The 120,126-nt window shown below is 45.7% G+C and overlaps 2 protein-coding genes and 2 non-coding genes across 4 annotated transcripts; 1 reads left to right on the top strand and 3 right to left on the bottom strand.

Moving 5' to 3' along the window:
• The first annotated feature begins 25,625 nt into the window (after positions 1 to 25,625).
• On the top strand, positions 25,626 to 79,951 carry MPP1 (MAGUK p55 scaffold protein 1). Its single transcript, XM_074206020.1, has 12 exons — positions 25,626 to 25,756; positions 48,681 to 48,830; positions 49,329 to 49,407; positions 50,608 to 50,693; positions 51,114 to 51,182; positions 57,310 to 57,506; positions 60,419 to 60,531; positions 70,043 to 70,123; positions 70,843 to 70,923; positions 73,267 to 73,469; positions 75,676 to 75,750; positions 79,262 to 79,951. Exons 1-12 carry the CDS (start codon positions 25,655 to 25,657, stop codon positions 79,436 to 79,438), a joined length of 1,413 nt encoding a protein of 470 aa, XP_074062121.1. The 5' UTR covers positions 25,626 to 25,654; the 3' UTR covers positions 79,439 to 79,951.
• Positions 79,952 to 80,483: 532 nt separating this feature from the next.
• Positions 80,484 to 95,094, bottom strand: DKC1 (dyskerin pseudouridine synthase 1). Its single transcript, XM_074206019.1, has 15 exons — positions 94,987 to 95,094; positions 94,450 to 94,517; positions 93,988 to 94,074; positions 93,277 to 93,368; positions 91,514 to 91,698; positions 91,240 to 91,304; positions 89,749 to 89,875; positions 89,368 to 89,498; positions 88,776 to 88,919; positions 86,964 to 87,084; positions 85,871 to 85,989; positions 84,656 to 84,759; positions 84,245 to 84,302; positions 83,185 to 83,544; positions 80,484 to 82,912 (listed from the first exon to the last, which is right to left on the bottom strand). Exons 1-15 carry the CDS (start codon positions 95,000 to 95,002, stop codon positions 82,844 to 82,846), a joined length of 1,746 nt encoding a protein of 581 aa, XP_074062120.1. The 5' UTR covers positions 95,003 to 95,094; the 3' UTR covers positions 80,484 to 82,843.
• Positions 84,400 to 84,528, bottom strand: LOC141503822 (small nucleolar RNA SNORA56). Its single transcript, XR_012473124.1, has one exon. It is a non-coding gene; the product is annotated as a small nucleolar RNA SNORA56 (small nucleolar RNA).
• Positions 89,178 to 89,312, bottom strand: LOC141503814 (small nucleolar RNA SNORA36 family). Its single transcript, XR_012473117.1, has one exon. It is a non-coding gene; the product is annotated as a small nucleolar RNA SNORA36 family (small nucleolar RNA).
• Positions 95,095 to 120,126: the final 25,032 nt, after the last annotated feature.

Below are 120,126 nucleotides of genomic sequence, written 5' to 3'. Positions count from 1 at the left end.
CTGTGTGTTCCCCCATGTGGGCTCTTCCATGTAGGCTCTTCCTTGTGTGCTCCTCTATGTGGGCTCTTCCATGTGGGCCCCTTCCATGTGGACACTTCCATGTTGGCTCCTCCATCTGACCTCCTCCCTGTAGGCTCTTCACTTTGGGTTCCCCCATGTGGGCTTTTCCATGTAGGCTCCACCCTGTGGGGTTTTCCATGTGGATTCTTCCATATGGGCACTTCCATGTGAGCCCCTCCATGTGAGCTCTTCCATGTAGGCTCCTTCCTCTAGGGTCTTCTGTGTGGATTCTTCCATAAGGGCTCATTCAAGTGGGCCCCTCCACGTGGGCTCTTCTATGTTGGCTCCTCCCTGTGACATCCATGTGGGCGAGTCCATGTGTGCTCCTCTCTGTGTGTTTGTCTGTGTGGGCTCTTCCCTGTGTGCTCTTCCATGTGGGCTCTTCCATGTGGGCAGCTCCATTTGGGCTCTTCCTTATGGGCTTTTCCCTGTGTGCTCTTCCTTGTGGGAGCTCCACGTGGGCCCCTCCATGTGGATTCTTCCATGTTGGCTCCTCCCTGTGACATCCTTGTGGGCAATTCCATGTGGGCTCCTCCTACAATTCCATGTAGACTCTTCCCTGTGGGCTCTTCCCTGTGGGCTCTTCCATGTGGGCCCCTCCATGTGTGTTACTCAGTATGGGCTCTTCAAAGTAGATTCTTCCCTGTGTGCTCTTCCAAGTGGGCTCTTCCATGTTGGCTCCTCCCTGTGACATCCCTGTGAGAAATTCCATGTGGACTCCTCTTTGTGTGTTCATCTGTGTGGGCTCTTCCATGTGTGCTCTTCTCTGTGGGTTATTCCATGTGGTCTCCTCCCTGTTTTGTTACTCCATGTGTGCTCTTCCATGTAGGCTTTTCCCCGTGTGTTCTTCCATGTTGATTCTTTCATGTGGGCCCCTCTATGTGGGCTGCTCCTTATGGGTTATTCCCTGTGGGCTCTTCCATGTTGGCTCCAGCCTGTATCATCCCTGTGGGCAAATCCATGTGGGCTCCTCCCTGTGTGTTCCTCCATTTGGGCTCTTCCATGTAGACTCTTCCCTGTGTGCTCTTCCCTCTTTGCTCTTCCATGTGGGTTACTCCATGTGGGCTCTTCCATGTTGACTTCTCCCTGTGACATCCCTGTGGGCAATAACATATTGTTTAGCCTATGTGTTCATCCATGTGCGGTCTTCCTTGTGTGCTCTTCCTTGTGGGCTCTTCCATGTTGGCTCCTCCCTGTGAAATCCCTGTGGGCAATTACATGTGGACTCCTCCCTGTGTGTTCCTCAATGTAGGCTCTTCCGGGTAGGCTCTTCCCTGTGTGCTGTGGGTCCCTCCATGTGCGCACCTCCATGTGGGCTGCTCCATGTGTTCTCTTCCATGTTGGCTTCTCCCTGTGAAATCCCTGTGGGCAATTCCATGTGGGCTCCTCTATCTGTGTTCCTCCATGTGGGCTCTCCCATGTGTGCTCTTCCCTTTGTGCTCTTCCATGTGGGCAATTCCATGCGGGCCCCTCCACGTGGGCTGCTCCATGCAGGCTCTTCCATGTGGGCTCTTCCATGTAGGCTCCTCCCTGTGACATCCCTGTGGGCAGTTCCATGTGGGCCGCTCCTTGTGGGCTCCTTTCTGTGGGTTCCTCCATGTGGGCTCCTCCCTGTGGGTTCCTCCATGTGGGTTGTTCCACGTGGGCCACTTCTTGTGGGCTCTTCCATGTGGGCCCCTCCATGTGGGCTCTTCCATGGAGGCTTCTCCCTGCTGGGTCTTCCCTGTGGATTTTTCCATTGGGGCTCTTCCATGTGCGCTCCTCCGTGTGGGTTGCTCCATATGGATTCTTCCATGTTGGCTCCTCACTGTGGGCAATTCCATGTGGGCTCCTCCGTGTGATCTCCTCCATATGGGTTCCTCCCTGTGGCCTCCTCCCTGTTGGTGCTCTGTAGCCCTTCTGAAACAGTCCAAAGCTTGCCACTGCGAGAATTGGCCTTGGAGCTACAGTGGCAAGAATCCCCTTGACCCCTTCCCCAAATCATCCCTGAGTGCTAACGAGGACAATGGCTCCTAGTCTTGGTTGGTTTCTCTACCTCTGGGCTGGTCTTTTGCCAGGCCAGGCCAGGCCGGGCCCAAACCTCCCCTTGTCTTCTGTGATTCTTCCCCAGTTTCTCCTGTGAAACTGGACCCATACCTCCATCCTGTCAAAGATGGCCTCATACCCTGCCCTGGTTAGAGCCATGACTTGCTTTCCCTACTCCAAGCCTAGGGGAAGGAGAAAGAGTGATCTGTCTTGGTATGGGCCATGCAGTCCACAAATTGAGAAAGAACCATGGAGGTCAAACACAGACCACAGGCTGAACTCAGGCCGGAGGCCAAATGTAGGCCTGAGCCGCAGATTAGATTCACTTTGGAAAACTTGCTTTTTGATTTTTCTTTCTTGTGGTTTATTTTCCTTTTGCTCTAATTCTTCTTTCTCCACATGACTCATGTGGAAATAGGTGGCGCAGTGGATAAAGCACTGGCCTTGGAGTCAGGAAGACCAGAATTCAAATCCAGCCTCAGACAATTACTAGTTGTGTCAGCTTGCAGAGGCCCTTCATCCTGATGTTCTCACCTCCAGGGCCAGCTCCAGTCATCCTGATTTATAACTGGCCCCTGGACCCAGATGGCTCTGGAGGGGAAAGGGATGCCCCCCTCACTCTCCAATCCACTTCATGTGCTTCTGGCCTCACCTCCCCGATGTGGTCTTCTTCAAAAATAAAACCTCATCATAATATGGCAATAGATTGAACAGAATTGGATGGGTAGAACCTGTACCCGATGGCTTGCTGTCTTGGGGAGGGGGAGGGAAGGAGGGAAGGAACACCATGTGTCCCCCGATCAAAGCTTACCAAAAATGACTGTTGTAAACAATCTTTCCATATCATTGGAGAAAATTAAATCAAACAAAGACCACTCTTCCAGCAGCTATCCTTCCTGAACGAAGCCCCTAGGGCTGCCTCAATCAGGAAGCACTTCCATTCTGCCTGGGCAATCTTCAGGAATGCTGGTCCCTTCTGACCCTCAGTTTCATCTTCTCTGCTAGGGGCTAAGACTAGAGTATGGCCTTCTGGACCCCATCTAAGAGCTGAGAGCCATGTCCTGACTGAAGCAGCTCAGCCATGACATCATCATTTATTTGAAATGTGAGAAAGCACAGGAGGGGCTGCCCTGACATCACCATCTTGCCTAATCACATTATAATTAGGATTTCTTGGGCTTGGCCATCATTCTGGTCAAGGACAGAAGCATGCTTGGCAATCTTGAGAGTCAGGATCCTCTCAAGGCTGGCTTCAGGGCTGCTTGTCTATTCAGGACACTCCTGCTGCCATGGTTAAGAGTTAAGTGGGCAGACTCAGAAACTTTTTGAAAATAATTACAAAACACTTCTCCCACAAATCAAATCAGATTAAAATAACTGGGCAAACATCAACTGCTCATAGATAGGTCGAGCTAATATAATCAAAATGACGATTCTACCAAAGCTAAAACTACTTGTTTAGTGCCCTACCAATCAAAATTCCCCAAAATTACTTTAATGAGTTAGAAAAAGTTGTAAATTCACATGGAGAAATAAAAAGTCAAGAATTTCCAGGGATTCAATGAAAAAAAGAGGGCAAAAGAAGGTGGCTTAGCTCTACCAGATCTAAAATTATATTATAAAGCATAAGTCATCAAAATTGTCTGGTATTGGCTAAGAAATAGAGTGGTGGACCAGTGGAATAGACTAGGTACAATAGCAGGAAATGATTATAGCAATCTGCTGTTTGATAAACCCAAAGAGTCCAGCCTTTGGCATAAAAACTCTCTCTTTGATAAAAATTGCTGGGAAAATTAGAAGTTGGTATGGAAGAAACACCTCACACTCTACACCAAGATAAGATCCAAATGGATACCGGATTTAGACATAAAAAAACAATACTATAAGTAAGTTAGAAGATCAAGGAGTAGTTTACCTGTCAGATCTATGGACAGGGGAGCAGTTTATGACTAAGGAAGAGTTGGAGAACATCACAAAAACAAACTGGATGAGTTTGATTACATTAAATTAAAAATCTTTTGCACAGACAAAACCACTGTAACCAAGACCAAAAGAAATGTAGTAAACTGGGAAACAATCTTTACAACTAATGTTTCTGACAAAGGACTCATTTCTAACATATACAGAGAAATGAGTCAAATTTTCAAAAAAAAAAAAGCCATTCCCCAATTGACAAATGAACAAAGGATATGCAAAGGCAATTTACAGATGAGGAGATCAAAGCAATCCATAGTCATATGAAAAATTGCTCTAAATCATTACTTATTAGAGAAATGCAAATTAAAGCATCTCTGAGGTACCACCTCACACCTTTCAGACTGGCCAGCATGACCAGACAGGACAATGATCATTGTTGGAAGGGTTGTGGGAAATCTGAGACACTAACACATTGTTAATGGAGCTGTGAAAGCATCCAACCTTTCTGGAGAGCAGTCTACACCCAAAGGGCAACAAAAATGATCCAGCAATACCACTACTGGGTCTATACGCTGAAGAGATGATGAAAAAGGGTAAAAACATCACTTGTCCAAAAATATTCATAGCAGCCCTGCTTGTGGTGGCAAAGAATTGGAAATCAAGTAAATGTCCTTCAGTTGGGGAATGGCTTAGCAACTGTGGTATATGTATGTCATGGAACACTAGTGTTCTATTAGAAACCAGGAGGAAGGGGAATTCATGGAAGCCTGGAGGGATTTGCATGAACTGATGCTGAGTGAGACGAGCAGAACCAGAAGTACCTTGTACACTCTAACAGCAACATGGGGGCAATGATCAACCTTGATGGACTTGCTTATTCCATCAGTGCAACAATCAGGGACAATTTGGGGCTATCTGCAATGGAGAATCCCATTTAATCCCATTTGTATCCGGAGAAAGAACTGTGGAGTTTGAACAAAGACCAAGGACTATTCCCTCTAATTTAGAAAGAAAACCTGATATCTTATTGTCTGATCTTGCTCTCTTATACTTTATTTTCTTTCCTTAAGGATATGATTTCTCTCTCATCACACTCAATTTGGATCAATGTATACCATGGAAACAATGTAAAGACTAACAGATTGCTTTCTGTGTGTGGGGGGGAGAAGTGGTGGGCTTTGTGGGGCTTGAAGGCCAGGGGGAAGAGCCCAGCCACTGTGTCCTGCAATAACTATTGGAGGGTGGCCTTAGGAAGAAAGAGGGTGTTGGAGGGAGAGGGAAGTCTCAAAAGGATTGTAAGGCACTGGTCAAGGGAGACTAGCCTCCCCTAGCTGGGTGGTGGTCTTGTCCAGCTTCCTTCGTCAGAGTAACCGGGGAATGTTTGGTGACAGCCAGAGAGGTCACAGTGGTTGGCTCCCTGTATTTAAACCCGGGACTTTGAAGCCCAAGGGCAGACTGGAGCCAGAGGTGGACAGGATCTGGGGGCAGGGGAAGACCACGGTCCAACTTTGCCTTGGGGAGGAGCTAGCCTGGTTACCAGTCACTGCTGTGGTGAGTGCCATCGCCTTCAGGATGGGGGAGGGACAAGAAAGGGTACCCAACTGCCCACCCAGCCTCAAAGCCTGTGGGTGGGTGGGGGGCAGTGACTTGCCTAGGGGTACACAAGCCACCACAGAGTGGCACCATTCAGGAAAGTCTTTAGACCCACCTCAAATGCCAGAGCTGCCAATACAGACACACACAGTCAGAGAAATTGGTTGGTGGGGAAATATGACCCAAGTCTCCCCTTCCCTAAACCTCAGTTTCTCTATCTGCCACCTAAGGGGCCTCTTTTCTTGCTTTTGGGGGATTTTGAAGGGAGTTAAGGAGGAATCTTCTGCATCCATTCTCTCTTTTTTAAATTTTTTTTGAATTTTGCAATTTCTCCCCCCCTTCCCTCCCCCCCTACCCCCCAGAGAAGGCAGTCTGGTAGTCTTTCCATTGTTTCCATGGTATACATTGATCCAATTTGAATGTGTTGAGAGAAAAAAACTTATCATTGAGGAAGTAATAAAATATAACAGATACCAACATTATATAATACACAAGGTAATTTTTTTTTAATTAAAGATAATAGTTCTTGGTCTTTGTTCAAACTCCACAGTTCTTTCTCTGGATACAGACGGTATTCTCCATCTCAGACAGTCCCAAACTGTCCCTGGTTGTTGCTCTGATGGAATGAGCAATTCCATTAAGTTTGATCATCACCCCCACATTCCTGTTATCCACCCCTCCTCTCTTTCCAGACTGACAGAACAGCCTGTGCCTAAGTTGAGAAGAAACTGGGCCTAAGACAGGAGCTGAAGCATGTGGAAGTCTCTGTTCAATAGCACCCTGCTGCTCTTGTGCCTTGCCTTTTTCATATCCTGCTACCTCTACCTGGAGATGGGTGTCTATTCATACCCAACTGGCTTCGCCTCACGTGCTAAAGAGAAGGGAGTTCAGAAGTCATTCCTGAGACAACTGCTGGCCACCAATGTCGATTATGCCTCTAACAGTGAGCAGAATTCTGGCCAAGACTTCCTGAGTGAGTCTCTAGTTTAGGGCAAGATGGCGACGGCAGGTCGCGGTTCATCTCAGAAGATGGCGGCCCCCGCTAATTCCTCCATACATTCACTGGTTTTGCTTTCTTGCATTTCAAATAAAGGATGATCTGGTGGATTGGGTCAGTCGTGACACAGGGGGTCATGGTCAGGATGGCAGCTACTGTGGCCCAGGGCCCACCAAAGCTTATCTCCTTTGATCCTCACACCAACACTGGGAGGTAGATGCTGGGGTGATTTTCACCATGTATAGATAAGAAAATGGAGGTACATAGAGGTTCCATGACTTGCCGAGAATTATAGAGCTAGTAAATAGCTGAGGATGGATTTGAACTCAGATCTTCCTGACTGTAGGTCCCAAGTCTCTCTATACCTGGTCTCTTCGAAAGGCTGATTTCTGCTCCTCCAACTCTGTGCTTGGTGTTTGTACAGATACATCTTGGGTCTGTGGTTGTCCAAGAGCTGTGTGAAGGCCTCTAAGCGGAATGAGAGGTGGGAACCCCTAAAATGGCACTGAGGGGGTCACTGCTGACACATCTGGGCCTCCCCCCAGTGGAAGCATACCCCAGAGAAGGGCAAAGTAGGCAAACCTCAGGCCTCCTATTGGGACACCTTAGAAACACATAAGTCTCCCAGTTCAGGTCTCCAGAGCCTGCTATAGAGACACTGGCATCATCTTGTCTCGGGAAAGATCTGGAAACTGAGTAAGTATGGGTCTGAGCATTAGGAATCTTTCAAAATCAATGGCTCCAAAACAGATTCGTGACCCCACCAGGGGCCTGACAAGCTCAGCCAGAGTCTCAGGGGATGCTTTAGGAGAAGAGAGTATTTACATGCCCCAACCATAGGGAGCAATTCTCTTAAGGCAGCTCTGGATTCCTCCCACACACTTCCCCAAGGCAGCCCTTCCCCCACACACTTCCATGCTCACTGTCACCATAGAGTCCCATGACTTCCAATGACCATTTTCTGGGGGTCTCTGAGTTTTCTAATCCTGGTCTTAGGAACCCGATTTCTGCAAAGGACCACTTGGGGGCACCAGAGAGCTGACTTCCAAGATCAGAAGGGCTCCCAGGTCGGAGATCTCTCTGGTAGGTTCTACTTCCTCCTCATGGGGAGCCCTATGCCTGCCTCACTGGAGGAAGAGATCGGGGGACCCTCAGAAGACAGCCCTAGGACTTGGAGCACTTGTTTCCTTCAAGTTTGGGAGAGAGCGTTGGCATCAGAGAGATGGGGAGGGCTTCTGTTAAGTAATGGGACTTGTGCTGGCCATGGAAGGACCCAGAGGATCTTGCTGTACTGACAAGCACATTGTCCACCACATCTCTCACAGCAATTCTCCCTCTCTCTGTCTCCATCTCACTCTGTCTCTGTTTCTCTCTCCAGCTCTGTATCTTGATCTCACTTTCTCTGTGTCTCTGTCTCTCTGCCTCTGTTGCTCCATCTTTGTGTCTGCTCCCTCTCTCTCTCTCTCTCTCTCTCTCTCTCTCTCTCTCTCTCTCTCCTCCCTTTCTTCCGATTCCTCTCCCTCTCTTGTGTCTCTAACACTGTGACTTAGTTTCTGTTTCTGTTACCGTGTCCTTATTGCTGTCTCTGTTTTGGTTGGTATATATTTTTCTGTTTCTCTTTCTCTCCCTGAGTCTGCCCTGCCCTCTTTGCCCTGCCCTCTCTTTTTTTTCTTTATTGTTTCATCCCCCTACCCCCACCCCAATACAGGCAAAGCTCATTTTGAACATTCATCCAGTTGCAAGTTGATGAGTTCTTCATTTTGCTACCCTCTCTCTTCCTTCCCCCCTCCCAACTGTATGTGCACAGGGGGGTTAACATCTTTCCACCTTAGTCATGGGAAAGAAGAATCTGTGCTAAGGCTGTGGAGGGGTTTTTCCTTGCTTCCAGCAAGAAAAAACAGAAAACATAGCTCCATAACTGGTCTGAGTCCCCTTACTCTCCAAACGGCAGCCTTCCCTCTCCTAACCTCCCCCTGCTGCCCTGACCCCTCTGGCCTCCTCCTCTTGGCCTCCCCCTGCTGCTCTCCCGGGCCTGCCCCCAACTCTGCTGCCCTCAATCCTGTCTCTGTTCTTTGCAGGACGCCTTCGAAACTCCCAGGTGGTGGTCTACCTGACTGAACTGTGGACCAAGGTCCTGGAACTCTTTCCCCGCACAATTTTCTTGGGTTTTGTGCTTTCCTGTGCAATCCTAACCTTTCTCTGCTGCTTCACGTAAGGCACTTCACAGAATGAGTCATAGGAGAATGTGGACTGCATGTGGGGGTGGGGGGAAGGGGGTGGGTAGGGGGGTAGGGAGTGGGGGGGGGGTCCCAAGGCAGGAGCCAGTGGATGGAAGGACAGAGAGAAGGAGAGGAGGGGGCCTTGGGGACAGTGACAAGCAGAGAGGGCCCAGCTGTCCGCCCTTTGGAAAGGTTGTGTCTCTCAGTGCGGGCCTCCAGGAGTTCCAAAGGCAGAGATGTTTAGTCAAATAGAGTCAGGGCCTTACCAGATGACTTTGGATAGCATGAAATGGAAATGGAGCACTTGGTTTCAAAAACCAGCCTCCAAGGTAAAAGAGGGGATAGGTCTAGGGGGAGGAATGTTTATCTGCAGGAAAAGAAGAGAGTTCTAGAACTTGTCCTGGGCCTTCCCTAAGAGGGATCAGTAGGTTGGGTGGGCAGAGAGATCCAGTAGAGTCTGGAACCCAGAGGGCCAGAGTCCTGTCTCAAAGTCATCTTCTCCGCTTAAGAACATATGGACCATTGTGCCTCAGAAGGAGATTTCTAAACCATTTTGGAATAGATTTACAAGGAACCAACCTCTGCTCTAAGGAAAGAGTTTCCACCAAGGCAGGCCAACACAGGTCCAGCCCCTCCTAGAGAGAAGTCCTGCTAGATAGACCTAGGTCTTCCTGGCTGCCCTGCCAGTCCTCCAGCCACGAGGGCCACCCACCTATTGCCATAGCTGAAGAAATGCTAGGGGGAGGTACCACAAGGGGCAGCCCTTCCAATTAATCCTGTACCCCTGTCACCAAGCTCTCTTGTGACTCTACCCTTGAGAACCCACTCAAAAGGCTTCAGGAGAGAGCCAGGCCCCACTTGCCATGTCCATTTCAGTAGCCTGGTGCAAAGGAAATACCTTCGGTGGAAGTAAACTCCCCTCCTCATCCTCAGTCACTGGCTTGTAGAATGTCGAAAGAAGCCCTCAACCTTTTGGGAGGACTTGGCCAAGCCTCTTCCTGGGGTCTTGGTCACTTTTCTTGCAAAGCCCACTCTTCTGGCCTCTTGGGCCAAAGGTAACTTCGGGTTACTTACTTATTAAAGGGCTTCTCCTAGAAATGGGGCAGCCATACATGGTGGTGTGTGTTGCCCAGGCATTGCTGGCATCTCCATGGGCCTGCCAACATGTGGCTCCTAGAGACCCATGAAGAAATATCCCTAGAGTCTCTCCTGCCCATCCTTCTTTCTCCAAGGGAGACTGACTCCCGCCAGGAGATCGGAGACAGAGACTGGCCATTCTGTTCTCCTTAGATAGAGTACATGGTCCAACATAGATATCCAAGGTTGAATTCCCTTTCTACCAAATGGCAGTTCCATGAAAAACCACAGGAACTAAATTGCAAATCAACCCAGTTATCAAAGACGATGAAGTGAGCAAAGTATCCAGAAGGGAAGACATGCCAGACAATAGAGTCAATGAGCTCTCCCAATGGGAGTCAGCTAGCTTAGCTCAACCAAGACAGTTTTCACCCAAAGGGAAATCCCCCAGTCTTTAGTGTAGGAGGCTGAGGATAGGGACATGACAGAGGCGCCAGCTCCTCTCCATGTCAACTTTGTCCTGAAGTCTTTCTGTCCACTTAAGGATCTTTCTCTGAAAAGAATATAGAACTGCAAGTGTCCCCTATCAAAGCTGAAAACCAGAGGGAGCCTCTCTCTGCCTCTCCTAAGTCTGGAACCCCAAGTTACAAAAGGAAAACAACATTTAAGGAAAAAAACAACTTTGCAGTGACTATCTCTGGAGGACAATCGAGAAAATAAGATTGATTTTTGTTTTTTTTTTTTGAAAGGCAATGGAGTTAAGTGACTTGCCCAAGGTCACATAGCTATGTAATTATTGAAGGATCTGAGGCTGGATTTGAACTCAGGTCTTCCTGACTCCAGGGCTGATGCTCTCTCCACTGTGCCACTGAGCTGCCCCCAAATAAGGAGATTATAATCCTCTTTTTCTATTCTTTGGATACGGAAGTATACATATCTGTTGGTGTTTGTCAAGGTTACAGCTTTTAAAAAGAAAAACAATTGGGGGAAGCAAAGAAAAAGAATCTTGGATCTGAAATTAGGAAACCTTGGTTTCCATCCCAGCTCTGTCACTTAGTTACTTGGGTGACCTTGATCAAATTGCTTCATTTATGCCTTAGTTTCCTCATCTGTAAGTTGAACCAGTTGACCTCCAAGGTCCCTTCCATTTCTGAAGCTGATGAATCTTAGGAAGTTGGCTCTGAAGATGATGATGGTGATGATAATATTTATCCTTTGTTCTTGAGGAAGACCGACATCAGGGAGGTGATGCCATGATAAGCATGGATTGGAGTGAGGGGGTGCTGTCCAAAGTCACTAGCCTCGCTTTCTCCTCCAGAGCCATCTGGGTCCAGGGATCACATAGGAATGAGGACAACTGGAGATGGCCCTGGATGCAAGGCAATCAGGGTGAAGTGACTTGCTCAAGGTCACACGGCTAGTAAATGGCAAACTGTCTGAACCTGCATTCGAGCTCAGGTCCTCCTACTCCAAAGCCAGTGCTCTATCCACTGCATCACCCAGATACCCTAGCAATTTAGCAGGTTATTTAGAGTAGGTTAATATAACCATCCTCCACTAAGGCTTACTCCAAAGGAAAGCTTCCAGATGGCTTGAAGGGGAGCCTGGTAGAACCCAGGTTCCTAGGTTAGGCAAGCTTTGAGGGGGCCCTTCCAGGGATAGAGCTCTCAATCTCAGCCTCCCTAAAAGTAAACATAGAATGGCATCTTCATTACCAGATTGATCATAACATGATGGAGTTTTTAGACCCACCGATAATTGAAGTCATTGCCCAAGACCTGGAGGGACTGGAGGGCTCATTTATAAAATACTTTGTTTTCCCTCTGTTTTTCCATCAAAAAACAAAGGGCAGGGGCGGCTAGGTGGCGCAGTGAATAAAGCACCAGCCCTGGAGTCAGGAGTACCTGGGTTCAAGTCTGGTCTCAGACACTTAATAATTAATTGCCTAGCTGTGTGTCTTGGGCAAGTCACTTAACCCCATTTGCCTTGCAAAAACCTAAAAAACAAAACAAACAAAAAACAAAGGGCATTGCAATACACACAAAAAGACACAGAAAGATGATTCTCCATGAAGCCAAGACTATCCATTTCACCTCACTCACTGCTTTGGTTTTTTAAACATGTGATTCATTCTGCACATTACTCTCCAACTTGTCTTGTTGGTCTGCACACTCTTCTGGTCTGTTTAATGCAGTAAAAAAGTCCCAATGTATCTATTTTTTTTTATTTTGGAGGGTGGGAAGCATCATTACTTTCCAATTCCTTCTCATTCTGACTCTACCCATTAAAAGCTGAGAGAAACAGGGAAAAAATCCTTTTGACAATTATTAGAGTGAAGCAAAATAAATGTGCCAGTGACTGTGGACTCAAAGCATGTCTCTTTGAGTCCATCCTCTCTCTGATTCCCCTTCAGTTTTCTGGAGATGTGATTGGTCACTGCATTGATCAGATTTAATAAGTCCTTTGAATATAATTTCCTTATCAATATTGTCCTCCATATAGAAATGATTCTGCTTCTGCTCACTTTCCTCTGACTCTGTTACTGTTTCTTTTCTTTTTTTTGTTTTTGTTGCAAGGCAGTGGGGTTAAGTGGCTTGCCCAAGACCACACAGCTAGATAATTATTAAGTGTCTGAAGCCAGAATTGAACTCAGGTCCTCCTGACTCCAGGGCCGGTGCTCTATCCACTGTGCCACTTAGCTGCCCCTCAGCTACTGTTTCCCAAGATACTCTGAAATCATCACTTTTGTCATTTCTTAAGTTTCAATAATATCGGATTACATCTGTATATCACGGTGTGTTCAGCCATTCCCCAGCACACGATCAACCAATTTGTAGGTCTTTGTTACCACAAAAAGTGCTATGATGGATATTTTTGTACATTTGGGTTAATTTCCTTTGTCTTCGACCTCTTTAGAGTATATGACTAGTAGTGGTTTTACTGGCTCCAAGACTAAGGGACTTTTGGAGTTATTCCTTCCCAGACTAGTTGGACCAATTCACAACTCCATTAACAATTCATCAATATAGTTATCTTCTCTTGACTTTACAATCTCATAATTGCTCTTTTCTTTTGGCAAGGTAATGGGGTTAAGTGACTGACCCAAGGTCACACTACTAGATAATTATTAAACCTATGAGGCTGGCTTTGAACTCAGGTCCTCCTGACTCCAGGGCCGGTGCTCTATCCACTGTAGCGCCACCTAACTGTCCCTTTATAATTGTCCTTTTTTGTCATCTTTACCAAGCTGATGGTTGTCAGTTGTACTTCAGGGTTGTATTAATTAATTTGCATTTCTTTTGTGGTTATTTGATTTGTTGTTAGCTTGCCTTTCATTTCAGAACTGACCAAAAATCCTATTAGGGAATGTCTCTTGCTCTTAGATGTCAATCCTTAATCTGAATAATTTGTGCAAAGCTTTTTCCCCACATTATTCTTCTAATTTCCATGACTTTGATCTTCTTTGAAAAGATACTCTATATCATAAAAATGGTCTCTTTGATCTTTTATGACCATTTCTATCCCTTGTTTGATCAATAACTCTATCCCTCTTCATGAAAATGATGAAAAAATCTGGAAAGGTCCTGGATAAGTGATAAGGAAACATGGTTGGTTAGTTGTCCGTCATTCTCAGAGGGGACCGATATGGCATCACTCTGTTGGAGTCAAGGGACAGCATGTTTGACTATGGCTGATCAGATGAATATGAACTCAGAGGACTCTATCACAGGTCAGGTACACATTTGCCCAGTTCATGTTTCTTGTGAGCTACTTCAATTCTGCTTCACTCATAGAACTGAGTGACATCTTGGATGCAGACACTCCAAGCCAGGCAGTCCTGTGCCAGTGTCTCCCATATCTCACAACTCAATGATTCCAAAGCTCTTCAGAGAGATCTTGAGAGGGTCCTTGTATTACTTCTTCTGACTACCATGTGATTGCCTTATGTGAGTTCTCCATAAATCGGTCTTTAAGGCAAGCATGTTTGGTCTCTGAACTATGTGGCCAGTCCAATGAAGTCACGCTCCCTGTAGTAGCATTTTGAATACTTGGCAGTTTCATTCAAGAAAGGACCTTGGTGTCTGGGATCTTCTCCTGCCTGGTGGGTGATCTTCAGCATCTTCCTAAGACAACTCAAATGGATTCAGAGATTTCGTTTCCTGACATGGCGCTGGTAGATTGTCCAGGCATACAGCAATGAGGTCAGTACAATGACTTCAGTTGGATAGTCAGTCTAATACCTCTTCTCTCCCACACTTTTTTTTGAAGTCTCTTAAACACTGAACTAGTTCTGACACAATAGCTCTGTCAATCTCATTATTAATTTATACCTCCAAGGGAAGTGAACTTATCCACATATTCAAAACTTCTCCATTTGTTGTCATCATTGGCTCCACATCTGGATGTGTGGCTGATGGAGCACCTGGGTTTTCTTGGTGTTCATTGTTAGGCCAAAATGAGCCCAAGCAGCAGAGAATCGAGCCACACTTTGTTGCATCTCAGTTTCAGAGGCAGCATATACAAACCAAAGATCATGAACCAACCCTCTCTCCACTTTGGCCTTGGCTTGGAGCCTTTTTAAATTGAAGAACTGACCATTAGTGTGGTAGCTGACCTTGAGGCCTTTTTGGTCCTCAGTGACAACATTGCTGAAAACATCCTGCTAAAGAGTATGGGAGCAAGGACACATTCTTGTTTTTCTCCATTGGTGACTGGAAAATCTCAAGAGCATCATTCACTATCCAGAACCCAAGCAAGCATGCTGTCATGAGATGGATATATTGATCATGGCTCTGAACCCCCACATTTTGATAATTTCCCATAAGCCCTCATGACTGACAGTATTCTAGGTCTTGATCAGATGGACAAACATTGTGTACAGAACTCTTCTGCTCCTGGCATTTCTCCTGGAGTTATCTGGCAGCAGATACAACCATTGCTTGGCCTTTTTTGAAGCCACACTGGCAGTCAAATAAATGGCCATCTTCCAGGTGAAGGATCAGCCTATGAAGGAGGACTGCCAACAGTGACTCAAGAGAGATCACCCTTCTCCACCCCCACCTTGCCCCATGATTATCACTTATTACCAGGAGGCACCCTTGAACTCCTAGGAGATAACCTCTTGCCACATAACATGGAAATTTTCAGTCGATTTTTTGGGGGGAGATGGGGTTTGGCAAGGCAATGGGGTTAAGTGACTTGCCTAAGGCCACACAGCTAAGTTAGCATTAAGTGTCTAAGACTGGATTTGAACTCTGGTCCAGCACTCTGCATCACACATCTTGTCTATCTCTTCTCTTTACAATGGCATAGCCTATTAAAAGCTAATGTTTGCTTTGAGGGTGCATCCAAGAAGTTAATTGCATTTAGGTGAATGGAAGATAGTGTTGGTGATGAGAAGTTCCAAAGAGACACAAGTGGTCAGTAGTAAATGACTATTGTTTTTGTTGTTTCCAATTTCGTTCCTCCCAAAGACTCCAGGTCTCTTTCATTAAAGTCATCCAGACTTACAAGGTCGTCCTCTTTTGGCCCATTGATAAGTGTCTCCGGGTCTTCATGAATTTTTTCTTTAAAGGGGGTGGCTAGGTGGCTAGGTGGTGTAGTGGATAAAGCTCCAGCCCTGGAGTCAGGAGGACCTGGGTTCAAATCCGGTCTCAGACACTTAATAATGACCTAGCTGTGTGGCCTTGGGCAAGTCACTTATCCCCGTTTGCCTTGCAAAAACCTAAAAAAAAATTTTTTTTTCTTTAATCTCATCAGAGTCCATCATGGTGAGAGTAGAGACACTGATGATGGTGGTCTGGGACTTTCCTGTAAGTTGCAACCACATTATTATGAATCTGTCCTTCACTCCTATTGGGGGACATACAAGGATTTTGTCTAGATTAGTTTTGATCACAAAACCTACCCCAGCTTCATGGCACTCCCCTTCACTGTGTATATCCAGCTCCTACTTCAGTCAGCTGGCTTACATTTGGCAGCCTTGTCTCACTCAGGACTGTTGTTTGGCATTCTCATGCAACCAGAGCTGTTTGTCAGATATACTGGATTTGGTGTTGATTAGAATTAGGCACACTTCCATATTCTGATGGTGAGTGGAATCATCTTTGCCAAATATTTTGTATATTTGTTTGCACATCTTGACCGCAGGGTGGAATCCCCTGCCCGCAGAAGTAACCAGGCCAAGGTTGGGTAAGCAGCCAATTTTAGAGCACCTTTTCCAGCCCCTAACACCAGGAGGTGAGCAGCGTGATCCTTCAAAGGACCCCTCAGTCACGGGGGGAGGGAGGGGGGGAGGCTGCCAAATCCCGACCCTATGACCTGTGGCCACTTGTGTGCAGGGTTGTGACTACAGCTCCCAGTGCATCCACACCGGTTGCTTCATCACTTGCCTGTCATCACAGGACTCTGAGGTAGGATGGTAAAGTGGTGTGAGTGAAGTCTTTTGATTTGTGTGTAAATTGGATTGAAGTGAGACAGAGTTGCAGGAAGTCTCTCTTCCAGTCATCAGAGTCCAGTGGCAGGACAAGTCAAGATGATTGGTCCTAGCTCAGGATGCAGTGGCTGACCTTGGTGTCTTCAGTGTCTAACCAAGCTCTAAGTGACCTGCTTCAACTGCCTGGAACAAAATGTTCTCATTGCCCATTCCACCAGGGGAAGTCTTCACCTGCTCAGGGTAGACACTCTCCACCTGGTTTAGCCCACCTGCCAAAATGGTTTCCTGGGGTGCATGCTCCAGCTTCTTGGAGCCACAGGGGAGAGCTGGGGGGCTCAGGTGGACAGCAAAGGTGGAAAGTAGACCTCACCTCATCAAAAGCCATGTGGGGGCGGCTAGGTGGCACAGTGGATAAAGCACCAGTCCTGGAGTCAGGAGTACCTGAGTTCAAATCTGACCTCAGACACTTAATAATTACCTAGCTGTGTGGCCTTTGGGCAAGCCACTTAACCCCACTGCCTTGAAAAAAAACCCTAAAAAAAAAGTCATGTGCAAGGGTCAGCTGCCAGCCCTGGAGTCAGGAGGACCTGAGTTCAAATTTGATCTCAGACACTTAATAATTACCTAGCTGTGCGACCTTGGGCAAGCCACTTAGCCCCACTGCTTTGCAACAAAAACTAAAGAAAAAGTCATGTGCAAGTGAAGCTTAGAAAGATGCAGGGTTAAAAAAATGAAAAGAATTACTTTCCTAGAAAAACTTGAGTTTTGGGGAGGGGACTGAATTTTTAATGTAAGAGGACTTTCGAATATCCCTGCTGAAAAGACTAGAGGTGTAGAGAAGCTGTGAAACACAACAATTCAGAGAAATCTAAAAAGGCAAACTAACAATAAATACTTATGTTTTAATATGGGAAGATGATCCATGTGTCCCTTCTGAACCAATATGGTAAGGGTCATAGAGGAAGTGGGATTAGACAAGACTTGGGGAAATTCTGTTATGTCTTGATGATCCTAAGAATGGAAAGAAAGAGGAAGAGGAATACTGGGGGGGGGGGGGGTAAAGAAAGAAGAAATGATTTCACATAATGAAGGTGCCTAAGGAGACATCCACATAAGCAAGAAGAAATGGGGTGGGGGCAGCAATTGACTCTTCAACCTCACTGTCATCTGAGTTGGTCAAAGGAAGACACACACACACACACACACACACACACACACACACACACACACATTTCATTTAATGGAGAAATAGGAGAGAAAGGGGAGGAATTAGTTCTGAGCCAAAAAAAAACTCAATTAAGGATGTTCAAAAATATAGCAGCTCTTTTTTTGAGGTTGTAAAGAATTGGAAACTGAGGTGATGCCCATCAATTGGGAAATGACTGCATAAGTTATGGTAGGGGGTGTAATGAAATGCTAATGCGCTGTAAAGAAATGATGAAGGGGACAGTTTCAGAAAACCTGGGCAAAGTGAACAGAACCAGGAGAACTAGACAAACAATTTGAAAGGAATAGAAACTCTGATCAATGTAATGACCTACCATGATTGACTAGGATTAATGATGAAACATACACTACTTCCCTCCTATTAGAGAAACGAGGGATTCAGAGTAACAAATGAAACAAATGTTTTTGGACACAGAGAATGTAAACATTTGTTTGACTTGACTATCCATGCTTGCAATTGGGTTTTTTGTTTCCTCTAAAGGAGGGGTGGGCGGTTGGAGTGGAAAGAAAGCAAATTGAAATATAAAAAAATGCATATATCATTGTTGACTTTATAGCCCAGTCATTTCCCATCGCCACCCTCAAACTGAACTTTCTCTTCTGACAAAGAACTAAGCAAAAATATCTATGACACAGATTTTTGTCTGATCATGTAGATAATGTTCAACCTACTTAGCAATTCCTCACCTTTCTGATGTGAAGGAACAAGGATGTTCCCTTATGAAATACCCCCCCACACACACACACAGGCACACAAACATCTCTTCTTAACTCTTGCTTCAGCTCTTCTAAGAATTCTAGTTGAATTTTGGACTCAAGCTGTGGGTTTCTTTCCCCCTCGGGCTTTGTAGATGTTTTGGAGTCATTCTTTTTCTGGGTTTGGATCTTGAGTGTCCCTATCAGCTTAATAGCTTTTTATGCTGGGATTCTATTTTTGTTTGTTGTTTGTCCATTTCTCCAGCATATTGCCTGACTTTGAACTGGATGTTAGAGTTAAGTTCTGGGAACTTCTGGAGAAAAGATCTGAACTGGTTCCGTTGTTGCTTTCTGGGTGTATTGTGATGTTTTTCCAGGATCTTAGGACTAGGTCAGACTGGGGACCCCCCCCCCAGAATAGGCTGGTCCAGGGTCACGGGGGGGGGGGGGGGGGGGGGGGCGCTGCCCTATGGTTTGGCTCCTGCAAGTTCCTGACCTGCTCTGAGTGACTGCTACTGGCCTCGCCCTAAGCAGCTGGTGGGGCAAAACTGCGGCTTCACAGGAATGCCATTGTGAAATTTGGGGCTGGGCTTCCCACCCTGACTGGTCTGGATGTTGGAACTGGTCCCAGACGCCTTTGCTTGCCGCTGGCTTCTTTCTTGGTCCACTGCCCAGGGCCACCCGATCTGAGAATGTCACAGTTTCCAGTTTGGGACTACTATGAAAAGAATTGTTAGAAGGCTTTTTGTTCATAGGAATCCTGTTCCTCCTTTTCCAGCTTTCATCCTTGTTTTCTCAAGGACATTTAAAAAGAAATTTCTTCATGGTTTCTTTAATGGTAGGATTGGGCTTGTGCTTGTTGGCTTTGGTTATCGGATTTTTCTTTTTTTTCCTTTTTTTTTTTTTTTACCTTTCTGTCATCCAGGATGTTTGAGAAGCAGGTCTGCCTAGAAATCTGGTCAACACATTCTTTTTGTTTCTTGTTTTGGAAGGCAATGGGGTTAAGAGGCTTGCCCAAGGCCACCCGGCTAGGTCCATCTGGCCGCCCGCCCCAAGGTCCCCACATTCTTGATCTGTCTTTTTCCTTTTTTGGCCAACTAGGTCACCCCAGGCTGTATCCTGAGTGACCAGAGCATTCCATTGCCTCCAGCATTTTCTGCTGGGTGGAGATCAGTCTTTTGTTGTTCGAATTTCCTTCCCTTTCTAGTTGAAAGTATTTCTCCTAGTTGCTCCTTTGAGCACATTTTTTTGTTGTTTTGGGGATTGTTTGTCAATGGAGCTGGTGTCTGGAAATGTGCGATTGAGGGGTTTGGGGTTTGTGGCTTTTTGTTTTTCCTTTGGCTATTGGTGTATTCTTTTTCCTGGGACTGTGACCTGACGCTCTGGGCAGCTTTCTTGTATTACTTCCTGCAGGACGGTTTTTTCTCTTGACTTGTCCCTCTGCATGTCTTTGAGATCCTTATTGACGCTTGTTTGGAGGAGATGCTTTCTTTGAACTTTATTGCTTTTTTTTTTTTTGCATCTCTTCTTTCTAGTGAGTTTTCACTTCTAAGGATTTACATCCCAATGACTTCTCGTCCCTTTTGTTTCTTTGCTCTGGCTAGGCATTGTGGATTTTCCTCTCTTGCCCATTATTTTGGTTCTCACCATTCTTCTTTTTTTAAACCATTCCAGAACTTCTGGCTGTGGCCTCATGTGCAGAATTCTCTGGGTCCTCTGCTCTGGTTAGCCAATATTGATTTTCTTTCCTTCATCATCTTCAGGGATGCCAGAACTGCACTAGACCTGATTCCCTTCTGCTCTTAATGTTTTTTTTTCCCCTGTTGATTTATCTGCTTATGTTCCAGGGCTTTGATTTTTCTTTCCCTTAAGATCTTTGGTAATTTCAGACTTTCTTCCTCATTTTCCCCTCTTGCCTATGGAACTATTGGGATGGAACTCTTTCTTTCTTAATATAGATGGATTCCCTGCACTATGGGAGGGGATGGATGGCAGAATTGGCAAGAGACCAGAGGGTTCCAGCCTTCAATAGTCCCCTTGGAGCGCCTCTTAGGACCTTTTCAAGGCCAGTCCCTTTTAGGACTCTCGGAGTACCAGCTTTCCGGCAGGACTCTTGATGCTTTGAGTCACTTCAGGCTCTTTTGATTTTCAGTTTGAAGAGAGAAGATGGATGAAGTCAACCCCCTTCCAGGTTGCCGAAGGGAGACTAAGACTCTGGGAAGACTTGAGAGGAGCCAGCAGTCTCCATCATGTCCCTCTTCTCAGCTGGCTACCCCCAGAGACTTCACAGTTTCCCCTTGGATCCAAGCCCCCCTCTCCTGTTGGACTGAGTGACTTTGCTCCCAATGGGAGAGCTCTGTTCCTGGCCACATGCCATGCATACCTCTTCTGATTTCGGCTTGGCTCTGATTTGGACAGAGGGGCTTCCTAATCATTCACTCTGTGTGCACATTGTAGACCAGGTATTCTGTGAGAAAGGGATCAAGCCTTGACTTCAGAGCTTGGGGTCCCTCTTTCCCCCAGAAATGACAAAAGGATCAGAAAGGAGATGGAACCCAATTCCTTCCATCGATGAATGACATAGAAGGGGCTCAGGTAGATCTGCTTTTCACCTGGTACCCCCTTCTCTATAAGGAGAGCAGAGTGGGGACCTCCAGCTCTAACGTCCCACTTCCCCTCCTGGCAGGAATGAAAGTCTCCTTTTGGGGAAGGGTGGAGAGAGAAGCAGACATCTAGTTTGCCTCTTCCCTTTAAACCACACACCACAGCTGGGTCTCCCTAAATGGCTCTTTCTTCCTACACCATCTTTCTGAGTTCCTCCCCTTTGATGGAGGTTTCTCCGAGGGCTGGATGTCAAAATTTTTCAGCCTTTTCCCATGCTGCTTATTCCATACTGTTGAACCTTTTCTGGTTCAAGTGATTTCTAGTGATGGCCTAGGTCAGAGGACCAGTTGGATGTTGGACTCTTTCCCTCAAGTTCCTTAAGAGTTTTGTACATTCTTCACCTCTTCCCCACCCATGCTGTTGGTCACCTCTGATCTTCAGGTCTCTGGTTCCAGAGCACAGAACACTGTCCCATTTCTACCATTTGTAATTTGCATGTTCAAGGTGCTGGGAGAAGTGGGGGGGGGGCGCGCGGCACGGGGTGGGGGGGGGGGATAGGAGTGTGGAGTTGAGTTCTTTTGTAAGCCCCTGTTCAGCTCTGTGGCTGGAAGCAGATTGGTTGTGCAAGCATTAGGGGTTAGGGAATATGAACCTGTTGGTTCTTTTTTGTTGGTGTCCTAAGCCATTGGAGACAGCTGAAATGGCTTTCTCTAGAGCATTATTCTTACTTTGGAGAAGTCTGAGAGATCTTAGGATCAGAGAAAATAGGACTCATTCTCCATCTTGCCGGTCATGCGATTCAGAAAGTCCTCTCTGCTCTTAAAGAGTCTTCTGATCTGTGATCCTCAAGTCATTTTTCCATGCATTTGATGGGGAGTGGAGTGAGTTCTCAGTGGATGAAGTGGAGACTCAGACAGAATCATTTGCTTAGACAGGTAGTGAGTGGTAGAGCCCTAGGCCAAGGGCCCCTTTGGCCTGCCAGAGAGCTCCCCGCTTCTTTTGGGAACCTGGAATGTACTCAGAACTAACCATTCACTGAAGCAATCGTTCAGAAAAGTTATGGTGAACTTCAGATCATTATTGTCGGAGATGGTCAATATGGAGGCAAGTTGATTGGTACTCTTGGGTTGACCTGGAGCCAAACAGGACAAGGGTAAACCTGGTCTTCATGCCAGCTCTTCCAGTCCTTTCATAGAGCTTTCCTTGTGTTGTATTCTGAGCATGTGAATGCTGGAGAAGGCTTTCCAGATTGGGGAATAGGCCTGTTCTTTCCCCCTGGACCCTGCTTCTAGCCCTAGTCTTTTTCTTTTGCTCAGTTTCCTTTTATATCTCAGTATTGCTTTCTCTGTCCCCAGGTATTGCATGAATGAATTAAGCAAGTGATCACCTCCTAGGAAGGTTTCTCTACAGTTCACTGCAGGGATCCAGTTTGTCACCTCGGATCCCCAAGGAAAGAAGTTTTCAAGTAATGATGTCTTTTAGTTCTCTGTATTAAATGCAGTAGTTGAAAACATTTTTTTGGGCTTCCATTTATTCTGAGTGGAGTTTTGGCTGCAGATTGGTACTGATCAAATGTGATCCTAGGGGCCTGATCGATCCCAAAGAGGCAGTTTCTCTCTTAGGCTCATTGTCATCCCCCACCTTACCAGTTAGCGTTTTCCAGGAAAATCTCTACCATGAAGTGTGGACATCTCTGATGATCTGGGTTTCTTTAACAAGTTGCAGACCCCCTCTGGGAAGAAATCTTGAGTTTCCATGGAAAATCCCTTCTCAGCAGCCAGTGCTTGCCAGAGAAAGGAATGACTGGGCTCTCACATCCTGACTTCCTTTGGATATAAGCCCAGGTCAGAGAGTAACCTTCCTGAGAATGGATTTTCCATGGAAGCTCAGAGTAGTGATCCCCATTTTGCAGATGAAGAAACAAAGGCAAAAAAAAAGGTTTAGTGACTTGGCCAGGGCCATACAACTAGTAAATCTGAGAGGTCACATTTGAACTCAGGTCTTTCTGACTTGAGGCTGAGCATTTTTTCCACTGTGCCCCCTATCTACTTCTAGACCTGTCAGATGGAGTATTCCCAAAGAGAGTTATTTCTCAAGGAAGATGATACTTTGACCAATGCATACAAAGTATGGTTCCTGACATCTTCAATGGGGTAGTTACAATTCACACATGAAGATGATGCTGATAGGAGGGGTCATATAGAGAATAGTTTACCATTTTAGAAGCATTTACTACACATTTTGACCCTCATAGTAATCATGGGAGGTGGGCACTATGTCCTGGCTAGTATTGTCTTCTGGGTAAGTGACAGATTCTCAGAGAAGGGTCTGCTATGGTTAGAAAGGTGGAAGTATTTGTCTTCTCCTCCTCACCACTATCCGTCCTGCTTCCTTCCATTGTAGTCCTCCTCTCATTTATCCAAAGAGGCTTTAACCATCAGCAGCCACTGCTAAGAACCTGCCACTAGGCACCTGGAGGGAAAGTCAGAATTTTGGCAAGTAGGTCATTACCCTGTTCACCCAAGTCATCACTCATCTCCCTTCATGTCTCCAGACGCAAATAACCGTGGAGATCAGGGAATAGTCAGGCTTCCAAGTGGGTGCACTCAGTCATCCTGATGGAGAGGAAGGAACCCCTGTGGAGTTGCTCCTTTGGGGGCCATGCACAAAGGAACATTCTTGTCTCCAAAATGCTTGGCTCAATCAAGTGGTTTAACATTGGAAATTGATGTCGTTTTATTTTAGTTTGATATTTTACTTTCCCAATGACATGTAGAGATAGTTTTCAAAATTCATTTTTTTAAATTTAAATATCTTTTTTGTTTTTCTAATACATACAATGATTGTTTTTAGTCATTGAGTTCTGGGGGCAAGGTTTGGAGTTTTACTCTTTTTTTCACTCCCTCCTTTCCCTCTCCCCTTCCTCTGACAGAAAGTAATCTGATGTAGGGTTTAGATTTACTAGCATAGATTGATAACTTAGTTCCATCTTGAACATGTGAGAAAGAACACATTAGGAAAAAAAAGAAAATATTAGAGAAGAAGAAATGAAATCATATGGAAGACAACTTTTAGTAATGGGGTATAATTAATGCTGGTCTTCATTGAAACTGCACAGGTCCTTCTGTGGATAAGGATGGTATTTGCATCACCTTTGTTTTAGAATTGTCTTTCATTATTGCACTGATGGAATGAGCAAGTCCATCATGGTTGATTATCCCTCCATGTTGTCATTAATGTGTATAATGGTTGGGTTCTGCTCACTTTCCTCTGCATCAGTTAACCGTGAGTCTTCCCAGGCTTCTCTGCAATCCTGCCTTTCCTGACTTCTTGTAGAACCATAGTGTTCCATTACATCCCTATGGCCCCATTTATTTAGCCATTTGCCAGTGGATGGCAGACCCTCAATTTCCAGGTCGTTGTCACTACATAAAGTGGGCTTTTTCCTCTTTTTTATGCTGTGTGGGCTATAGATCCAGTAGGGGTCTTGCTGGGTTCAGGGGGATGCAGAGTGTGCTTGCCCTGCAAGCTGTTCTCCAGAAGGGTTGGATTGATTCATATCAACACGCATGTTTGGAAAGTTTTCACCCTCCTTTTTGTGTGCCATTCCTGAGCCGGCAATCACCATTTTGTTAAGGGGATTTCCGATTAGTGAAAGAAGAAACAGGACAAAAATTGGGCAAGAAAAACACCCAAATGAACTTTAAGGAAATAAAGCTCATCTGATTTGGTCTGCCGGCTGTCTCCAAACTTTTTTAGACGTGGCTGCTATTTTCCAATTGATTGTGGTTTTTTTTGGGGGGGGGTTATATAAAAGAAAAAGCTTGGCCATTCACTTGGCCATGGCCCCCCTAGGCTCATGGGGCTCTGTGGGTCCAACTGAGTTCTGTTTGTATCTGCAGCGCAGTGCTGAGGGCATGGTAGGCTATCATCGGTCATTTGGGCAGGGCCTTCTTGACAGGGAGCCGCCCCCCAAATACAAAAATGAGCTAGAAGGCTGTGTGAAGCTCGGTGGTGTTGCAGTGGCTAGAGCACTGGCCCAGAACCCAGAGGACCTGGGTTCGAATGGCAGCTTGGGCGGCTGCTGGCTGTGTGTGCCTGGGTGAGTCATTTCCCTGCCTGCTTTGCCTCCTGGGTCACCTGGGGGCGTTCTGATGCCCCTCGGGGGGGGCCCTGCATCCAGATGGCTCTGGAGGACAGTGTGAGTTGGGGAACTTGAAGGCAGAGAACAAACAGCACCGAGCTTGCTGAGGGCATTGCCCCGGCCCGCGACGGCGATCTTCCCCGTCCTTCAGGGCCCCGAAGCCATGAGTGCTTGGGTTTGGCGCCCCCGGAATTTGCCCTTGGGGATCCTCGATCTTGTGCCCGCTTCCGCAGCGGGCCTGGCAGCCCCAGCCAGGGTTGCGGCGGCCCTTTCCCGGGGGTGGGAGGGGGTGCTTTCCGGAGCTTTGGGCCAGGGCCGCGGCCCTGCCTGAGGCCCCCCCCCCCCCCCCCGAGCAGGTGCTTCGGGGGCGGGGCGGGCCCTGGGGGGCCAGACGCCCCCCCCCCCCCCCCGGCCCGGCCCCCCAGTGCTTCCGCCGCCAGCCGGGGGCGGGGGGGGGGGGCGGGGCGCGGCCCGGGCCGAGGCCGGGAGGCGGGCCGAGGGGGCGGGGAGGCCGACGTGGCCCGGGCCCCCCCCCGGCCCCGCCCCGCCTGCGCAGGCCCCGCCCCGCGCGTCGGCCCTTCTCCCCGGGGCGCTCCGGGCAGGCCGTGAGTCGGCGCGGGCGGCTGTGCGGGGCTGCCTGGGGGGCCGGGGGGGCCGCCATGACGCTCAAGTCCAGCCGCACGGAGAGCGGGAACAGCATGCGCACGGCGCTGGCCGACCTCTACCTGGAGCACTTGCTGCACCACCGCGCCAAGCCCCAGGTCGGGGGGGGGGGGGGCCCGGGGGCCGGGGGGGGGGCGGGGGCCTGCGGGGGGGGGGCCGGGGCCTTCCTGTCCTGCGTCCCCCGCGCGGGGCTGGGGGGGGGAGGGGCGCAGCGGGCCCGGGCTGGAAGCGCCGGGGAACTGAGGCCTGCCCGGGCGAAGGGCCAGGGCCCCCCCCCCCCCCCCCCCCCCGGGCAGGAGAGGGCAAGCCAAAGCCCGGGCCCAGCGGCGCAGCCTCCCTGGACCCAGAGGGGAAATAGAGGCCCGGCGGCTGCGGCTCCAGGGCGGCGTGGACGCCCCGCATTCGGGGCGCTCCTGCGGGTTTGCCTGCGCTTCCCGCCGCAGAAAGCCGGGAGGGCCAGCGCTGCGGGGCCTCGTTGCCCCCGCTCGGAGCGCCAAGGCGCCCGCCGAACTTCGGTGCTTGCCCTGGAATGGCATCTGCTGCAGCTAACCGTGCAGAGCACCAGTCCCAGGGTTTTCCACACGCTGAAGCCAAGCCCACCGGGCAGCCAGGTGGCCCCTGAGTTCAAATTCGCCCTCAGACACTTCATAGTTAGTTTGGTAACCTTAGGGCTAGCCACTTAGTCCCGTAGCACCAGGACAGCCCGGCCACCAGTCTCAGCTCTGTCCCTAAAGCTGCTCTCCTGCTACGTGAGCCAAAGCTCCCTCCAAACTGGGCAGCCTCCAGCCTCCACGGATCCTCGGCTGCCTTGGAGTTCCCTTTCCTAGCCAGGTTACCCCCCCCCCCCCCCCCCCCCGCAAAAAGCTGGTGTTCCACATGGGAAGCCACAAATACAGATTACAACAGATGCACCCTCTCCCCCCCCACTTGCTTCTTCTGATACACACTCACCTCACCTCCCCGAACCACCCCCAGCTGCCCATCTCTGCCCAGCAGTGCTCAGGGAGCTCCTGCAACTTCATTACTGCCCTCTTGCAGAGAACCTTCCCAGAATGCCCGCCACTGACTCCTCACTGACTGAGGAACATATAAATAAGACCTCAAAAATGGACCACATTGTTTAGACGAACCTTCCTGCATTGCCACCTCTTTGTCCCTTCATGGCTCTCTTCCCATCTAACCCAGCAGCCCCATCTAGGCCCTCCTCTGCCCTCCACTTCTGTGCAGGCCATGATAGTGTCAACCAAGATCCCATGAGCTATAGCATACATAGCACTGTCATCTGATTTACTGACATTTTCTTCAGGCTGGGTTACAGGGTGAATGGCAGTTTGACCCCTATCTGACAGGCCTCCCCCATCTCAGATAATAGCATTCTGTTGCAGGTAGAGAGGCCTTCATGTCCTTGCAGAACAGAGAAGGAAGATAAGAACAAATGAGCTGCCTCCCCCTCCTGAGGATTCCATTTGATGCCTCCCCTCCCCTCCCCTCCCCCCCAGATTAGCTAATCCTAAACTAGAAACAAACCTTTAGGTAATAGAGCAAGGGAAAACAAAGTGAAGGAAATGGAGGAGATGGAATTCTAGATAGTGGGTTCACTTGGGAGACTACTAAAATGGCTTAAGAGTCCCAGCTCTGCTAACTCACCCTTCCACAGCCTCAGTTTCCTCATCTGTAAAGGTACAAAGAATACCTGCCCCCTCTAACCTCTTGAAATTGTTGTGGGGAACAAATGAAAAGCCAGGTAAAATTTTACTCCACCAATTCACATGCAGAGTATCATTCCCACTGGATGGGATAAAGTCTTCCTTCTCTCTTTCCCCTGGGAAAGAAAATCTATGGATTATACTGGCCTAAAGTTCCACCAAGTAGATAGACTTTGTAGGAAAAGCCTTGGCCTCCCCCTCCATTACACTTCCCTCTGAATTCCTACCCCATGAAGCCATACCAGATGCAATGAAACAAAACTGGGTTCACACTCTAACTTGACTCTTTCACCTCCCTCTCATGTCTTCCCAGGACTTTCTGAACCCTACTTGCTCACAACTTTTCTTTTTAATTTTTATTTATTTAACACAATGCAGTTAAGAGTAACTTGCCCAAGGTGCCACAGCTATGCAATTAAGAAGTGTCTAAGGGGCAGTTAGGTGGCACAGTGGATAAAGCACCGGCCCTGAAGTCAGGAATACCTGGGTTCAAATCCAGTCTCAGACACTTAATAATTACCTAGCCGTGTGGCCTTGGGCAAGCCACTTAACCCCATTTGCCTTGTAAAAAAAAAAAAAAAAAAAAAAAAAGAAGTGTCTAAGACCACATTTGAACTCAGGTCCTCCGAGCTCCAGTACCAGTGCTCTATCAACTATCCCACTTGGCTATCCCCTGTCTTTCATTCTTTTTTTTGATAAGGCAATGGGGTTAAATGACTTCCCCAAGGTCACACAGCCAGGTAATTATCAACTGTCTGAGGTTAGATTTGAACTCAGGTCCTCCTGACTCCAGGACCCATGCTCTATCCATTGTACCACCCCAGACCCCCTCTCTCATGACCTGTGTGACCCCCTAATTGAGCTTGGTCAATCCCTCAACCTCTATTACTAAAGTTTCCTTATATATGAAATCAAAGAATGGGACTAAAAGACATGTCTTTTCTCTTCCAAGATCTCTATCTCAGTATTATTGTTTCTTTCACTTAATTTATAGAATCTGTTCCTGTCCAGGGCCTGGCACCCCTGCCTCCTGACACTATTAACACCAGTCTTTCAGAGACATTATGAGAAATGAAAAGAGTAGAGCAGCCCTTTCCTAATCCCTTCCCCTATTCTGCCCAACCAGGCTGCTGGGGTGGATCTCTGACCAAACCCAAAATAATGAAACTGGGCTGGGGGGGGGGTGGGGGCTGCTTGCAAATTGATCAGAGCAAAGAGGAACTGCACTAAAGGCCAAGTTCTGGCTTATAGAATTTACAGGGTGTGGGGTTCCATTCTAAGCTTGGTTGTTTTCCCTTTAGGATTATGATCTTGGTGATTCATTACAGTGTAAAGGAAATTATTTGACTAGAGGCAATTTTCTAAACTGTAAGTGACCTTAGTTTCCTCTGTGGTCCAATAAAGGGTGTCCAATGCCCCTTCTAACCCTAGAGTGGGAAACCTTTGATCATATGGTAGGGCAGCACCATGAAAAGATTCTCTCAGGGCCAGAAAGCCTGAAAGAGATCAGATTCCCTCTCCCCCTGGCTTTCCCCCCTTTACCTATTGGAAACCCACCATCATGAAAGTGACTTTGCTGATTAATGGTCTTTCTTGGGATCACCTTTGCCATTTATCAGTCAACTGCAGTATTTATCAAATACCTACATACTGCATGTCAGGCCACCACTGGGATACTAAGGTCAAAAGGAAACAATTCATGCCCTCAAGGAGCTTCTATTTGAGGGATGAAAATAACAGAAAATCATTTCTGGAAGGTCTTAGCAGGAGCTGAAGGGATTATGAGTGGGATGAGGATATAGGACACATCAGCTGGGGTGAAGAGGAAACTAAAATTTCTGCAAAGGAAAAATGAGGAGGGAGAGCATTGTAGGGACAGTGTATGGCCTGCACAAAGGCTCAGAAATGGACAGCAAAAAGGCCAGTTAGACTGGAGAGTTAAGTCCACGAAGGGCAGTTATCATTTAGTCATGTCAGTCACATCCAAGTCTTTGTGACCCCATTTCAATTTTTCTTGGCAAAGATGCTGGGAGTGGTTTTTCTCATTTCCTTCTCCAGCTCATCTTACAGATGAGGAAACTGAAACAAATAGGATTTAAGGAAGTTGCCCCAGGATCACATAGCTGGTGTCTGTGCTCAAATTTGAACTCAGGTCTTCCTGACTCCAAGCTGGGCACTCTGTCCACTGCATTCCTTAGCTACCCCATGGAAGGCAATAATGTATGTAGGATATGCCTAGTAGTTGAGAATCCTGAGAGTAGAATCCTTAGTAGGATTCTTAGAAACTTAGAACAGTAGAAAAACCTTCTCAGTATGGCTGAAAGAATGGGAAGCTCCCTAATGGCCCGGGACTGGAGGGACTAAGCCTAGAGAGACAGAAGTCACCTAGAGAGGAGTATTGCCCCCCCTGTATTCATACAGCACATCCCCAGGCCCTGTGCTTTTGCGTGCCATTTATTCTTCCCCTGGAGATGCCAGGGTGTGGGTGTGCTCACCTTTGCCCAGCACAGAGTTAGAGCTGACCCTTCTCCCTGAAGGACAGGACAACCGAGGCTACTCCTTATCTCCAGGAAATGTCAAGATCAGAGCAAGCTGCATTTGGAGTGGAAGACCCAGAATTTGCTAGCGACAAGAAATTGGAAAGTGCTCTCTGCTCTCCTCTCCTTTTTATGACCCCTGGGTCAGTCCTGCCTTGCCCAGTCACTTTATGACTTTCCTTTATTACCCAACGTGACCTGTATACTTGCAAGGCCCCCTGTGGCCATGTGCATCAGACTTTGCCCCTAACTTCCAGGGATTGTAGATCTTGAAGGATAATCAAGTTAGGAGATTGAGGATACTTGTTTTAACTTGTTTGTTCAGATCATTCCTCCTTAAGACAATCACTTCTATAGCCAGTAAATATTAATTGAGCACTTACTTTGTACCTGGAGGTTCTTGGTTGCCTTGGTGTAGTGGGTGGTGGGTGCGCCGACCTTGGTTCTCTCTCTACATAGACATAGATCATTGCCCTCTATTGCATTGTTGACATAGTCTCTCTCCCTGACAAAACATAAGCTTCCTGAGGGTAAGGATTGGTTCGATTTTGTCTTTAGTTCCAGTGTGCTGAGAAGTTCCCCGAGGTCACCCAGTCCGGGTGGGATTTGAACCCAGGACTTTCAGATGCAGAGGCCAGCTCTCCTAGCCTCTGTTGTTCCACTCCCAGTAGACACTGGATAACTTGCTTGTTGCTTGTCGAATATCCTTTTGGGAAGGGTGCTGAAAGGAGGGCAGCAGCAGCTAGTGATGGCCAGGAGAAGGGGGAATTTGGCCTTCCTTTCTAGAATAGAGGCTAGGAAGAGAATGGGAAGCAAACAGCCAGCATGTCTCAAGAAGTCAGGCCCGTTGTGTGAAGCATCCTAGTATGGAAGAGCCTGGTTATCAGGGAGTTGGAGTAAGCAATGTTGATACGAATGAATTGAGCCCTTGGTCTAATGGGACAGACACCATAAAAATAACTGGGTGCGTACAGAATAAAATAGATTGTGTACCAAGAAACAGTCTTTTGAGGAGGGAAACATTTCTTTGAGAGTTGCACCATGGGAAGTCTGGGAGAAGGCTGGAGGGGATACAGAGAACAGTCACGAGGAAGAGACCTTAGGAGACAGACCCTAACACAGATGGATTGCATTCAACATCTCAGGTGTCCACCCCCAGCTACCAGAAACTATTGGAAGCCAGAGAATAGGGGGAACAACTTGCCAGGCGTTTGTTCTGATCCAGGCCTGTGGAGTTTGGGTTCTCCAGCCAATCTCTATCCCAGTTTGCCATGTGTTCTGAGGCCCTGGGAGGCATCTGCTGGATTCTGATTGTCTTCGCAAGGACAAGTAAGAAACACAAATCCCCATTCAACTCCAGTAGACCTCTACTCTCACTTCTTTTTCCTCATCTTTTGTACCACCCCTTGCCCAAAGCCAGAGCCTCTCTTCTGCCTTAGGACCTTGTTGAGATTGGAGCTGCGCCTGCAGCGCACTTGTGGTTCTTTGCTTTGGGAGGTTGCTAGACTTCTTTGAAATTCAATTTACTTACCTCTGACATGGAGATCTTGATTATAATAATACATCCTTTCTCAGAAGCTTGTTTCAAAGAGAGTGCTTTGTGGATAGAAATTTGTTGCCTCCACTAGCATCTGAGGATTAAAGGAGTTTGCTGTGGTACAGTGAAGAGAAGGTGCGAGATTTGGAGGCATCTCCGAGGCTTCTTGCATTCCCCGTGCAATGCTGGAGAAATCATTCCAGAGGTCCCAATAGCAGCATCTAAAATGAAGTTTTTGGATTAGATGTTTTCCAAGCTTACTTTCAGTTTTAAATCTGTGATCCTAAAAGCAGCAGGTGTGACCCTGATGAGTAGTAATACTTCCTGACCTCAATAGACTTTAAGCCCCTTGAAACAAGTCCTCTTTTTGGTTTGTGTTTGTACCTGCAGTGCCCAATTGGAGCCTTGGTGGATTTGGGGTGCTTAAGTGGGGGGCATTAACTCGGTTGCTTGTAGGTTGGTCATTAAGGTTAACACACATAAATGACATCTCCTGGGGTCTTCTCTTTCGGGTGCCAGCTCTATTTTACAGATAAGGAAACAGATCCAGAGGGGTGGATTGACCTGGTTGTCCAGGTTTAGAGACTGGCAGTGCTAACTCCACAACAGGCCACCTTTTGGTGGTGATGGTGGGGAATGCAATTACTATAGATCTGTTTGTGTGATTAAGAGATGGCAGATCTGCTTGGTTGTAGAGGGCAGAAGTCTTGTAAGTGACTGATGAAGGTGAGGACTACCTTTACTTGGAATGCTTTGAGACTGGCCGGGAAGGAACTAAGTGGGGCAGTTGGTGAGGAAAACTCTCTAGACTGCCTCCAGGGAGGAAGTGAGCTCCCTTCATCCAAGTCCAGGGCTCTGGTCACCCTGCCCCCATCCTCTCTGGGCCCCACCCTAAGATTCCTGTTTTTTTTCCTAGTTGTAGTTGCTTCATTTTCTTGAGTTGGTCCTAGAATCCTAGATCTAGAACTGGAAAGGGTATCTGAGGCCATCAAGTTCATCCCCCTCGATCAGTTAGTTGGCTAACAAAATTCAGTTTGATTCAACACGCATTTTGAAAAAAATCATTTTTATTTTGAACTTCAGCACACAGAAAGAGCATTTCAATATACACTGCCATTTATGAAAGGATTGCAGATGAAACTATAAATATCTGTTCCTTACTGCTCTTTTTTTTTACAAGTATAAAAGCATTTCCACATGCTACATTCAGAAATGTCTTGCTTGTTTGCTCTCTTCTCAAGATTTTTTTCTTCTGTGCATTAAAAAAATATTTCAGTGACCCCACCCCTTTTATTTGCATTTCCATCTCCTCCCCACATAGCCATGTCTCTTTCAGAACTTCATGTCCATCCCCTGTCACTCAGGAGCCAGAGCCCTGATCATTCACTAGTTTGTGTCCTTCACTCTCCTGATTCTGCTCTTTTCACTTTGCATCAGTTAGTGTCTCAGTTTTTGCAAGTGATATTCCAATCTCCATTCCTTTCTGACCCCTCCTCCATTTGGCTCAACCCTTTCTCCACTGACCTTTCTGTTTTTTCTTTTAAGCCCACCCTTCCAGGCTTCAGGATCAGAAAATTTGGCTTTGAGCTCTTCCCTCCTTGCACTCCATCCCTGAGGACTTCCAAGTTGAGTTTGATCTGTGGGTTCAATTTGTTTCTTTCCAGTAAGAGTGAGATGCCTGCCCCCCACCCCGTCTACCTGTAGAACTAAAGAGGGGAGTAATGGGCCCCACATGTGTAGAAGATGTTCTTGAGTGACTCAAAGGAAGGAGGCTCTTCTCTCTCCAACCTTCTCCAAGGGAGACTTTAGTTCCTACCAGGTGGGGAAGCAGGAGTTTGGAGCTGGAGCCCACCACTCTGCTCTCTTCAGAGAGAGGGAATACTGGGTGAGAAGGGGATCTATCTATTCTCTTTGTATATTGTTCATCTAGTGGATATGATTGGATGCCATCTAATTTCTGACCACTTTTCATTGGCTAGACCCCTTTCTCGCATGTCAGTTCCACAATGAACCCACCTAGAGAATAGCAGAGACAAGTTATTTATCTAAATCATAGCAAAACAAAAATCAGAGAATGTATATTGGGCATAGGAGGCTATCTAACAGGCAATACAGAGTCAAGGAGCTCTCCCATTGGGACTGAAGTAATTCAGCCCAGGAAGAGAAAGGATCCTGGATCTCAGCCAAGGGAAAACTCCCTGCAGGCTCTAGCATAACAAGTTGGAAAGTGGGACATGATGACCCCTCTCAAATCTTCTATTCTTGGCTAAGGTCATCTCTCTCTCCAAAGTGGAAGCCAGCTTGACACAAGGAAAAGGAAACTAACAGAGGCCCAAAGAGGGATAGGCCAAGACTCAAGTTCTCTTGCCTTTCCCCAACTCTGCTCACTTCTGCATGGCAGGGCCTTTATCTTCCCCTAGGAGGAACCCAATGGGCTTGGGATAGGGATTACTACATGTGGACACTTCTCATCTATCCCAATTAGCAGAAATCATTTCACTTCCCCTCCTTCCTACTTTATTGATCCTGTTATCCATCCCTCTCTTTCCCCCTTTTGAGCCCTCCAGACAGAATCACGGTAGCAAAAACAGGCTTAAGGAAAAGAGATAATCGGGGAAACTGCATTTGGCTCAAAGGTAGCATAGGCAAAATTTTTACAACAAATTCCTCTGATAAAGGCCTCATTTCTCAAATAGATACTGAGTATAGAATGAAGTCAAATTTATAAAAAAATTTAAAAAGAGTCATTCCCCAATTGATAAAGAATCGAGAGATATAAACAGGCAGAAGAAAAGCCAAAGCTATCTAATTTGTTGTTTGTTCAGTCCTCTAGTCATGATTGACTCCTTTTTTTAAAAAAAAATTATTTATTTTCATCCATTTGTAATGATCGACTCTTCATGACCCCAGGGATCACAGCTCGACTATCCCTCGAAGTCTGTCCAAGCTCATGTTCCTTGCTTCTGTGATACCATCTCCCCAGCTCATTCTTCTCTGTCCCCTTCTCCTTTTGCCTTCCATCTTTCCCACCATTGGGGTTTTTCCCGATGACTTCATCTTCTCATTATGTGGCCAGAATGTTTAAGCTTCAGCTTCATTATTTGACCTTCCATTGAATATCTTGGATTAATTTCTTTAAGGAGTAACTGATTTGACCTCCTTGCTGTCCAGGGGCTTCTTAAAAGACTTTTCCAATTCCAAAGCCTCGATTCTGCAGTGCTCAGATTTCCTCAAAGTCCCAACTCCCACAGCCATACATTGCTGTAGGAAAAACCAGAGCTTCAACTCTAAGGACCTCTGTGGGCAAGGTGATGTCGCTGTGTTTTCATGTTCTGTCCAGACCGACCAAAACTTTCCTTCCAAGGAGCAAGAGTCTTTTCATTTCATGGCTACAGTCACTGCCTGCAGTGATCTTTGAGCCCAAGAATAGAAAAATTAGACACTGCTTCCATTTCTTCCCGCCATTGGCAAGGAAGTAATGGAACCAGTTGCTAAGATCTTCATGATTTTGATGTTAACCTTCAGCCCAGTTTTTACTCTTCTCTTTCACCAACATCAAAAGGCTTCTTCATTTCTCTTCTCTTTGTGCTGTCAGAGTGGTATCCTCTACATGTCTGTCTGAAATGGTTGCTTTGGGGTTGGTTTGGAGGCTTCATTAAAAGCTCTTTCAGGAAGAGTTCTCAGAACTTCCTAGCTTTGCGTCACCATCTTGGGCCACTCCTTGATGAATTGGAGATTGTTGATTTCTCCCGGCAATACTAATTCCAGCTTTTGCTTCATCCAGCCTGACATTTCGCATGATATACAACTCTGCAGATAAGTTGAATAAATAAGGTGACAATATCTAACCTTGCCATGTTCTTTTCCTTTTTCTTTTAAGGTTTTTGCAATGAAATGGGGTTAAGTAGCTTGCCTAAGGTGAGACAGGTAATTGTCAAGTGTCTGAAGTCGAATTTGAACTCAGGTCCTCCTGACTCCAAGGCCAGTACTTTATCCACTGCGCCACCTCGCTGCCCCTAGTGTTATTTTATCAAAACTCTGCCCTGTGTCCTTTTATCCTCCAGGATCAAACTTGCCCTGCAATGGTTTGCCATTTCCTTCTCCGGTAGATCACCTTTCGTTAGAACTTTTCGCTGTGACCTGTCCATCTTGAATAACCTTGCAAACCCCTCTACCACAACAAGGAAGTGATTGGGGGTGAGGGGAATGGGGGAAAGCTATTGATAGTAATATGAAAAAATACTCTAAATCATCATTGATTAGAGAAGTGCATAGTCAAGCCTCTCTGAGGTACCACCTGTAACCTATCAGAAATAGTAAAGGTTGGAGAGGATGAGGGAAAAATGGGAATACTAATGAATTGCTGGTGGAGCTATTGTGGAGAACAATTTGGACACGTGTCCAAAGGCCTGTGGGTTTGTGAATACCACCCAGCAATGCCACTAAAGACATCAAAGGAGGAGGAAAAGGACATTTTGTAGTAACAGAGAATGGGAAATTGAGGAGATAGCCATGAATTGAGGAATGGCCGAAGAGGTTATGGTTTGTGATTGGGATAGAGTCCTACTGTGCTGTAAGATGACAAGAGGGGTGCTTTCAGAAAAACATGGGAAGAAATATACATGTATTCACACATTAATGCAAAGAGAAGTGAGAACTGGGACATCAGTCTCTGCACAAGAATAGCAATGTAGTGGTGATCAACTTTGTAAGATGTGGCTACTCTGATCCAGGACAATTCCAAAGGACCCATGATGAAAAACACTGCTCCCTTCCAGAGAGAACCAATAAACTGAGTGCAGATCCAAGTACAATTTCCTTGATTTTTCTTGCTTTTGTGGAAATATGGCTAATGTGGAAATGTGATTTCACATGTCTAATTGATATCATATTGCTTGCCCTCTCAATGGGTGAGAGAGGGAAAGAATTGGGAATCCAAAAATTAAAAAGAAAGGAATGCTAAAAATTAATAAACAGCATGTTCAAAAAATTTTGCCCCTAGGACCTGTGGCTTTTGGGGTTTTTTTTATCTTTCTGTGTTTCTCTAGCAATCTGTCTTCCCAGTTCAAAGTTCTTCTTGAGTTCTGGCCTCTTGGACAGGCCCATGGCCCATTAAGGGCCCCTATAGGTGACACAGTAGATAGAGAACTGACCTTGGAGTCAGGAAGATGGGAGTTCGAATCTTGCCTCTGACTCTTACTAGCTGTGTCACCTTGGGCAAGTCACTTCACCTTGATTGCCTCACATCCAGGACCATCTCCAGTCATCCTGATTTGAATCTGGTCATTGGATCCAGATGATGGCCCCAGAGGAGAAAGTGAGGCCAGTGACTAAGCACAGCTCCCCACCTTCCTCCAATCTGGTTCACATGTTTGTCATGGCCTTACCTCCCTGATGTCATGGTCTTCTTGGAAAATGAAGGACAAACATTACTGTGTCTCCCTTTTCAGGGTCGATTATTCTTGGTTGAATCTTCTGCCTTGTGATCTCCAACTGTGGTTTTTGGGGTGCTTGGACAAGCTTCTTTTGGTGGCTTGCAGTTCCTTTTCCTTGAGGTGCACCTGGATTTGAGCTTTTTTTCTTTAGGGCTTTCTTTGTGTCTTCCCTTGCTCCTCTGGTTATAACAGATCCCACTGGTGTTCACGTAGGATTCAGGAGCTATTGATAGCCAGTCTCTATTTTTGGTTCTGGCTTTCAGGACTCCAGTGGTTCTGCAATTTTGATCAGGGCAATCAAGTCCAAGGAGATGGTTTTCAAGAGTAGCCGGCTTGTCAGTCTCGATTGTGTTGGAATATTTCTTGCTGTCTCACGGCTGCACTGAGGTCTTTTGGCTCTCAGCTAAGTTTCAGCTGTTCTTTCTGGGCCAGGCTTGGATACTTCTCTTTTCTATTTTTTCTATTTCTTCTATCTCTAAATTTTCTATTTCTTTTCCTTCCATGGCTTTCCTCCAGAACTTTTATTTCATTGCTTACCCCTTGCTTCATTTCTTCTATGCATATTCCTGGTGAAAATATGGAGAATCTGGTTTGTCCTTTGGGTCTCTATTTGGAGTTGTTAGAGAGTTACTCTCTTCTTTTGGGAGAACCTCTAGGCTCATGCTGGTCTGGGTCTTCTTTGGTTTAGTCTTCTTCTCTCCAGCTTTACTTCCTGAATAGGAACTAAGCTTCTAATTGAGCTCTTCAGATCGGGTGGTCGGCTTTGCTCAGTCTCACCCTAACTCACATAGGTTTCCCCTTTGGGTTCTCCTGGGGTTAACCCTGGTTCTCTTCCCCTCTTCCCATGAATCTTTGAAGTTCAGTACATTGTATCTTCTGGGCCCTCTTTGGTTTCTTAGGGCAAGGTGACAAGGCCCTTGAAACCCCAGGGTGCCTTGGCTCCCAACTCCTTCCTGAACTTCTCTGGTGGGAGGTTACAGTCACCCTGATCCTTTCAGAGGCGCCCCATGTCTCTGCCTCTTTTCTCATCCAGATTGACTGTTGGCCAAACCCCTTTTCCTTTGTCCTAGGCTTCTGACTTGAGTTTTTGTGTCCTTCTTGGGCATGTGACAACGCAAGAAGTCCTTTTTAGAATGATTTGTCATGGAATTTCTTCATGATTGTTTGGTCTGATAGGAATTTCCATTTGTTTTTGTTTATTTGCCACCTTGCTGATCTAGGGACCTCTTGTTCTACTTGCAGGAGGCTTGGATCTGGGAATACCAAGACAATATATTCTTCCCAGGGTTTGCTGAAGCTGTCATGGCCTAGGGGGTCTGCCATAAGGGAGCATCTATTGGGGAGTGGGGAGTGGGGAAGTGTAGTGAAGAGAACCCTGCAGAGAAGCTGAGTGCAAATCCTGACCCTGTCACTTCTTAATTGGACCACTTTGAGCAAGTCCCCTTCCATCCCAGCTTCTGAGTCTTTTCTGTAAAGTGGCCTGCGGTGGGCAGAGTAGGGTAGAGCCTGGGAGTGGGGAGGGTGGGGAGTGCAGCTGGTACTGTTTGATCCCTGCAGTTAGATGAAGGCTCTTCCAGAATCCCTTATTAATGTTTGAATTGGGGGCTTTAAGATCTTTGTTGTTGGAGAACCTGGGCTCTGGAGCCAGATGATGGACAAGTGTCTTACTTGAGATTTGTCTTGAGTTCTTAGAAACTCACACCTGAAAGGAATACTGTCAAATAGCCAACCCCTTGGATCCAGCCTCCACTTGAATACCTCCTAGGGGGGAACCAGGCCATAGCCAGTGCCCCAAGGCCATCTGGGCCACTTTGTGACTCCTTGAGATAGGAGGAAGTCTTGCCCTCTTGCAGAATCCATCAAGCTTGTCATCTCTCATCCAATCCAAGGTCAATGTCTGGCAGCCCTGCTGATTCATCTGAATTTACAAGCCACTTAGACCCTCTAGCTCTTTTTCAGAAGAATTGCTTTCTGGCCATGCTTCTCCCTTCTGTACTTATGAGGTTGATTTGTTTGGAAATCCCTCTTGAGTCTCAGGGAATTCAGCCCAATATTGAATTCAGCCTGTTAGGATCACAAGGGATCTTGGTTGTCTAGGGTGTTATCAATCCTACACTGCTGGGACCATGTCCTCCTATACTTTTATCCAAGTCATGGCTAACAAGCTTGTTGAAACAGCCCAGGGGGAAGCCCGGATCCCCGAAATTTGACACTAGAGAATTCCTTCCAAGTTGACATTGAGTTCTGAACTACTCAACCTCTGGTGTGGCCTGTTTTTGATGAAGCCAGCCTGGCTTTGGTTGATCATAGCTTCTCTTTCCAGATGTTCAGTAACCAATTCTTAAAGAATTGTTTCTAGGGTGGCTAGGTGGCACAGTGGATAGAGCACCAGCCCTGGAGGCTGGAGTACTTGAGTTCAAATCCAGCCTCAGACACTTAATAATTACCTAGTTGTGTGGTCTTGGGCAAGCCACTTAACCCCATTTGCCTTACAAAAAAAAAATTGTTTCTAGAACTTTCCCAGGAATTAGAAGTCTGGCTCTCCCTGGTGCCTGAAAAGAAAATCTCTCATCTCTCTCATTCCTATTTGTTTATCTTTCTGTCCCTTTCTCTCTCTCTCTCCTTTTCCTCATCCCAGCAGTGTGTATGGCAGGTAGGCTGGTTCCCTGTTTCTAGAGGGATCCTTGAGAACCCCATAGTTTTAGAGTGAGAAGGGACCTTAGGGTTCCTCAAGTCCAAGCTTTTCCTTTGAAGAAGAAAATGAAGGCTCAGAGAAATCAGACAATCATGGCTTTAGAAGGGGAAGGGATCCTAGACTGAAGAAAACTGCTGTACAGTGTGTGAGTCAGCATGTGTATAAGCCTACAGACTGGTTAAGAAATATATCTGCTCAAGGGAACGTGGGAAATAAGTGGCAAGGCTAGACTTGGAAGGCCATTCCACCAGGCTTTCTCCTGAATCAAACCAAATTGAAGCTCTGTTTGTTTGTCTGTGTGTTTGTGTATGTGTGTGTGTGTGTGTGTGTGTGTGGGGGCGGGCAGGGGAGTAGCTACTGATAGGAGTCAGTGGGGGCTCAGACTTGGAGCTCATTGTTGCTGGGATTGATTGTGCCAGGGCTGCTGAGGCCAACTTGTTCTCTTTTGCTAAATGACCCTGAAGTTGCTTTGCCTCTTATTTTGTCCCACGTGGTTTGGGACCACTGGGGGCCCTTTGGATTCCACTGATCTTTCAGATTTCTGGGAGGTATCTCCACATTAGCTCTTCGCAATCTTAAAGGAGAAGCTACCAAGTCCCACCACCATGAGCCCCTCTCCCCCTGCCCCCATCAGGACTAAAGAGTCAAAAATGGCCCTGTTGCCTACCCTTCTTTAGCAGGTCCTTTTTTTTTTTGCAAGGCAGTGGGGTTCAATGACTTGTCCAAGGTCATACAGCTAAGTTAGGTATTAAGTGTCTGAGGTCAAATTTGAACTCAGGACCTCCTGACTCCAGTGCTCTATTCACTGTAGTTCCACCTAGCTGCCCCTGTAAAGTCCTCTGTGCTGGGCTGGGCTGGGGGGCTACAGAGAGTTCTTGGGCCCTCTTTTGTCCTCTGAGGACTTTGCCCTGTGATAAGAGGATGGTCTTCTTTATACACTGTCAATCCTCTTTGTTTCTTGGCTATCCTTTCTTTTCCCTCCTATCCTTTCATTTTCAGTTTATTCATTTATTATCTGCTTTGAAAGGTAGTAAGTTTTTTACTACTGATAGTGTTCAAATAGAGTTTGGACATTCATTTGTCCATTGTATCCTAGAGAGGGCTGTCACTTAAGTACCAGTTGAACTAAATGGCCTTTGAGGCCCTTGCTAACTCTTAAAGATTTGGCTATAGAGCAGAAGAGGCTATAGGAGAGTACCATTGGACCCCTTAGCCATGGTGATGGGAATTGCTTTGAGTGGAGGAAACCCTAGAGTGTCAGGGAGTATATGATTCCATTTAGAGTCTCCCCCTTGGCAGTCAGACTTTGAGATGGAAAGGAACTCCTGAAATCCCAACGATCTCTCCATTTCTCCATCTGACACCCTTTTCTTCCAGTTCATTGTTTTCAACCTCTGGGTTGCCATATTTTACATTGTGACCAGTATCTCCTGCTGGGTAGGCCTTTCTCCTGAGGGATCCATGATGTCCCTCGCTTGATTTGCCTCCAACCTGTTGGACCACTTTTTGGTGGATCACTCAGTCCACAAGTATTCACTTGTGGGTGCCAGACTCTGTGATAAGCTCTGGGAACATTCAGAAAGACATTGTCCCTAGCCTTAAGGAGTTCCCCGTTCTGATGGGGGAGAGAGAGAGAGAGGCATATTTATTTTATAACTCTGGACAAGCCAGCTTCTAGGAAGGACAAATTGAAAACAATCTTAAGAGGGAGGGCAAAGCTTGTTTGGAGGAGACCCAGAAGATGAACTATTAGCTGACACATGAAGAAGGCCAAGTGTTCCTCCTCTCTTTGGACCCCTCAGTGAACCATTGCTTGAAACCTTTTAGTCTTATGATATATCATGATGTTTATTTTGACATTCAGTCGTGTCCGACTCTACATGCGCCCATGGACATGGCATACTAGGCCCTTCGATCCTCTGCTAGCTCCCAAAGCCCATCCAGGCTCATGTTCTCTGGTTCCATGACCCCATCCTGTCCTCTGCAATGTACCTGATCTTAGGAAGACCTGAGTTCAAATGCAACCTCTTACCTAGCTGGGTGACTATGGGAGTGTCATTTAGCTCCTAATTTTGGCTAACTGTGACCTTGGGCAAGTCAGCTCATGGTATAAAAAGTGCCTCGGAGAAAATTTTCCCAGTGAAATTACAGGTCTAGTCCCTGTTCTTATTGATGTCTTATTTAAAAAAAAATTAAATTTATTTAAGGCAATGGGGTTGTGACTTGCCCATCTAGGCAATTATGAAGTGTCTGGGGCCGCATTTGAACTCAGGTCCTCCTGTAATGTCTTATTTTTGCTATCAAGAAATATCTCCTCTGAGTTCACATTGTAGTTTCCTGCAACTGAATTAAATCTACCACACCACAAAAATTATAGAGGTTAGGTTTTATTATGCTTAAACCCAGATTAACAGGCTTCAGGGAGCAAAATCACCCTGAATCCAGATTAGAAAGGTCTGACAAACTTTTATAGAGAAAATTTATAAGAGAAAATTACATCAGACAGAGACAGAGTACTAATTCTTTTTAATAGTGCAATCTCCTCCATCCTCTTAGGTGATAAAAATTTAAAAAGACAGACTCATCATCTCATACTTTCTTTAATGTCATAAAAGTTGAACAGAGGTAATTAAACAGAGCCATAATCTCATATATTCCCTATGGAAATAAACCTAGTTAAATGAGATGCTCTAGGTAAACTAAAGTCAGGTTAGAGATTTACAGATTACAGTTAGGGGGAAACTGCATTTAGAGGGTTCAATAATATCCTAAAGGAATTTACTCCTTGGTTATCTTGTCTCCAAGATAACTAAGGAATTGAGGACAATGGAAATTCTTCTTCTAGGGTAGGTCAAATTCCCCTTCCTGCACCTATCTGAGAAATGTCAAACACCCTCCCCTTTAATACTATAATTCAGTGAGTCAGGTTTTGGTCTGCTGCTGTTAATATTAGGAGAAGATGGTCTTTCAGTTAACCAAAAGTTGCAGGAAGATTAATCCTGAGCCCAAATAATAAAAATCAAAGGAGATAAAAAATTTTCATCAACCTTTCTAGGTCTTTCCCCATTTCAATAAATCCATCTTTATAGTATTTACCTGATATACCGATTGGTGCAGATAGGCTGGGCATTGTCGTTTTATTTTTAGAAAGATTTTATTTATTTTGAGTTTCACAATTTTCCCCGTAATCTCACTTCCCTCCCCACATCCCCCACAGAAGGCAGTTTGTTTGTCTTTACATTGTTTCCATAGTATACATTGATCTAAGTTGAATGTGATGACAGAGAAATCAGATCCTTAAGGAAGAAAAATAAAGTATGAGATAGCAAAATTACATAATAAAATAATTTTTTTTTCTAAATTAAAGGTAATAGTCTTTGGTCTTTGTTCAAACTCCACAATTCTTTCTCTGGATACAGATGGCATTCTCTATCGCAAATACCCCAAATTGTCCCTGATGGGCATTGTTTCTTACACGGAATCTTCCTCTCTGCTGATCACTCTGGCTTTTGCTTCTACTTGGTCTAAAAGCATGATGGTAAATCCTGATTTTATTTTTAAAATTGCTGAAACTGAAGTTTGGCCTAGGGGAAATGGACTTATGATTTCACTGATATGGGGAACTCCCTCTACTGTTTTAGGTTGCCATATTCTCTGCAGTCTCCATAGCTAGTGAAGTAGAATGCGTTTTATTCTACTCTTCCTTTGCATTTGCATGTGTCCATGTTTTAGGTGGTTCCTCGAGGTCACATTTTGATAAATTTTTGCAAGCTGAAATAATGAGATAGAATAATAAATCTTGAAAATCAAGGGAAATCTGCTCATAGCCTCAAATGGTGGATGAAGTCAAACTTGCATGCATTTTTATCCATGAGTTCATGTATGTTCGCTGTAATCATTCTCTATGTATTTACTGGGTATACTGTATATTCCAGACTATAATCACCTGTTTGTTAACTCTTTTATAATCCCCTCTTTTATATTCCACTGATGTTGCTCCCAAACTAGATGTTGTCCATACTCTTTCCCCTCCCATTCTAAGCACAGATCCTCTAGTTGTGATAAAGCCTCCTCTCTATCTCTGTCAACTTCAGATAGGCTGGTAGATAGAGTATTGTGGCCGAACTTTGTGTTTTACAACTTCAAGGGCCAAAAGCTTTCCTTTCTCCTTACAGAGTTATCTCTTTTCTGCTCCCCCCTCCCCCCAAGGCCTCTGCTTCCTTTTGATTCACTTCAGTAGGGTTTGCAGTTCAGTTCTTAGCCCTTGTTTTCCTTGGACTTCAAAGAGACTACACCCTTTTTGTTTCCCATCAAATCTAATTTTTTTCCTTCATGTTTATTCACTATTTTAAAAACTTCCTCTTTGAGGTTCTTTGGTCAGCTTTTCTATCAAAAGATCCTGATTTAAGTTTGACCTTATCCGTAGAGAATTAAAACACTATTTACCACCCCTACCAGTATTTTTTTCTTGAGAAGTAGAGCTGTCCAGTGGAGTTAAAGGGAGTTTGGGTGCCCAAGTTCTCCTTGGGTCACTCCTCAACACCTGGAAAGTGTGGAGAAAGGATCTGAACAGAACAATGACATAACAGGTCTAGTTCCAATTTCTATCTTTTTCTTATGAAAAGAGCTAGTCTGTATTTCTGAGCAAGCCATTTTAGTTTACAGGCCAGCTTTCCCCACTTTTCTATGTGTCACACTTTGCTTTCCTTCTCTTTTGCTGTTGTTGTAGATAAAGAATCTTGTGCAGTTCCGCTTGGTTCACTTAAACCATTTATTTTTATGCTTCGATTTTTGTTTTTGGCAGGGGAGGACTTGCACTATTATTATGTTCTTAAATAAAAACCTCTGTTTTTATTTAATAAAATAAAAACCAAGAAAACAAGTTAAAAGCAAGTATCACTATGACCAAAGAATGCAACTTGCTGCATCTGTAGGCCCTCACCTCTGTGAGGAAGGGAATGTTAGCATTTTTTGGGCATCAAGATTGATCTTTTTTTTATTAAATAATCTGATCTCATTTACGTTGCTGTGGTGTGGTATTCTCCTGGTTCTCTTTGTTTCACTTTGCCCCGTTTCTATAAATCTGCACAAGTTTTTCTAAATTTTTAATGTTGCTTCTTACAGTAGAGTAGTATTTCGTTACATTTCTAGACCACAATTGAATTGTGGCTTTGTGATTTGCCTCTTGGTATCCAGAACTCTTTAGAATTTGCTTAAAGACTCCATGTCTGGATGTGAATATCTTTTCTGTTGGTGTCTGGAGAATTTTGCCAATCTTGACTTCCCTCTCTGTCCTGGAAAAACTCAAGATTGTGTTTTTTTTTTCCACGTTTTTCTGTTTCAAGAAATTGGTAATTCTTAGCTTCTCTTTCTGAGCCCTTTCTTTCCATTTTCTTACTTTCTTTTGTGGTATTTTGATACCTTCTGGTATTAGCTTAATAACCCAGTCCAAAAAGGAGATAAGGTTTATGATCCAGCAGGACCTGGCATTGATAAAAAATAATCCTGATGGCTCCTTCTTGAGATGTTCACTAATCCTAATCCTGTGCTCTAACATTTTCTGGAAATAGAAGTCAAGCTCCCTAGCCTGTACTTTGAAGCTTGTTCTTTGGAAAATCAGGACTAACTTTGCTTCTTCAGCCTAGTGGGGCAGCAGTGCCAACTTTCAGTTCTGTTGGCACCTAAGGACAGCATTCATTTGGCTCCGGGACTTGAATTCATCAAGGGCATTCCAAAGTCTTTCTTGATATTGCCTTTCTGATCTTGGGTATCAATCAATCAACTCCTTCTCCACCCACCGCACCCCCACACACACCCCAGCTTTCCAGTGCGAAGGTTATTCTTCTTGGCAGGGAAAACAAATGCACAACAAATTCTTTGAAACAAACATGCAGACTCAAGCAAAATAAATTCCCTTAATGGTTGTATGCAAAAATATCTGACTCATTCTACCCTGGAAAATATATCACCTCTCTCTCTCTCTCTCCTGGTCCTCTGGCATCATGGCTGGTTATAGTTTTACATTGTTGGTAGTATATTAAGTTATTTTCTTGGTTCTCCTTATTTCACTCACCAGTATATAATTGTCCTTAGAATGTTCATTTGTATAATATTGATGTTATGGTATACATTGTTCAACCAACTGGTTCTACTTATTTCATATTGCATCAGTTCATACAAATCTTTGCATGACTATTTATTTTAAGGCAGTTAAAGGGGTTAAGTGGCTTGCCCAAGGTCACACAGTTGGGCAATCTGAGGTGGGATTTGAACTCCAGGGCTGGTGCTCTATACACTGTGCCACCCTTTCCCTGACTTTTTAAAAACATCTATTCACTCATTTCTTATAACGCAATGATATTTCCTCGCCTTCATATACTACAACTTGTTTAGCCATTGATTGGCAGCCAGTTTTTGGCCATCACAAAAAGAACGAGTCTGAGTATTTTTGTGTATATAGGACCTTTTTTTCATGCTCTGATGATCTCTTTTTGGGTGTAGGCCTAGACCATTGCTGGGCCAAAGAGCCCATGTATTCAGTCACATTTTGTGAATGATTTCAAATGATTTTCCAAAATGGTTGTACCCATTCACAGCTCCATCCACAGTGCATTGCTGTGTCTGTTTTCCCCACAGTCCATGTAACCTTTTAATTTTCATTTTCGTTGTCCTTGTGATTCTGATGGGCCTGGGATGGAATCTCAGAATTGCTTTAATTTGCATTTCTCTAATTGGTAGTGCTTTTTTGCATCTGGTTATAGATCACTTGGGTTTTTTCTCTTGAGAACTGCCTGTTTATATACTCTTAAGTCATTTATCACTTGGAAAATGACTCTTATTTTTATAAATTTGATTCATTTCCCAATAGGTCTTGAAAATGAGATTTTTATGAGATCTTTGCAAAGATTTTTTTTTCTCCCTGGTTAGTTGTTTCCCTTTTAATTTGAGTTTTATTAGATTTCTGCATTTTAGTTTTTATCTCCTTTGATCCTTCCAACAATCCTGGGAGGGAAGTGCTATATTGACACCCTCATTTTACCAAGGAGGAAATTGAGGCAGACAGAGGTCAAGTGGCTTGTCTCACTTGAGACAACTCAACTCTTTCTCACTTTAAGTCCAGCACTCTAGCTTCATTATAGCTGAATAGATGGAATGGAAGCTCCTTGAGGGCAGGGACTATTTCTGAATCCTTATCACCCAGCCTTCTGCTGAACCCTAATCCTTAAGGAATTTTTGTTGAATTTATACTGATAACAGCAATACTGTAAAGATTTCCAACTGTGAAAGACTTAAGAATGCTTATCCAGTTTAAGACTCTTGATAAAACAAATGTTCCACTTCCAGAGAGAGAGATCTGATGGATTAGGGGTAACTGGAGGTGGAGTATTTTCTTTTTCTTCCCTCTGTTTTTGGATGGAGCCAATGTGGGAGACTAGCAGTGTCTGTAACGGGCTTTGTTTTCTGTGCCTTCTCTATGGAGAGCAGAGAAGGGTGTGGGAGGAAGAGAATTTCAAACTGAAAAGAAAATAGAATTGAATTTATAAAAAAACCTTGTTGATTGAGTCCCCTTTGTAGAGCTGTGAATGGAATGGAGAGCCGAGAGTGAATTGAGTTAGTTAGGGGGTGGAGACTAAGAGCCTGGTGCTAGTAGCTGGACAGTGCCAAGGGCCAAGAACAGGTTCAAGGAATGCATTTTGAAGGACTAGGGAGGTCTGAGGTTTTGGGTAGCCGGGGGAGAAGAGGGAGTGAGCGATTATCCCAAAGTTCCTACAGCTGGCCAGGTCATTGAATTTTGTCCTTGAGAAAGGTCTTGGAGAACTAGTCTATCATCCAGATGTTCCAGGGGAGGATGCTGGGTCCTTCTTCTTTGGCTTGTCTGAACTCACATTCAGATTTCACTCCCAGGCCCTCACACTGGAAATCTAACACTCATTTGAGGGAGCTCAGGATTACTGATTTAGATCTAGAAGAGACTTGAGAGGGTTGGCTAGTCTGAGCCATTTTGTCAATGAGGAAACAGGCCCAGGGGAGAAAAGTCACCCAGTGAGTGGAGTCAGGATTTGATTCTGGTTCTTGACTGTTTCACCAGAGGCCGATGCAATCAGGGCATGGGGTGGGGAGATGCTGAGTTGAAAATGCCAAGTTCTAGTTAAAGAGCATGAACTCCAAGTAGACTCTGTCAGCAAGATTTTATGACTTCCTGCAATATTGCACACATATCTGGGGGGAGGACAAGGACAGGAGCTGGGCACCAGAATTGGGCAACAGTTGAAAGTCCAGAGATCAGGGAGTAGAGGGCATAAATGCTTACTCAAGGTTTTGGAGGGAAGAACGTGGGGAAGGAAGAATGGGGAGGCCTCACTGAGGCTGAGAGAGGTGGGCAGAGAAGGGACTTTCAGGTGGTGGTCACATGTGTCCTGAGTGGACATGGAGGAGGTCATGGGAGGTGAGGAGTTGAGGGTTAGAGAAGATGACTCCACCAAGGACTTAGCCAGATGTGAGAGGAGGAGAGGCTGGTGAGTGTGCTTCAAGGAGAATCTAGAATTGCCTGGCTTCTGAATGAAGAGGACAATGAGGACAGAGATGGCTCTCTTCTCTGGAAAGTGGAAGGCTCCTAGGCTCCTCCCAGCCGCCAGGTTTGGTGGCTCTAGGTCCTGCACCTTAGAAATCCTGTGCTTTCTGGTTTTCCTTATGATCTTGCACTTGTGTGGGCTGGGCCTGGGCTGGGAGCCCCCCCCTCCCCCCAGGGATAACATGATTTTTTTCGCCCGGGTATCCCAGATACCAAGTACTTCCCTTTGCCATTGTCTCCACCTTAAGGTGGCTTTTCTAGCAGGAAACCCTTGGAAGACAACAGTAAAGCCAACATTGGCCTGGCCACACATTCTGGGTCTGGTCTGGCATCCGTTGACTTGATTTCTCCCATGGCCCCTTGCTGGCTCATGGGGAGAAGAGCTTCTAAGGACCTCATTCGGTTGAACAGAACTTCTTTTCCTGGCTCTGGAGTTAGTCAGGTCTACCTTGAGGATGCCGTCCTGAGCTTGGAGACTTGCTGCCAAGTACCTTTCTCTCTTGATTGCCCTAGCTCCAAGGAGTGCTTTGTACTTCCCAGGTGGCATCTTTTCCCTCTAATGCTGTGACCGAGGACATATACACCAATGGGTCTGCTGCACCAGCTAGTCCTGGACTCGGCCAAGGCGGCAACCGGGAGCCACGGAAAGTCCGCTTCATTCAATTTGAGAAAGTTACAGAGGAGCCCATGGTGAGCTGGTTGGCAACACTCCCTTCTGCTTCCCCCTCCCCACTCTCTGTTCCATTTCCCCCCACCCCCACCCCCAGCAGAGACCCAATTCAGATGGTAGGCAGGAACCCTAAGCTGGAACTTGGGACCTTTCCTCACCTCCACCATGTGTTCATGGCGCCTTCTTACTGGGGAATGGCTCCTGGGCTAGAAATAGGAAAGTGCAGAAGGTTGTTTGCTCAGTTACCGAATTGTTTCCCTCTGGAGAAGCTGTTGTGATATAGTGGAAAGAATACTGGCCAAGGAATTTGGAGACCCAGGCTTAGAGACCTGGTTCAGCCAAAGGCACTTCACCCCCTCTGAGCCTCAGTCTTCCTTTCTTTGAAATGGATTCGGTAGTACTTTATTCTTCGAGGCAGCTTGGTGATAGAGAAGATGCTGTTTTGGGAGAAGGGATTTATGGTCATTGTTGGGGACAAGCCTGGCCCAGCAACCCAGCCTGTTTTCCCTTTCTTCTAGGGAATTACTCTGAAGCTGAATGAGAAACAGTCTTGCATGGTGGCCAGAATTCTCCATGGAGGCATGATTCACAGACAAGGTAGCTTTGGGTGCTGACTGGGGAGAGGTATTCTTTGGTTTGGGGGAGGGACAATGTCCATTGCCTGCTGGGAGATCCTGCCTCAGACCAAAGAATGAGAAGTGACCCCAAGTGATCTTCAGCCACCTGGTCTACCAGTTCATCAGTTCACCTTGTCCAGTGGGTAGGACCTGGTCAGCTGACAGGACTCTAGAGCACCAGATGCTGAGCTAAGTAAGTTAAGCCCTGAGGAGACTGGCAAGGCAAAGGCCCAGAAGGCCCAGCCCCTGGCCTGAGCGACCTTCCAGTTTAATTTCATTATTCTGTAACACAAGCAATCTACAAGTCATCTCTGACTTAAGCCTACCAGCCAGAAAAAAACCCGATGCAGGGTTGTGACCTGGCTGACCTGGGTTCAAATGTGGCCCTTCAGCTGTTGCTGGGGTGAAGGGAGGGACATTAATTGAGTGTGAATGAAGAAGTCCCTCAAGGAGAAACTCTGGGATTCAAAGACTACAGAGACCAGTTGATGCTTAAAACCTCCTCTGATCTGAGGAGTATATAGGCCCTGGCCCATGTCCCTGTGTCCTGAGCATCTGCTCTGGAACATGGCCCGGGAGGGGAGAGGGGGGCACTTGCCCAATATGCCTGGTGTTTCCAACAGAAACTTGAGACTCCAGGGCCCACCCCTCCTTGATTTCCCCAAGTATGTCTTTGACTTTCCCCACCTTCCTCCCCTGCACTAATTTTACATCTTTGGCCTCTTCGTAAAAGATCTCCCAGTTCCCATGACAGGCCATGTCAGCAAACATGTTTTTCTTTTCTTGTTGTGGAGCATCATGTGTTTTTGCTCTTGGATTTGGCAGGATGCCAGAGTGCCCCTGGCATTGAGGGGTACCTGGCTTATTTTTTCCTATTTCTCTTTCCCCCCCTTGATGTTTTGCCCATCAACTCATGCCCCCCAGAAATGGGGTCCTGGCTTAAATTATTACAATTACAGAGAGCAGGAGGACTTTGCCTCCATGTGGAAGAAGACACCTCAACTGTGTTGTCTGTTGGCTATGGGTAGGGAATGGAAGAAGTGGAAGTCTTGCCATGGTGCCCTTCTCTCCACCGCCCTCCTACCCCCCCCCCACCTCTGGTATTCTCTCTGGAGTGGGTGGGATGTTGAGTTGTCTTTCCAAAGATATCCTGGCTCACTTTGTTTTCTTTCTATGGCAGGCACCCTTCACGTGGGAGATGAGATCTTAGAAATCAATGGCATGAGTGTAACCAACCACTCTGTGGATCAGCTGCAGAAGGTGATGGTAGGTATGCGGTGGCTGGGATCCTATTTCTAGCCCAGGATCCTAAGCCCACCCTGTCTTTGGAGGCCCATTAAGCAGGGGCCTCCTGAAGGTGTATGCTGCTCACTCTTTCTTGGTGTGTCTAAAATGGGAAGGGGAAGGGGAGGAGCCCCATTTGGGGCTGATTGCATTGAGTAACATTTGGATGGGATCTTTTGAGTTCACTGGCTCATGGATCGAAAGGTGATGCTTCAAAGGTGATGCTTTGGTCCATTGCTGCCTCATCCCCAGCAGAAGGTGAGGCCAGCCTTCACAGGGCTGTGGGCAGCAGCGTGGGGGGACCTGGCTTCTTGTTTCTTGCATTACATCTGAGAAACTCAGAAGAGATCAATCTGGGTGAATCATTCCCACCTTCATTGTGTGTTTCCCTTTGTCCAATAGAAAGAAACCAAAGGAATGATCTCATTAAAAGTGATCCCCAACCAGCAGAGCCGGCTCCCTGCTCTCCAGGTAGGCATCTCTGTGGCCCCTCAAGCTTGGGACTCTATTAAACAAGATGGCTCCGGAGGTGCTGGGGGAAGACTACAGGCAGTCTAGTGAGCAGTGGTGGTGGTTCCTGGGAAGGATCATTGTCCCTGGTCATGTGTCAGGCCAGGGAGACTTTTCCCTCTGACTTCAGCTTTGAACTTGCCACAGCACATCACATCTGGAGACTTTGTTCCAGCAGCCTCCAAGGCTGAGCACTAAGAGACCACGTTTCAGATCTCTGCCAAGCATTTTATTTATTTATTTGTTCATCTACTTATTTATTTATTTATTTGTTTGTTTATTTGTTTGTTTGTTTGTTTGTTTATATTTAGGTTTTTGCGAGGCAGTAGGATTAAGTGGCTTGCCCAAGGTCACACAGCTAGGTAATCATTAAGTGTATGAGGTTGGATTTGAACTCAGGTCTGCCCTCCATTTTAATCCAGAGCCAGAGCTTGAAGCTATGGACCTACCTATGTACCTAAGTCCCATCCAACCCATGTGGCCATCCTGAAGTGGTTTACCATTTCTTTCTCTGGCTCATTTTACGGTGATCAAGTGGAGGCAAACAGGGCAAAATGACTTGGCCAGGGTCACACAGCTCATAAGTATATAAGGCAGGATTTGAACTCAGGTCTCCACGAGTCCAGGCCCCGAGTTCTAGCCACTGTGGCATTGACCTGCCTGAAGGTGCTTCTGTCATCTCCATTTTCCAGATAAAGAAATGGAGTCTCACTCAACTTTACCCAGCTGATAGTTTATAGGACCAACAGCATTGTGGTAGGCTGGCAAGGAAAGGAGCTGGGGAAGTGACAGTGCTGACATTGGGGTCACAGGGGCCTAGAGGAGGGGAGAGAGGGGGTGACCATTCAGGATCTGCTCACAGTAAGTCCTACTCTCGGTCCCCTTGGATCACTCCCTCATTTAGCTACCCTAGATTACTAGAAGAAGTTTAGACAGGACCCATCCCTGCCCTTGGGGAACTTTTGGACAATGATTTGCCATCCACTGGCACATGCAGTGGGATTGTCTTCATTGTGGGCCTCAGTGTCATGATCTGCATACAATGCCCTCTGTGACCCCAGTGTTGATAGTGCCATCTGAACTGCAGCAAAGAAAGGTGCCTTTATTTCGAATGGGGAGTCAGATTGAACCAAATTGCCACGACTTTGCTCCCAGATTATCCAGATCCCCAGGCAGCTCCTCTATCAGTTCTCACAGTCCCTAGAGTAGGGACTTGAGTTGGTTGGTCAGGGCCCCAGGGGTTCTCACAGCATGGTAATGTGGCTGATAGACAGTGGGGAGACATGGAGTCAAGGAAGCTGAAGTATGTAGAAAACCTTTGCCTCCGTTTCCTGATCTGTAAAATTAAGGAGTTAGCCAAGCTAGCCTTTACAGACCCCCACCAGCTCTCAATTTGGGATTCTCTGATGTCTGCAGCAGTTCTTTGATTAAGGAATACTTATTAAGAGTTGGGGTTGTCGGGGAAGCTAGGTGGCGCTACAGTGGCTAGAACACTGGCCCTGGAATCAGGAGGACCTGAGTTCAAATCCAACCTCAGACATTTCCTAATGACCTAGCTGTGTGACCTTGGGCAAGTCACTGAACCCCATTGCCTTGCAAAAAAAAGAGTTGGGGATTGTCCTACACCCTAGAAAAGGGAAACAACCCCAAGGCTTCTGTCCTTGGGAAGTTTCCATTTTCCTGGAGAAAACATCTACACAGAGAAATAATTATTTTTATCTTTATTTTATTTAGGGGGAGGAGTATTGTAAGATTTTGAAGGGAGTCTAGAAAGAAGGTGGCCCTTCCCCCTACACCCCTCCATTGGTCAGAAGGATTTCTCAGCACCCTGTGGGGTGGAGGGCACAGCCTGAGCTGATGGCAGGAAAGATAGCCAAGGAGGGGAAGTCCAGTCCCAAGTAGCAACATGCAAGCTTGCCGTGATCAAAGCATGTTGGGGAGACTGGATCTCAGCCCGCTCTCATATTGGCATCCTGGGCAAAGGAGCCCTGCCAAGACTTGGTCACTGGCCACCTGGGCTCCTGGTGCCAGGCCTCCCCAAGATCTAGACAATGTGCCCCCTCCTGCCATCCTCTGGTCTCTGGAGCCCTTCAAAAGCTCCTCTCTACCTTTGGGGTGCTTCTGTGCCAAACACAAGGAGCCACTCTGTTCTTGCCTTGTCCAAGGCCGTCCCTTTCTGGGGCACTGGGCAAGAGGTGACCTAGAATCACCCACAGGCCCATGTCCCCTTCTCAGCTTGGTTCAATTGGGACCATCCTCATTTGCCCAAGTATACATATGTGTGTCAGTGTGTCAGTATACATATGAGAGAGGAGGGGGTGTGGGTGTGTGGGTTTGTGTGTTTTTCCTAACTATACCCAGATCTAGTTCTGTAGCCACTTACACCCATTCTTTGGAGGGGAAAAGAATATGCTTCTTCACCACTTTTTTTTAAATTTAAGGCATTGGGGTTAAGTGGCTTGCCCAAGGTCACACAGCTAAATAATTATTAAGTGTCTGAGTCTGGATTTGAACTCAGGTCCTCCTGACTCCAGGGCTGGTGCTCTATCCATTGCACTACCTAGCTGCCCCCTTGTTTAACCTTTCTTTCCTCCGAATAGAAGGGTGCTGGCTTCCTGGAAGACTTCAAGGAACAAAACCTCCTGACCTCCATGTCTTGGGGAGGTCCCCACACTCCTCATATTCCCAGTAGCAGGCAGCTCACTCTTTTGGCCTGGCCACACTGGCTTAAAACTTCCATCCCCTCCTCTGTCCAGAGATGCCTTTCAGTTGCCTTTGGGCACCCAGCCTACCTCTATTGGAGGGAATAGCTGGACTGGAACCCTGTGGGCCCCTTGAGTAGCTGGGTTAACTGGCTGGAGGAACCATAGTGCACACAGTGCTAGGTCCAGGGTTGGGAAGACCTGGGTGCCAAATGAGCTTAAGACATTTAAGTACCTGTGTAGCCTTGGGTGAGTCATTTCCTCTCTTCCTGCCTGAGTCTCCTCATCTCTAAAATGAGAATCATAACAGCACCTATGTTACAGGGTTATTGTGAAGATCAGAGATATTTATACAGTGCTTAGCACTTAGTAGGCACTCTAGAAATTCTTCTTTCCTTCCCGTCCCATCCTGCTTGTTCATCCTGCAGACTGGAGAACTGAAGGTAGCTCTAGGAAGGAGTTAGGAAGAACAGAACCCAGTGAGCCTGGCCTGGGACTCCTTGCCCCAACTTCCCGGTTCCAAGGGGCCATATACCCATTCATCTCTCTAGGTCACCCCTGCTTTTGGCTGCCCATATTCTCTTCTATATGATGGCTTGCCTTCTGGTGGTCCATCCCCCCACCATGGTTTTCTGAATTAGGTTGGCCTCTTCTGAGTTCTATTCCCCCCTCCCAGACCCCTCAGGACTGGGGAACCTTTGCTTGATGTCACTTTCTCTCTCTCTGGCCAGCGAGCAGCTGTGCTCTCTGTCTCCTTCCCCTTTTCCAGACTTAGGATTCTTCTTGCCTTTCCAGATCCTTCCCTTCCACCTGATCCTCTGATGCATCCAATCCATTGCCTGGATTTTTGAACCTGGAGGTGTGACCTCTCCCTGTTTTAGGAGACCAATTCCAAGAACAGATTTGGCCCTTTAGGTCATTGTAGGCAGTCAAGGAGCCTATATGAAATACCCACTGTGTGCTAGACCCTGTTCAAGTGGAATGAGAGGGCAGCGTGAAATCTGCCAACATGCTGTAGTATAGATGGGATAAATGGTAAATAATTAACAGAAGGAAGGCACTAGTAGCATTAAGGGGGATCAAGGAGAATTTCCTGGAGAACTAGGGTGAGGAAAGAGAGCAGTCCTGGGGGGGGGGGCAGTCAGGGCAAACGCCTGGAGTCATGGGAAAGAAGAATCAGAACAAAAAAGATGATCTGTGTGGAGACTCCATGGTATTTTTTTCCAGATGTGGAGAACATTTTCCATCACAAGACTTTTAGAATTGGGTTTGATGACCGTATTTCTGAGAGAAACTGCATCCTTCACAGTGCTGTTGTTAATGCATGCAATGTCTTGGGGCAGCTAGGTGGTGCGGTGGCCCTGGAGTCAGGAGGACCTGAGTTCAAATGCAGCCTCAGACACTTCATAATGACCTAGCTGTGGGACCTCGTGCAAGTCACTCAACCCCTTGCAAAAACCAAAAAACAGAAAAAATGTGTCCAGTGTCTCCTAGTTCTGCTCCCTTCACTTTGCATCAGTTCATGCAAATCTTTCTCAGCTTTTCTAAAGTCTGGCTGCTCACAACTTATTCCAGAACAATAGCACTCCATCCATTTCCCAGCTGATAGGCAGTCCCTCATTTTGGAGTTGGATGTGTTGATGGGTATTTTCCATGGGCTTTATCCACATCCATGTTCTCTCCTGTGAAGACTATATTCAGCTCTCAGATTTGCAACTGTTGTTCCATACATTGCCTCTGATGTCTCCCTGGAAGTTTGGTTATGATCCTTATGTTCCAGAAGAGAACACTCTCAAAGGTCCTCTAGCTAGTAGGCATTAGAGTTCAGGTCTTCCCACCTCCAAGTCTAGGACCCTTTCTATCCAGCCAGACTACTTTGCCATTGTGGGAGGCCATAGTGACTCTTCTATTCTGTGTGCTTTCCAAATCTTTTCTCATTTGACCCTCACAGCAACTCTGGGAGGGAAATGCTGTTCGGTAGCATTTCTGTCTTGTAGTTGAGGAAACGAGGCAGATGATGATTTGGTGACTTGGCTAAGGTCACCCAGCTAATGAAAGTCTGAAGCTTCAGGATCCCCAACCTATGACTCACAGAAAGCTGCCATGTTGGCTAAGCACAGCACAACTGAGGCAGAGCCAAACTGGTTCTATATCTGTTTGGGATGGGGGAACGGGGGCCGATAGTCCAGGATCAGAACTCTTATAGCCACCTCCAGGCTGAACCTCTGGTTCAACCTCATTTTACCAAGATTGAAACTCAGAGAAGTCAAGTGATTTGCCTAGTTACCCAGGCCAAGATTTGAACTTGGGCCCTGTGACTCCAAGTTTGTTCCTCTCATCGACTTTGTCCTTCTAAAGGCTGAGAGGGGTACAGCCCAGTGGTAGCGTGCCTTTTCTGAGATCAGATTCCTCAGATTAGGAGACTGAGAGGGATGACAAGGGCAGAGAGAGGGGCAGTTGGCCTGGGAGTAGTTGGGAAGAGGACTACAAAAGCACAGTTCTTGCCTGGCAGATCACAGCTGGGGCAGGGGTGGGGGTGGTGGTCACCAGGTTGGGATCCTCCTCCCCGAGTAAGGTGTTCTTCTTTGGCTTTGGCCAGGCATTTCCCGGTCCAATGAGTCTATTTAATTTAAGAGGCTGTGGGCAGGGCCCAGTGGCCATTGGCTCCTAGCAGCTGACTTCAGTGGGGGAGTGAAACAGTTCCCCCCCACACTTGTTGACAGACCCTAGATTGCCTAGTCCTGGAAGTCGAGAGCCCGGAAGGTTGGGGAGGTGCCTTGACCTGAGAGGATGCAACCCCCAGCATTGTCATCCCAATAGTTAGTCTTGAAGGAGCTCATCAACATTGGCATAGATTATCTTGTCTGAGCCTAGAATGGCTCTGGAAAGGGGGGTAATGGTATAATTCTATGGAACAAGTGAGAAAAATGGGACAGATGGTGGTTCAGTGACTTGTCACCCAGATAGTAACTCTATAGGAGAATTTGAACTCAGGTCTTTCTGGTTCCAAGAGCAGTGCTCTCTGTCCTCCAAGTGCCTCTCACTGTACTGGAGGCACAAGGCAAGAGGGAGAAGGGTCAGCTCCCCACTTCTTGGGGTAAACCTCAGGGGATTTCCTGTTTTTCTCTTTTATAAGATGACTAGCTTAACTTACCTTGGGAGTGATTTGAAGCAGAGTCCAAGCTTTGACTAGGGAGGGCTGCCATCACCATCCTTACTCTAGCACTGTGTTTCTGTAGGAGTGTAGGACAGTGTCCTCAAAGCACCTGGGAAGCAGTGGGGTGGGCCAGGGGTGGCTGATGGAGAGGTGCCTGCTGGGCTGGAGGGCGGGGCAGTCTGGGGTAGCTTTCTTCAGGTGACCTCTCCCCCCTCTACTTGTTGTGCAGATGTTTATGCGGGCCCAGTTTGATTATGACCCCCAGAAGGATCCCCTGATCCCCTGCAAGGAAGCAGGCCTGAAGTTCACCACAGGAGACATCATTCAGATCATCAACAAGGATGACAGCAACTGGTGGCAGGGCAGGGTAGAAGGCTCTGCCAGGGAAGCTGCAGGCTTAATCCCCTCTCCAGAGTTGCAAGAGTGGTAGGTCACGAGGGCCCTCAGGAAGCACTGACCCAGTGCCTGCAGGCTGCCAGGGACTTCTCTAAGAGATCAGACACATAGGGAAATCCTTACAGGGTGGGGGGCAGTGATCAGGGCTAGAGATATCCGAAAGGATGGTGGATGGGAAAACTGACCAGCCGACCCAATTCCATCACTTTACGGGGAGGGAACTGGGGCCCAGATTGCTAGTGACTTGCCCGAGCTCACCCAGGTTAATTGAACCCAAGTCCTTTGACTCCAGATTCAGCCAACTCAGATGGGGGCATTCCAACTCCTGGGCTAAAAAGGTTCCATGTCCAAGAGGACACTGGAGAATGGGTCACTGATCTGTAAGAGCTCATGGAAATGTCTCCATCAAAGAGCCCGGGGCTTGAAGGGCCACAACTTAGGTTCCAACACTTCCCCCCTTCCTGCCCATAGCCTAGAATATTCATCGCCTAAAGGATCCTCACCACAACTTTGTGCCTTTTCCCTTCCTGGACCTCATTATCCCCTCCTGTAAAATGAAGGGGCTGACCTTCTACCTCCGAGCTCTCTGGGCTGCATATCTGGGGAGAATGCAATCACTCTTGGGCTCACATTTTGCTGGAGCAGTTTGTGATTAAAACCCTGGTGATTAAGTCTGGGGAGACCTGGGTTCAAATTCTGATGCTGCTATCCCCAAGCCTTGTCAAGCCAACAAGCATTTATGAAGTACTCTGAGCCTCAGTTTCCTTTTTGGAAAAATGTCAGAGATGGTCCTGATGGCTTTTGACAGTCTCTGAGAATCTTTTTGACTCCAGTCCTAGGATTGCATGTATGACCGTGGACAGACAAGGCACTTGGCCCCTGGGCCTCAGTTTCCTCATCTGTAAAGTGAAACTTGGATTTGATAAGCTAAGAAAAACCTAAGGCTATCTTCGTTTTGAATCATAGAGCTGGAGCTTGAAGAGCTCACATCACAAATGAAGAAACTGAGGTCCACAGAGGTGGTTACTTGCCCAAAGTCACACAAGCAAGTTCCCTATCACTGGAAGACGTCAGATGGAAATCCTAGGCCTCTCTGACAGAGCATTGCCAGAAATGGGCAGGAGTTTGAATTCCCAAGACCTTTTAGGTCCCTTGCCATTTCATGGTTCTGTTATCGATGAAAGACCCGGGAGAGCCTTCTTTTGTGAGGAAGGGAAAACCTGAGGAGCAAATGCTGAGACAGGGTCAGTGCTGGAAGCAGGCACCCCCAGAGACCCATTGGAGACTAGGGGAGATGTTACTGACCTCAGGGCAAGTCATCCAAACTAAGGGTGGAGAGGAATGGAGGAGATGTCTTTTATCTGGACAAAGTATTGGAGGAAATATTCAGATGGTTGAGAAGGTGGAACCATGCGGCCTAGACAGGAAGACCATGAGGCAGATTCTGAACTTGCAGAACAGGTGAAGTTAAAGAGCAGTCTTTAAAGGGGCAGTGTCATCTCAGCAGGACGTCTCAGTGGCATGCCTTGGTGGGATCAGAGCTTGGCTCTGTGCTCTTTGGTTAAAGGTATGATGGCCCATATGGCCAGTGGGTACCAAAGTCCAAGCTGGAAGGCCTAGCTACCACACAGGATAACAGACAGCATGGTAGGGCATCTGAACTGAATTGAAGAAGACAAAAACCAATCCAGAGAAACTGGCTTCCAAAAATCCATTTGGCAAGGTGAGATGGGGGAAGACAAATGGCAGTGAGCATTTTGGGAGTGGGCATCAGTCTCATTGTGAGACAGGATTCAGAATAAGGAAGTATGACTGCTCATGTCAAACCTCAACTGGAGGAAGGTCTACAGGAGGAAAGTCAGGAGGAGGAAGGACCTTGAGATCATGTCCTCTGAGGATGGGGAGAAGCTGGACATGTTCACTCTGTCAAGTAGAAGACTTGGGGTGAGTCATGAGGGCCATATTCAATATTGGAAGGACTTCGTGTGTAGGGAAGATCGGATGTGTTCAGCTTAGCCCCAGGAACAAAAGAGGGAAATTTCAAATAGTCAGTTTGGCCTTTGATGTCAAGGGAAACCTCTTCCAGAATACTTTTGGCTGCTTTCAGAAACCACAAGTTTCCCTTCCTTGGGGGCTCCCAGTGGTGAAGTTTCCTTGGAGATGTGACTTCAAGTTAGGGAACCGTGGAAGGCATCCGACTCTGGGAAGAGGCAAGACCACAGCTGGCTAGCTGTGGCTCCATCACTCTGCTCTCTCCACCTTTTCATCTGTAAAAGGGGGCAGGGACTAACCCATCCTGTAGTATGGTAGCCTTTACTGGTCTTAAAATGGGCCTTACCTGCTTTGTCATTTATTAGATTGCTCCATGTTCTAAATGCTGCCTCTGGTTCTAATGGTCCCTTTCTCTGCTCCCAACCTCCCCAAAGCTGCTTGGTTTCTGTTCCTGATGGAGCCAGATAGCTCACTCAAGTCTAAAACTCTAGAAATGGGCCATTATATTCACCAACTCCTTGAGATCCATCACTGAAAAGGGGCCCAAACTCCCTCAGTGTCTCCCAAGAGAATTTGAGTGATCCAGCCACTCGCCATGGTACCATTCTTGCCTAACCTGGGAGTAGGTTTGGGTTCCTCTCTACCTTCCTTCTGAACACTGATTGTCCTTCTCCCAAGAGACCCACTCATCTCCCATGTGGCCTGACTATGAGGGAAGAAAGAAGGGGTGATTGGGGGGCAGGGGCAGGGATAGCCTGCACCTTGGAACATGGAGATGGTCTGTTGAGTGATTCTGGGACAGTTCAAACTGTAGCTTGTCCTGAGCCACTCTCTTTGGGAGTTCCATTCTCTTGCCCCCCCCCCAACCCCTGGAGCCCAAGGGCCTGAGCAAGAGTGGGATGAGGGCAGGGGATTAAAGCACTGAGTATTTTGGGGCTTGATTCCCTTAGGAGAGTGGCTAGTGTGGCCCAGTCAGCTACTCGGACTGAGTCCCCGAGCTGCAGCCCCTTTGGGGGAAAGAAGAAAAAGTACAAAGACAAGTACCTGGCGAAGCACAGCTCAAGTAAGTCAGGGGACCCTGGCCTCCTCTCCACCCTTCCCTCTTCTCAGGCCCCGGGAGTCTAGGGGATGGCATACCTGTCTTGGGACTCTGCTGCCACCAGCTGGCTGTTGACTGAGCATCACTGGGGTCCAGAGCCAGAGACTTGGAGGCTGTTTCTTGCCTGCCCTGCCACTTCAGTGTCCCAGGCTCCCTTTCAGGAGCCCCCCCCCCCCAGCTGCTAAGTCACAGCAGAAGCAGTAAGAGGACAAAAAAGCTCTTACCTCCTGGCTTATTGTGAGGAGCCAGAGGTCCTGGGAGTGCCAACAGGTTGGCCGTATCATCATCCTAGAAGTGGGATGTCTTAGGGGGGTCATGACCCTGTTTCCTTCCCACTTGGGGACTAGGCTCTCCATCTGCCACTATCAGAGAATGGCTCACATTTCTCTGGCTCTCATTGGGTGGCCAAGGGCTTCCTGATGTCTTCCCATCATAACCTGCAGCCACTCAGGAGGTAAGTGGGGGGGGGGGGGGAAAGGAAGGGTCTAGCAGCCTCTTTGTCTTTATGGATTGGGACAGTGGGGCTCCCCAAGGTAAGGGGCCCAGGGTCATGGGTCAGTAATTGTTCCTGAAGCATGATTGGAACTCTTCCTATCTGTTATTGGGCAAGTATGCAGGCTGGGGACTGGCTGAAGGACCCCCTTCTCAGAAGAATCAAAGAAATCATCTAGGTTAACAAAGAAAACCAATTATATTGGAATTCAGGGATTGCAGTATCAAAAACAATCCCCCAAGATAGTGGAGCTCCTGCTCTAGGGAAGATTTTTTTAAAAATGTTATTTATTTAAGGCAGTGGGGTGAAGTGACTTGCCCAAGGCCACATAGTGAGGTAATTATTAAGTGTCTGAGGTTGGATTTGAACTCAGGTCCTCCTGACTCCAGGCCTGGTGTTCTATCCACTGTGCCACCTAGCCGCCCCTCTGGGGAAGATTTAAAGTCAGAGAATCTAGGTCTGAATCCTGGATCTCTTCCTAGGTGGCAGTGCTCATGTGACCTCAGGAGCATTGGGTGCCCAACGTGCCACCCACTGAGTTAGGGACTGGGGATTCATAGGTCCCAAATCTCAAGGAGTTTACTTTCTCCTGGGGGGCCATGATGGTAAGCAGAAAGCCTTTGGCTGAAGGAGAGAGCAGGGACCCCTGGGGAGGCAGGGCCTGAAAGGGCCTAGAAGAAAGAGGTATGGGCATTCTAGGCAGAGAGGGCAGGCTGGGCAAAGGAGTTTGACAATCTTTCTCACTTCCTGATGGACTCCTAGGCAATTTGGGAGTAATATGAAATATTGGGGGAAAGTAGGTGTTTGGCAGATTGTAGATCTCTGTCTAAATGCCAGGCTAAAGAATTTGGATTTTAGCATAAAAGCAGGAGGGATCCCATGGTCAAAGATGTTTTAAGAGCAGCTGTGGCCAACCTGCAGCTTTAGCTGTCATGCTCATTGGGTTGCATTGTCTCCACGACTACACTCCATCATCGGTATTGAATTCTGTATGTGGCCCCCGAGGGAATTCTATTGAGTGAGGTGATAGGGGTCCCTAAAAGCTCAAAGATCAGACACTTCTGTTTTAAGAGTATTTCTTGGTCTGCTAGGGGGTGCCACCATGCATTGGGCTTGGAGTTAGGGAAACCTGACGGAGCTCAGATATGACCTTCCTAGCAAGTCAATGTCAGTTTGTTCAACTGTAAAATGGGAGTCATAGTAGCCCCTCCCTACAGGGGTTGTCATGAGAATCCAGTGAGATCATACTTGTACAACACTTGGTAAACTTTAAATGTGAGCTGCCAATGTTGTGGTGGTTGGATGAAATGGTAAGGCAGAACCTGGAAGCAGGGAAAGTCAATTAGTAGGCTCTTGTAATAGTTCAGGTAAGGGTAGATGTGGAGACCTTGAAAGGATGACATTTGACAACCGAATGGCTAGAGGGTGGGGTGGGCATTAAGGGAAAGGGGAAGAAGCCAAGATGAATGAATTTTAGGTTGAAAATCAGGGAGATAAATTATGGTGGTCCGGTCAACAGAAATGGGGCAGCTTGGAAGAAAAGGTCACATCTTCTAATTTGACCATGTCTAGTTTGAATTAGCAATGAAGCATCTAAGTTACAAATGTACAGTAGGCCTTAGGCAATGTGGGTCTAGAATTGAAGAGAGCAATTCCATCTGGATATAGCAATTTGAGTCCTATGCAGAAGACCATGGAGTTCAGAGGAACCAAGGAGCTCACTGGTGGAGAGGACAGAGAGAAGAGATGGCCAAGGCCAAGGTTCTAGCAAACCAATACCCATGCTTGCAGTGGGGGTTAGGAAAAGTGGATGCATCTAGGAAGACTGAGAAAGAACCATCAGCGAGGGAGGAGGAGAACCAGGGGAGTTTGGCCCGGGGTATGGGGAGAAGGGAAAAAGGGGTGCTTAAAATAGATGCTTAACAGTGTTAGAAGTTGCCCAGAGGTCAATAAGGTGGAGACATTTTCAAAGACCATTGATTTTATCAGGTTGCAGAGGGGTGAAAAAATGAGCAGGAGATGTGGAGATGTGTTCTTCCCAGAGTTTGGCTGTGAACACGAGAAACACTGTTGTTGGATGGTTTTTTGTGTGTTTGTTTTTTGTTTGTTTTAAGATTTTATTTATTTTGAGTTTTACAATTTTCCCCTGATCTTGCTTCCTCCCCCCCCACCCCCCCCCCCCCCACAGAAGGCAGTCTGTTAGTCTTTACATTGTTTCCATGGTATACATGGATACAAATTGAATGTGATGAGAGAGAAATCATATTCTTAAGGAATTCCTGAAACATAAAGTATAAGAGATAGAAACATCAAACAATAAGATATCAGTTTTTTATTAAAGATTTTATTTATTTTGAGTTTGCCAATTTTTCCCAATCTTACGTCCCTCCTCCCACCGCACCCCCCCCCACAGAAGGCAATTTGCCAATCTTTACTTTGTTTCCATGTTGTACATTGATCCAAATTGAATGTGATGAGAGAGAAATCATATCCTTAAGGAAGAAACATAAAGTATAAGAGCAGGATCAGGCAATAAGATATGTTTTTTTTCCCTCTAAATAAAAGGTAATAGTCCTTGGTCTTTATTCCAACTCCACAGTTCTTTCTCTGGATACAGCTGGTATTCTCCATTGCAGACAGCCCCAAATTGTCCCTGACTGTTGTACTGATGGAACGAGCAAGTTCATCAAGGTTGATCATCACCCCCATGTTGCTGTTAGGGTGTACAGTGTTTTTCTGGTTTTGCTCATCTTGCTCAGCATCAGTTCATGCAAATCCTGCCAGGCTTCCCTGAATTCCCATCCTTCCTGGTTTCTAATAGAACAATAGTGTTCCATGACATACCTATACCACAGTTTGCTAAGCCATTCCCCAGTTGAAGGACGTTAACTCAATTTCCAATTCTTTGCCACCATAAACAGGGCCGCTATGAATATTTTTGTACAAGTGATGTTTTTACCCATTTTATCATCTCTTCAGGGTATAGACCCAGTAGTGGTATTGCTGGATCAAAGGGGATGCACATTTTTGTTGCCCTTTGGGCATAATTCCAGACTGTTCTCCAGAAAGGCTGGATGAGTTCACAGCTCCACCGGCAATGTAATAGTGTCCCAGATTTCCCACAACCCTTTGTTGGATGGTTTGAAGGAATGGTAGGATCAAATGAAATGCTTTGATTTGTTTGTTTTAAAGGATCATTTGGTTGTGTGCCCAGTGAATGATTTCAGGGCAGAGGGAAAAGATGATGGGGCAAGGTCCTAGAGGAAATGAACTGGGAGTGCCAAGGGACCAAGGGCAAAGGCTCAGATGCTGACACTGGACATTGTGGACAGGAAGGAATGAAGGAGCAAAGAATGAGAGATGAGGGATGGGAGAATATAAGGGAAGTGGGAGCTCACAACACAAACTTGAGTTTTCTTAGTGAAATAAAGCATTAGTCCTCTGCTGGGAGAGAATGGTAAAGGAAGGGGTTGATGGTGGTATTTTCTCTGGCCAGCCATCACCCATGTCAGGAATGCTTTCCCTCCTCATCCTTATCTCCTGACTTTCTGGGCTTAAATCCCACCTCCTCCAGGAATGGACAGGGGAGGATTTGGTTGGCTTTAGGAGAGAAGAGGTATCTGAGATCATGGAGCAAGGATCATGATGAAGAGTTAATCAGGATAAGGCTCAAAGGATAAAAGAAAGGGCATTTCTAGCTGGCTGTCTGGGCCCAGTTGAAGTCAGTCATATGAATTGTTAGTGGACTTCCTCCACTGGTACTCATTCCATGAATGGGAGCAAAGAAGGCAGATATAGGTCACCACAAGTTGGAGTTTGACAAGATCTAAACAGGAGAAGGACATGGGATCACAAGGATTCATGGGAAGTGAACAGTGTATGATTTATCCAAACTGAAAGGTGGCCAGAATAGACTCAAAAAACATGGTTGGTGGCCATGGGAAGGATAAAGAACAGGCTTAGGAGGGATGAGACAGAGGGAGAGATGGAAGGATAGCAGGTGGTGAAATTGTTATGGGAAAGGTAAGATCAAAGGGATCTCTATATGGGGTGGAGGTTGAGGAACAGAGGCTAGTGTGTTTGAGAGCATGGTAACATGTCTAGAAAACTCCCAGAATGGAATATTATTGTTCTGTAAGAAATGAGGAGCAGGCAGATCTCAGAAAACCCTCAGAAGATTTACATGAACTGATGCTAAGGGAAGTGAGAAGAACTAAGAGAACATTGTACACAGTAACACAGGCACATTGAACAATGGTCAACTCCGATAGGCTTAGCTCTTCTCAGCCATACAGAGATCAAAGACAATTTGAAAAGACCTGCGATGGTAAATGCCATCCACATCCAGAAAAAAAAAGCCCAACCACGAAATAGAAATGCAGACCAAAGAATATTTTCACCTTTTTATATCAGTTTTTTGCTTTTTCCTTCTTGTATTTTCATCCTTTTCTGTTCTGATTCTTCTTTCCCAGTGTGACCAATTTGGAAATATGTGGTGACATGACTAGACATGCATTCCTTATATCAGATTACTTATATCAGGGTGGGGGAACGAAGAAAACTTTACAAAAATGAATGTTGCAAATTATCTGTATATATAATTGGAAAAATAAATAATAAGAAATAAGAGTCCTGGAACATGAGAGCAAGGGGTGAGGGGTAGAGTAGAACATGATGAGCTGTGTCACTGGTCTTCACCCTCCTAGGCCTGTTCCCTCTATAAAACGGGGATGCTGTGTATTCATGAGAACAAATTCCAAAATTGGAAATACTTTAGAAAGAAATTTCTGAGATTGTTGGGTAGAGGAGACAGAGCCTGAAAGAATGGGTGGCTCCCTCCCCCAGGTTCTGGAAGATTTAGATATTTATAGATCTATATAGTGTAATCATAATCAGTGTACTCATTAATTGCTTTTCTGAGGAGATATGCCAAATTTGCCCAGAAAATAAGCCCCAGCTGTATTTTTTCAGGCTCCTTGTAATCTTAAGTTTTACCCCCCCCCCGAAATAAGCCCCAGTTAAAAGATTGTCAGTGATACACTTTCAGTACATCTGTTGTGTAGTGCAACACAATTGTTGCAATACACAACATGTATTGAATTATAAAATCATAATATGAATATAGAATTAAAAATAAGTAATATTATTGATGTTAATACATAAATAATAATATAAATTATAATTATTTGTAAATACCCAAGAGGAAGGAGCAGCTAGGTGGAACAATGGCTAGAGTCAAGAGGATCTAAGTTCAAATCTACTCTCAGACACTTAACATGTACTTAGCTGTGTGACCTTGGGCAAGTCACTTAACCTCATTGCCTTGCAAAAATGCAAAAAAAAAAATACCAAGCTGGTGCCTTTGGACTAAAGGTAAATGCCTATGTAAACAGATGGACTCGAAACTTATTTCCAAAAGACACAATGTAGGAATAAAATGTACACACATCATAATGTCTGGATGGAAAGAAAGTCCCATCTCTAATCATCGCTAAGGGCAAGAAAGATAAGATTGAACATGTATTTTCAGTTTGAAATCTGTACAGGAGGAAATCTATTTGGATGTCTGAAAGGCAGTTAAATGTGGGGTTTGAGATCAGCAGAAGGGGCGGCTAGGTGGTGCAGTGGATAAAAGCACCGGCCCTGGGGTCAGGAGTACCTGGGTTCAAATGCAGCCTCAGACACTTAATAATTACCTAGCTGTGTGGCCTTGGGCAAACCACTTAACCCCATTTGCCTTGCAAAAAAAGAAGGGGGGGGGGATCAGCAGAGAGACTGGGGCTGGGTTGGTAGATGTGAGAATCGTCGCCATAGAGATGGATACTGCATCGTTTATGGGAACTGATGAGATCCCCAAGCTGAAAGGTGGGCCTAGGAACCTATGTTAAATGATTAAATCATGAAAATATTTTGGGGAAAGATGCAACTATCATCATTTTGCCAAAGGGAAAAGAAAACTTGGGTTATTTTATTTCCCAAGATTCCCTACTTAAGAAGAGAATATTGTACTACACAGAAAAGAAGAAATCACAAAAGGATCATTTTAGAAGAGCAAGGGACCTGATACGCTTCTGTTTCCAATGCTCTCATTTTACAGGACAGGAAATTAAGGTTAACTTGCCCAGGGACACACAGCTGATAAGGGGCTAAAGCAGAACTTGAACCTGGGTCTTCCTGATTCCAAGCCAGTATCTGCGGTACTACCTCATAAATTGTGATTACATAAAATGGGAAAGCTTTTGCATGAACCAAATGAGGATGACTAAAATAAAATAAGAAAAATGTAATTGGGAGGAAATTGGACCTCAGACAGAAAGATATAAGCCCAAGGTCTATTTCCTAATGGATCAGTGCTCAAAAGACAAATGGCACACTATCAATAACCCTTTATGAAAGAATGAGCTAAATCACTCATGATATAAGTGAGGAATATTAATTCAAGCAATTCTGAGGTTTCATTTAATGCCAAACAAAATGCTCAAGACAACCAAAAAATGGAAATAATTTATTGGTGGATTTGCAAATTATTCCAACCTTTCTGAAAAGAAGTTTGGAATTAGAATTCTTCAAAAATGCAACTAAGAGGGTAGCTAGGTAGCACAGTGGATAGAGCACCAGCCCTGGAGTCAGGAGGACCTGAGTTCAAATGTGGCCTCAGATACTTAATAATTGCCTAGCTGTGTCACTTTTGACAAGTCACTCTTAACCCTATTGCCTTAAATTAAAAAAAAAAATTTTTTTTGAGGTTTTTTTTTTTTTGCAAGGCAAACGGGGTTAAGTGGCTTGCCCAAGGCCACACAGCTAGGTAATTATGAAGTGTCTGAGACAGGATTTGAACCCAGGTACTTCTGACTCCAGGGCTGGTGCTTTATCCACTGCGCCACCTAGCTGCCCCCCCCAAATTTTTTTTTAAGTAACTTAAGGAAAGTATCCATGTACTTGAATTAGTGGCCTCACATCCCAAAGTCCCCATTCCCATATACACCCAAAACAGTTGTAGCAAGACTTGGGGAGGAAGCAGAAGACTACAAACAAAAAGAAGATGTCCATCAGTTGGACAATGGCAAACCCAACTGTAGCAAATGAGCTTAAGGGAATGTGCCATCAGAAACCAGAGGAATATATAAGGAGTGAAGTGAACCAAGTCAAGTCAAACTATATATATATATATATATATATATATATATATATATATGATGATGGAAATGGAAAGAACCAGAAAGGAAATAGAATGCTGGGTGATAGCTATGTCTGGCCTCTGAAAAAGGCCAAAGAGATTTTCCTCAGAGGGGTGGGGGGTTGGGGGTACAGAGCATCACATACTCTGATTTCTTGACTTTTCTATTTTTAAATCCACATCTTTGGAAAGGAGGTTTATATAAAACAAAAAGCACCAATGCACTTTTTTTTTCCATGAGAGGGTTGGAGGATTGACCTCCTTAGGCCAATTCTGGGACTTTGTGGCAAGGGAACTATTCCTGCCTACACCTTTGTCACCTCTGGTTTTGGTTAGCTACTAGCCACAAGTGAGGAAAGTGAAGCCAAGGAATTTGCCCAAGGTGAGCCATTATTTTTTGTTTATTTTTTGTTTTATCTATTTAAGGTATTGGGGTTTTTAAGTGACTTGCCCAAGGTCACACAGCCTGGCAATTCTTAAGTGTCTGAGGCCACATTTGAACCAGGGTCCTCCTGACACCAGGGCTGGTGCCCTATCTACTATGCCACCTAGCTGCCCTGGTCAGTCTTTATTAAAAGGTATAAGAATGCTTCCTACTGAGATTGAGGGAGAAGGGAGCCCGGAAGAGTGATGTTTTTCTACAGGAGAACTTTGAGGCTCCTCTTTAAACTAGCCAAGACAGCTAAACATTTGTGCTTCCTGATATTTAGAGAACTAATTGCAGAAAGTTCCTTCCTAATTCTGATTTTGTTTGCTCTAATTTCTGAGTTGATCCTGCCCTCTTCTCCCTAGTCAACCAACCTTTCTTTGTTACAGAGAGTCAAAGAAGAGAAAAGCATTTCAGCAAAAGCAGCTAGTATCAGATGGGTGTGACAGTGTCTGGCATGGGTCATGGGACTAGGTCCCCCCTTGTGCTCAAAGGGTCTGGGATGGAAGTTTTCCCAGCTGTTCTCTAGGATTAAGCTTGGTCATTAGGATTACTCAGTATCCACTTCCCAGGTGTCTGATTCAGGACAGGGTTATTTCCAACCCATTCCTCTCCCCAACACAATTTGACCCTCAGTCAGTAGGAGCCTATGTGGTCACCAGTTTTTTTGCTATTCCACAAAGTGTTGCTTTGACTATTTTGGTATGGTTGGGGCTTTTTCTAAAAACCCTTTGCTCTTCTTGGGGTATGTGCCTCACAGAGGGCTCTCTGGGTCAAAGGGCTACAGATATCTTTTTATCCCTTTCTTTGTTCCCAATTCCAAATTACTTTCCAGAAGGCCTGGGTCAATCTGTGTTGTGTTAGTATGCCCGTTTCCCCACAGCCCCTCCAGCAGTGACTTTTTCTGCCAATGAATTCCATAGTCTAGTTACTTAATATATGATCACTGGAGCAAATGCCTTCCCTTCTGTAAAGTGCCCTGGGTGGCTTCTGTGGGCCCTTCCAGTCCTGATTCCTATGTATGGCCTTGTTATTAGGATACCTGAACTTGGATTTCAGAATGTCAAATATTCTTAGGACACTCAGTTCCTTCTTCCAGAATAGTTTCTGCATCCCTGGCTCTGGAGACAGGATTCGGGTTCAAATCCAGCTTCTATTGCTTATTCCCTTTGTGACCTTAAGCAAGTCATTTCCTGTACCTGTTCTTCAGTTTCCTCATCTGTAAAAGGTGGCAGTTGACTTAGTTGACCTTGGAAAGACCAGAAGTTGACAAAAGAAAGGGACTGGGAAGGAAGATGAGATTTGCTCTGAGGCTTGGATCCCCGAGGCTCATATGAGAGCCTTCAAACTGACTCAGCTTCTCTTTCTTTGCCTCCAGTTTTTGATCAGTTGGATGTGGTTTCCTATGAGGAAGTTGTGCAGCTCCCTGCATTCAAGCGGAAGACCCTGGTGCTAATAGGTGGGTGAAGAGGCCAGGCCCTTCTTGGAGAACTCCCTCCAGTGGCATTCACCCTAGAAAGAGGGCTGAAAGGCAACTTGGTGCCATTTTAAAGGGTATATGTGGAGTTGGGGAGCAGGTGGTAGCCTGTGACTGGATTCCAGAAACGTGGCAGGCATTTGGTTGGAGGCAGGAACCCCAAGGGAGTAAATCCTGTTAGGAGAATGAGCAACTGAGGCCAAAATGCAACAGTCCCTGGCCTCCAGGGGCTTATATCCAACTTCTCATGTTGGTCTGACATGTTTACAAGGTCAAAAAGAGAGGTGTCTGGATTGGGAGATAGAGAAGCAAAAAAAAAGTTTGGGGAGATGAGGAAGAAGAGGGGACCAGGCACAAGAGATAGACTGGATGGGTCAAAGTCATGGCTTTTGAAGTCTTCCAGAGAGAAATGCAGCTGGGCATTTGACACTGTCTCTCATGAGACAGAGACAGAGACAAAGAGAGAGCTACAGAGATGGATACAGAGGAGAGAGGGAAAGAGAGAGGATGGTCAACCCATGTTGAATAGGGAGCTGGTTACTTTTCTTGAAGATTCTCCAGAGTATTTAAAGTTAATTTACTATATGGAAAGTGGAATCTATAGAAATGGCCTTGACACAAGGAGAAGGGCTTGAGGAAAGAGGCCCTGCCTTTCCCCTTTCCCAGAGTGCTTGTTGCTAAATTCTCTTCTCCCCAAACAGGAGCCAATGGAGTTGGGCGCAGCCACATTAAGAACGCTCTGGTCAACCAGAACCCAGAGAAGTTTGTGTATCCAGCTCCATGTGAGTGACCCTTGGGAGAAGGGAGATTCAGAGCCAAATTCTAGACTGAAAGTCAGTGGGAGAGAGGGGGAATTGCATTTGAGGCCTATGCAAACTCTGTGCAACCTGCAGCACCAGACTACCAGAGCAGGTCTTTGGGGCAAGACTGCCCTAGTGGCTGGTGCCTCCATTGGTGGAGGGCCAGTTTCTCATTATGCTCAGAAGCTAAATTGACTTTGGCTCAGTCCTTACTCTTTGACCTGAGCCCCTGGTCTTCCTGTGCTTGAGTCCTTGGAGAGAACTTTTGAATACACATTACCTGAGCTTGACCTTTGATGCCACAGTCACTCATGCTCAGTTACCACCTTACTAGCTCGGTGAGAAATTGAGTTGGGCCAGTGATCCCACTTTGCCCAGGTGGTGGGGTTGGCTTTGACTTTTATCTGCAGATTCCTGCCCAAGGTCCCCACTATAGAGAGTGACTGGCAGATGATGGATGTAATGCCTTCGACTCATTTTTCCAGTGTCACTGGGCTGCTGTTATGATTAGGATGGCACCTTCCCCAGTCAGGGAGAACAAAGGGGCAGAGGAGCCCAGCAGATTCATGGCCATGGTCATGGCCTTCCTATCTCCCACAACCAAGTTGACCTCCCCTATAAGTACTTCTAACTAGGTACAATGCTCTGAAGAAACTGAGGTGAGAAAAAGTCCATAAAATGTGTCCCTTCCTTCAAGGAACTGATTGTCTCTGACATTCTGTTTGGCAATAATCATTTATTAAGCACCCCCTCTGTTAAAGGCAAGGACAGGGTGACTGCCTTAGTAGATCATGAGCCAACCTCAGAGTTGGGAAAATCCAGGTTCAAGGCCTGCTTCCGACAGGTACCACCCAGGTGACTCTGGGAAAGCTCTCATTGCCTTGGCATTTCTCTTAGGACTAAAAGGTCAAGGCAGGTTGTCTATCTGTATCAGCAGGAGGAGTTGTCACACTCAGAGTTCCCAATTCTGCCCCCATTTCCCTCAAAATCCACAAGGGATAGATACCATAGATTGTAAACCAATCCCAGCTTTTAAGGATTCTACTCAATGTAGAGAAGCGGGGCAGGGAGAGACACAGTACTGTCCACAGAAGTAAGTGGAACTAAACAGAAAATCCCTTTGCATGAGGAAGAGGAGGTCCTATCAGAAAAAGTCTCCTGCTGGGCCTCCTGGAAGACATCTTGAAGGCATTCTAAGGAGATCAGGCAGAAGTGAAGAGGGAGGGTGTGGCTGCCATTGTAAAGACATGGTGATGAGAGATGCAATAGCATAGGTGGGAAGCAGCAACAGAGTGGGGAGGGGGGCAAGAACTTGAAATAAGTGGGGAAATAGATTGGAGCCCAATTGGGAATGGTTTGCAATGTCGGAGGTGTTTCTACGTTAGTTTAAAGTGACCTGGGCAGCCCTCTACTTTGGGAAGATCACTTTGGCAGATGTGCAGGAGGCAGGAGGCAATGGCAATAGTCTGGTTGGAAGAAGCTGGGACTTAAGCCTTCTTGGCTTTTTTTTTGTTTTGTTTTTTAGTTTATTTATTTTGAGTTTTACAATTTTTCCCCGAATCTTACTTCCCTCCCCCCACCCCCCAAAGAAGGCAGTTTGCCAGTCTTGGTATACATGGATCCAAATTGAATGTGATGAGAGAGAAATCAGATCCTTAAGGAAGAAACATAAAGTATAAGAGACAGCAGTATCAGACAATATCAGTTTTTTTCCTAAATTAAAGGTAACAGTCTTTGGTCTTTGTTCAAACTCCACAATTCTTTCTCTGGATACAGATGGTATTCTCCCTTGCAGACAGCCCAAAATTGTCCCTGATTGTTTCCCTGACGGAATGAGCAAGTCCATCAAGGCTGATCATCGCCCCCATGTTGCTGTTAGGGTGTACAGTGTTCTTCTGGTTCTGCTCATCTTGCTCAGCATCAGTTCATGCAGATCCTTCCAGGTCTCCCTGAATTCCCATCCTTCGTGGTTTCTAATAGAACAATAGTGTTCCATCACATACATATACAACACTTTGTTAAGCCATTCCCCAATTGAAGGACATTTACTTGATTTCCAATTCTTTGCCACCACAAACAGGGCTGCTATGAATATTTTTGTGCAAGTGATGTTTTTATCCTTTTTCATCATCTCTTCAGGGTTGTGATATTGTTAGATCAAAGGGGATGCACATTTTTGTTGTCCTTTGGGCATAGTTCCAGACTGCTCTCCAGAAAGGTTGAATGAGTTCATAGCTCCACCAACAATGCATTAGTGTCCCAGATTTCCCATAACCCTTCCAACATTGATCATTGACCTGTCTGGTTCTTGGCTCTTTTCTATAGATACCACCCGACCTCCAAAGAAGAGTGAAGAAAATGGGAAGGATTATCACTTCATCTCTACTGAGGAGATGACCAAGAATATCTCAGCCAATGAGTTCTTAGAATTTGGCAGCTACCAGGGCAACATGTTTGGCACCAAATTTGAGACATTGCACCAGATCCATCAGCAGGACAAGGTTGCCATCCTGGACATAGAGCCTCAGGTGAATGAACAGAGGTCCTGCACCTCATGGCTGGGCAGGGGGCTGGGCCAGAGCCCTCAGCTAGTTGAAATTGAAAGCATCCCAGTGGATTAGCTATCCCTAGACAGTAGGAAGTGGTAAAGTGGACATACTTAAAATAGGAAAAGACCTGGCTTCAGGTTGGTGGGGGAAGGGCAAGGGTGCCCTTTGAAAAAGAGCCTTTTGAGATGGAGGTGTTGTTGGGATCCTGGGGCACAACTTAGATTAGGGCAGTAAGTATAAACAGTCCCAAAAGCAGCTCATTTGTGCTCCCTCTAGTTTCCAGCATCCATCACTGAGCAGAAAGAAAGAAGATTTGGGTAGCCCGTGGTCAGTGGAATATCCTTGAAATGGACTGGGCCAGCTCCCAGGAATCCATGGAGAAGGGTTGTGGCTCCATTTAGGCTATGACCTGCAGCCTTGGATCAGGCCCAGGGATAGCATTGGATTTAAAAGCAAATTTTTTTTTTTATTTTTTAGGTTTTTGTAAGGCAAATGGGGTTAAGTGGCTTGCCCAAGGCCACACAGCTACGTAATTATTAAGTGTCTGAGACCGGATTTGAACCCAGGTACTCCTGACTCCAGGGCCGATGCTTTATCCACTGAGCCACCTAGCTGCCCCCAAATTGGTTTTTTATTAATTCACTTTCCTCATATTTTTCTTTTTTTTTGCAAGGCAGTGGGGTTAAGTGACTTGCTCAAGGCCATACAGCTAGGTAATTGTAAGTGTCTGAGGCTGGATTTGAAATCAGGTCCTCCTGACTCTAGGGCCGGTGTTCTATCTACTGTGCCACGTAGCTGCCCCTCCTTATAGTCTTCTGAGAAGAGGCCCAGAGGCTGCCAGAAATAGGGGTGAGGGTGGTTTCAAGAAGCCCCAAGACCCTGTGGAAACCTTGTTTACCAAGGCAGAGAGAGGGCCATGGAGGAACGGATCAGTTTCATTGAACAAAGATGGGGATGTTCCCTGTCACTTTTAAATTAGATGACCCTGGGGGGCAGCTAGGTGGCGCAGTGGATAGAGCACTGGTCCTAGAGTCAGGAGGACCTGAGTTCAAATCCAGCCTCAGACACTTACAATTACCTAGATGTGTGGCTTTGGGCAAGTCACTTAACCCCATTGCCTTGCAAAATCCTAAAAAAATAAAAAATAAAATAAAATAGATGACCCCCTATAGTAGGGGAGTGGAGTGGGGAGGCACTTTCTTACCTTTCTGACCTTCTTGGAGGTCACACACATGCTTGCAAATCTTCCCCTAGGGCAACTAGATGGTGCAGTGGATAAAGCACCAGCCCTGGAGTCAGGAGTACCTGGGTTCAAATCTGGCCTCAGATACTTCATAATTACCTAGCTGTGTGGCCTTGGGCAAGCCACTTAACCCCATTGCCTTGCAAAAATCTAAAAAAAAAAATCTTCCCCGGAAGAATTCATGATAGAGGATGAGACCCCACTAACAGAAAAGCCAACCAGGGTACTTCCCTATGTCCCTGGTCCTGCTTCCTCAGCCTCCTTGCCTTGGTCTGAACTCCCCAAATCTCAGCCTTGCCCAAGGGGATCTCAGGTTCACACTGCCCATCTGACACCAACATTGTCGTCCTGCTTCTTTTTGCTGAGGGTCACATGGGGGGGCTCCAAAAATGAGGAAGCTTTCTCAGACACCAAACTCAGATTGCTTGGCTCTCACTCCCCCCCCCCCAGCTTCCATTTTGGACCCCTCTTCTTCAGAGCAGCCCTTGTGGCTCCCAGGTCCCACTGAGGCTTCTCCAGGCTCAACATATCCACTTCTTTCCAATGCTCATTTTGGAAGAGACTGCCCACAAAGGGGAAGAGCCTTGGCTGAGATCACAAAGATCACTTTCCCTGGATTCCAAGAGATAATAGCAAGCAAGTAGCTCTGAAAACAGACCTGAAGAAGGTAAAAGTCAAACCCCATGCCCAGGGCCCTAATAGGTAGCAAAGTGCTGATTTGTAACGTCTTCTTTTGTATGAGGTGCAGCCTCCAAGTGTTAAGAGCCCAAGACTTGGAGTCTATGGAGACATGGGTTCAGATCTGGAACCTCTCAGCATCCAGCTAAGGAAGATTCCACTTGTAGTTTGTAGTACCTCCCTCCCAGGCACTTCTGGGAGGCTCAAGAGTCTTGGCTCAAAGTGACTGTTCTCATTTTATTTCTTCCCTCTTTCCCTCACCAGACCCTGAAGATTATTCGGACGGCAGAACTGTCCCCTTTCATTGTGTTCATCGCTCCGACAGACAAGGCCCATCAGGTAGGAAGGCATTGGAGGAGAGGGGGAGGAACACCTGGGATTAAACATAGAGAGGGCATCACGTGGCTTGGACCACCCCCCACCTCCAGCAACATCATCTGTATCGTAACCTCCCAGACAAGGGCTCTGCCTTTGCAGAATGATATAGTGCCCGGGCAGTTGGTCAAACACACTTCCCTTTGGTTTGTGCTGTCTGGCCCTCCTGTGAAGTGCCCTTCCAAGGAGGGTCAACTCTACCGCTCACTTGAAACATCCCTGGGGAAAACAGAACTTAGAAAAATAGTTGGCAAAAGCATATTATTGCTTAAACTCCTGGAAGAGAGTCAGCTTCCTCCCTGTATCCTTGTGTGGCAGAGGTCTGGTGACTTGGGTTTGGGGTTTCTGGTGGTGATTCAGCCTGTGTGACTGTCTCTGGACAGATCACCAGGATTGTCTCCTAGGAGTTGGACTGAAGGGTCTCAAGTCAATTCTCAATCAAGAATTCAACTGTAGGGGTGGCTAGGTGGTGCAGTGGATAGAGCACTGGTCTTGGAGTCAGGGGGACTTGAGTTCAAATACAACCTCACTTAATTGCCTAGCTGTGTGACCTTGGGCAAGTCACTTAACCCCATTGCCTTAAGTAAATAAAAGTTAAAAAAAAAATTTAGAAAACAAACTTAAAAAGTGTTTCAGGTTATTTCAAAGGGTTACAATTTAAAAATTTAAGTTTTGATCTGCGAGATCCCTCTTTTCCCTGTTAGGAACATCCTCGGCCAGTGAGAGTTTGCCAAGAGCAGGTAGCTCTAGATGAGAAAATTGAGGAACTGATGAAGCTTCTGAGGGTCCCTTGTGGACAGAACTGTCTTCTGGGGACCCAGTGGAGCCAAGATTTCTGTGAAGGCTGCTGCAAATGGTTACCAGATTTTTCAATAAGCCCAAGTTGGGGGTAAAAGCTGGTTGACAGAATTGGGATTCCAAAGATCTTGTTAGAAATATTTCAGAATATTCAAGAAATCTTTTTTTTAGTGCCTACTAGGTACAGACAGAGCCCTGTGACAAATAGAGCCCCAAGATCCTCAGAGGAGGAGGAAGAGGAGGAAGAAGGCTGTCACTGCACATTTGCTCAGGGTTTGGAAGTCTTTTAAAGGTGTTTTTCTCTGTGCTGTTGTCTGAACTCATTCTAGTTGTGCTCCCATTGCTCTGCATTGCTTCAGAGGCAACTAGGTCGAAACCACAGGACTCTGGACCTGGAATCGGGAAGTTGTTTGACTCTTCCCAAGCCCATGGACCATAGCATGCCAGGCCGTTCCATCTTCCGCTATGTTTAAAAGTCTTCCAACATCAGGGTCTTTTCCAAAGAGCTTTAGGACATGGCTTCAGTATTTACCCTTCCCATAATTGAAGTGATTTCTTTAAGTATCGATTCAATTGGCCTTCTTGCTGTTCCAAGATCTCGCCGAAGTCTTGTCCATCACCAGAATTTGAAAGGGTCGCTACTTTGGCATTCAATTTTCCTCAAAGCCATTCATTGCCACTGGAAAAAGCATGACTTTGACTAGAAGGCCTCTTGTCTGCTTTTTCACATCTTGATCAGGTTGGCCATAGCTTGCTTTGCAAGGAGCAGGCAGCTTTTAATGTCCTGGCTGCAGCCACGATCTGCTTTCATTTCTTCTTTCCTATTTACCAGGAAGGATCGGGACCGGTTGCCAAGATCTTCCTTTTTTTGGATGTTCAGCTTCAAGTCAACTTTGACATTCTCTTCTTTCACCCTCTTCAAGAAGCTCTGACTCCATTGGGGGGTTTCTTGGCAAAGTTACTGGAGTGTTGGCCATTTCCTTCTGCCCCATGGTGGACTTTTCCTGAATGCTTATTCCCTTTCCCTTTCCATTTCATCATTTATTATGGAAGGATACCAGAATTTAACTTTTCCCCTCTAGATCGATTGTTTTGGACACTGAGGTCTTTTCCTCTGATCTTCTTGGGCTAGCAAATACCTGGCTCACTAGTTGTTTTTATATTTTTTAGGTTTTTGCAAGGCAAATGGGGTTAAGTGGCTTGCCCAAGGCCACACGGCTAGGTAATTATTAAGTGTGTGAGACCGGATTTGAACCCAGGCACTCCTGACGCCAAGGCTGGTGCTTTATCCACTATGCCACCTAGCCACCCCCCCACTAGTCGTTTCTTGAACCTTCCAAATGGTTCTCCAGAATGGATGGGCTAGCATTCGGTTCCAGTAATAGTGTTAGTGTATTAAGCTTCTTGTCTCCTCTCTACTATATGCCTCTTCCTTCACCTTTGCTACTCCGATGAGTGTGAGGTAGAACCTTTATATGGATTTAATGTCCATGTCTTTAAATAATTAGTGATTTCAAACATTTTTTATGATTGAGAGCTTGGATTTTTTTCTGAAAACTGCTCATTCCTTTTATCTGTTACAAGTTGAATATATGTATGTGGATGGGTTCACATGTTCCCATCTCTCACCCCTTGTCAGAGAAACTTGCCCTCAATTTTTTCTGTTTGTGCATGTTTAGTCGAGAACACTTCCCTCACTGAGGAATCGGAAAGGTCATCTCTTCCTTGGTTTTCTGTTCATTGTTCCCAGTAGTTTCTGTTCAATGGGGAGTCCTTCCCTCAGTCACCGGGGCATGGTTTGGTTTGTTTCTTTCACTGATCAGCACTCCAGAGTGATGATGTTGGTCCTTCGTTCTCGAAGACCATGCCATCAGGGAGGTGACACCATGACAAGCAACAGAATTGGATTTCAGTGAGGGGGGGCTGTGCCTTTCTCCTCCAGAGCCATCTGAGTCCAGTGCCTAGATGTGAATCAGGACTGGAGATGGCACTGGATGAGAGGCAGGAAGGGTAAAGTGACTCACCCAAGGGTCACCCAGCTAGTTTCTGAGGCCGGATTTGCACTCAGGTCCTCCTGACTCCAAGGCCAACCAGGCTGCCTTGAGAATAAATTAATTTGGGGACTTTTGTTCATTTTATGTCATTTACTGTATGAGCTGGACAAAAGTATACAGAAAAAGAAGGCAGAAGGAAGAGGGAAATTGGGTGGGATAAACTCAAACAGCTATCCGAGTGAATATGCAGACAAATTGGGAAAGAAGAGAGCGGGGAAGTAGGGTTAGGTTTAGGGTTAGGGGGAGGAGAGAAGGGAATGACAAGAAATGTCTCAAAAAAGTCCCAACAGTCCAAGGACACGAACGGTATTTCAAGGGATGGAAGAGCCTAGGTCAAAAGGAAATTTCTCTTTTTACAAAAAATTAAAACAACTTTTGAGACTCACAACCTGCAAATTGCAAATTAAAAGCAACAAATAGGGGTGGTTTGCTGCTGCCATGATGGGACCTCTGCTATCTGAAAGCATCAGAAAGATTGCAAAACTGAAAACAAGTCCAATCCCTCCCTTGTCTGGACCAAGATGGCCAAGCAGGCTCCATGTGGCCCAGAGAGGTCCTGGGAGGTTCTGGGATCCTGGGAGGAGGCAACCTCATTTCATCAATTGTTCCTTTTCTCTTTGCAGTCAGAAGCGTTGCAGCAACTGCAAAAGGATTCGGAGGCTATCCACACCAGATATGCACATTATTTTGATCTCACGCTGGTAAATAATGGCATTGAGGAGAGCCTCAAGATATTGCAAGAGGCCTTTGAGCAAGCGTGCAGTTCCCCCCAGTGGGTACCTGTCTCTTGGGTTTACTGAGAGCACTTTGGCTTGCTTTTCCTGATCTTGCCCCAGCACTCAATGGAAGCCCCTCTTCATAGCTAGTCCAAGCTTGCTGCTTCTGCTCCTTGACTTACCTACCCCCCAAAATGGGGGTCCCAACCTTTGGGACTTGGCAAAATTGCAGTCAGCTCTTTTCCTGCATCTCCCTCTTTGAGAATCCCTTGATTCCCAAACAAATCAACTGGAAAAATCACTGGGAGCTGTGTGGGAAAGGACTGCAGCCAAAGCCCAGCTCCTGGGAGCCTTCTCCTGCCCCCTGCACACCACTGCCCGCCAATGCCGCAGCTCTGCTTAGCTCCCCCTTAGCTCCCCCATCTCCCCAGGGAGCACAAGCTTTTCCCATTTGCTTTGGGGAAGGGTGTCTGTCTGGTAGAACCATTGTGCAATGTCTTTAAATGCCAAAAACAGAGGAAATGATGTGCAGGGAAGCCTTAAGTAGCAATAAAAATGTCGCTGTGCAAATGCCAGTTTGGTCTCCCAGGTCTCAGTTTCCTCAGGTCCTCCACCCTCCCAGAGAAGATTGCCATCTCATCCAACATTTTTTTTTTTTAGGTTTGCTAGGCAGATGGGGTTAAGTGGCTTGCCCAAGGCCACACAGCTAGGTCATTATGAAGTGTGTGAGGTCTGATTTGAACTCAGGTCCTCCTGACTCCAGGGCCGGTGCTCTAACCACTTATCCACCTACCCGCCCCACATCCAAGAATTTTTAACCACCTGCCTGGAGCTTTCAGGGAGCACCTCTCCCCCTCACCCTTCTTGTGTCCCAAATCCCTGGACTGATAAAGTAGATTTGCTTCCCTCAGGCAAGACCTGGGCTATGTCTTTCCCGCCCAGCCACAATCCAACCCGGTGCCAAGACACCACAAGCCCATTCAGCCAGTAAAGGCCTTTACCTAAAACACAGCTCCCACCGTGTCACTGAAATATAAAGCAAGATATCCACACACACCAAGTCTTTAATAACTCCAGAAGAAAGTCACAAAAAACATGAAATGCAATTTCTTTTGGAAGCAACCAAGAAATAATGTAGTCATCATGCCTGTTGCCTATTCAAGTGTTTAGCTGACTTTCTGAGCCCAGGCTCAGTGGATCCTTTTTGCCATCATCTTCTTGGCAGGGGTTTGCCATTTTCTTCTCCAGTTCATTTTATGGACAGATAAACAGGTGAAGTGATTTACCCAGGGTCACGCAGCTGGTGTCAGAGGCTGGATTTGAACTCAGGTCTTGCTGACTCCAGGCCTGAGCCTCTTAGGCCTTCTAGGGTTACATGTAAACTTATATTCTTGAGGTGACAGTTCAAAATTTGACTTGTGGTTATGTAACTTGAAAACAAAATCTGGTTTTCCAAATCTGACTCATCTTTCAAAGGTTTTTAGGGGGTAATTCAATTCTCTGGAAGTTCTCAAAGCTTAAAACTGCACTAAGGCCTTTTCCAGATCCCATCTCCAATCCGTGTCAGTCAACACAGAATTCTGGTTTCGGCACAGCTTGACTTCAGTGACTTAACCCAGTGGCTTCTGCCCCTTCTTTCATCTGCCCTTGCAAAAGACCCCAGGTGGTGATAGATACGAACATCACCTACTCAGTTTAGCTGTATTGGCACCCCAATGCAGTCCAGGGGCTTGCTTTGTCATTTCCAATTTGGACTCATTTCCCTCAAAAAAGCATCCAGGCCATTGCCTCTTTCAAATCTCGGTTAGCAAACTTTTCTTCTCAAGAACCTGACCAGTTCCTTCTTTGCCTTCCCCCTGACTCGGGCCCTCCTAGCTGGGGGCCAATTCTCAATATTTCCACTCACCTATTCAGTATGCCCCTCAAAATCACCTTTCAAATTGCCCCTCTCCAGTCTGTCACTAATATTTGTTTGGCACTTTTATTTTCATTTTCCATTTGAAGAAACTAAACCTAGAAGTCGACTCCTTTGAAATCTGAACATCGACTCAAACATTGGCTCTATGATTGATTACTGTTGGTCCTGTGCTTTTTGAAGACACTCATGTTGACATTTGGGGGTGGGGGTGGTGTGATGCCCAATGACAAGCAAATGAGATCTGTGGGGGAGGGGGTAGGCTGTGCAAATTGAGCAGCCTCATTTTGGAGCCACCCATCAAGATGACTTAAGATGACCCTAGAGTCAGGAGTTCAAGGAGCTGTGTGAACAAAGCCTCACATTCAGGGCTCTGTAAAAGTATTGAATTCACCCCAATTCCCTCCCAGAAGAGAAAACGTGGGGGACATGAAATCTACAGTAATTACTGGCCTGTCCAGCCCTCCTTCCACACACCCCCATATCCCCAAATTCCAGTCCAACTCCTTGCTGCAGTTGGAAGGGACTTGGGCGGCAGGGCCTGACTCAAAGGCCCCAGGTCCCTAGGCTGGCTATCTAGCCTAAGACTTTCAGCAAGGGAAGGGAGCTAGTTCTTCAAAACGCCAGATCTCCGGCTTCCCTATTCTATTCAAGGTCTCCTAAAGAGCTTTAAAAAACCAGGCAAGAATCCTTAAAAACTAATACTTATGTTTTATTATTTTTAATAAAAAGTAAATAAAAATTACAACTTTTCTCCTCCCCTACATTAAAAGATGGGATGGGTGCAGAACGTGTCCACAGGTGTGTGTGCCCATATGTACATATTTTCATACATATCTCTACACACGCATGCACACACAAATTACACGCCACCCCCCCCATCTCCAGTATCTGAGGGTCTGAGGTGGCTCAGAACATTAAGAACAGGAGAACAAACAGCCCCGGAGCCCTTTCCTCAAAGGCTCACCAATATCAAATTGAGAGCAGAAGCACATTCCACACCAGGCAACAAATTTGGAGAGGAGAAAGTGACTTAGCTCAGGAAGTCTGAGAAGAAGCTGCTGGGGGGGGGGGGGCTCCTTAGACATTAGGGGTCTCACAACCACAACCTGCACCACAGCTAACCCCCAAGAGCAATGGGGACTTCTGTCCTGTGCAAAACAGAAAGGCTCTAAGAACTTTTCAGCAAAGGAAAACAAGGAGAAAGCCCATTGAAACACCCTCAGTTCATGATGGAAAAGAGATAGAACACCAGTAAACGAAAAGGGTGGCTGCAGACGGCTACTAGGCGCTGCTATATGTGGCTAGTGTGACCATCTGCGGCTTGAAATGGAAGCTATAGTACACAATTGGCTACTTTGGGAGCCGTTTCTCACCCATGCCCTCGCCAATATCCTTAAAACAGGACAAGACAGGATTATCCTATCCCCACCTCAGAAGCCCCCAGTATATTCCAAGTAGCAGGGGCAATGGCATGCCACTGGCCACTCCTCCCTCCTTTGGGTGCATTGCTGTAGAGAGTGGCTTTTGTTCTCGGTTAAGGCTTCCATCACCTCCCCCAAACTGGCCACTCACTACTCCGAATCTTCGGCCATTAGTCGGGCTTTCTTCTTTTTCTTCTTCTTCTTGGTGCTTTCTGTACCCTAAAAGGAGGGGAGGCAAGAGGGCAGTCAGTTACAGGGTGATCAACACAACCAACACTGCCACTCTCATGCCCACTAAGCAACAGTTGGAACATTCCAGTCAGGGCCATCTTAACTGGGTCAAAGACAAGACTCCCCTTCCCCCTCCCCAAGCATTTAGGTTGGACTTGCCTGGCAGGCCCAACACTACACTATTTTCCTTCAAACAACCAGGAGGTTTTTCTTGAAAAGTGACGACCAAATAAGGCACCCCCCGGCTCTGGAATACATACCGAATCCTTCGATTTGCCTGGAATCTCCACCTCCACTTTAGCTTTTTTTTCTTTTTTGTTTTTCTTCTTCTTCTTCCCTTTTTTGCTGACTTCTGGTGGAGGAACAAAGGCTTCACCTACTTCATCTTCATCCTCTTCTTCAACAGCTTCTTCCTCTTTAACACTTTCTCCATCACTATCTTCCTCTTTTTCCTCCCTTCTCCTTCTTCCTACCTTTTCTTCCTCCTCTTCCACTTCACTGCCTTCTTCCTCACTGCTTTCTTCATCTTCTCCATTCTCTTCCCCATAATCACCATAATCACTGTACTCGGCTTCATCGTCGTCATCCTCTTCCTCCTCACTGTCCTCATCTCGTTTCCGCTACGTGAAAAAGAGACAAATCCAAAGTCAAACTCAAGAAGAGAATCCAACTGCAGAGGAACCAAAACTCCAAATGTATACCATTTTTTTCCCCCCAAGGCAATGGGGTTAAGTGGCTTGCCCAAGGCCACACAACTAGGTCATTATGAAGTGTCTGAGGCCACATTTGAACTCAGGTCCTCCTGACTCCAGGGCCAGTGCTCTATCCACTGCGTCACCTAGCCGCCCCTGGATACCATTTTTTCAACCTTCCTGTCTGTCCCTATGAGGGGAAAGTGATTCAGTGGCTAGAACCAAGGTCTTTTGACTTAGTCAAAGTGATTGGCCACCAAGCAGCCTGCCCAATTTGAGGGAGTGGCCTCATTCAGGGAACAAGAGAATTTCCTAAATTTCCTAACTCTTGCCCAAGTCCTAGTGATCAGATTGCAGCATGTTATTAGTCATGCCAAGCCTTCCTTTAGTGGGCTGTTCTCTTGCTGAGGCTCCTTGAATACTGAACTTTTGCTCTGGGAAGCAATGCCAGCTGCTTAGGTCTACTTTCTTGTTAATCAGAGAAGCCTCACTGGCCTGCCACTAGAGCTTGGCCCAGACCCTCAACGTTGAAACCAGGATACCCCACTGATCTTGGAGCTTCTTCCCAAGCATGCCCACTTCATAAAGGTTTAAAAGAATAGACCAAACAGCTAACAAAGTTTTGTACCTTCTTTGTCTTCATGGGTTCCTTCGGGACTGCAACTGGTTCTTTCTTCACACGTGCACTGAAAGAAAGGAGGCAGTTATGCTTGAAGCCCAATTCCCCGCCACTTGTCCTCCCCCCCGCCCTCCTCGAAGTGCCTCTACTCTTTCACTATCAGGTCATGTTTGGCAAGGCTGAAGCCCCCAGCAACACGGTGAGATGCTGGCCAGAACAGCTCACCATTTCCTTTTGCAGACTGACTCCCTCTGAAGTCACAAGAGAAACTAGAAAGGGATAACTGTCTGCACCCTGGCTAACTACGTGTACCCCGCCCCCGCCAGCTTCCCAGGCCACTCCTATTTACAACCCCTACCCCCAACCCAGTGTAGAACATGCCCTGGCCCAGTCTATAGCCACCCTGATGCTACAAATCACCTATAGTCAACATAGTCATCCTTCCAAGCTGTAGGCGTGCTGTCATTGGGCTTTCCATGCTTATCCAGGAGACCTTGCTTGATCATCATCTTCTTTTGACTTGCCTCATGAAGAAACAGAAAGCACATTTTCACAATTTTATTAAATGAGAAAACAAGCAATTTGAGACTGCTGAAATGAGAGGGCGTCTTCAAAATCCCAACTTTTGTTGGCATCCTGCAGAGCAATGACAAGGCAGAACAGCCTGGCCAAAGTCACAAAGCACATTCTACCATACCCTGGGAGCTCTTTTGAAAGAAAAGTTGCAGAGCCAATTGAGAGATGGGAAGGGCTGGCTCCTTTGGATAGTCACTGGCTGGGGAGGAAAATGTAAGACTAAAAGGGGGCGGGGGGGGGGGGGGGGAGAATACTATGTGATGATGGGCTTTGATGCCAAATAGAGCCTTTTTTTATTTGATCCTGGAGGGAAAATGAAGCCAGGGGTGTGTAGATCTGAGGCAGACAGTCACCCCCCCCCCAGCAGTTATTATAGTAGTTCAGGCATGGAGAGATGAGTCTGCAGCAGCTAAAGGAGGACTGAGAAAAGAGGGGAAGTAGAGGCCCTTTTCAAGGAGCTAATGTTAGCAGGAGGAAAAGTTCAAGCATAGTTTTATGAGGATGGCAAGAGGGAAGGGGGCAGGGAGACTGAATGGCAGCAATCATTTGTTCCAGTATCAAGATAACTGCCAGCAGATCTGCTTAAACACAATCACAACCCAGCCTGAAAACATTAAGGCAATATGTCAAATTCCCTTGGGAGTTGCTGCTGTGAAGATGGAGGCACTTCAAAGCAAATACAAATGAAAACCCTAAGATGGCAATGTTAAATTGGCAATGCTGTTGCATTTATACCTAAAGGTAACATATGACAAAAGACCCCCCCCAACCTCATGTGCTTTGGGAATCTGGCAACAGTGACAAGCTGACCATGACCCCATCATTGTTCCTCTTTCCCCTTCAATAAGAGAGCCAGTCCTGTGGCTGCCCACAGCCAATTATTATTTTGTACTGCTCAGCAGCTATCAAACAGTTGAGTGATTGGCCTTCACCCAGTCCCAGCCCCAAAACAGATTCCCTGAAAAGCAGAGAGCCACCAGAGAAGCCAAGGCTTACCAACAGTAGTCTATGCAAACACAAGCCTGAAAGACCCTCAAGCCACTGTCCAATTCAACTCACCTTTGGGCCCAGACCCCATTTCCGAGGGTAAGTGTCTCTCTCCATGATCACTCGCTTAATCTTGGCCACGATCCCATGGTCGCAAGTAGAAATCACTGCTGTTGTCATCAAGGCAATAGCTGCACAAAATGGGAGGAAATCAGTGCAAGAGAGGGCTGGGGGAACACCCACCACATCTAACCATTCCAAAATTCAACACAGAAAAGTAAACTAGGAGGAGGATCAGTGTTCCTACTGATTTCTCTATCACTTTCTTAGGACTGGTCCTGCAAAATGATAAACCAAGCCCACAGGGGCAATTTGTCTAATGTCCTCAGCCCTGAGGCCACACTGGGAGGGAAGCAAAGCCTCTGGGGCTGATCACCCATGTGGCCTGCACCTCAATTATAATGGGTTATTATACCCACACTTGGACAGAACACAGATTTCCTGGCGAAGGCCATCACTACATTTGTTCCCTGTGAGGACTAGGCTGAAGATGGTAGTAGTATTGGGAGCAGATTGCATCTTTCATCTCAATTGCTAGTGGGCCACCCACCTCCATTGACATCATCCTTTTCCTACAGGCAGGAACTCCCCACAAGAAAAACAAGAGCCTACAGCAGAACACACAGGAGGATGAGCACAGAGGCAGCCCAGCACAGAGAAATCACAACTCAAAACTACAGGAAAGGTCAGAGCAACACTCAGAGAATGGGTAAAGCCATCTCCCCCAAGAGCAGTATGACAGCCTGGGGGTGGCCGGGATGACAATTCCCCCTGAACTGTTCTGTAGATGGAAGGGTATTTCTGGTGACAGAAAAACCACTCCACAGCAACTGTCTTCTGGGGCAGATAGAATTTTCTTTCTTTCAGTTTTCCTCAAAGGCCCACCACTGAAAGCAGTGCTAAGAGCTGGAAGGGGGACATTGCCAGTGCTCTGGGCCTAACCAGAAGAAGTAGGAAGGGGAAAATAGCTCATCCAATGTGCTTAAGCTTCCAAGGAACCTTTTCTTTGCCTCTACTGGACTCCCCCAATATAAAAGAAAGGCTCATTATAATCGAAATCTGGTAAGTAGAGGACTTGGAAAGGGTTTTAGCTAGCTTCGCTTACCCACACAAATGGCTTCCCCTTTGGTAGTGATGACTACGACCTCCTGATTGACTTCGATGCCATCCTCATAGCGAAGAACCCCAGGAAGCATGATCTTTGCTCCATAACAGATAGCATTAACCTGGAGAAAGGAATCAAGAGATGAAAAACCCCCATTCCTCCCCAAACTGCAGAAGAGAAAGCCGTTTTGGCTGCTTGGGTTAGGGTTCTGAGATTTGGCAGCTCTCCCTATCAAGGTACAGCATCCAATGTTAGGCAACTCTCAGGCTCCGGGGCATTCCCCAGGCAGAGCAGTCAGTCAGAATGCCAAAACCTGGCCTGACTCCAAGGTTCACTCAAATCTCCCTCCCTGTGGGGCTGAGGAATTAGTCAACATCTAAAGTCATTGAGGATCTGTGCAGCCAATCACATCGTGTCACATGGACAAAGTCCTGGGTTGGGCCTCCAGCTGCCACTTCCTTAGCAAGCAATGCAAGGTAGATCAGATGGTCGCAACTCTCCAGGTCTAACACCTGAGGAGGTCCCCAGGTTTCCAAATGGCCTTTTTCCTCACTCCAGCTTTTCCCCAAAGACTTCTCCCTCCCAACTCTAGCCATGTCCCCCCTTTAGAAGTCAGCTGCCTCAATTTAGAGGCAGAGATCAAAGCTCAGAGCCTAAAACCCAAGGGGTGATACATGTAGGTGTGTATACCTGAGCATTTGCACACACCCCTCCCTCCTATTGAGGGCAAGAGCCAAGCCTTCTAATTGGGTTCCAGGATCCTCTTTCCATCTGGGCATTCCATCACCCCCAAACCAGAACAGCTGGCATCCCCTCTAGCACCCCATTCTTAGCCATCCTAAATTTGTCTGGTTAGCCATGGAATCCTTTAGCATTTACCACTGGATCCTCTGAATGAAATGATCTCAAGCTCTGAAGAACTTCAGACTCTCAAGGCCAACCCCTTTGGAGAGATGAAGCAATTGAGGTTGTGGGATAGCTAGGCCCAAGGTCCTGAGTGGCACATAAAAAACTTGAGACACTAAAGCTACCCACCCTGCACCTTGTGGCCCCATTGCTTAACTGTAACTGCAACAGCCTTCTGATCAACATGTCTCCCAGACTTGCTTCATGAAAAGACTGGAAAAGCAGCCAGGGACCTTGGGTACTATAAAATCACTACTTCCCTCTTTGTCCAAGTTTCAAGCTTCTCTGCTTTCTGGGTTCTCTAAGAACTCATGATCAGGAGGTAGGTGAAGCAGCCCAGTGTGGCTTCATAGAAGGACAAATGACTAATGAGAAGCCCCTCACCCCCAATCTTGGAGACTGGAAGGCTGGTTAGCATGGGCCTCTCTCCCTCCTTCAGGTTTACAAGGAACTTTGGATACCACGGAGAGGATCTAGGTGAGACAAGCCCCCTTTCCCCAAGTACTCCCAACTTCTAATTCTCCCGGATCAAGAAGCTGGCCCAGAGGAGCCAAGTTTCAAGTCCACCTTGGCTAACGGATCCTCACTAAGTTGGCTGGAGACAACTTTCTCAGACCAGAGTTGCAGGAGTCTTTCACCATCCAGTGAAATCACAGGTCCAGGACCTGCTGCTTCAATTGGGATATGAACTAAAGCGGATTCCCCAGCAGATCTGACAAGCCTCTATCAAAGGAAGCTTCCTGAGTGGGGTCATAGCTTTCTACCTTTTTCTTTTTCAACTGGACTCCATGCCTTTCTCCTTCCCTAGTTGTTTGCTCGGTTTTGTCCTCCCCCTTGCTCCACTGTGGATGGCGTACCTGGCACCTCTACAGAACAGCCCCCAACCGCTTTATAACCAGAACATACCGCACTGTCCTTCATGACCAGTCGCTTGTGGGAGGTCAGTAGCTTCTCCAGAGGATAAATAACTCTTCGAAGGTAACCCTCATCCTTGTAATTGTCATATTGCCACTGAGCATCTAACACATCGTGCATGGTTACCATGTGGTCCTGAAAGGGAGGAAGATGAGAATTAGGCACTAAGCCCTTGTTCTGAACTGAAACCAGAAATTCAAGCCCCCCCCCCCACCTTTGGTCTTTCATTCACCAAATATACCACACCCAACTTTACATTCTGTTCCATTCCAACTCAACTTGCTGTCACCTCCCAGCCACTAAACTCTTCAGTCTTGAGGACTTGTTAAAAAGTTCATGCCCTACAGATATTGAGAAAGTTCCCAGGGTGTGCACACCAGGGTCCAGGAGCAGCTCTGTAGGCTGGGTGATAAAGAGGGCAGAAGTAGTTCTCTCTCCTGCCCTTGTTTCATCCCCGCCACTCTTAATGTTCCAAAGTTAATTAACAGAACAGGGGAGTTTTCCTGTACTGAACTCAACACTTTGGAGATCTGGAACCTGGGGGTGTTTGAAATGGAGGTTCTCTGGAACCCCTCAACTGTACCTTCTCCCCCATAACCCCAGAGCGGATCCGGCGAAGCTCTTGCATCTGGCCTCCAACTCCAAGTAACAGACCAACGTGGACACATAATGTTCGAATGTAAGTTCCAGCCTCACAGCTCACCCAGAAGATACCTAATACATATTGGAGAAAAACAGATTTTTAAAAATTCCTAAGCCAATGTATGTGGCTTCTGTTGTTACCCTTCTTAGGGCATCTAGGAATCCTAGGTTAACAGCCAGGCATTTCCCTCTATTATTTTCAAATGACAAAACAAGCTCTTTACAGAAAATAGGATGTATGGGAATGATCCAGCCCCGCCCCTCTGATAGATTCCTAGTCAATTTTGAAAAACAAAAATCTCCACCAGGATATTTGATTTACCTAATCTTTTTTCGGGGTCATACTCTAACATCTTGCTCTCATAAATAGTACGGACTCGAAGTTGTCTCTTGACAGCAGCAATGAGGGGAGGTCGCTGGAATAGAGCTCCTGTCAAAGTTTCCAGTGCCTTAAAAAGAAAAAAAAAACTTTTAAGTATAATATACATCATGTAAGACAAATAAGTTTAAGGGGCAGAGTCCCAAAGATTCAAATCCCTGTCTCCCCCAAAAGGCTGATTAAAATTTATAGCATCCTTGAAAAATGTTAAACTCCTTTCTAAGCTTTGTCACATCTTGGGGCTAAGTGGCTTGCCCAAGGCCACACGGCTAGGTAATTATTAAGTGTCTGAGGCCAGATTTGGACTCAGGTACTCCTGACTCCAGGGCCGGTGCTCTATCCACTGTGCTACCTAGCCACCCCTTGCCCTTCATTTTCAAAGAAGACCCTGACATCAGGGAGGTGATGGCATGACAAGCTGGTGAAGTGGATGGGGGGGGGGGGGGGGGGGCCCCGCGCCTGTGGGGCCCTGCTAAATCTCCAGTCTGGCTTTCTCCACCAGAGCCATCTGGTTCCGGTGGCCAGAAATGAATCAGGATGCCTGGAGATGACCCTGGATGTGAAGCAATCATAGTGAAATGACTTGCTCAAGGGTCACACAGCTAGTAAGTGGCAAGGTTGGATTCCAACTGCAGTGCTCTCTCCAACGCACCACCTAACTGCCTTCTTATTAACAACATCACCCATTTAGGGTATGTTTTCCCATGCCTTCTCAAGTCAAGTTTATTTTTATTTTTTTATTTAAGGCAATGGGGTTAAGAGTGACTTGCCCAAGGTCATACAGCCAGACAATCATTTAAGTGTCAGAGGCTAGATCCAAACCCAGGTCCTCCTGACTCTAGGGCTGGTGCTCTATCCACTGCACCACCCAGTTGGCTCCCCTCAAGTCAAGTTTAATGATAAACTTGGCACCAGTAGAGGGCAGAGGAATGATTTCCACATCATACAGATTGGGATGGTGGGGTAAAGAAGCATGGGGGCAAAGTTAAAAGTACCCTAGTCCCTGAGAGAGTTCCCTCACCTACAGTAGTTGTACAATCTAAAACGATCACAGCAACCCTTAGGTAAGGCTCAAGAAGGCCCAGGAAGGCCAATTAGCAAAGCTGTGCACTGAAAGAAAATGTGGCCATATGCTGGGCTGGTGACAGTGGAGATCCAGCTGCGCAATAAATTACTCCCAAGTACCAACAGCAGGAAGCAAGAGAAATGACCCAAACTCTCCATGTGATTGAAGCCATAGGAGACATGCTACTAAAGCACTGATAGGCGCTGGGCCCAAATGAATGGACACTTCCCTGCCTTTGAAGAAAATAGAGAAACAAATACAAAGCAAGACTGTTTAGGAGAGCAACCCCCAAGGAGTGAATGGTAGTTCCAATTCTTACCGATGTGAAAAAGGGACAGTGACAGCAGTTAATACCTCCAGTGCCTTACCCTGGAAAGTTGAACCTCACTTTCAATAGCATTGTGAAGTCGGATAACTCCCACATACTCTTTGCCTGAAAAGAGAAGGACATTGAGGTGAGGTGGGGCAGGGCATGGATTAACTACCCAGGGCTGGGTCAAGCAGCTTCGTTCCTAGTGGTGCAGGATGTCAGAAAGATGTTTAAAGGAAACATGACTCAAGAGCTCACACCAAGCCTACCAAATTGAAACTACCCCTCACCTTATTTCAACAAGGAGAAAACCTCAAAACCAATCAGCATACCTGCACTCTGTTGAGATTTGACCAATCGGGTGGCTCGTTCTATGCACACAATTAAACAGCCAGTCACCTTCGGATCCAAAGTACCACTGTGGCCTGTCTTCTCAACTCGGAGTATTCGCCGGATCCACGCAACTACCTCATGGGAAGAGGGATTGGAGGGTTTGTCAAGGTTAATGAAACCTGTCCTAGAATGAAAATTTTTTTATAATTAAGATATTAGCATACCACCTCTTTCACCCCAAAGTACCCCGCCTTTCTCCCCCCCTTGGCACAAGGCCCCCAAGATCACCACCCAGATCACCACCCAAAAGGTCAGTTTACCAAGTTTAATGTTACCCACCCCAGTAGTTTGCCAACAAAATGGCTTTCAATGGTATTAAATGGTACCACAGTGAATGTGGACTTGAAAATAAACACAAACTAAACGTAAAATTGGTCTGAAAATGTCATTAAAAACTTAGCAAGAAAGTACCTTACTATCAAGAAATCTCTGACAACTGGGAACAATGGATAGGATAGCTCACCTTGTAGACTGATTCACAGCAATCATCACATTCCCCTTTACTTAAAAAAATTCGAGTTTTGTTTCTAAATTCACTGCCTTGTTTGAAAAGGCCTTTGAAATTTGCCAAAAACTCATGGAACTATTTTTTTTTTAAATTTACTATAAAAGCACATCAGGATGACGAGCTAGCGTCATATTTTCGTTTCTTCTGTTTTGGTACTTGGACTAGGTTCATGGAGGTTTGTTTCATCATCAGTTGGTTATTAATACTTTTTGCTTTCTTGTCTCTTCAAACTTCCCGATTTTACCCAATTATCCTTAAAGGGTGTTGATACAAAAAATGTATTTGTAATTAAAAAAAAAAAGAATAGAGATGGACAGATTATTTTATACACAGTGCCAAGAACAGACGACAATCAAGGGAATGCATTCAAAGATCGATTGTAGACCAAGCAACAAGCTATGCTTCTGGTCGTCAGATCGATTTCTGACCAATAACCAATATCTGCATGGTCGAATGCACATGTTACGCATGACCAGTACAGAATGCACACATTGTCAATTGGCTTGCTGTGGGTGCTCGTCTGCCATTGCTTTGGTTATAGTAGGAAAATCTGACAAACTCCACTTGCCCAAATTCAATCTCTTATGGAAATTTTTTGTCACGTGGAGGACACTCTCCATAGTGCTGGGTGGCTGCCCCCTCCCCCTCCTGGCCTTCAGGCTGTTGGGGTGTGGAGGAGCAGGCATGTTTGGCAATGTTTCAGGTGCGCAAGAGATGAGATTCACCACAGGGTAATTGCTGCTCAGTGAGAAGCACATGAGTTGTGAAGCTCTCACTGCATACAGCTCCCTCTCTCCCTCTCCTCCTGAAGTGCGCAAGATAAGGGCAGATAAAACACAGGTACATTTAGTGAGCGGAAGGATCTCCAAGAGAACCAATGTCGTACCTGCTGAGTCAGCAGAACTCTTTGCCATTGTATTCATTCAGGTGTCATGCCACAGGCAGTCTGCATGGACACAGTTCTGTTCTACATGTGATCTTGGCTAGAAGAGGATTTTACCTGCCAATTGTCCCCTTTTGGCATCTGCTTCCCTCCTATCTTGAACTGAAAACAAGGGGGTGATAGTACTCTAGAACTGCTACTTATTTGGAATGATTTTCGGAATGGTTATCTTACAAGAGCAAAACTACAAGACATGCAGAAGATTTGAACCACATCAGTACCGAAAAGTCACTTCTGCTGCACTGACTTACCTGATATAGTCGGTAATTTCTCTCTTGAGAGGGTTAGATCCAGAAGGGAGGGGAGTATAGTGGGTTGTCCTTACATTTAGTTTATCAAAGTTCTAAAATGTGATGACAAAGAACACTAATCAAATTTAATGAACAATTCTTACTTTTTTTGATAGACCCTTTCCTAGCCCAAATGGGTCCCCTGGAAATGGACTTCCTTTTGTTTTCTTAGCACCATATAGATCTACCAAATGTTTCCATTTCAAAAGTCTGACCTTAGTTGGCATCATTTTGAACATTAAAAATGTGTTTCTGAAGAGAGTAGAAGGGAGATGATTGTCTCATGGGCAAGTTTTGTCTGCCCTCCACTGGCATTGTAGAAGATGGCTATAGTCTTTGGGGCAGGCTTCATGAACAAGTCAGCAGGAGGAAAAATTCAGCAACCCTCTCCCCAACACTTTAGACAATGCACAGTGCCCCTCAGAGTTTTTGTTTAAAAACACATTAAACCAAAAGAGCGTCAAGATAGTTTTATAGGAGACAGATGGAAAATAGAGAAAATTATCTTTCTAGTATCCAATGAGAACCCCCCTCCCCCAAAATGCACTACCCTGAAGCCAGTTTATACTGTTACCTGAAGTCTGGCTGTCCTTAAGACTTACTTTATAAATTAAAATATACAAATCCCCAAAGCCCATGTGGGAAACAAGGCAATGATTTAGTGTTCCTTACCTTTAGTAGTAATGGCCACTGAGATGTGTCCAACTGAACCACTTTAGATTCCGGTTTGATGAAGAATTCTCCCTCATGTTGTAGCTCCTGAAGGAAGTGAGAAAAGCCCCCCCCCCCACCCCGCGAATGACTTTTCGGATGACATCGCTTTCCTCTCTATGCAGGTAGGCCAGAAAATGCCAAGCCTAGCTCCTGGTCCCAACCTCCCTCCTTGCCTGCTTGTGGCCCCCAACAGGAACAAAGAGAAACCCCCAAAAAGGGCTGGCCAGGTGTGATCCAAACAGTAGGCCAGAAACAAGGGAGAAAGCATGGCAGAGGGCTTGGGTTTGCAATCGCTAAGTGCCCCAGGGAGGGTGAGAATCCTCGCTGCAGCCTGGGCAAGGAGCACCCCAGTCTGCTATTTTCCTGGGGGGGGGGGGGGGGGCGGTGTCCCATGGGCCAAGGCCCAGGCCCTGTACTCACAGCCACGTCCTCTTCTGCTAAGACTTTGCGCTCCTTTTTCTTCTTGTGCTTCTTGGTCACGATGACGACTGGAAGAGAAAGAGAAGGGGGGTAAACTTGAGCGGGGCAGGAGAGGCCTGGGACCCCAGGGAGGCGGCGCACGTGGGCCACCACGTGGCTGCACAGGGCCGGGAGCCCCAGCGGCCCCCCCCCATCCCCGCGCACCCCCCGCCGCTGAAGGGCAGCATGGGGGGGGGGGGCGCAAGCTGCCCCGCGGGGCCCCGGAGGCCGGGTGGGGGCCAGATCGGGCCGCTTGCACGCCCCGCGGCTCCCGCCACCCGCCCCGGCCGGCTGCCCAGCGCGGCCCGTTCGCGGGGCCCCGAGCTCGGGCGGCGGCGGGAGCCGCGGGCCTTCCTGGAGCGGCGCAGCCGCGCACGCGCCCGCCCGTCCACCCGCGCCCACCTCCGGCGGGCCGCGGATCGCGGGCCGGGCGCCCCCGCGCCGGGCCTCCGGGCGCAGCTTCCGCGCGGCCGTGGCCCTCGGCCGGGCCCCGCTTACCGTCGGCGTCCGCCATGTTGCCGGTCCCGGCCAGGGGCCTCCGGGCCGCGTGCTGTAGGTCGGCACGGACGGGAGCGACTGATGGCAGCGCACCTCCGTCCCGGCAGGCCCCGCGAGCCCCAGGGCCCGCCCTCCCGGCGCCGGCCGGACGCGTGACGTCACGAGCCGCACGTCAGCGCCGGGCGGGGCCGCACCGCGGCCCGCCTGCTCCGGATTGGCTGCCGGGCCGGAGGCGCGCTGCACGGGCCCGCCCCGGCGGCCTGCGGCCCTTGGGGCGTTGGGGTTGGGGGGGAGCTGGGAAGCGCGAGCCAGAGGCGGGGCCGTCCGCCTTCCTCGCTGCCCGCACGGCGGCACTCGTAGGCAGCGGAGAGCGGGAGCCGCTCAGCGCCTCTGGGGTTTGCAGACGCTGCCAAGGGCCCAAGGGAGCCAGATAAAGCACACCCCAGATGGGGGGGGGGGGGGGAGAAGAAGCTTCCCAGGGGACCTGAGCACATGCATCCGGCGGGGGGCACGGCCAAGAGGGCGCCTGGGGACCCAAACGACGGCGGAGGCCTTGGCGAGCCCCGCGGGCGGGGGGCACGGTGGGAAGCTAGAAGCCATGGCACTCGATCGGCGTGCTGGCCCCCCGAGGCCAGAGGGCCCGAGTTCAAACCAGCCCAGCCACGTGCACCCCATGGCCTTCAACAAATCAGGTTTGTGTAAGAATGGAGGAGCAGGCAGTAGGGCAGATCGGGAAACATCAAAGGTGGCGACAGCGTGGAGAGCCTAGGCCCTCCGAATGGCAGTGCACAGAAATGAGGGGTGGTGGGAGATGGGCGAGATAGATTGGGGAGGCAGCGCTGAACAGGGGAGCTCCAAGGGCCAGCCAAAAGAGGGAGGCTGGGAAATGAATGGCATTTACAGTGAGGGTGATGGCAGTGGAATGCAGTGAAAGGAGCAGCAGGAAGGCACATGATAAATGGGAGTAGAGAAATGAACTGGGGGGAGCAGCCAGGTGGCACAGCATAGAGAGTACTGGACCTGAGTTCAAATCCTTCCTAATGACCTGGCAAGGCGCTTAACCCCATGGCCCTGCACAAACCAAAAGAAAAGAAATCAACTGGCAAGAAGAGGGAAGGTACCAGACAAGGATAGCTGAGCTCTTGGGGATGGGGATGGGGGTGGGGGGTGGGAAGAGGTGCTTTTGAGGCAAACAGATACTTTTAGCCAAGACAAATCTACTGAATTCCTCCCTGTCTTCCACCTCCTACATCCAACAGCAGCAACGATAACCCCAGAGACTATCCCAGCTTACATTCTATCCAACATGCTAGCCCCTTTCAGAAGCACAGGAAATTGGGGGAGCAAAACTCCCTCCAGTCTCTACACCTCTGAATTCTAGACTTAACCTCTCAAATCCTAGTCTTCTCTCTGTTCCATGAGAACCCAGTCTTTTGTTTTTTGCTCCAAGAAGAAACACAAGTGAGGCAACTAGTCCAAAGTACGATCTAGCTCCAATTCCTAGAGAAACTGTCACTCAGCAACCTAAAGTGACTCTCTCTAGCCAGGTAAACTGTCCATGAGTGTGGCTTTTCCCAGTTGCCACCCCTTTGTACTTGCCACCTGACCATACAGCCCACCTCTCCTGAATCTACAGGGGAGAGCAGCTTAATCTTCAAGATGATGCTAATTCAACATTAGATGGGTCTCCCAAAAACATTTCCTGCCTAGATTGTTCACAGGACTAGTATGTAGAGCCTTCCACAAAAGTCCTCAAACCACTTCAACAAACATTTACAAAGTGTATGGGCCAGGAACCCAAACAAAGCTCTGTACCTTAATCTCTAAAGGCTTTGGCCTAGCCTCGGAGAATTCAGTGAAGAAACCTGGGCAAAAAGTGATATGTGCAATGGGATAGAGGAGTCTGGGACACATGGAGAGGCAGAAGCAACGAGAATTGACTTGGACTGGTTAGAATTGGCCAACTTGTCTGTTCATCTGCCTCAACTCTTTCTCTGCTCCAGTTTATCCTCCACTGAAAGTGATCTTCCTAAAGTGCAAGGTCTAATCATGTCATTCCTCCCACACATGAAACTGCTGTGGCTCCCTGTCACCCTCAGGAGCAAATACAAAACCCTCTGTTTGGCATTTAAAGCCCTTCATAACCAGCCCCCTCTTACACTCTTCTTATACCTTGTTCCCTGGCATATCTTCTAACAGTCCCAGGGACACTGGCCTCCTGGCTGTTCTGCAAATGAGACCTTTCATCTCTCAGTTCCACAGATTTTTTTCTGTGTTCCCCACATGCCTAGAATATTCTTCTTCCTTAACTCCATCTCCTGGCTTCCTTTCAGTCCCAACTCAAATCCCCCTAAACCCTCATGAATTTGATTGCCTTCCATCTTTGTTTCCTATGTATCCGAGATAGAGTTTGCTTTGCAGCTCTTTTGTCTCCCCATTAGATGATAAGCTCCTTGACAACAGGGACTATTTTTGGCCTCTTTAAAAATCCCCAGTGTTTAGCACAGTACCTGGCCCATAACAGGAGCTCAGGGAATGCTTCCTGATTGATGAAGGATTGAGGTTAGGAGCTTGGGTTCTAGAGGGATAGGGGTACCCTCAAGAGAAAGAAAGAAGTTCAGAGGAAAGGTGAACTTCAAAAGAGAAATGGGGAGTTGTCTTTGGGGCATGTTGTTTGCTATGCTTCTGACCCAATAATATTTAGCAGGCAGTTGGGAACAGAGGCCTATTTCTGGGGGAAACAGATAAAAGTTAGATATGGAGATTTGTGAATCAGCTATAGTGATGTGAACTAATGAAGTCACTGACTATATATAAGAGAGACCTAGGACAGAGATCTATGACATCCATCCATCCACACACATAGATCAAATCCCAACAAAGGAAGCTATTTTTCCCAGCTTTCTTATCTCCTTTTCCATCTGGCCAGTTCTGCATTTTAAAGCATTCTTCTCCTCAATAACTTTTTGAATTGTTTTATCCATTTGATCTATGCTGCTGCTTTTTAACACGTTATTTTCTTCAGCATTTATTTGGATCTTCTTGACTAAGCTGCTGACTCAGTTTTCATGTTTTTCCTGCATTTCCCTCATGTCTCTAACCAATTTTTCCTCTACTTCCCTTACTTGATTTTCTAAATCTTTTTTGTGCTCTGTCATAGCCTGAGTCCAACTTCTATATTTCTTGGAGTCTTTAGATGTAGGAGCTTGGACTTTCTCATCTTCTGAGTATAAATTTTGATCCTCCATGGGACCAAAGTAATTATCTATGGTCAGGTTCACTTTTTTTTTCTGTTTCCTCATTTCCCCAGTCTGTGCCTGGTTTTGGGGTGCTTCCTGAGCTTTTGAGTATTATTGGGACACCCCCACAAGGACCTCAGTATATGAGACTCTGACTGCTCTCCTGTCTGTTGAATGGCCACGAGCTCACCCCCCTAGGGCCCCAGACTGCGACTAGAGTCTGAATATAATCAAAGTCCCAGACTCTTGGCCCAGGGACAGACACAGATCTCAGTAGTCTCCCTCCACTCCCTTACCTTCCATGGGCTGAGTGTTCAGAGAGCAGCTGCCAGGTGGCTGCACAGGCCTGCTTCCATTTCCTGGGATCTGGGCTGGGTGGAGGGCTGTGGCCACGCTGAGGAGGGCCATGCTGGCCTGGGCTTCATGCATGCTGTGGCAGAGGTCTCCCTGCTGATCTTCCAAGTTGTGGGTGGTGCTCCCTGGGATGGCAGGTCAGGAAACTGCTTCTGCTGCCAGGAACCAGGGCTCCCTGGGGCTGTTCCTAGAAGGCTGAAGCTCCTTTGCTCTGGCCCTCTGCTGCCTCCAACCCCATAGATCAGAACTTCCCCACTCTTTTCCAGGTTACCTTGGGCTGCAGAATTGCCTCACTGGATCTTTCTGTGGGTTCCGTCTCCCCAAAATTTAGTGAGAGCCATCATTTTGAAATATTTTGGAGAGAGCTCCTGAGAAAGGTGTTCTCCTGACACCATCTTGGCCTCTAAAAAGGATTCCCATCCAAAGGAATCTAGTAGGAAAGATCAGAAGAATTAGTAGAGATCACTATCACAAAAACCCAGAGAGAATATTCAGGGGGAGAGGGCTGTCAACTGTATTCCAGAGACTGGAGGAAAGATGAGGCCTTAAGAGAAGGACCTTGGATATGGTAACTAAGAGATCATTGGTAAAGTGTTGGGGTGAGAATGGAAGCCTGGTGTAAAAGGTGGAGAAACAAGAGGGGAGTGAAGGTGTGGAGGCATCCACTGAAAACAATATGGTCTAGGAGTTTGGCTGGGAAAGTGAAAAGAGGCTTAAGACAATTCCTAGAGGGCCAGGAGGATCAAATGAGAGCTTCATAGTGTTTTGTTTTGAAAAGTTGGCGGAGACCTGGCTTTGTAAGAGACGAGTCAGATGCTAAAGAGACAGTGAAAATAAAGAGTGGGAGTAGATGGTTGCAACAAGGGTCCTGAGGACAGGGGAGCAATTACTTAGTATAATTACTTAACATACTGTACCTTCTCCATGCTCTTCTATTGACCTGTGGGTGATGTGCAACTTTAAGCTTCAAAGACTGGGCTCTTTCATGGCATCTAAGAGCAATAGAAAAATATTGCTATTAAAAAATACGAGCCTTCGTTTATGAAAAATGTCTGGAGTCATTCAAAACACTCCCTAATTTCCCAAAGGCAATCCAGTTTGTTTTCTTCCTCCAAATCAGTCCTCGGCCCAGTTTGTGGTTCATCCTCATGGTCCGGCCCAGATCAGGGTTCCAGATTCACAAGATCTGGGGAGCTGTCCATCCTGTTCCATATCTTTGTCTACACAATGGACTTTCTCGATCTACTTAAGTTTTCCCTCTGCGGATGGCAAGACCTTTGAGGGATGAAAATCTTGGTGGAGGCATGGCAGTATTCCAGGCTTTAATGTGATTGACCCAAGACCATCTGTCAACAGGAACATCTGGAAGTCCTCACCATCTATAGAGATTCCCTGAACAGCCCCCACCACACAGTCTCCGTGCCAGAGGCAAATACCTTTGAGTGAAATGATGAGCAGATGCTGTTTTCCTAGTTCATACTTGCTGGGTCATAATGGGGTTATCACAGTTACTTGTCTTACTGTGCTCATCAAGGAATCTTTTATGACTGTTTTAGAGTCGTGGGTAGACAACATATTGGAGGAGGCTTTTAAGGGAACTCTTTGTGCAACCAAATCAAATTCCAAATTTACACTAACAACTCTTTTTATTTATTGAAGGCCATGGGGGGGGATGAAACGACTTGCCCAAGGTCTCACAGTTCGGCAATTATGAAGTATCTGAGGAAGGATTTGAACTCAGGTCCTCCTGACTCTAGGGCCGGCGCTCTACCCACTGCGCCACCTAGCTGGTGCCTCAAGGAAGAAGCAGAAGCTAACATGTGCCAGGCAAGTCAAAGCACTCCCACCACTGCCTGGTCAATCACTTCCTCTTAGACCCTAATGAAGACAAAGGAGGACCTTGAGTCCTAGAACTTGGAGTCTACTTCCAGTGGGTGCCCTGGAGACATCATTGAAGAGAGCAATCACTGTGGAGAGGAGGCAACTGCTGACCAACTGCCACCAAAGGGCAGGGAAATGCCCTCTCCCAGAACTCAGCCCAGCTGTCCTCTTCCTGGGAAGCAATCCCCCAGAGATATCTCCTTCAGGGGCTGTAGCCAGAGTGGTGGAAAATCCAGAAGAGAAGCCCTTGACCTTGGCAAGCGGTTCTACATCAGAAACTGATGTCATTTGATCTGCTCCACCTATGTCCCCTAAGGCCCATGGGCCTTACCCATCTGATTTCTAGTTAGAAAGTTTCCACTAGTCCTGTCTCCTCCATCTGAAAGCAAGGACTGACTTCCTCCTCTCTTTGTCCCTCCAATGCTTAGTGCAGGTTCTTGCACATTCTAATTGCTTCTTAAATTTTTTTTTCCTTCTTTCAATAAACAATAAACACTTTTTAGCCACTAAAGCTTTGCTCTTTCTGTCATTGAACAAAATCTGCTTCCTTCTACTTTCGTCTAGGTTGTTTTTTTTTTTTTTTTAGTTTTTAAAAGGCAATGGGGTTAAGTGACTTGTCCACAGTTACACAGCTAGGTTACTATGAAGTGTCTGAGGCCGGATTTGAACTCATTTGGGTCCTCCTGACTCCTCCACTGTGCCACCTAGCTACCAAAGGTTGCTTTCAATGCCAGTGTTGGTTACTCTCAGCAAGATTGTGTGGATATGGACAAGGAAATATGTGGAGGGGTCAGGAATTATCTTCTTGATCACTTTTCTGGATAATTACAAGGCCCCTGTGCCTCCCTCCCCCTAACAAGTACTATCCTCTTCTCTTTTAGATAAGTTGAAACTAGATCCCTCAGCACCCTCAAAACTGTTGTTGCCTAGAACATGGCACAGCCTAGTGTAGATTTTAGAGTACAAACGTGGCAGCTCCATTGGAATTTGTGGAAAAAAGTTATAGAAATCTTTACAGACCTTTTCTATACAGTCCTCACTCTTAAATGCCCTCAGGATGATCTAATTCTGTCTCTTGCCAAACTTCCTATACATTGGTTTTTCTCTCTGCCACCTCTCAGTTTTATTCACAACATTGCTTCCAGTATCTTCCTTTTTTTTTTTTATTCACTTAAGGCAATGGTGTCAAGTGACTTGCCCAAGGTCACACAGCTAGGCCATTATAAAGTGTCTGAGGCTGGATTTGAACTTCAGGTACTCCAGACTGCAGGGCCACCTCATTGACCCAAGTATCTTCCTCTTTCCAGTTTGCCAAACACCCCAGGCATGATGGTGTCCACTTGTAATGCTTAACACTAGGCAAGGCTAAAGCCAGTAGAGCACTTGAGTTCAGTAGACTATTATGACAGCCATGCCATAATGCCAAAGCAGATCAGAGTGCTCACTGAGTCTGGCAAAACTTTGAGGAGCCCCTGAATTTGGAGTATTGACTAATCCAAATCAGAAAAGTGGATCTGGTTAAAGCTTCCAGATCAATTAGAATCGAGATGGGAACCTAGAAGTAGATTATCCTTCTAGTCTGGATGACTTAGGGATACCCAGGCTAAAAAAAAATGTACCCATGAATTTGTTCTAAGTCAATGTTTTACTTTGCCATCATAGAGGCAGCTGGTGGCACAGTGGACCGAGTGCTGGTCCAGGAGCATGCCAGACTCGAGTCAGAAAGAACTGGTTTAAATCTAGCCTCAGACACTTACTAACCATGTGACCCAGGACCAGTCATTTAATCTCAGTTTGTCCCTAGGTTCCTCAACTGTAATATCAAGATAAAAATAAGCCCTTACCTTGAAAGGTGCTTCAGAGGATCAGTGTCTAGCACATAATAGGTGCTATTGTTACATTTCTCTGTTTGGAAAGTCACTTGGTTTTCCATCTTCTCTCGTAGTTCTCCTGTTTGACCACTCCTTGGGCTGGATCTCCATCCAAGTCACACCCCCCCCCCCCACTACTCTGGGGCTCTGTCCTGAGCCCTTTTCTCTTCCTCTCTACTGTTTTGCTTGATGATCTCCTAAGCTTCTGTGGATTCAATCATCATCTCTATGCAGCTGATTTCCAGAGAGAGCCATCTCTAACCTCTCCTGAGCTCGAGTCTCACCTTGCCAAGTGCTTCTTGGATATCTTTTGGCTATAGACATCTCAAACTCACCATGCCCCAAATCATTTATTCCTCCCCTTCTCAAACTCTTCCCTCTGCCCAATTTCCTCTTCCTGTTAAGGGTAACACCATCATCCTAGTCATCCAGGCTCACCATCCCACTGTCATCTTTAATTCCTCACACATCCAATATGTTGACAAATATACATACACCCACATTCACACACATATGTCCCCTTCACTCAAAAGCCATCATCCTACGTAGACCCTCATCACCTCTTCTCTAGACTATTGCAATGGGCTTTTTTTTTTTTGCATTGAGATTAAGTGATTTGCCCAAGGTCACACAGCTGGGTAATTATGAAGTATCTGAAGTGGGATTTGAACTCAGGTCCTCCTGACTCCAGGACTGGTGCACTATGCACTGCACCACCTAGCTGCCCCCTGAAATGTGCTTCTGATTGGTCTCTCTACCCCAAATCTCTCCCCATTTCAATCCATTGAGCTCCTAAACAGATTTTCCTGATGCTGATCATGTCACCATCCCTCTAAACTCCAGTACTTGCCTATTACCTCTGGGATCAGGTATAAAAGTCTCTGTTTAGCATTTAAAGTGCATAACAAACTGAATTCTTCCTTTACTCCTCTCTACAAACTACTTCAGAAAGTGTCTAATTGGGGGTAGCTAGGTGGCGCAGTGGATATAGAACACTGGCCCTGAAGTCAGGAGGACCTGAGTTCAAATTTGACCTCAGACACTTTATAATTGCCTAGCTGTATGACCTTGGGCAAGTCACTTAATCCCATTGCCTTCAATAAAGAAAAGTTTAAAAATTTAAAAAGAAAGTATCTAATTATACCCAAGAAATTTGGAAACATCTCACATTTCTAACCAAAGTATGTCAATAGAATCAATTTTGCCCACCACAAAAATGTAACAAATCAAACTGAATTTGAATTGAATGTGCAAGTTTTGAGAGCATCCCTCAATGTCTTCCTCCAAGTCCTTGAAAATAACATGGAACTCATCGCAATATACTTGCATCATTGAATGCCTAGGCTTTTCTCTCTTGCCATTTATAATGTGGAGATAATAATTATCTCACTTACCTTCAAGTTCTTTGAAGAAAAATTCTGAATAATTGGGAGCTAGTGCATCTCTCCAGTCTCCACAGCAATCAAGACCCACCCCACATGGCTGCCTGTAGCTCACACACTTTAAACTCTACCTGAAGGACTTGGGTGATCTCTCACTTCATCTTGCCCATTTTTCATTCCAACAAACATCTCTGAAAGCCTATAACAAATCAGGCACACTCCATAGATTAAAACCTCAAATAGTTCTTGCTCTCAAGATTATTATATTATCCTTGAAGAATACGGTGTTCGGGGTGGCTAGGTGGCTCCGTGGATAGAGCACTGGCCCTGGAGTCAGGAGTACCTGAGTTCAAATCCGACCTCAGACAATAATTATCTAGCTGTGTGGCCTTGGGCAAGCCACTTAACCCTATTGCCTTGCAAAAAAAAAAAAAAACAACCCTAAAAAAAAAGAATACGGTGTGTCCAGTTGGTGGACATTTTAAGAATTGGAAAAACCATGAAAACATGGGAGTTGGGAAGCCTTCGTGGATGAACTCAGTGAAGGAAATTAAGAATGCTGGGAGGGGAGGATAAGGAAAGAATCCATTCCAAGTAGGAGTGATGGAGATAAAATGCTAAGTTTAGGGAGCAATTAGTTCAAAAATCTGTCTGGCATGTACAATGGGGAATTCTGTGATTAAAAGCTTAAAACGTGGGGAGTGCCAGATGGCAGAAGTTCCAATAAGAGTAGAGAGTCGCTAAAGCCTTTTTATTCTAGGGCAGGATATGGCCAAATATGTGCTTCAGGAATATGAATTTAGTAGGAATGGGTCAGAGAGAGGAGAGGCTTGAAGGGGACAATTAGGAGGTTCTTACTAGAGTCTAGGTGGGAGGTGATGAGGCTTTTCACTAGGGTGTTGGCTAATGTGAGGAGAGAGGGGGAAATGAAGGAGACAGAGATGTTCCAGAATTTAAGACTAAAATAGGTTTCCCAAGAGTCTAATGGAATAGGAGGGCAGAGAAAGTGTACAGAGCAAAGGAATAAGACCAAGTTGGGTAAATGAGAGAAGTCAAGGATGAGAGGAGGTTGGTGGGGGGAGGATGGGAAAGAGAACTTTAGACCCCTCAGGATGAAATCCTTACAGTAGAGGAGGCAGGGATGGGGGTGGGGAAGGATAGCCTTTACCAGTCAGAGGCTAGAGGAAGAGCCAGTCAGTGGAGCCTGCTGTTCCCCTGGGTAGGATGTCCACAAATCTTCAGTTTCTTTCAAAGTTAGTTCCAAGCCAAACCTAGGATGGCTCTTGGGCCTTCTGACCAGTTCATCTGGCAAACCTGGGACCTCTTCCTGGCCTGGAGGGCCTGGGAGGTGGAGACAACTTATGCTCAGCCTGGGGGCCACACAGCTGGGCTTAATACCGTGGGTCATGGCGATTGGGACTTAGTCTGGGCCCTGACCCAGATTCTGGTCTTGGTTTGGGTTGGAGCCCTAGCCTTGGTTCTGGTCCTGGTCCTGGTCCTGCTGCCACAGCCACACACAGGCGGGCGTTCCAGAAGGGAGACCCCTTTGGCGTAGGCCTGCTGCTGCCCCAGCCCATTCTCAGCTGCTTTGCATGATGCAGGGTCTCCAAGCTGCACCCCCATGGCTGCCTCCCAACCTCCAGAGTCCTAAGAATGGCTGACAGCCAACAAAAATGTTGAGAGTGAGGAGACAGTGCCTTGTTCATGGGGCAGCAAGGAATCCTAGAGTGAAGTCTTTTCTATCACTTAGTAAATACCTCAGGAACAAACTTGTAAGAACAAATTTCCTATGCTTATCTCTTAGGTTGGGGCCGCCCTTTTAGCTGGTAGTCTTCAGTGTGGTTCTAGGTACTTTGTTATGAGTAAGTCTTCTAAATATAGGAAACATTGCTTGGCCAGGGGACAGGGCCAATGGGCCAACTCTCTTTTTTTCACTAAGTGATCCCTCTGATCTGGATCAACACACTCGCAGTCTGTCTTCACTGACATAAGTTCTGGGGAAACCAGGCCCCTGGTTAGGATCCTTTTGCCCCCACTCTTCTTTGCTCATTTACCCCTCAAATGATGATTGGTTCTGTATCATCTCCATTCTCTCTTTATGCTAGTGTCTTTCCTTGAAAGAGGAAGAAAGGGCTCTGTCATCTCTATTTTAGTTTCAATTATATCTCTTTTAGGAAAGGTGGACTCATATATCTAGTCATCAGACTAGGGGGAAACCGTTTGTATCTTTTCTTCCTCACAAGGAGAGACAGTCAGTTTTCATAGCTTTGACTGTAACTGGCACTTCCTCTCCAAAAGGAGATGTCTTGTCTCAAGAACAAGGAACAGAGAACAACTGACTAAGTAGTATCTATGAGCTTTAAGTCCATTTAAACACTTCCTGCTTCTCAAGGGTGATGGAAGCCTCTGAGGTAGTTAGAAATTCTCTGTACCTCTTTGTTTAATGAGTAGCTTGCAGTCATTCAGTGACATTTTGAAGCCTGTTCTTCTAACATTCTGCCAAGAACTATCTGGGTGTGAGGTCCTCCAAACACTGCCCTGGTTTTCTCAACCTCCATCGTTCTTTTCAATTTTCCATGGAACTGAAAAGAAAGAAATATTGCTTCTCCTCCTCCTCCTCCTTCTTTCTTCTTGATGATAGGTACCACATTTATTCCATCTTTTTTGGTGCACTTCAAGGAAGATGTCTTGGATTCTCATTCACATTGCTCAGTATAGGCTCTTTCCCCCTCTTTAAAAGATGTATTATTTATTTTTAGCAGTCTTTTAACATTCATTGAAAAAATTAAGTTCCAAATTTTCTCTTTCCCTCATTCCCCCCCTCTTCCCTCCCTGAGGCAGGAAGCAGTTTGAAATGGGCTATACATGATACAAAACATATTAACATATTCATTATGTTTAACATTCATTTTTTTTTAAATTGAGTTCTGGTGGGTGGAGCCAAGATGGCTGCAGGTGCTCTCTCCAAAACATTTCAAAAACCTTAAAATTATGACTCTAAATAAATTTTCAAGAGACAGAGCCCACAGAAAGATCCAATGATGCAATTCTCCAGCCCAGGGTAACCTGGAAAAATAGTGGAAAAGCTCTGTTCCACAAGGTTGAAAGGGTGGCAGTGCCAGAGCTAAGGAACTTCAACCTTCTGGAAACAGCCCCCAGGGTACCTGGGAGCAGTGGCTTCGGCAGTAAAAGCAGTTTCTTGACCTGTACCCCAGGGAGCACCAACCACAATTTAGAAGATCAGCAAGGAGACCTCTGCCAGAGTGAGCACAAAGCCCAGGCCCTCAGCCTGGTTGTGGGAGCCCAGAACCAGGAAATGGAAGCAGGCCCATGGAGCCACCTAGCAAAGGCTGCCCACCAGCTGCTCCCTGAGCTCTCAGCCCACAGAAGGTAAGGGAGTGGAGGGAGACTGCCAAGGTCTGTCCTCTGACCCTGGGACAGGATTCTGAGGCTTTGACCACATTCAGACCCTGGTCGTAGTCTGGGCCCCCATAAAGCAGGGACCCTCCTCACAGCCCCATGACAGAGGGGTGAGCTTGTGGTCATTCACAGACCAGGAGAGCAGTCAGAGTCTCACACACTGAGGTACTTGTGGGGGTGTCCCATTAATACTCAAAAGTTCAGGAAGGACCCCCAAAGCACGCACAGGCTGGAAAAATGAGGAAACAAAAAAAAAAAAAGGAACCTGATCATAGACAATTACTTTGATCCCTTGGAGGACCAAAATATTCAATCTGAAGATTAGAAAGTCCAAGCTTCTGCAGCTAAAGACTCCAAGAAATATAGAAGTTGGACTCAGGCTATGACAGAGCTCAAAAAAGATTTTGAAAATCAAATAAGGGAGTTAGAAGAAAAATTGGGAAAATAAATGAGAGAGATGCAGGAAAAACATGAAAACAAAGTCAGCAGCTTAGTCAAGGAGATCCAAAAAAATGCTGAAGAAATGACACGTTAAAAACCAGCTTAGGTCAAATGGATAAACAATTCAAAAAGTTATTGAGGGGGCAGCTAGGTGGTGCAGTGGAGAGAGCACCAGCCCTGGAGTCAGGAGTACCTGACTTCAAATCCTGGCCTCAGACAGTTAATAATTGCCTATTTGTGTGGCCTTAGGCAAGCCACTTAACCCCATTTGCCTTGCAAAAACCTAAGGAAAAAAAAAGTTATTGAGGAGAAGAATGCTTTAAAAAGCAGAATTGGCCAGATGGAAAAGGAGATAAGAAAGCTCTCTGAGGAAAACAAATCCTTCAGATATACAATGGAGCTAAAGGGAGCTGATGTCTTTGCAAGAAATCAAGACACTAATTCAACACCAAAAGAGTGAAAAATTAAAGAAAATGTGAAATATCTCACTGAAAAAGCCACTGATCTGGAAAACAGATCCGGGAGAGATATTTTAAAAATTATTGGGCCACTGAAAAGTCATGATCAGGAAAAGAGCCTTGACCTCTTTTTTTTTTTTAAAGAATTTCTACAGGCAAATCGCCCTGATATCCTAGAAGCAGAGGGCAAATTAGAAACTGAGAGAATCCACCAATCTCCCTCAGAAAGAGATCCCCCAACCCCCCCCCCCAGGAATATTATAGTCAAGTGAGAAAATATTATAAGCAGCCACAAGGACACAATTCAAATATTGTTGAGCTGCAGTCAGGATTACACAGGATCTGGCAGCATCTACATTAAGGGTTCGTAGGGACTGGAAAATGCTATTCCAGAAGGCAAAAGATCTTGGTTTACAACTGAGAATCATCTCCCCAGCAAAACTGAACATCCTCTTCCAGGGGAAAAGATGGACTTTCAATGAAACAGGGGAATTTCAAATGCTCCTGTTGAAACGATCAGAGCTAAACAGAAAGTTTGACCTTCATGAAGCATAGAGAGTGGAGAAGAGTAAATTATGAGGGACTTAATGATGAGCTGCATGGAAAGATGATACTGATAATATTCATATAAATCTTCTCATTTAACAGAGCAAATAGAAGGAGCTTTTATAGATGAGGCACAGGAGAAAACTGAATTTGAAGATATATATTGTAAAAATGGAGTTGATGGCTAAAAGGGAAATGTAATGGGAGTAAGAGAAAGGAGAAGTAGGATAGACTAAGATATTTCATGTCAAAGGTATTTCATGTAGCTTTTGCAATGGTATGGAAGCGGGGAAGGCAGGGGGGAACAAGGGAACCTTCATTCTCATCAGAAATGGCTCAGAGAGGAAACAGCATACACACTCAATAGGGTATAGACATCTAGAAGAAAAAGGAAAGAAGGGGGATGGGGAGGGGGGATGGGGTGATAGAGGAGAGGGTAGATCATAGGAGAGGATAGTCAGATTGAACACATTTTCTTTTTTACTTTTTGCAATTTGCTAGAATTGGGTGGTCTGTCTGGGATTATGGGGCTGGGTGGTTGCTGGGTCTCTAGGGCGGGATGTAGGCTTGGGGCCTCTTGGTCCCAGGGCTGGTACTCTGCCTGCTGTGCCACTTGGCTGCCCCACAGCATATTTTTGAAGAGGGACAGAGTGAAAGGCAAGATAAAATAGAATATAGATGGTAGTGAGGAGGAATGGATGGAGGGAGTTACAACCAGCAACTGTAGAAGTAACTTCCCTGATGGACTTATGATAAAGATTGTGATCCAGCCAAGACAAGAGCTGATGGGATCAGAACACAGACTGAAACACATTTTTTTCTCTTTCTTTTACTTTATTTCTCATAAGGTTCTATATTTTTGTGGGGGAAGGGATTATGTTTACTCTTAAGAATATTTTAGTAATGCGTAAATAAAAAATAAATAAAATCTTTTTTTTTTTTTTTTTTTTTTTTTAGTTTTTGCAGGACAATGGAGTTAAGTGACTTGCCCAAGGCCACACAGCTAGGTAATTATGAAGTGTCTGAGGTCAAATTTGAACTCAGGTCTTCCTGACTCCAGGGCCCCCGCTTTATCCACTGTGCAACCTAGGCACCCCAAATAAAATCTTTAAAAGATTGAGTTCTGCATTCTCTTCTCTTAAGTCCCTTCTCCACAAATTAAGAAGGCAGGCAATATGATATTAATTATATATGTGAAATTCTGCAAAACATTTCCATAAAAGCCATGTTCAAAAAACCCCATGAAAAATAAAGTGAAAAAAAAGTATACTTCAATCTACATGCAGAGTTCAACAACTCTTTCACTGGAACTAGATAACATTTTACAAAAATACTTTGGACTTTTCTCAAATCATTGTCTTAATCAGAATAGCTAAGTCTTTCAAATTGATTATCATTATAACATTGCAGTTACTGGGTACAATGGTTCTGCTCATTTTACTTTCATGTCTTTCCAGGCTTTCCTGAGAATATTCTATTCATATAATATGATATCCTAATACAGTAGTATTTCATCAAAATCATATACACTTTGTTTAACTATTCCCCAATTGATGAACATTCTCTCTGATTCCAATTCTTTTTTTGCAAGGTAATGAGATTAAGTGACTTGCCCAAGGTCACACAGCTAGGCAATTATTAAGTGTCTGAGGCCCAATTTGAACTCAGGTACTCCTGACTCCAGGGTCAGTGCTGCGCCACCAAGCTGTCCTCTCATTCTTTTTTTTTTAAATTTTAAGTTATTTATTTATTTATTTATTATGAGTTTTACAATTTTTCACCTACCCTTGCTTCCCTCCCCCCACCCCCACAAAAGGCAGGTTGTATAGTCTTTCCATTGTTTCCATGCTATACATTGATCTCAGTTGAATGTGATGAGAGAGAAATCATATCGTTAAGGAAGAAAAATAAAGTGTAAGAGATAGCAAAATTACATAAGAACAGTTTTTTTTAACTTAAAGGTAATAGGGGTGGCTAGGTGGCATAGTCGATAAAGCACCGGCCTTGGAGTCAGGAGTACCTGGGTTCAAATCTGGTCTCAGACACTTCATAATTACCTAGCTGTGTGGCCTTGGGCAAGCCACTTAACCTCATTTGCCTTGTAAAAACCTAAAAAAATAAAAAAAAATAAAAAATTTAATTAATTAATTAAAGGTAATAATCTGGTCTTTGTTCAAACTCCACAGCTCTTTATCTGGATACAGATGGTATTCTCAATCGCAGACAGCCCCAAATTGTCCCTGATTGTTGCACTGAAGGAATGAGCAAGTCCATCAAGGTTGATCATCACCCCCAAGTTGTTGTGAGGGTGTACTATGTTCTTCTGGTCTGCTCATCTTACTCAGCATCAGTGCATGCAAATCCCTCCAGGCTTCCCTGAATTCCTGTCCCTCCTGGTTTCTAATAGAACAATAGTGTTCCATCACATTCACATACATATGCCACAGTTTGCTAAGTCATTCCCCAACTGAAGGACATTTACTTGATTTCCAATTCTTTGCCATGGCAAACAGGGCTGCTATGAATATTTTTGTACAAATGATCTTTTTACCCTTTTTCATCATCCCTTCAGGGTATAGACCCAGGAGTGGTATTGTTGGATCAAAGGGGATGCACATTTTTGTTGCCCTTTGGGCATAATCCCAAATTACTCTCCAGAAAGGCTGGATGAGTTCACAGCTCCACCCTTCCAACAATGATCACTGTTCTTTCTGGTCATATTGGCCAGTCTGAGAGGTGTGAGGTCAGATTTCAGTTCTTTATCACCCCCAGAAGAACTGCTTTAATATTTTTGTGCATATAGGCCATTTTCCTTATTTTAAAAATCTCCTTTGGGATACAGTCCTTGTGGTAGTATTACTGCATCAAAGGTAATGCATAATTTTATAAACCTTTGGGCATAGTTCCAAATTGCTCTATATAATAGTTGAATCAGTTCACAACCCCACCAACCATGCATTGATCTCTCAACTTTCCCCCATCCTTTCCAACATTTGTCATGTTCCTTTTCTGACCTATTAGTCAATCTAACATGTTTGAGGTGGTATCTCAGAATTGTTTTAATGTGCATTTCTCCAATCAATTGTGATCTAGAGAATTTTTTCATATGGTTATAGATAGCTTTGATTACTTCAGCTGAAAACTGTTCATTTCTTTTAAACATGTATCAATTGAGGAATGTGTCTAATTTGTATAAATTTGACTCAGTTCTCTACATATCTGAGAAATGAATCCTTTATCAGAGAAAGATGTTTCACAATTTTTTTCAGTTATGACTGCCAATTATATTTTTATCCATCCTATTCCCCATGTTTCTTCTATTCTGTCTCCTTTCACTTGGTCCCTCCTCAAAAGTGTTTTGCTTCTGACTACACCTCCCCCCATTTTCCCGTCCACTGTAATTTAGCCATTCTATCTTTTCCTTTCCCTTTCTCCCAGTGCATTCTTTTCTCACCCCTTATTTTTTATTATTTAAGATATCATCCATCTCTGTATCCTGAATAGATTATGAAAAAAGATAAAAATCTCACATGTACAAAAATATTCATAGCAGCTCTTTTTATGGTGGCAAATAATTGGAAATTGAAGGGATGCCCATCCATTGGGAAATGGCTGAACAAATTGTGATATATGTATGTGATGGAACATGAGGGATGGGATTTCAGAAAAGCCTTGAAAGACTTCCATGAACTGACGCTGAGTGAAATGAGCAGAACCAGAAGAACACTGTACACCCTAACAGCAACATAGGGGTGATGGACAACCTTGATGGACTTGCTCATTCCATCAGTGCAACAACCCAGGGTCAATTTTAATTTTAGGGAATTTGTGATGGAGAATACCATCTGTATCCAGAGAAGGAATTGTAGAGTTTAAATGAAGACCAAAGCTGATTATCTTCAATTTTTAAAAGTTGTCTTATGTTTTATGTCATTTTGTTATCTCTGATGTTTTCTTTCTTCCTTTTGGATCTGATTCTTCTCTCACAACACATTCAATTTCTATCTATGCTTATCATAGTTGCAAATGTAAAGCCTCTATCAGATTGCCTCCTGCTGGGGGAAGGGGGGAGGGAAGGGAAGGAGAGAGAAAAATTATAAAACTCAAAGCCTTGCAAAAACTGATTGAAAGAAACTACAATTGTATGTAATAGGAAAAACAAATAGAATATTTATATAATAAGATATCATCCTATCATATTCAATTTATACCTGCCCTCTGACAAAATATATTCATTCTAACTGCCCTAATAATGGAAACGTTCTTATGAGTTACCAGTATTATCTTCCCATGTTGGAATGTAAACAGTTTAACCTGTAGTCCCTTATGATTTTCCTTTCCTGTTTACCTTTTTATGCCTCTTGAGTGTTATGTTTGAAGGTTCCATTTTCTATTGAGCTCTGGTCAAGCAACTGGAATGCTTGAAAGTTCTCTATTACATTGAATATCCATTCCTGTTCCTCTCCCCGAAGTATTAGTCCTAGTTTTGTTGGGTAGGTGATTCTTGGTTGTAATCCTGGCCACTTTACCCTTTAGAATACCCTCTGATCCTTTAATGGAGAAGAGAAGCTCCATGATAATTGCTTCTTTCTGACTGCCTGCAATATTTTCTCCTTGACCTAGAAGCTCTGAAATTTGTCTGTAATATTCCTGGGAATTTTGATTTGGGGAACTCTTTCAGGAGGTGATTGGTGTATTCTTTCAATTTCTATTTTTCCCTTTGGTTTGAGCATATCAGAGCAGTTTTTGCCTTGAGAATTTCTTGAAATATGTTCATGGGCTCTTTTCTTTGATCATCATTTTAAGGGAATTAAATCTTTAAAAATTTTCCAAGCCAGTTGTTTTCCCAATGAGATATTTCACATTTTCTTCTATTTTTTCAATCTTCTGATTTTGTTGAATTGTTGTTTATGTCTCATAAAGTCATTAGCTTCCACCTGTTCAATTCCAATTTTTAAGGAATTATTTTCTTCAGTGACTTTTTGTACTTCCTTTTCTACTTGACTACATTTTAAGACATTCTTCTTGGATGTTTGTTCCTGTTTGACCATTTGACCTATCCTGCTTTTTAAGGTGTTATTTTCCCTGTGTGTGTGTGTGTGTGTGTGTGTGTGTGTGTGCGTGTGCGCGCGCACGTGTGTGTCTATACTGTTTGATAAACCCAAAGATCTAAATTACTGGGTAAAGGATTCACTATTTGACAAAACTAGAAAGCTTTTAGGAGAAATTAGACATAATAAATTCTATTTTTTAAAATTTTATTTTGTTTTAATGCAATAGGGTTAAGTGACTTGCCCAAAGTCACACAGCTAGGCAATTATTAAGTATCTGAGGTCACATTTGAACTCAGCTCCTCTTGACTCCAGGACTGATGCTCTATCCACTGAGCCACCTAGCTGCCTTAGGATAAGCTCTGAATGAACACTACTAGATAAGCATAAAAGGCAACATCATTAGAAGAGCAAGGAACAAACCATCTTTCCTATCTATGGATAGAGAAAGGGTTTCTAACCAAGGAAAGGATAGAGAGAATCACAGAAGAGAAAACAGTTTTGATTGTATAAAATTTAAGTTTTCTAACAAGCAAATCTAATGTAGTTAAAATTTGAAGGGAAATGGGCAACCCGTTATTTTCAGTCTCTGAAAAAGGTATCATATCAAAGATAATCAGAATGGTCCCCAAATTTTAGGGCAGTTTTAGACATTAATAGCTTAATGGCCTTTTGTAATAGTCTAGCCATGATGTGAAAAAGGCCTGTGTCTGTGTGGTGACAGGGTTAGAAAAGAGGAGGTGTATTCAAGGAATGTTAGTTGCGAAAGTGAAGTCAACAGAACTTGGAGACAAGAGAGAGAGTGAGGAGTCAAGAAAAGTCATTAGGGATGTTTGATCATTAGGGATGTGGAAGATGTGAGGCTCTACCATGGTGCAGCGAACTCTGACACTTGCAGTAACCAGCCAATCTGGTTCTGAGACTGAAGCACAAGGGAAACAGGAATCCATGGGGACTATCCTTGGAGAACTTCTACAAGGCCTTGACAGAGGTGTTAGAGGGCAGAGCCTAGAATAGATACTTTGGAAGCTTTGACTGTTTAAAGAATTCATAGGAGAGAGAGAGAGAGAGAGAGAGAGAGAGAAGAAGGAGGAGGAGGAGGAGGAGAGGAGGGAGAGGAGGGGGAGGAGAGAAGGAGAAGGGAGGGAGAGAGAGATGGACAGAGATAGAGACAGAAACAGAGAGCATATGCTTCAAGAGGAAGAGAGGATGTTGGATAATGAAGAGAGTGGGAGAAATACTTTTTAGAAAAGGGCCACATGGGGCGGCTAGGTGGAGCAGTGGATAAAGCACCGGCCTTGGAGTCAGGAGTACTTGGATTCAAATCCGTCTCAGACACTTGATAATTACCTAGCTGTGTGGCCTTGGGCAAGCCACTTAACCCCATTTGCCTTGGAAAAAAAAAAGAGAAAAGGACCACATAAAATGAAATTTAAAATCTAAGGAACAGGACTGACTGAAGGGAAGGAGAAGGGGAGATCTAATGATTCACTGAAAAGAAAAAAGATGGCAATATATATATGCATATATACATGTCTATATATCTATATATATACACACACATACCTAGATAAAAGCAAGAGAGAAAAATAAATAAATAATAAATCTTTTTTAATCCTTTTTAAGAATATTTATTTTTTTTGTTTTACAATTTTCCCTTAATCTTGCTTCCCTTCCCCCACCCCCCACAGAAAGCAGTCTGTCAGTCTTTCCATTGTTTCCATGTTGTACATTGATCTAAGTTGAATGTGAAGAGAGAGAAATCAGATCCTTGAGGAAGAAAAATAAAGCATAAGAGATCACAAAATTACATAATAAGATAATGAGGTTTTTCCAAAATTGAAGGTAATTGTCTTTGATCTTTGTTCAAACTCCACAGTTCTTTCTCTGGATACAGATGGTATTCTCCATTGCAGAGAGCCCCAAATTGTCCCTGACTGTTGCACTGTTGGAATGAGTGAGTCCTTCAAGGTTGATCATCACCCCCATGTTGCTGTTAGGGTGTACAGTGTTTTTCTGGTTCTGCTCCTCTAACTCAGCATCAGTTCATGCAAGTCCCTCCAGGCTTCCTTGAATTCCTGTCCCTCCTGATTTCTAATAGAACAATATTGTTCCGTGACAGACATATACCACAGTTTGCTAAGCCATTCCCCAATTGAAGGACATTTACTTGATTTCCAATTCTTTGCCACCACAAACAGGGCTGCTATGAATATTTTTGTACAAGTGAGGTTTTTATCCTTTTTCATCATCTCTTCAGGGTATAGATCTAGTAGTGGTATTGCTGGATCAAAGGGGATGCACATTTGTCGCCCTTTGGGTGTAAGAATAATAAATCTTTAAAGGGAAGGGAGTTTCAAACCAGCAGTGATCATCAGAGATGAGAAGCGAGTCAGTGTAAACAGGGTCACTTTAGAAAAAATATTAAAGCAACTGGAAGGTTATTGCATTTATAGAAGAGGAAACTTGAAAGTTTCTGTGCCAACAACATTAATGCAACCCAGATAAGAAGGAAAGCGGTCAAATGGGAAAAATAAATTGCATCAAATTTCTCTGATCAGGTTTTGATATCCAAAATATATAAGCAACACACATTATTTCATGTGGGGAATCTCATCAGCTCCCATGGCTTTAATGACCATCTCTATGCTGATGATTCTCCCATCGACCTTTCCTATCCCACTCTATGTTTGCCCTTCAATCTCCCATCTCCAACTGTGTCAGACATCTCAACCTGGATTTCTATCCAGTAGTCCCCTGAAACTCAATTTGCCAAAACAAAATTCCTCAGGATCTCTCAATCCCATATCCAAGTTATGTCCAAGAGCTGTGGATTTCACCTTTGAAACATCTCTCTGATGTGCCCCCTTTTCTCCTCTGACTCCACTCTGCTCCCATCCCCTCATGTTTGGATTCTTTAAAACAGCTGCTGGTGGGTCTTCCTGCTTCAAGTTTCTTTCCACTCCAATCCATTCTTCAGTCAGTTGGTAAAGCGATTTTCCTAAAACACAAATCCTATTATTTCACTCTCTACTTATTAAACTCCAGTGGCTCCCTATTGCTTCCAGGAACAAATACAGAGTGCTGTATTTGGCCTTCAAAGCTCTTTAAAACCTAGTTCCCTCTTACCTTTCCAGTTGTCTCACCCCTTAACTCTGACATATTCTTTTGGTTCTAGTGGCACTGGTCTCCTTGCTGTTCCCCAAGAAGACATGCCTTCAAGGCTGGCTTTAGCTCAGTGTTCCTTCCATGCTACACTGAATGGTGGGTGACTCCTGTGAGGGGGGCTCAAAACCCCAGGTGGTCTGAGCCCCATGGATCTTTTGAATAAATAAAAAAATAAAAAGCAAGACTCTCTATCTCTTGGCTCCAGGTATTTTCTCTGACCATCTCCCATGATTCAAATGTTCTCCTTCCTCCATTTCTGCCTTTCTTTAAGTCCCACCTAAAATTCTGCCTCCTACAGGAAGCCTTCCCCACCTCCTCTTCATTCCAGTGCTTTCCCTCTATTCATTATTTTCCATTTATCCTATAGATAGTTTGCTTTAGATATATTTGTTTGTATGTTACCTTCCCCATAAGAGTGTGAGTTCCTTGAGGGCAGGGACTGTCTTTGGTCTCTTTAGTACAAGATCTGGAACTTAATATTTATTAAATTGAATTGAATTACTAGCCATTCTATAACCATTTGTTTAGGTGATTGAGTCAAGGTCAGTGATACTTAGAGGTGTTCTGACCCTTAGCCCCTCAGAGATCTTATAAGACTCTTCAAGAACAGCACTTTGCTATGAACTGGTTCTGTCAGTCATACTTGCCACTGAAAGGTGCTTCTAAGGGCCGCTGCTAATACTGTATCTTCAATCTATCTTCAATACTGTACAGGCTTATGAAGGACTTATATTGCTTCTTCTGTGGGCCACTCCTGTCAATTAGGCCATTTTGGGCAAGTGGTCATTCTTGGTCTCTGCCTAACCTCATGACTGAAGGTTTTGACTCAGTGAAATGGTGAAATGGCAAAGACCTAGCTTTCAAAGACCAAGGCTTCTCATTGCATCCAGGGCCATCTCCAGTCATCCTGATTTATAACTGGCCACTGGATTCAGATGAGGTTGGAGGGGAAAGTGTGGTTGGCAACCTAGTGCAACCCCCCACACTCCAATCCAAGTCATGTGCTTGTCATGGCATCACCACCCTGATGTCATGGTCCTCTTTGAGAACAAAAGATAAACATCATTTTCTGGATAATTATATTGATTCACTTTATATTCATTCTGTATACACTCATATAGTCGACATTGTCTGCCCCAACAGAATGTAAGGTCTTTTACAGTAAGGATCATGTTAGCCATAGCATTTATATCCTTGAATAGTCAGAGCAATCTATGGCCCTATTCTCTGTCTGCCTCCTGTTATCAAATAATGATATGCTTAATGTTTAAACTCAACCCAGTTCTAATTAGAACTGGCAAGTTTGCCGAGGCAGCCCTGTCTTCCTCGTTCCCAGAAGCACTTCCTGGTTGATCTTTGGAAAGAACTCCATTATTGCTCCTTGTTGTCATTAGTCCTTCATTCCAGAAGAGGTCCAATTGGGAGGTGTGAAGTCTTGACTTTTGAGAGAATTGACTTTAAGGGAGGCACAATTTTGCAGTCATCAGTCTCACTGTCTCCTTTAGAGACAATGAAGTTCAGTCTTGTCACCTCACTGGAGATGTGACAGCTGCCATGGCAGGCCCTTTGTCTGTAAATCCAGGCTGATGTAGGATCAGCCTTCTGCTGACACCTTCCAGCATGCTAGTCTATTTCAGTGTGACAGAAGACCGATATCAATGTTCTCTGAGTTGCTGTCCATTTGATCCATTCTACTGATTACCCAAATTCTAATTTTGTATGGACTGAAACTCTGTGTGTGTGTGTGTGTGTGTGTGTGTGTGTGTGTATGTCTGACCCTTTGATGGACTGATTGATTAGTAAAAGGTAGAGGCTCCTTTGATGAGCCCCTCTCCTATTTAAAAGTAATCATTGGTTGTTAAGTAAAGGCACTTTTTGATTGACTCAACAATCAAAACAGTCTATTATAAACCCTTGAATGAATCAAATCCAATGTATGAGAATGGGGAAAGAATGAAGGGATTTGGAGACCATGAATTCAAGAAACTGGAGCAGCACAAAGGAAGAAGGAGATTGGAGAGAAGAATCAGGGGCTATTACAAAAGAACATTTCTAAGTTCTTTTCCCACTTTTCCCATTCTATGCCTTTCTAACCATGGACCCTTGCCAGCTGGCAGGAAACAGAATCTTTCCTCAACCAGAAGAGGCCAGGAGTTAACTAGAGATAAATATAAATGAAATGCTAGGCTAACAACCCGAGGGGTCAGAAATTCTCCTGCCTGGGAGCTGAGTGATTTCAACTGTATCAAGAACTTTTCATATAACATAAATTTTGTAAATCTAAAGAGCAAAGAACAAAGTAGACTTTGGGGTAATTATATTATTCCTAAGGCTGGACCTTTTTTTGTAACAGAGTATTAAAAGAAAAATATATAACTAGTATAATTGGAAGCCTAGGCATTGGGTCCTTGGACCATGCCTGAATTCACCTTTGATGAGGGCTGATGCAGAGCCTAGATTTTCCCTCTCTGGTTCCAATGTGGGGGCTTAGTGGGTGATTCTGTGAGATGAAGGTCAGTTTTCCCATTCCCAGAAGAGTCTGAGCCAGAAAAGAATGTGCATATGGAAGATTGGGGTACAGATTCTGTCAATCTCTTCCCCAGTGGCTTTTGAGTGGGGATTATTTTGAACTAGAGTTGGGAAAAGCTCCCCATACCCCCCACTCCAACATATATCCACTTGACCAATGGGACTTCTATTTCTTGTGTGTGTTTATTCTTTTCTGACCTTTGTGGAATCTTGCAATAGGATTATCCAAGCAACTTGATCCTTTCATTCTCCACCATCCTCATCTCTCTCCTACCTTTTGTGAGGAAACTCCTTGAGAAGACCATCTAGAAGTCTCTTCACTTATTCTTTCTCAGCTTCTTTTTACTCTTCTCTCCACATTTTGGGGCCACTACTCTCTACTGATTCTCTTCTTATCTATCTGCTCTTTTTTTTCCTATTTGATTATTTCTGACTGCTCTTTGCTAGATTTTTGTTCAGATTATGATCTTTGACTATTGGTGTCTCCCAGGGCTAGGCCTGGGGTCTTCTTCTCTTTTCCCTCTGTACAAGTTCACGGGTTGATTTCATCAACTCCCATAGATTGGCTTCCTATCTATGCTGCTGCTTCTCCAATCTACTTTTCTTGCCTCTTTTTCTTTGTTGACCTCCAATCTCTCTCTTTTTTTCCAAGACAGACTTTTTTTTTGGTATTGTGGGTTATAGTAGAATCATCTGGGGTGAGGGGTGAAGTGGGGAGATGTGTTTTCTTTGTAAGGGAGGTGAAAAGCCAAGAACAAGAGATGGTGTTGGCAGATGTTTTGTTGACAGGTGAGAATTAG

Source organism: Macrotis lagotis, chromosome X (assembly GCF_037893015.1).
Source record: "Macrotis lagotis isolate mMagLag1 chromosome X, bilby.v1.9.chrom.fasta, whole genome shotgun sequence".
In the NCBI taxonomy this organism is placed as follows: Eukaryota; Metazoa; Chordata; class Mammalia; order Peramelemorphia; family Peramelidae; genus Macrotis; species Macrotis lagotis.
This window is presented reverse-complemented; position numbering and strand designations above follow the sequence as displayed.

What these genes read in the sequence shown, in the direction of transcription:
- MPP1 (XM_074206020.1), top strand. Translation starts at nt 25,655, where the DNA reads ATGACGCTCAAGTCCAGCCGCACGGAGAGCGGGAACAGCATGCGCACG. An exon ending in AGGCATGATTCACAGACAAG is followed by an intron (nt 49,408 to 50,607) that starts GTAGCTTTGGGT and finishes TTTCTATGGCAG; the next exon opens with GCACCCTTCACGTGGGAGAT. An exon ending in GCCGGCTCCCTGCTCTCCAG is followed by an intron (nt 51,183 to 57,309) that starts GTAGGCATCTCT and finishes CTTGTTGTGCAG; the next exon opens with ATGTTTATGCGGGCCCAGTT.
- DKC1 (XM_074206019.1), bottom strand. An exon ending in AGTGGCCATTACTACTAAAG is followed by an intron (nt 93,369 to 93,987) that starts GTAAGGAACACT and finishes ATCACATTTTAG; the next exon opens with AACTTTGATAAACTAAATGT. An exon ending in TGACCCCGAAAAAAGATTAG is followed by an intron (nt 89,499 to 89,748) that starts GTAAATCAAATA and finishes AATATGTATTAG; the next exon opens with GTATCTTCTGGGTGAGCTGT.